The sequence below is a fragment of the Balaenoptera ricei genome, chromosome 4 (assembly GCF_028023285.1).
Source record: "Balaenoptera ricei isolate mBalRic1 chromosome 4, mBalRic1.hap2, whole genome shotgun sequence".
In the NCBI taxonomy this organism is placed as follows: domain Eukaryota; kingdom Metazoa; phylum Chordata; class Mammalia; order Artiodactyla; family Balaenopteridae; genus Balaenoptera; species Balaenoptera ricei.
Genome location: NC_082642.1, coordinates 160,199,940 through 160,310,381, shown reverse-complemented (window position 1 = coordinate 160,310,381; position 110,442 = coordinate 160,199,940). Strand labels below are relative to the sequence as shown.

At 54.1% G+C, this 110,442-nt stretch overlaps 1 protein-coding gene and 4 pseudogenes across 1 annotated transcript; 2 read left to right on the top strand and 3 right to left on the bottom strand.

Annotated features, from left to right (window-relative positions):
- The first annotated feature begins 6,003 nt into the window (after nucleotides 1-6,003).
- Nucleotides 6,004-97,029, top strand: TSPEAR (thrombospondin type laminin G domain and EAR repeats). Its single transcript, XM_059922316.1, has 12 exons — nucleotides 6,004-6,088; nucleotides 63,854-64,074; nucleotides 71,512-71,750; nucleotides 73,637-73,727; nucleotides 74,756-74,912; nucleotides 76,187-76,318; nucleotides 77,008-77,234; nucleotides 78,563-78,749; nucleotides 79,683-79,912; nucleotides 90,805-90,992; nucleotides 93,767-93,868; nucleotides 96,876-97,029. The coding sequence occupies exons 1-12, from the start codon at nucleotides 6,004-6,006 to the stop codon at nucleotides 97,027-97,029; spliced, it is 2,013 nt and encodes a 670-aa protein (XP_059778299.1).
- LOC132365099 (keratin-associated protein 10-3-like) lies at nucleotides 13,120-17,420 on the bottom strand (annotated as a pseudogene).
- LOC132365589 (keratin-associated protein 10-3-like) lies at nucleotides 45,978-46,604 on the bottom strand (annotated as a pseudogene).
- LOC132365098 (keratin-associated protein 10-8-like) lies at nucleotides 51,894-57,104 on the bottom strand (annotated as a pseudogene).
- On the top strand, nucleotides 68,514-69,061 carry LOC132365097 (keratin-associated protein 10-8-like; annotated as a pseudogene).
- Nucleotides 97,030-110,442: the final 13,413 nt, after the last annotated feature.

The window sequence follows — 110,442 nt, the reverse complement described above, 5'->3', positions numbered from 1 at the left end:
AGAGTCCCAGTCTGTAACTTAAATACGGTCATTATTGGATTAATGGTATTTTTCTTAGGTATGATAATCTTATTGTAGAAACATTGGAGTGTGTCCTTATTTTAGGAAACACATGCGGAAATATCTAGGGGTGAAGGTCATGTTAACAATTTATGTCCAAATGGTTCAACAGAAAAAAGAGTTTCTATAGGCACATATAGGCATGAGAGAGAAGCAAATATGACAAAGCGTTAACAACTGCTGCATTAAAGCACATTTTTTGTCAAATTTTCTGTAGACTTGAAAAGTTTTTTAAAATGTTGCAAGAAGAAGGCCCAAACATTTTCACAAATGAGGCCCAGATTATCACCAGAAAACAAATTCTTACCATAGTCAAAGTATTCTAGACCATGGAAAAGCCTGGAAAGCACCCCGATTCGTTTTGTAAAGCTGGGATAACCTTAGTATCACCCCATGATCAAGATAGTAAGTTCACTCATTGATTACATGTTTTTGAATGCCAGGATACAAGGCTGAGCCCTACAAGGTGTGGCCTGGGCGCCGGAGCTTCAGACATCATTCAAAGGGTCACCTGAACGAGGGAGCTGCTGCAGGGAGGTTTCCCCACAGGAGTTAATCAGGCCAGGGAGGCGGAGGGTGGGTGGGGAGCTGCCCCACCTGGAACAGCCCGGGGCAGGAAGAGGCACAGCCTGGACGTGGCGTGTGTGTAGACAGGTGAAACTGCAGCTGGGTGGAGGGCAGGGCCGGACCCCAGGCCACACCCTGGATGTTGTCTTTATTCTGGGAGCCACTGAAGGGAGACCAGCCAGGCCAGGTCTGGAGTCTGCAGAGGTGGCTACTGGCAGGTGCAGGAGGCCCAGAGGGCGTGGGAGATGGCTGAGCAGAGGCAGTGCGGAACGGGGGTGGCTGCACCAGGAATGCGGGGGGCAGGAGGCAGGAGTATTTGGGGGTAAACCCAATGGGACTTCCTGAGGGAGGTGCCAAGGATGAGTCCTGGGTTTCTAGCCTGCACCCAGGACGGGGTCTGTGCTGAGTGGGGAGCAGTGGGACAGTGCCTCTGAGATGCCGGCGGGTGGGGGATGTCAGGTGAGTAGCTGCAAATACGGCCTGATGCTCAGCACAGAGGTACAGCCTGTGTCCCCTGCGTCTGGGGGTAAGACTGAGCCCTAGGGGCCTGTCTGGGAAGAGAGCGAGGAGAAGAGAAGGATGTGAGTATGAAAGCAAGCATTCCAAGTGCAACGTTGGGTGGACTCGGCAGTGTATCAGAAGAAAAATGCACCACAACCCTGTGTGCTTTACCCCAGGAATGTAAGGATGGTTCAACATTAGGAAGAGATCTTGTGATTAATTCCATTGACAAATTAAATAGAAAATATGTGAAATCATATCAATCGAGGTGCAAAAGCATTTGAGAAAATGCAGCAGCCCTTCCTCCTCTGCAGGAAAAGAGGAAAAGAGAAAAAATTCTTTAATATGATAGTGCTTCCAAACTCTACTGTGATTCCCACTGAACTCAGGAATGAGAAAAGCTCGCTACTGTCACTGTTTCCAACATTGTTTTGAAGGCTCTAGTTCATGCCATAAAATAAGAAGACAGGCTGGCGCACATATTAAAACAGAAGGGCCAACACTATTTTTATTTGTAGACAATGTTTGTCTAGAAAAACAAGAGATTCTAAAATCACTTAGTAAATTTAAAGTTGTTAGATACAAGATAACTGTACAAAAATGAACCAGTTTTCTTTTCTTTTTTTTAATTAATTTTTTTGGCTGCGTCCCACACAGCTTGTGGGAGCTTAGTTCCCCTACCAGGGATCAAACCTGGGCCCTCGGCAGTGAAAGCACTGAGTCCTAACCACTGGACGGCCAGGGAATTCCCCCAATTTTCTTTATACTAGCAATAACCAACGACAAGTGGAAATGGGGGGATTATGTTCATGATGATGATAAAATCATAAATAAATTTATAGGATATTTACAGGAATAACTTTACAGAAAAAGTACAGAATCTCTATAGTCAAAACCATAATTTTTTTGATGAATTTAATTCAAGATTGGAATAAACAGAGAGATACACATATCCCTGAGTGGGAAGACTTCATATCATAAAAATATCCAGTATTCTGAGATTAATCTATAAACTTATTGCCATTCCAATAGGTATTCCTGTAATGCTTTTTGCTCATTTGTTCAAATTTCATTTGAAAGGCAGAGATGAGAGCCAATCGTTTTTAAGGTCATATGGGACAATACGTGAGAATTGCTAATACATTCTTGAAAAGTGAAAACTAGTGCATATATCCTTTATCTGTCTGTATGAACACTTATTATAAATGCTGTTGTCAAAATAATATGCTGGGAAAGAAAAGAGACAGAGGTTAGTAGAACAGAGATTAGTGGAATGGATCCAAGTATACGTAGAAGCGGAATCCACCATAAATGTGACATTTCAAGGTGGTGGGAAAGGAGAGGTATTTAATAAATTTCACGTGCATAACAGCTTTCTGGAAATAGAGTTCAACTCACTGCATTCCAAATATTCAAGACCACACTCCAGAAGTAATAGAGAGTTACACAAATACAACAGCAGAGAAATTGAAAAGTCCTTCAAGACCCACATGTCTTAAGGAAACTGTTGCTGACTAAATAAAAAATTTAAATACCTGGCAAAAGACAAAAGCATTAAAAAGTATTCAAAAAAAAAAAAAAAGCATTTAAACCAAAGCATCAAAAAAGAAGTGACAGGGAGAAAATATTTGCAGTAACCCTTTAGCAGACAAAGGGTTACTAGCCCTAGTAATCTAAAGAACGCTTCTTGTGATAAGAAAAGCAAGCTCTATTCTCTTACTCAATAACCTAATGAGACCTCTCTTATTAGATCACTTTCAAAATGGAATTCTAGCCTGCATTTCCTGGAGACAGTGGGTCTCATGAGCTCCTCTCCAGGTGAGTCAGTGATTGATGGGAGCACAGCTGGGTGCCAGGTGGGAGCCCAGCCCTGGAAGGGGGCCTGGCCCAGGGGCAGTTAGCCTGGGGTTGGCTATCCTCACTGCCCAAGCTTGCTGGGTCCTCCCAAGTCCATCGACACTCACTGTCACATGCCAAGTGTTCTCTTCTGTTCCCCAGAGACATTTCCAAACATCCTTAGAACAATGGTCATTAAATACCAAATTATGGCATATTTCAGAGGAGTGTTTGTGTCTTTAAATTACTAAAAACCACTGAGGTTCAACAGTCTGCATAAGTGACAGGTTAGTTTAATAGAAACACCAGGGGATTAGGTGATATGTTTTTGTAACCCAAAGTTACCATTTCAAATTTCTCCTTTACCTGTCACTTCTCCCCATTTTCCTGGAGGAAGCATCACCCCTGGTTGGGATACAAGCCTCTCTTCCGGGCTGAACAGCTCCAGAGAAGTGGACACACAGAGGAGAGGGGCAGGCAGCACCAGTTAGGCAGGATGTGTTTGGGGACAGTCTCGGGAGATTTCCTATGCTTTCATTTGGAGGCAGTTAGCCGACCCAGGATGGGCTGGCATTCCGGCCTGCTCTTCCCGGGACTTACCCAGCCTGCTTCCCAAGAGGGAAATCCCATCTATGAAAAGTTCACGCAGCTTCTGAACAACCACACAGATAGGGGCAGGGTCGTGCTCTGTTCTTCACACACGCATTTGTCTTAGTGGGTTCTGGGGACGCATCTCTGTGACTTTAGTGCCTGTGATGTGGGGAAAAGCGATTTCCACGGCAAATGAGCCTGGGGAAAGCTGGGATAGAAAGCTGTAAGCCGCTTTCTTTGTTGCCAAAGGCTCAGAGGCTTCCACTCCTGGGCGCTTGTGTGTCCCCGGGGAGGGACGTGGAATCCCCCGACCCTGGTTGAGTCCCTCAGAGCCGTGTGACCGGGACGCGTTTGCAGAAATGCTGCTTCGTGTAAACTAAACCCAGCACGTAGCTCACAGGACGTCCCTGCCGTGCAGGGCTTACGAGGCACTTTCTACAGATGTGGAAACAATTCTGAGCATTTATGTGACTTGTCCAGGGTCACATGGGAACCAGTCTAGAGAAGGAAATTCTGAGCCTTCTCTGTGTTCAGACACATATTTTTGTAGCTTTAAAAATGAATAAATTTTCACTAAAGACCCTTGTTGATCATCCAGAGTCTGACTAGTATTACTGGGTCAAATGTAACAGAAGGAAACTTTTTTTTTTTTTTTTAGAAGGAAACTTTTTTGGAAGGGTTCCAGGTAACATAATTTTGATTTTTCAAATCTGGCTGTTAAAAAACAATACATGATTTTATTTTTATCAACCAGTTAAAGGTCAGCAAGAGACTTGGGGGTCAGAGGTCATTGGTCATGTGGCGAGGTCAGCAGGAGTCACAGGGACGCTGCCTGGGTTGGTGGCCCTGCCCGAAGGGCCACCTGCCCATCCTGTGGGAAGTCACCTGTCCTTCTGACCTGCCCTGCCCCACCCAGGGCCACCGTGACCCCGAAGTTCTCATCAATTGAGAAAGAAAAGAGAAAAGCTCAATTTATTCAATTTAAATTCCTGTCCCTTCTCCAAAGACCAGGCCTTCCCTCTTTGGGGGGACTACATCCTTCCTCTCATCAAATGGTGCCCGTATCTGCACCGTGTGTGAGCGTCTCACAGCTCCTGGGGGCCCGCGGGGTCAGAGTCTCCTTCCCTACCCTGTGGGTCCGGCCGGACCTGGGTGGGCAGGGGCCCTGGGACAGCGGTGAGGGAGGCCCCCCCAGGGATCCCCGGCACTCTGAGGGGGCAGGTGTAAGTGGGGGGGTCACAGAGTTCTTCATGTGACCCCAGAAAAAGAGACCCTATGACTAGGATGTAAAACACCTGCGTGTGGACAGACAGACGGAGAGACAGACGGAACAAGAATCTCTGGAGTCACAGCGCTGTTTTATGGGAAGAGCCTTTAACATATTCTTTCTCTGCCTACCCTCCCTTCTTTCTCTCTGTCTCCTGTCTCTGTCTCTCCCTCCCTCTCCCTCCCCTTCCCCCCAAGCCCTAACCCCAGGGTCTGTGTCCTCCACAAGCCCCTTCTGTGTCAGACCGGCCTCTGCCCACACCTCGCAGCTGGGGCTTCCCGGGGAGAGCTTGGGGTTCACGACCATAACGCTGCCTCTGAAACGAGGAAAGGGTGCCCTTTGGGGGCCTGTGAGTTCTCTCCCCCTCCCCTCTCCCCGGTCTGTCCTTGCACGCTCAACGGAGGGGTTTTAAAAAAGAATAATCACACTTAGTAACTGTCTGGCTTGGAGCAGCATTGCACGTGGACCGCGGTTTGCGGAGGCCAGAGCCCAGTGGCCGGTCGCCAAGGAAACGAACCACCCGCCTCACGGCCACGCCTCTCCCGGGACGCTCCTGTCTCCTCATTAGCTGTTCCCCTGGAGGACTGACTTCCCTCCGGAGGGAAATTCCTGAAAGCCAACAGTTGACAAACCCACACGCCCTCGGGAGGGCTGGGCACCAGATAAAAGCCCTGGGCGGCCGCGTGGGGACCACGGCCAGCTCAGGACCGCCCACCGGCTCTGCTCCCTCCTCCCGGCGGCGGGTGGCCGGTGCGCCTGTCCTCAGCCCACGGGCGGGCGCGGGGCCTGCACCCAGGGAACACCGGCCCGGAGTTTTCTGGTTTGCTCTCAGCTCTCCCGATGATCTATTTCTGTCTTTCCTTTGGGAAAAATGCGCTTTGCCAATGACTAATCGCGGCCCCGCCAAGATGTTATCAGCTGTCACCTGCAGGGCAGGACCACAGCCCAGGTGTGAATGAGATAGAGTGAGGCTGCAGCCCGACCTGCCAGCACCACCTGCGTCGTGTCCCCGTCCCCGCCGGGCGCCGCTGTCCCTGCGCAGGCCCGGGGTTGTGGCCACCCCAGTGACCGCCAGGCCGAGGCCGCCCTGAAAGGGCCGAGCCAGGTGTGCGAGGAGCAGGTGCCTACCGGGTGCGGGCGCGTGTGGAGCCCCTGGATGGAGCTTGGGACCCGGGCCCCTCATGTCTGTCCTGCTGACTCTGTGTGTCGTGCTCTTGCCCCTGGCGACCCCGGGCCGAGGCGCCGGGCGATGGGGGCCCTGCACGGGTAAGTGGGGGGCACGGGGCGGGGCGCGCGCGGGGGCCGGGAGGGGCGCCGGGCGTGCGGTGCCACTTTCTCAGGCCGAGTCCAGGTCACGGTGCTGAGTGGCCCTGGGAGGAGGAGGGAGAGAAGATTAAAGGGAGCAGCATGGAGGCGCTCTAGATAGGAAAGCCAGCAGGGTGGGGACTCCTTTCAAAGGGTTACCCTCCCCCATCCCAGGCCCTCCACAGTACTTACCTGCTGGGCCTGCAGGAAGGCCCTTCACCTGCCGGAGGAATGAGGCCCAGCGGCTGGCGGGTCACTCGCCCGCCGTGGACAGAGAACCCAGGGCTGCACTTGGCACAGGGCAGCCCCGCCGCTGGGGCCGGGCAGTCCTGTCCCACGAGAAGAGGGGCACGTGGGGCGGGTCCCAGGCACGCGGACCCCCTCCAGAGGAGAGCGGAGTCAGAGGGGAGATCCCGCCCCCTCCTCCTTAGAAAGGCCGAGTTGACCTGCCAGTGACCACGACATCATGCCTTTCTGCAGTTTCTACCAAGAGACTTTATTTATCCGACCTAACGCTGACAAACAGAGTAAAGGGGAAACGAGACCCGGAAGCTAGAAGCTGAGCTTCGGGATGGGGAGTGAGCGATGGGCGCGCGGGGTCTCGCTGAGGGTGGTGGCGCGGAGGTGGATTGTGTGTGGCTCCCGGTTTATTTGCAGATATCTCAGCCTGGGATCCTGGAATCCTCCCAAGTCCCCTGCGTGTTATGGCTCTTTGCTCTGATGGCACTTGGTTCCCAGTGATGTGATCAGGAGATGGCCCATGATGACCCAAGTTTGGAACGCTGACCTGTGTTCACACTTGGGGGGGGGCATAAAAACCCCCAGCCCCCTAGGGAACAGCCAGACCGTGCGGGTGGAGGGGAGCAGCCCCTGGGTGTGTGTTGGGAAGGACTACCCGGGCCCCCAAGGCCCCTGCACCTGCTGCAGTCACAGCCTTGGGATGCATGATGTGCAAACCACACAGAAGCCGAGCCCACCTGTAGCCCTGAAACACCGCCGCCCCCCACCCGGCTTTGAGCATGGAAGACAGACCCGCACACGGGGTCTGGGGCGCAGCACCCGCTCTGCGTCGTCCTGAGCACTCAGTGTCTCCCAGGTGGGGTGAGTCACAGACGTGTCTCTTCATGTTCCCTTCAGCACTGGGAACAGAATCAACTTGCATAGTAATAATAAAGGTTATTTATAAAGCCCGCCCCCTCTCCCCTGAAGGTATGCTGCAAATAGTTACAAGATGACCCAGTTATAAAGACTGACAACCAGGGAGAAAAGATAAAAGTCAAGTAAATAATATTGAACTAAATTTGGAACGCTCCCAAGACACTTGATAATGGCTAGTCAGGACTCAAATAGTTAAAGAAGTCACTTTGATAGCATTTGGTTTTGAAAAGCACAGGAGGTTACACCGTAGGGTTTGTGTGGGGTTTGGATTTCACTTTCCCTTAGCCCTTGCTCCTGGGCCTGTGCTGCTGCGTGTGAAGTGCCTGGACCTTGGCTGTGAAGACCTCGGGTTTTGAAGTCCTGTCCCCCTTCCCCAAGCCCGTCCTTGTCTGTGACCATGAGACAGCAGCCCCTTACAGGAGGTGGTGTGGACAGTTTTGCCGATGAGGAAGTTGAGGTTACATCTCTGCCCGGGGTCTGGTGCAGACCCTCTGATAAGGGCTGGGGCCTGGGGCTGGCCCTTCTGCACAGGGGCATCTGAGGACGGGTCAAGTCTCAGAGAGCCTCAGCTGACCCTGGCAGGCTGTCAGCACGAACGAGGCTGCGGAGGGCAGGTGGGAGGAGCAGGCTGGGAAACCAGCTGCTGGACCAGCCTCAGGGCGGGAGGGTGAGGCGGGTCTGGAGCAGAGAGGCCGGGTCTGGAGCAGAGAGGCCGGGGCTCCGGGCGCGCAGCGGGTGTGTGGGGCCGGCTCCCCTGGGATGCTGTGGCAGGCAGGATCCTGGGGCCTCCCTGACCCCAGAGCCAGCCTGGGTCTTCTGATGCTCGGACCCCTCCGCTGCTCCAGCAAGCCGGGCCAGCTGCCCTGGGACAGAGGCTGGACCAGGAGTGGAAGACCTTCAGCTCCCACACAAAGTCCACGACTCTGGGGGTCGTGATGTGCGTGGTGCCAGGACAGTGGCTGGGGGTGTCCTGCCAGGGGACAGCTTGGTGGCCTGAGTTCTAGACCTGCGCTCTTGGTCAGGGAGTGACCAGCCGCTGTGGCCAAAGAGCCTGCCGTCCACCCCCCACTCAGCCTGTCCCGGCCCAGCATTGTCTCCACGTGGGCGGGAGGCCAAGGCGGAGGGGTTCTGTGGAAACTGTAGCGGGGGCAGCTGGACCCCAAGGCTGGGTCACTGGCGGGGTGTGGTGGGGGGGCGCTCGGAGCAGGGTGACCTGCCGCGGGGTGTCCTCTGTCACCCGGGGAAAGTCAGAGGCGGCTCCTCACCCGGGGCTCAGGGCCGCGCCGAGGCGCGAACCTGGCGAACGTGGCACCCTCAGCAGCCCCTTCCCTCCTTCACTTGCTCGACGTCCCTGCAAGGAGGGCACTGCGCCTGCGCTGTCACACCGCAGCCCGGCCCGTGCGAGGACAAGGCTCTCGGCCGGTGTGGGGGCCCCGGGGCGGGCGGGGGGTCAGACCCGGGGTCTGGGCTGGGCTGCGTCCCTGGAGCTAGAGGAAGTGCCCAGGAAATGAGGGGCACAGATGCGCCTTACAAAGCTAGTTGGGGTGTGAAGGCTGCAGGCGGGCGGCCCGACGAGGGGCATGGGGTTGGGGGGGAGGAAGCCCTTCCCCTCCCTTGCTGGCGGCTCCCAGGAATCCCTCCACCCTGTGCTTCGGGCTCCGTTAATGGAAACGCTGCAGGAAGGGCAGTGCTGCCCAGGGAGCCCACCTGGCGAGGCCCGCACGCCGGGTCCCGGGAGTCCTGCGTGGGCACGACGCCCCCTTCTGGGCTCACGCAGCCGTCAGCAGGGCCGTGGGCAAAGCCGCTGAGCAGTTTGCAGTTAGGAAGCGGCCACTAGGTTCCCTGTCAGCCTCCTTTGTCCACGTGGGTGTGGCTTCCCGCCCCGCCCTCTGGCACTGGGGGCCCCGAGGCTGCGTCCGAGCCGCCCCAGCCCCAGGCCGGCGCCCCGTTCAACACCAGCCTCATCTGGCTCCACACCCCAGGTGGCCCCTGGAGCCGGGCACGGGGGACCACTCTGCGTGGGCCGCAGGAAGGAGAGGCCGCCAAGTGGCGGGTGGTGTGGGGACCGAGGCTGAAAGGCCCACCCGGCCTGCTTGACGGTGTTGCAGGGCTGGGGTGCGGCTGGCAACTGGAGACAGACTGTCAGCCTGACGCCCGTTTCCTTTTAAAGAATTCTCAACCGTTAAACCAGGGCGTTGTTTGCACAGAAATTAGGAAACCAAGAATATTCATGTTTATAATGCAACCTCATACACTATATGCTGGTTCTTTGGTTTTGATTTTGAAGAGTAAATCATAGATTTCCAGGAGGTCTTTTTCCAGGATAAAATCTAGGAAGCCACCAATGCGTGCTTCGGGGTCTGGGCTCTGTTTCCAGCCGGAACCCCCCCATCTCTCCCTCCCCCCTGCCCTGCAATCCCTCCCCGCCCCCGGGTGGATTCTGAGCTCCGGGCTTAGAGCGGACCTCTGTGTCTGTGTGGGGTAGGGATGGGAGGGTGCCCACTTGTCTCCCCATCCTGAAAGTCTGGGGAGCAACGGGGACATGGTCCCCGGCTGTCACCCTCGGCGTCCCAACCACACATTTCTGCCTGAAGGAGGGTCCGGGCCGGGGGCTGGGGGCTCCCCGAGCCTCTCGGAGACCCCTCCTCACCCAGCAGCCATGCCCAAGCTAACGCCCCCACGTGACCCCACCCCCAGCCCCGCGCAGAAAGCCTGAAAGCCGGTTCCTTCCCGTGGGTCTCGGTCCCCGGGAGGGGCTGGGGCTCGGGGTGGGGAGCCCTGTGTTCGTGGCTCACTTTCCATCCCACCCCCAGGTCGGGGCATGGCGCTTTGGGGCCTTTGTGGGGGTCTCCGGCGAATCCACTCTGGTGAGCATCTCTGGCACTGCCAGGGGGTACTTACCCGCCGCTGGGAGGTGCGAGAGGAAAAGGAGGATGCCCACCCCGCTTCCACGGTGACCCCACGGTCGGTTTGCAGCCCGGCGAGCCCCCCCTCCGCCCCCGCTCGGGCCTCGGGTGATGGAAGGGGGAAGGGAGGTGACCCCGAAGGCGGGAGCTGCCCACCTCTGGGCGGGGCCTCGCTGTCGCCCCTGCCGGCCTGGCCGGACCGCGGGGCGCGCGTGGACCGAGGGGGGTCTTCCTACTCCGAGGGGAAGGCGGGGTGTGCGCGTGCGCGCGTGGATATGTGAGTGTGCGCGGGTGCGTGAACACGTGTGAGCATTAGTGTGAGTACGTGTGCGCGCCCGCTCGCCACTGGGAAGAAGCCGGAGGACATCCACCCAGGTGGTGAAATTCGGTTGTCTTTCTGGCCCCGCGCGTTTCCGCGGTTGCTGCAGAGGCCGCGGCAGCGCGGGTAACCGAGGGAGACGGGAAACTCTTCCAGGCCGCGGGCGCGGCGGCTCGGCAGCTCCACGTGGCGCAGGCGGGCTGGACGGTGGCTCCGGGCTGGGGCTCTCGGGGTCAGCGGTGTCCGGGCTCGGGTGCCGCCGCATGGGGACGGAGCTCAGGTGGGCGCTCCGGGGACCCCTGCGCTGGGGAACGGCCCTCCCCGTGATGCCTCGCTCGGCGTGTCGCGCGTCTGGGGGGGTCGAGCGCTGAGCTTGGGGCGCCCCAGGGAAGGGTCACCAGTCGTTGGTGACTGGCCGCCGCCGCCGTCCGCGTGCGCTCTGTCCCCGACGCAGCTGGCTGCATCCAGGGTCGGGGGCTGGAATTAAGTGGCCGTGAACTTGGGCAGGACGCGCTGCACCTTCGTCTTCATAACTAACCCAGACGCAGCAGCTGCCAGTGAGGGATGTGCCTGCTTTGGGCCACACCTGGGACTGTCACCAGCTGAGCCACCAGCACCCTCCTGCCCCGCACAAATATGCATAAACGTTCTGTCCCCCATCCGCCCGAGGCCCGCCGCTCCTCTTGTTAATGCCTTAGTAAAAAAGCCCACATCTCACTACATCATTAAATTTTTTTTTTTTTTTTGGTAATTGGTAATGATAATGGTCTCCCCTTGAAATCTGGAGTATTATATTTTATGCAGTTAAATTCGTGTTTCTGAGAAGGGGCCTGTGGGTTTCACTAGCTGGCAGAGGAGTCAAGGCGTACAGGAAGCTGGGGCCCCACAGTTCACTGGTCTCTGGGATGGGGGTGCTGGTCTCTGGGATGGGGGTGCTGGTGTCTGGGATGGGGGTGCTGGTGGGGTTGGCCAGAGGGAGGCTGCTAAAGGCATAGAGGAGGCCCTGGTGGGCAGAGCCCCAGTGAATTTTCTGGCCCCTGAAATAGCTGAGGGAATTGATTTCTCACACCTTCTCCTCCATAGAAGGGTCCCAGGAGGCAGGGGCAGGGTCCCATAGAGAGCGGTGGGGAGGGGCGAGGCCCCAGGGGAGGCTGGGTTCAGGACTCCCACCTCCCTCCGCAGCCCCAGAATGTAGGAGGAGGGCCGTAGGGCGTTAGTCTGTCTGTACCCATTTCCACCACCCAGTTCTAGTTGCAGGAGGGCCCTACTTCCACTGACATATTCCCTGAGGACCCCCTTTTGGGGGGTAGTGGCACTGGAAAAGCCAGCCAGGGAGTCTGGACCTGGTTCTCCAGGGGAGACCACCGGAGCGTCAGGTGATCTCTCAGACCTGCTCTAAGGGGGCATTCACTGTTGATCCCCCTCCTTTTGTGGAATGTCTTGCTGGATTTCATGGCCTCCTGGGAGGGAGGGAGGTGTCACGTCAATAGCAGCGTAGGGTTAAGAGCTAGAGGTGGCACTGGGGGCAGGGTGGAGGTGGAGGGAACGCTGGTTAGGAATGAGGGCTGGCCATGGGAAGCTTGGGGCTATGGGAAACACGGGGTCCCATCCAGACTGGCCCCAAGTGTCACCCTCAGGCAGCAAGCCTAGGCCTCAGGCCCCAGAGTGTGGGCCCTGGAAGTCACCTACCTGCTGGTCTCTTCCCTTTGACCTCTGCTGCACCCAGCCGGGAGCTGGGGCTGGGGAGGGAACGTTGTCACTATTCTATGTGGCACAGACAAGGCAGGTTGGGACATTTGAAGACTGAATAAAGCGCGCAGTTCGAGGGGAAGTGGAGGGACAGGCGCAGCTGGGGGTCAGCAGGGACGCTCTACTTCAGCTGTGTCCCAGGGGGCCAGAAGCCAGCGGGGCCCTGCCTTCTGCGTGTCCCCAGGCTGACCAGGGAGAGCCAGGCCGGGGGCAAGGGGGCCCTCTCGCCAAGGGGCCCGCTGGCCAGGTGGCGTTGGCCACCACAATCTCAGACACACAGCACAGCCACCCAGAGCTGCCCAGAGATGCAGACGCAGGAGTCGAGGGCCGTGGGGACGACTGGGTGGGCCTCAGAGCTCAACACCCTTGGAAGTGCTCCCAGGGCACGGCTCGGCTCCCAGGCTGCTGAGGCCGGAGTCACTCATGTCAGCCCCGAGGCCGGAAGCGATGAGACGCACAACCAGCTGGGAAGGAGGACCAGCTGAGGGGAGGGTGGCGAGTTTACTCACTCAGCTCAGGACCCCTGTGAGGGGAGGGGACGGCACACAGCAGCAGGAGGGGCAGAGACGGAGCAGAGTAAGGCCCCAAAAGGCTAGGGGCGAAGAGCGGTGTCCATGGCTTTCAGGAGAAACCTGGGGACCCGCATAATAGGGGAGGGCTGTCTCAGGTTCATCTGGGCCTGATCTGGAGGCTACAGATGGGCTAAGCCCTGCTTGTTGGGGTCCTAGGTCAGCTCACATTCATGTAGAGGTGTAGACCGCAGCTCGTGCTGGGTTAAATCCTGAGGGTGGCCGGTGGCTGGCAATGGCAGAGGTGGGGGTGGCCCTTAGCACCTGGCTGGCCCTGGGGGGACGTGCCGGTCAGCTGCAGGACGTGGCCGAGGCGGGGACGCAGCAGGCCAGGCGGGAGCACACGGGGCGGCAGAGCAGGGACGCGGAGGAGGAGGGTCTGCGGCAGGACGAGGGGCAGGCGCTGGGCTGGCAGCACGAGGGGGCTGAGCAGGGGGCAGCCTCACAGCACACGGGCTTGCAGCACACAGGTGTGCAGCAGACAGGTGTGCAGCACACAGGTGTGCAGCAGACGGGCACGCAGCAGGCCTGCTGGCATGGGGAGCAGGTGCAGCAGGAGGGCTGGCAGCTAGACTGCTGGCAGCACGGGGCCATGCAGGAGCTGGTGCAGGCTGGTGGGCAGCAGGGGCTGGACAAGCAGCTCACTGGGGCGCAGACGAGGGTCAGGCGGGGGCCGGGGCGCAGCAGCTGGGGGCGCAGCAGGGGGCTCGCAGCAGCTCTCTGGGCAGTTGTCCACCTGCCAGCAGGAGCCGGTGCAGGAGTCACAGGGACCAGGCAGGCAGGGCCGCTGCTGTAGCTCAGGGCGCTGGAGCAGACGGACGGGGTGGACGCGGCCGTGGTGGGGGTGGGGGGGCTGGAGGAGGGTGAGAGGGTGAATGTGTGAGGGAGTGGACGGGTGAGGCTGTGTGAGGTTTTCCGGTGGTTGGAAAGTGGTGGTGAGGCGTGTGTGTCGTTGCATCAGGAAGGCCCAGCAGAGGCCGTTTCCTTGTTGTTGGTCCTGAGGAGACTCGTCCTAATCCCATGACAAGTAACTCATTAAACTCCCGAGGGGCTGGAGCCCAGGGGATCCACGGAACAGGGGTCCAGCCACAGAGGTGGTGTCCAGTAAGCTAGAGCCAATCCCGTGGGTGGACCCTAGAGGGCCAGCAGCTCCTGACGGCCACCTGCCTCGCCCCCCACTGAGCATCTTTCTGGGGCTTCTTACTATTATTTCCCCTACTTCTCAACACTCAGTTGAATCACTAGCATATTTTGTTCTTTTTTAATATTCTCTTTATTTCCTCCTGAATCCATATACCAATGAAGGGCACATTGAGTGTCATGTTCGCTGTGGAGTTTTCATAAATCCCTTTTATACTGTTGAGGAATTTCTCGTCTATTCCTAATTTTCTGAGTTTTTTTTTTTATCATGAAATTGTGTTGGATTTTGTCAAAATCCTTTTCTGCATCAATTGAGATCATTTTTTCCCCTTTATTCTGTAATGTGGTATATTACATTGGTTGATTTTTAAAAAAATATTGAATCAACCTTGCATTCCTGATATAAATCCCACTTGGTCATGGTATATAATCCTTTTAATATGCTATTGGAGTCAGTTTGCTAGTATTTTCTTGAGGATTTTTGCATCTGTGTTCATAAGGCATACTAGTGCATAATTTTCTTTACCTCTGGGAAATGCTGACATCATAGGATGAGTTAGGAAGTGTTCTTCTGGTTTTTGGAAAAGCTTGAGAAGGTTTGGTGTTAATTCTTTACATGCTGGTAGGATTCACCAGGAAAGCCATCTGGTCCTGGGCTTTTCTTTCCTGGGAGGTTATTGATTAATAATTCAATATCTTTACTATTGAGATCTTTACTGTTGCGGTCTGTTGAGATTTTCTGTTTCTGTTTTAGTCAGTTTAGGTAATTTGCGTATTTACGGAAAAATTTCCATTTCATCTAGGTTATAATTTGTTGGCATACAATTGTCCATAGTATTCTTTTATAATACTTTTTATTTCTCTAAGATTCATGGTAATATCCCTACTTTAAGTTCTGAATTTAGTTATTGCACCTTCTCTCTTTTTTTCTTTGCTAGTCAATTTTGTATATCTTTTCAAGGAATCAACCTTGGTCTGTTAATTGTCTGCTGTTTTTCTATTTTCTATGTCATTTATTTTCACTCTAATCTTTATTATTTCCTTCCTTCTTCTGTCTTTGGGTTAAGTTTGCTCTTATTTTTCTGGTTCCTCAAGGTGTTAAGTTAGTTTTTTGATCTGAGATCATTCTTCTTCTTCTTCTCCTTTTTTTAATGTTAATTTGCTGTGGTAATTAATACCAAGACAGATGTAGAAAGAATCCAAGCATGACTTCTTTTTTTAAAAATTATTTATATATTTATTTATTTGTCTGTGCCATATCTTAGTTGCAGCACGCGGGATCTTCGTTGCCACATGCAAGATCTTCATTGCGCGTGCAGGATTTTTAGTTGCGGCATGCGGGCTCTTAGTTGCAGCTTGCAGGATCTAATTCCCTGACCAGGGATCGAACCCAGACCCCCTGCATTGGTAGCGTGGAGTCTTAACTGCTGGGCAGCCAAGGAAGTCCCATTCTTCTTTTTTAAATGTAGGCACTTACAGCCTTAAATTTCCCTCTGAGCACAGCCTTCACTGCCTCCCATAGGTTCTGATACATTGCATTTTAATTTTAATTCATCATTAGTATTTTCTAATTTTCTGTGACTTTTGACTTTGACCCACATTAAGAAAAATAGTATGTTGTTTAATTTCCACATATTGTGAATTCTCTAGTTTCCTTCTGTTATTGATGTCTAGCTTCATTCCATTGTGCTTGGAAAAGACCCTTTGTATGATTTCAGTTTTTAAAAAATCCACTGAGGCTTGCTTTTGTGGCCTAACATATGGTTTGTCCTGGAGAGTGTTTAATGTGCTGTTGATGGGTGAGTGTTCTGTATGTGTTTGTCATGACTAGTTGATTTATAGTGCTGTTGAAGTCCGCTATTTCCTTATTGATCTGCCTAGATGTTTTGTCCATTATTGAAAATGTGGTATTCAAGGCTTCAAATATTGTTAGAGAACTGTCTGCTTCTCATTTCAATTCTGCCAATGTTTGCTTCATTTATTTTGGGTCTCTGTTGTGTGGTGTGTATGTGTTTTTAATTCTTATATCTTCTTGATGAATTTAGTCTTTTATTCATATATAATGTCCTCCTCTTGTGCATTTTTACAGTTGTTATTATATGGATGAATTGGTCCTTGGTAAATGTTATGTTGGTCATTTTTTAGAGTCTTAGTGTGTTGATGAGGACTTAAGAATTCTTGAAAAATAAGTTTATTATAGAGAAAGTCAGCTATAAGTCATGGCTGGTTCATCATACTGTGTTAACAATTTAAGACAGTGGAGACATAAGGGTGAAGGCCATTCTTTGCTGTAAGCTCTGCTCGCTGATACCCAATGACGTACGGGCCAATTCCATGATCTCTGGAAGCTTGGGGAGAGAGGGAGTCAAAGTGACAAGACTTTAAAACCAAGTCCTGGGGAGATACTTCAGAGGTGAGGACGTGTGTCAGAGAGAGAGGGGAGGGGGAGAAGGAGAGAGAGAGAGAGAGGGAGAGTGAGAGGGAGGAGGGGTGGGACGGAGGGGAGGGGAGGAGGACAAACTGACAGGTCTCTGGATTCCCCATTCTACTTTTTTTTTTAATAGATCTTTACTGGAGTATAATTACTTCACAATACTGTGTTAGTTTCTGTTGCAGAACAAAGCGAATCAGCCACATGCACACACATGTCCCCATATCCCCTCCCTCTTGAGCCTCCCTCCCATCCTCCCTATCCCACCCCTCTAGCTCATCGCAAAGCACCGAGCCGATCTCCCTGTGCTATGCTGCTGCTTCCCACCAGCCAACTTTTTACATTTGGTAGTGTATATCTGTCCATGCCACTCTCGCCCCAGCTTCCCCCTCCCACCCCGTGTCCTCAAGTCCATTCTCTACGTCTGCATCTTTATTCCTGTCTTGCCCCTAGGTTCTTCAGAACCTTTTTTTTTTTTTAGATTCCATATATATGTGTTAGCATACGGTATTTGTTTTTCTCTTTCTGACTTACTTCACTCTGTATGACAGACTCTAGGTCCATCCACCTCACTACAAGTAACTCAATTTCATTTCTTTTTATGGCTGAGTAATATTCCATTGTATACATGTGCCACATCTTCTTTATCCATTCATATGTCGACCCCATCCCACTTTTAACTAAAGAAGCCATTTTAAAAATGTGGACCATTTTTGGTAAATTTTCTAATTTTTTCTTTTTCAAAGCCTCTTGTCCTTGTCTTATGACTGTAACATCTTCTTGAATGTCTTTGAGTTACATTTAGGACCTTTAAAAGGTCTCCCCTGCTTCTTAACTTTTCTGCCTCCTGTGGGGTGCATTTTTACGTTTGTATCCTGGTCTTCCATTTTCATGCCGCTGCTTTTCCTCGTTTGCTGGGGTGAGGGTGGGGGTGGTCCTTGGTGGCCTGGGCTCCTCTTGCACCGTGTGTGTCATTCTGTGCTGTGTTAGAGAAATCTCACCTGCGTGGGGAAGTTGACATGGCGCCTGGGATTGGGGTGGGGGTCTGTCAGGCAGTGGGCTTCACTTTGGAGTAAGAGATGGGGCCCCAGATGCAGGAATGAGAGAGCTGTGGACTGGGGTGCCAGCAGCTTCCTAGGAGCCTTAGTGTCCTGCACCCCCCGCCCCCCAGGGAGGGGTTAAACTGCCCTGGAGATACACACGACCTGGGAGGGTGTGGGACAGCCGGGCGCTCTCCCTGGGTCCAGCCGTTCGCTCGGCCCCCCTCCCTGTGGCCACGTTCCATCCTCCTTCCCCCAGGCCTGCCCACAGGGAGCAGAGTGGCACGGTGCCCCTGGGCCAGGCCAGCCCCTCCTATTGTGCCCTGCCTTGTGGTCAGCACACTCTCTTCTACTTCCGTCTCATGTGTCAAGGCCCTCATACATCTGTAAGCTGACCCCCCTGTCCCCACGGTGGGTCTTGGGAAGTTTGGGTGGGATGGTGGGTGGGCTGAGCCCTTCATCTTGAACTGGAGGCATCAACTCTCTTGGAGGGCTGGCTTTCTCACAACCACCCCGCACTCTGGATATTCGGCTGACCTGGAGTCCAGTCTTATTCCACTTGAATTCCGAGTACCCAGATTCTTTTGACTGCACCCCCATTCACTCTGCTGCGGCACAGACACTATTTGTTTAATTTCCCCATCCAAAGCAGGAACTCCATTTGTGGCTCCTGTTTTTTTCATGAACATTTTAATTATTTTAAACCCCTTAAACCTTAATTATATTTTCAACTCTTTTTTTTTTCATTTTGTTGTGAAAATTTTCAAACATATGGAAAAGTTGAAAGGATTAAACAGCAGGTATCTACACGTCCACTCCGAGAATCCACCGCTGACCCTGTGCTTCATTTGCTTCCTTGGGTACCTACCCAGGAAACCCTCATATCCATGCATCTTATTTTGTGAAGCATTTCAAAGTAAGTTACCAACAGCTGTACACATCACTCAGGCACTTTAGGAAGCATACCCTTAACTAGAGTTCAGTGTTCATGACCTGGAACGTCCTTCCTGCCCACCCCCCAAGTCAACTTCACCCCAGCCCTCCAGAAGCAGCTACTCTTCTGATTTTTTCAAATCACATATTAGTTCAGCTTGTCTTAGGGCTTCATCTAATGGGATCACACAGCAGGTGCCTTCGTGCCGGGCTTCCTTCGCCAGCACAGGGTTTCTGAGGTTCATCCCTGCTGTTGTGCTGATTGCATTCTGTTGCCTGACTACATTGGGCTTTGTTGATCGGCTCCCGGGCTGATGGACATGTGGCCGGTGCCAGCTTCTGTCTGCTGTCTTCCAGCCTCCAGCACCCAGAAGCCGGGACAGTCGCCAGGTGCTCATTACTCTGCAGGGTAGCTCTAACTTGTAGGAAACCCTTTCTTCTCTTGAGCTGAAATCCGCTCCCCTGTCACCCGGTTTCTGGTCCAGGCTTCTGGGCAACATGCAGCGAACCTCGTCCCTGGAAAGCCCTTCGGGAGATTGCAAGCAGCTGCAGGTCTGTCGGGCTCTTCCTCTCTGCCCCCCACCCCATTGATCATTCCTCATCAGCACCGTTTCCAGGCTCCCAGAGAGCCCTGGAGAGGATCAGGGAGGATCAAGGTCCTCAATGCAGACACTGAGGAGAACGTCCCCTTTGGATTCAACAGCCTGGGCCTCCACTCCTCCCAGAGGGCCCCCGCCCCCCTCAACATCCCAAGGGGCATGACTGTCGCAGAAGAACCGCCCCAGGACAGGACTGCATGCTGGCCTCAGCTTGTCCAGGACAGCAAACCTCAAGGAGACAGGACTTAGGGAAAATCACACACAAACTCAGCATTGAGGGGCAGAGATTTATTTTTTATAGACTGCTAAGCTTTCATGGATAAGAAAAGTATGGCAGATTTCCCACCCCTATGGGATGTGGGTCCACCTCCGATTCAGCACTGAGATGTGCGGACGGAATCTTGATAACTAGACAAGGAGAAGTCTTCTGAAATCAATAGCAGAGAATTGATTTTCCAGATGATTAGTCAGCAGCAGGAAGGGGTTCCGCAGGGGACAGGCCTGCAGGTGAGGGCAGGGCAGGAGGGCTGGCGGGCGGGGTTACCCACACGACCGGCTTGCAGCTCACGGGCACGCGGCAGGCTGGGCTGCAGCCGGAGGCCACTGGGCAGCACGGGGACGGGCAGCTGCAGGCCGGCCGGCACAGCAGAGCCACGCGGGGGGCATCGCAGGAGCCCCTGCAGCCCAGGGCAGGACAGCAGACAGCAGGACGGGCCGGCTGGCAGCCCTCAGAGCAGCTGGCGTGGCACATGGCGGCATGGGGCTGGGTGCGGTCAGGGCAGAGGGCAGGGCTGGTCCGGAGGCTCCTTCCCTGGGGCCGCCTTCATACCCGGGCTGTGGCGTCCTGGCCACGAGGCACCTGGGTGTCTTCCTCGTGGCGACCTGTTGTCTTTCCTCCTCGTCCCCCACTCGGGTCTCTTCCTGGGGTTTCCAGTGGCAGTGACTCAGTTCAGGAAGTTCCTTCTCAGCTGGAGGCTGACGGTGACCCAGCGGCCCTGTGATTTCTGGAATCGGAGCCTGGGTTGGATGGGGAAGGGCCGTCAGTTGGGGACGGGGGTCCCACTTCACAATTTTCAAGGCCCTCCCCAGTTTTAAACACCCTGTCCTTTGTCCACACAAGTACATTTGGAAACTCAGTGATCCAGAAGGTTCTCCTTCAGGATCGGGCTCCTCACTGGGGGCTGTGGCCACGTCATGGCCATAATCATAACGGCGGGTGATGATTCCAGCTTTGTGCCAGGGCTGAGCTAAGCATTTTACATGGACTCTCTCGTAACTGATCAATTATCAATCCTGCCACCATTCAAGGGGCAGGGGATACCCCATTTGCACAGATGTTCAATCAGGAAGATCTGGAAGGATCCCAGGATGTGTGCACGTTCTCACCACTGCGAACGGAGAAGCAGGCATTGAGGCTGCTCGGCCTCACTCTGGAATCCATGGTCTTTCCATTGTGCCTAACGGTGCTGGGACCTTAGGGGTTCACTGGTGACATATCCCAAAGTCCAGAATCAGTTGGCACAGACAAGAGTGAGGGACAGACAGATGCAAATATCCATCACATTTGGCCCTGGAGAGCATGGCTTAGGTGTGTGACCCCTGTGAGCTTCCAACTCAGAATTGCTCACCTAGGTCAGGCAGCACTGGGTCGGTCCCAGGAGGACCGAGTGTGGAGGGAGGGGCTGAGCAACCTCTGGATTCCTCTCCCCACCCAAGGATCTGGTGAGCCGGGCCCTGCAGAGCAGTTTGGAGCGAGCTTGGAGCCAGTGTGAGACTCCCCAGTGCCCCTCCATGGGCGGGGGGCAGCGGGCTGGAGTGTGGTTTACGGGTTCCTCCCACCTCCCTGCCCTGTGTTCTGTCTACATGTCGGCCACAGCATGTTATTCTGTGGTGGGTGCTGTTTACAGGGCGTGGCCGTCTCTCAGGGCAGTGCTGCTTCCTCCTCTGAGGCTGTGTCCCCGAGACCCTCTGCACCTGTGCAGGCCCCCTGTGACTGCTGGTGTGGACAGAGGGAACTCCCCTAGGAAGCCCTGTGATGAGTCCGACACCACGGTAATGAAGTCACCCCAAGGCTGAAGACCACTGTGGTCTCAGGAGCTAAAGCATGATCAGAACTTGCAAAACTAAGAGACTGGAGCTGACCTGAGACCACACAGCAGGTGAGCTTGAGGCCTCTGGACAAGCCATGACCCATGAGGTCAGCCCTTCACACGCTCCTCCTTGAGCTCTGACCACAAGTCAAAACCATACTTAAAACAAAGAGAATTTGGGGCAGCCCCATGTGACCACATGTCCATGTATGACCTTGTTACTGAGCAATACATTTGAAACAGTCAGTTGTCTTACAAGTCAGTCGCTAGAAGAGTGAAAGCGAGCCTTCTGTACTTATCTGCTTTCTACGTCTCCTGTGCTCCTCATTCCTTCCTGTACATCCAGTGTCCACCGGAGCCCATTTCTATTCCACCTCAGGGACATCCTTCAGTACTTCTTGTAGTGCAAGTCTGCAGGTGAGGAATCCTCTCGCTTTTGTTTTTCTGAAATTGTTTCACTTCACCCTCAGTTTTGAAGGAATTATTTTTTTGGTGGGGGGCTAGATCTAGAATTTTGTTTTAACATCTTTATTGGAGTATAATTGCTTTACAATGGTGTGTTAGTTTCTGCTTTGTAACAAAGTGAATCAGCTATACATATACATATATCCCCATATCTCCTTCCTCTTGCATCTCCCCCCCACCCTCCCTCTCCCACCCCTCTGGTGGTCACAGAGCACCGAGCGGCTGCTTCCCACTAGCTATCTAGTTTACATTTGGTAGTGTATATCTGTTCATGCCACTCTCTCACTTCATCCCAGCTTCCCCTTCCCCTTCCCCGTGTCCTCAAGTCCATTCTCTATGTCTGCATCTTTATTCCTGTCCTTCCCCTAGGTTCTTCAGAACCACTTTTTTTAAAAAAATAGATCTAGAATTCTTGATTGGGAGTTTTGGTCTTTATCATTTTCCTGATGTCATCCCACTACCTTCTGTCTTTCACTGTTTCTGATGAAAAGTCAGCTGTTGTTATCTTTTTTCTTGTATGTAGACTGTTTTCTCTCACTGCTTTGAAGATACTTCTTTTTATTTTTGGTTTTCATCCCTAACTATTAAGTGCCCAGATTTGGTTTTCTTTGTATTTATCCTGCTTTGGGTTTTTTAAGATTCTTGGATCTGTAAGTTGTTTCAAATCAACCTCAAATCAAGTTCTGAGGTTGAACTTACATATATGTTAGCATGATATTGTCTCACAGGTCTTTTTTTGTGTGTGTGGGCAGTATTTTAATAAGTCAGAGACTCAATTTTTTAACTCATATTTGTTCACAGTAAAATATATCATACTGTCCTTGAATTTATAGCTTATTCACCATTTCTTAGAATGTTTTCTAAAAAGGGCTTACAATTATGAATCCTTCCTTTGTCTCTTTTTGTTTTGAATTTTATTTATTTTTTTATACAGCAGGTTCTTATTAGTCATCCATTTTATCCACATCAGTGTATACATGTCAATCCCAATCTCCCAATTCATCACACCACCCCCCCACCACCACTTTCCCCCCTTGGTGTCCATACGTTAGTTCTCTACATCTGTGTCTCTGTTTCTGCCCTGCAAACTGGTTCATCTGTACCATTTTTCTAAGTTGCACATATATGCGTTAATATACGATATTTGTTTTTCTCTTTCTGACTTACTTCACTCTGTATGACAGTCTCTAGATTCATCCACGTCTCTACAAATGACCCAATTTCATTCCTTTTTATGGCTGAGTAATATTCCATTGTATATATGTACCACATCTTCTTTATCCATTCGTCTGTCGATGGGCATTTAGGTTGCTTCCATTCACAGGTCTTCTCATTTTTCTTAATTCTTCTTTCTCTTTCAGACTGGATAATTTCTATTCATGTATTTTCACATTCACTCACTCTTTCTTCTTCCATCTTCAATCTGCTGTTAGGCCCACCTAGTGGATATTTTATTTCAGCTATTGTGCTTTTCATTTCTAGAATCCCCCCTCCCTTTTTTAAAAGTTTCCATTCCTCTACTGAGATTCCCTATCTATTCACTCATGGAAATAATATTTTCCTTTAATTCTTTGAACATACCTTCCTTTGATTCTTTATAAACATATAGCTGCTCTAAGTCATTGTCTGCCAGCCCAATATCTGGACCATCTCAGGTTGCATTACTATTGTGTTTTTCTTTAACTGTGAATTACATTTTCCTAGTGATTTTTGATTGTATATTAGAAATTATGGTAATACATTCGGAGAGCCTGCATTCTCTTATCTTTTACTGACTATTCACTGATTTTCTAGCAGACAGTCACTTACTAACTGATCACCTTGAACTTGTTTGTGCAGGTTTGGTTTTACACTTTGTTAGGGTGGAACTGTGGAAAGTCCAAAGCACTTCCTAAGCTCTACATTTTGGTGAGACTCAACTTCCAAACTGTCTTCCCTTGAAATCTTGTCATGGGTTGGCTAGGCTTTGTCAGGGCAGGTCTGGAGTGGGTCCTACTAGGGTAAGGAGTAGGGACCCCTGCCCCTTAGGTGCAGACTGTGTGGGGTCTCAGTGGGACACCAGGGGAAGTGCACTCTCAATCCGACAGCAGCTTCTCTGTAGACTCTGGTGGTCTTGCCCTGAGTATAGACAGCCCCTCCCTCTTCCATAGATTTACAGGGAGCTTATGCACAGGTCCCTCCTTTCTGATGCCCCCCCCCTCAGATTCTAGGTGATTCCAGTGCCAACTACTGGTCTCTTCCTCTTCAGCAGAGTGGGGCCCTCACATTCTGCCCGAACTCCAGCTCACTGTTCTGCATTTGGGGCGTTGACCCCAGGCCGAGAGCTGGGCAAATGTGCAGGTCATCTTGTGGGTTTCCTTCCTCTCAGGAGTCACAGTCTGTGCTGCTTCTTGCCCACTGCCTGGGAATGGATGCTCATCAATTTTCTTTAGTTGTACACTTGACAGGAGGGCTGGCTTGGTACCAGCCTCTCCATCAGGTTTTCCCCGTATTATTTTGTCTCCATGTTCAACTCTGTCTGCAGCAGAGGCTGTGGCTTGAGGAGGTGTCTGGGTATCTTTCATCTTTGCCTCAGTGCGGAACCAATGGACACTGGCATCTGTCAGGCAGGTGGAGCTAAATCCACCCCCACTGCTGATAGAGGACTTGGATAGGAGTGTGGCTTCTGGAACAGAATGAGGCAGACTCTGCTGACAGGCTATCCTGGAACACCATAGACCCCCAGGGGCAAGGGCCTTTGTGCTGAGGTCGCCCTGGCTAGGCCGACCAGCAGGTGCTCGCCACAGGCAGGCAGGTGCCACTCCTCGTCCCAGAGCCGCCCCTTGGATGATCCTCCCGCTCCTGCAAGGGAGGCTGGGGTGCTGGTGGGTGTCTCTCCTTATGGAAGAGAAGTCAGGTGTGGGGAGCAGTGTTTCCCCTGACAGACAGGTCCTACCCGTGAGTGTTTCCCTGGGCCCGGATGTGTGTGCATCTGTGTGGTGCCTGGACCACGCTGGGCTGTGTGCCCGTCTTTGGGGACCCTGCCTTAGAAAAGTCTCGTCAATCCAGCCCTGTGTCTTTCAACTCAGCAGCCTCTTGCAGGAGTTTGTTTGTTTGTTGTTGTTGTTTACAAAAACACCATCTTCTGCATTAAATTCTCAATTAAGCCTCCTCATTGTCAAGGATGGAGGTGCAATAAGAGAGACCTTGAATTCTTTATGAAAACGGTATGGAGGTTTAGCCACATGCATATGCAGATTTTACAGCAAAAGCACCAGGGAGGGCAGTGAGTGGCTTTGGGGCTGTAGGACGGGCAAGAGCCGGGGGAGGCAGGAAGTGGGTGCCGGGCGGGAGTGGCTGTGTCCCCTCACCTTGGCTGGTCAGTGTACCACCCGCCGCCAGACCAGACAGCCCCTCCTCGAGTCCCTCACGACCCCACGCTGACACCTGCAGGCCCCGAGGTTGTGCTGGCCACACGGGTGCAGGCGGTGCCCACTGGACGTGTCCAGAGGCGACCCTTCCACAAGCAGCGCACATCTCCTGCCGCTGCCCCCCGGGGCCCCTGCTCCTCACACACTTCCCTGGGGACATGCTGGTCCTGCTTTTTGTGGAGCTGCGTCTCCGTGGCTTTGTCACTTGGTTCTCTAACTATGAGGCTTTCTCAAGACGAGGAGCCAAGGTCACCACCCACCTGAGGTTCTCCGAGACCCAACCCTTTGTCCTCAGGACCCTGTGGCCGAGGAGTCCCCATCCTTCGTGTGTGTCAGCTGGCCCCCCCACCTCCAGCTCGACACCCCTGGATACTCGGGGACCAGGCAGATGTGCTCTGCTCTCCTCGCATCCGCAGTGGAGCCGGCCGAGGAGGAGAGCAGCTTCCGTGGCTGTGCGAGGACCAGCGTCACACAGAGAGGGACGTCTGGAGGTTCGTACAAAAGTGGCTCAGGTGAAATTTTAAGGAATGAGGCAGAATCCAGATGGAGCCCGTAAGGCACGCAGGCAGGTTGCCAAGTGACCAAGAGCTTGAAGAGGGGCAATTAGTCATGAAGGTATGTCAGGGCCAAACAACTAAAATCCACAACAGAAAACTATGTCCTGGGAGATGGCCCAGAAGAAGCAAAAACAAGGAAGACAACAGTCGTGTCCGTGTTGTCCAGACGCCCACGGCCCGGGTATAAAGGCCCCCGGGGCGGCCGCCTGCAGACATCACCACTCTCCTCCTGACACCAGCGCAGCCCCACGCCACCGTGTGCCACACCAGCTGCCCCTCGGGCTGCCAGGCTGCCTGCTGCACGTCCAGCCCCTGCCAGGCGACCGGCATGCCCGTGAGCTGCAAGCCAGTTGTATACGTGCCCGTGAGCCGCAAGCCAGGTGTATACGTGCCCGTGAGCCGCAAGCCTGCCGTGTGCCTGCCCGCGAGCTACAAGCCTGTGCGCGTGGCCTCCTCCTGCCACTCCTCCGTGTGCTGTCGGCCCTCCCGCCCCGCCCTGCTCTGCAGACCCCCCCCCTCCCCGTAGCACCCCTTCCGGCTTCCTATCACGTGCCTCCTCCCAGCGGCTCCCGCTGCAGACGGGGTCACACCTGCACCCCTCCCGGCACGAGTCCTCGGTGGGCCTCCAGGTTCTGCACGTGGCAGGCGACAAGCACGCTCAGCCAACCCTCTGAACTGGGGCGAGGAGGTGGCAGGATGATCTGGACCCTTCCGTGAGCTGGCGCATCCCCCATGGGAAGCCCTGGTCCCCAGGGTCCTCCTCTGTCTCCAGCAGGAAACCACGCCCCACGTGAGCCAAATAAATCGTGCTTTCCCCATGCAACAATCTTCCCGGCTGTCTTTCATTTCTGTTTCCTGGCCAGCTAGTCTGCTACCAAGGATTTAAGGCTGATCTCTTCAGTGATACCTGTCCCCAGCGGCTCATGGAAGGTGGGAGGTTTTGGGCGGAGGGAGTGGCCGATGAGGCCCAGGCGCAGGTGGCACGGGCACCGACTTGTCTGTTTCTGTGGCTGGTCTTGCTTCCCGTCAGCTATCGTGTCCCGCCCCAGGGAGTGAGGGCCAGCTTCCCCATCGTGTGGGAAGACGTCCCGTTTCCCGTGTCACGGGGAGTCGAGCCCAGTGGGGCGGCTCTGACTGCTCTGGAGTCAGGTTCGTAGAACTAGGAAAGCTCTGGTCCTCAGCCCATGACTCACTTCCATCGCTGGTGCACGTATCACCCACTGTTCATGGATGATCAGTTATTGGTTCTTATAATAAACCCCCATGAATACCCTACCTAACGTGGAAAGTAGAACATCAGTAATTTACCCCTAACTTCGTGGGGCAACCACAGTTGGAAATGTGTGCTCATTATCCTGTTACCTTTTAAAAAAATACAGTTGAGTCACATCTCTCTGTATTCTCGAAAGGTGTAATTTCCGATTTGGTGGTTTTGCATGATGTCGGAAGGGCATTATCCCGAATGTAATCTTCTGGAACTTACTTTTTTCACTCCCTGTTCTGTTGCTGTTTCCTCCGCACATCCGTGCGGTGTAGTCCATAGGTTTAGACCCCTCCCCACTGTCCTGTCGTGGGACTATCTCAGGTTAGACCTGCTCCAGTGGATGGCGGGCGTGCGGGCCCTGAGGGGATTGCGGGGGGACCTGGCTGTGGACTGTCCTTGACCCTCCTGTTGGCATCCACGGCCTGTCTGTTTGGGGCCAAGCCAAGCTCCGCCCGATGCAAGGTGCTCGCCGTCAGTCTGTCTGGCAGAGGGAATGACAGCACGCGGGAGAGGCGGGCCCTGCAGGACACGCTGGGCAGGGAGCCGGTGTGCCCGGCAGGGCCAGCTTCAACCATAGGGGCACTTTCAGGAAACGTGCCTTGGGCCCAGGTGGAGCACCGCCGGCAGGTGAAGCTACAAGGAGCTGACGGAGATGCGGGAAAATTGACTTCTCCCCCCTGGGAAGCAACCACAGATTCCATGCCTTTTGTTTCTGGGATTTATTTTGTAACAAATTTTCCTCAGAGCTTTTCTAAGGCAGCAGATGGGTGTGGTTTGAGATACACTAGCACCGCGTTGGCCAAGGTCTCTTCTACTTTGTTTCCAGCCATAGAGAGAGCCCTGCCCTGTGGGCCTGAGCATGACTGCCCATCTGCGGGAGTGCCCTCCAGGTGCCGCGGTCCTTCCCTTCCAGCCCTCAGGGGACCAGATGTCACAATACAGCCAGAGATCCCACTGCGGTGCGAAGCGCCCCAGCTCTCCAGGCGTGGCCCCTGAACCCTAGGCTTCCTTTGCTCTCTGTCAAGGGTAGCGCCCCTTCCCCTTCCCTGTGGGCGGGGAGGGGACACAGTCCCTCCCAGGACGTTCTCGCTACTGATTGCCCTGATTTCCAACCTTTTAATTTATGCCCTGGAGGCAGATGATAGAGCTGATCTATCGAGGTGATCTGGGACCTATTTCCATGGTTTAAATTTCCCCCAATTTTACCTTTCGGTAAAACTGAGCCAGAAACGGAACCAGTCAGGTTGGACATACAGTCTCACGCGCATGCACACACACGTGCAAGTGCTCACACAGGACATATACACTCGGGCATGTTCCTACGTCCCGCGTAAACACGTATACGACACGCACGCACGTGCACACGCACACGCACGCACGCACACGCAGGCAACCCAGGGCGCGCCGGCCCCTCCCCGCACGCGCCGCCAGGTCTGACAGCTGTCGCAACCTCTGCAGCCCGTCTCGCCTGCTGTCAGGTCAGTCTGGGCTCTACTTTCCGAGCAGTTTGTCGAGCCCACAGCACCGTTGACCTGACAGACCCACCCCCAGGTTTCCTGTCTCAGGTCGGGCACGTGGGAACTGATGCTGAGTCCCAGGCTTCCCAGCAAAGCCCCGGTCACAGCGCCTTCCGTCTGCGCCCTCTTCCGGCTCCAGGCTGTTACTGCAGGGGCTTCATCCATCCCGTCACCACCTGGACCACACATGCGCACACAGGTGCACACGCAGGCACACACACACAGGCACACACACACAGGCACACGTGCTGGACTGGCTCCTCGGGGTCCCTGGTTAAACTGGCCGATGGTAACTCCTGTGAAGCTCGTGGCGCAGGTGGGGACGGGAGGCCAGCAGGAGCTGCAGCTGTGCTGCCAGGTGAGCTGTGCAGCGAGATAAAGATGCCAGCAGAGCCGGAGAAGGGAAATGAGTTTTATTGCCTTTGAAGCATTTTCCCTAGCTCCCCCTGCAGGAACCCCCTGTGTGAACTTGGGGTTTATCTCCCAGTGCATGTCTTCATCCAGGTTCTGAAACAATACATTTCCATTCCTTGGCATGTTTTTAAAGTTTAGATGTTGTCATAAGCTGTGTATCTTTTTGTAACTTGCTTTTTTCCCTCAGTGTTATGTTGGAGCAATTCATCCCTGCTGATAAGCATAGCTCTTGGCATCTGTTCAGGGCTGTATAGTAGTCCACTGACCAAATATACTATGGTCTATCTGTTTAGTCTCCAGTCACAGACATTTAGGTTCCTCTTAATTTTTAGTTACTACCCCAAATGCTGCAAGTTTCCATTCTTTTAACTTGTTTCTTGTGCACACATGCCAGTGTTTCTTGAGCTTATCTATCCAGAAGTGCCCTGCTTGTGTGTCACCGTGCACGTCTTCACCCACACCAGAGGGTGTAAATCTCTCCACAAAGGGGTTGTTCCCATTTGATGCTGCCAGCAGGTGTGAGATGGGCTATTCCATGTCTTAAACCACAGCCACCATGGTCAGATGTTCCAAGTTTGGATGGTCTGGTAGTTGTGAAATGTCTTGGGAACTTTATTTTCTATTTTATATATATTTTTATAGGGTGATGCCCATGCAGAAAAGTACACAAAACATAAAGACACAGCTTAATGGCTATTCACAGAGTGAGCATTGCCTGTAACTGCCACCAGGCCCAGGAAGTGGGCATATCCAGCCCCGACACCGTCCGGGGCCTCCTCCAATCACCCCCAGCCCCCAACCTCCCAGAGTAACCATCATTCCTCTAGAAGGAATGATGTGTTTTGAGTGGTTCTGAGCTCCTATAAGTAGAATCACACTGTATACATTTCCTTTTATCAACAGTCTTTACCTGTTTTAGGTGCTCAGGTGAGTCTAGCCTCACAAAGTGAGGGAGGGAGCTGTCTTCTTTTTGTTTTCTCTGGAAGAGTTTGGACCAGTTTGGAGACATTTATTCCTAGACTGTCTGAGTCTGGTATTGTCTTCGTGGGTGGATTCTAACACCTGATTCAATTTCTTTAATGGTTAAAGGTTATTCAGATTTCTGAGGAGTTCACTGTGGTAAGTTTTATATATTTTTAGAGAATTTATTGGGATAAAATTGTTGTAATAGCCAATGATTATTTTTTAAATCTCATATCTGTAGTTCTGCCATAATTTTCAATCCCAATTTCCTAGGAGTCTTTATCGTGCCTTGTCTTTTATTCTGCTGGCCAATTCCACAAGCCAAAGATTTGTCTTTTCAGAGAACCATCTTTTGGCCTTGTTGGTCTGTGCAGATAATTGTTTTCTATTTCATTAATTTCTGCCCCTGATTTTGCTATGTATATACTGAATGGTTTTAACCACTTTTCCGTGATACTTTTCATAGAAAAGCTTCAGAAAACAGCACAGATATTTTCAATATGTCATATAGTGGAACAAAGCAAAAAAGGAAACGTCAGTCCCTTGTTTCAAAGTGATGATAGTCGGTCATAGCTGAGTATCATCTTGTGATAGATACTATTTTGGGGGGTATTTAGCTGAAATTCTTTTTTTGATGGATGTAAAAGATTCAAATGTATTTATACCTCAACCGCAATTTTTTAGGCCACTGTGACATTTCCTCATAAATTTGAAAGTTCTTTGAGACAAAATATACCCAAAATATTAGTTGGACAGAGTCTCATTTCAGTAAGATCATCTAAAGCTAAAGAAAGGTATTTGAAAATTTTCAAATTTTGAATAAATTAACCTTTAATGCCATTCGTCTGCTTGCTCTGTCACGTTCTGAGAAGAGTGTGTCAGTCTTTCCCTGTGAGGATTTGTCTGTCTTCCTTGGACTCCACCAGAGTTTGCAATTTTGAGGCTACACTTTGTGGTATATGGACGTTGGGGAATTATTATGTTTTTCTGGTGAATTGAACTTTATTATAATTAGAAATCGTCTTCATTCATAATAACATTTTCTACCTTAAAGTGTATTTTGTCTATTAAAATAGTTGTTCTAGATATCTTTGGTTGGGTGGTTTTTTTTTCTGGGCTGCGCCGGGCAGAACGCAGGGTCTTAGCTCCCGGACCAGGGATTGAACCTGGGCCCCCTGCACTGGGAGCCTGGAGTCTTAACCACTGGACCAGCAGGGAAGTCCCACGGTTGGGTGTATTTTTTCTCCTCTTTTACTTTCAACCTTCCTGCCCTTTCTGTTTTTGGGGTTGGTCACACCTCTACCCTCCTTATCACTGAAAGCGGGTTTCTCCCACTCAGCTGCAGCGTCCGTCCAGGGCTCTTGTTTTACCTCGACTTTTTTCTAACCCCACGAATTAGCCGCGTTGTCATTATTCTACTCAGCTCGTATTTGTTCATCCACACGCCTACCAACGAGTGCCCTCACTGCCCCGCCTCCCGGACCCTCCTGCTGGGATGCTGTCCTTCTTGCCTGAGACCCCTTTCAGTGAGGGTGTGGCTGGTAAACGCCGAAGGATCGTGTGCTGTCCTGGTTCTCGGTGGGTGTTTGTCGGGGATGCAGGTCCAGCTTGACACCATCCCATCCTGGCGCTTCGACCGCCCTGCCTGCCGCTGCTGAGAAACCCCCTCTTCATTGTTCTTCACGGTCAAGCTGCTCCTTTTGTTACCGACCAGGGTTCTTGGCCTCCTTAATCAACAGAAATTGATCAGAGGCCAGATGAGAAATTCAGGCAAAGCTTAACTGGGCCTCGTGCCGCAGCAGGAAGGAGTGAGAACAAGTAACGGGTGCCCTTGCTCGCTCCCGGAAGTGGGGGGCGAGCTGCTTCTTAAATGGGTTGAGGGTAGGGGCGGGGCAGTGGGGCGGGCCAGGGGCGTGGCTTGGGTCGGCTGCCCACTCCCTTGGTGGTGCTGTGTGCAGGGATCACGCGCAGGACCTTCAGAAGCGGCAGGTGCGTTTTTGGTCTTTTTGTATCTTGTTGTCCATAATTTGCCCCAGCTGTGCGTGCACGCAGTTATTTTTAGTCCCTTATAGTTTCTTTGTATCTGTTGCTCCAGGAGATGTTTGTCCAGGTGCAAGCACTGCAGCAAAGGGTCCCGGGTCCCGGGTCCCAGCCCATGTCTCTCTGGTGCTGTGGACACTCCCTCTCCTAAGCATTCTCTGTTTCCACCGCGTGGATTTCTTCTTTCATCATGTGTCGTCATTTCTGGAACACGGTCTCTGTCTCTGCTTCTCTCTGGAGAACCACGTGACGTGTACCAGCCCTTCTCTATTTTCCAAGTCTGCTAGTCGCTTGCCATTTTTTAGAAGGTGTCTTAGTTTCCGTGTAATTTCTTCAGGTCAGCATCCTGCTTCGTGTGCACCGTAGGCCCTGGTCTCTCCAACCTGCTGTCCCACCCGGGCCGTGGGTTTTATTGCAGTGATTTTGTATGCTTTGGCTTTAGAAGTCGTATTTGGGTCTCTCAAATATCTGTTTTTAAATAGTATCTTGTTCCTTTCTCTCGTTTCTCATCCCACCTTTTAGTTCTATGGTTGTTTAAGCACACGTACTTACAAGTCTGTGATCAAGAACCCACAGCATGAAGTTCTGGGAAAGTCTGTTGTGTCCGTCGCCCCTGGCGTGGGGACGCGTGTCCCCCTGCGCGCTGTTTTGAGGGTCGTGGGCTCACGCTCAGGTTCTCAGTGGTGTTAACGCTGCCCGGCGGGCTGGGGGTGCCTCAGGGAAACATGTGCCCGGACCGGGTGCAGCTCACTGTAAACCGCAGCTCACTGAGCGCTCCTGAGTCGGGCACTGGTCAAGACCTGCTTTACAGATGGGGACACTGAGGTGACAGGTGGGCATGCGGTTGCCCCAGCGACAGAGTCTGTAGACGACACAGCTCCCCTGACAGTGCAGCACCTGCCAGGCGCGTGGGGACGGAGCACTGACCCCCCAGGCTGTAGATGCCACGGGAGGGAGGGGAGGGCGGCAGGTTGCTGGGGCCCAGCAGGTGTGTGGGGCGTCGCTGCACATTCACCTGACCTGCCTGGTCAGCCGAGGGGCACCTTGTCCCCCACGGCTGGGGCTGGGGCTCTGCGGCGGTGGCTTGTGGCTGTCCGCCACGGGCCCCCTCGGGTGCTTGGGAAACAGTGAATGTGGAGTCAGATGCGAGGGGAGAGCCTGCCATCCGGCTCCTCTCCATCCTCAAGCATCCACGGCCAGGAGCGCCCACGACCAGGAGTGCCCACGGCCAGGAGTGCCCACGGCCAGGAGTATCCACGGCCAGGAGTGCCCACGGCCAGGAGTGCCCACGGCCAGGAGTATCCACGGCCAGGAGCGCCCACGGCCAGGAGTATCCACGGCCCGGAGCGCCCACGGCCAGGAGTGCCCATGACCAGGAGTGCCCACGGCCAGGAGCGCCCACGACCAGGCATCGTGACGGCCGGAACACTGGCCGAGACGCCCCTCGGTGCTCAGAAGATAGGTGCCACTTCTCCCTGACGAGGGCCGGTCAGTGGCAAGAATCGAGCAGCTCGGGGAGCCGAGGGGTGCAGCCTGGCTGGGCTGCCAGTGCGCCCCCTGCTGTCCTGGTGCTGGTGCCCCCGGGTGGGGGCTCTTTCACAGGTGTGGCCGAACGTCCCACGCTTCATGATCAAGGGCAGCGTGGCGCTCGGCCGGCCTCACAGGCTATGCAGCAGGACCTGCGAGGGCAGGGACGCGATGGCAGCCTGCAGGGAGGATGGAGGTGGGCCCCGAGCTCGGGCCACGCTCGGGGTGTCCTCATGAGGATGGGCCAACCCCCAGCCCTGCCTCCCAGATGACAAGTTGCCCCTCTGGACCCTGGGACGTGTGCTCGTGACGATGTCCAAGGAGAGGAGGCTAGATGGATCCATTTCTTAACCAGCCGGTGGGAGTTGGTTCCTGGTTCAGTCACCCCGTAGGAGCTGGGCAAGGTCCTTGGTGATTAGCTGGAGACCAGCGTGGGACCCGGAGAGCTTGCCCCCACGAAGGGCAGAGCTGGAGGGTCAAGACCTTCGTGGCACAGCTCGGCTATCCGTGACCAGAGACCCACGGCTTTGGTGGCCACGGCTTCAGCAGCAGGCGGGGGTGCAGAGGAAAGCAGGCATACAGATGCAGGCGGGGCAGGAGGAGGCCTCGCACGCAATGGGCTGGCAGGTCAAGGGCACGCAGCAGGCCGGGCTGCGGGAGGAGGCTGGGCCGCAGCCCGCAGGGCAGCACGCGGACTGAGGGTCTCGGGCCGGCTGGCAGGAGGTGGCCGTGCAGCCTACGGGACGGCACAGCAGAGACACGTGGGGGGTCGGGGTGGCCGCGGTCACTCCCACAGACCAGGGGAGGGCAGCAGATGGGGGCGCAGCCCAGGGGACCACAGCAGACCGGCTGGCAGCCCTCAGAGGAGCTGGTGTGGCACATGGTGGCCGGGGGGCCGGGCTGGTCTGGGGGGTCCCTCCCCGGCAGCCTTTGTTACCCGGGCCGTGTGTCCCGGCAGCACGGCCACTGTTTGTGCTGTTGATGCTGTTTTCACTTTCCTGTCCCCATTTTGGGTGTCCAGCCCAGCAAGGAAGCCCCACACGGAGTGCAGTCTCGGGGTGGGAGCGGCTGGCGCCAACAGTGCGCTGGGCTTGTGCTGGGCCGGGCACTGGGCTCTACTGGTGCCTGGGGGTGACAAACTGCCCGGAGGACTCAGGGTCCTGGTGCACCCGTCCCCCCGGTGTCCCTGGGGGCCGACACTCGTACGCCGCAGGGTGTCTGCGCCTGCCCTGCGGGGGGTGGGGTACTGCTGCTCAGCCCCCGCCCAGCTCCCCACTGGGGCCTCTTCCTGTGGGGACGTTTGGGCATCCTGCCTGCTGGTGTGGGGTCCTGGTCTCGGGAAGGAGGGGAGCTCACTGGGGTGATGCGCCCAGACTCCCGCCCACAAGGCCCTGCAGCCCCCGGCGAGGGCAGACCAGCCGGTCACCACTGAGAGCGAGGGAATTCAGCCCCGGGTGTCCCTGCCGGCCCCGCGCCAGGCCCCGCATGGCCTTTTCCACCCACAATCTCCATAAAACTTCCCTCTGAATCTCCAAGGAAGCAATCCTTACCCCTGTTGATACAGGCAAGGCACCTGAGACTCACCTGGCACCTGGTCCCAGGCCAGACAGCAGCTGGCAAGGGCGTCTGGTGGGTGACACTGGCACAGGTGGATTCCAAAGGATCCCCACGTCCAAGACAGTGGACTCTTGGGAGCGAGGGGCAGAGAGGGGGTGGTGGGGTCCCTGAGGTGTGTGAGGAGGCCTGGCCCCGGGGCCCGGCAATGCTGTGTCGGGCCTTTGCAGAATCGTGGATGGATGCTTGTCTTTATTTTTATTTTATTTTATTATTATCACTTTGGGGGGCCGCAGCATGCGGAATGCAGGATCTTAGTTCCCCGACCAGGGATCGAACCCACGCCCCCTGCAGTGGAAGTGCGGAGTCCTAACCACTGGACCGCTAGGGAAGTCCCCCAGATGTTCATCTTTAAAAACCGAGCGATGGGTGGAGTGGACACCCCGTGTGATGTAGAGATGCCCCGGCTACTCCCTGATGCCTGGACCTCAGTCCCCTCCGTTCACGGGCAGGCCTGCACTGATTCCAGCCGGGAACATTCCAGAAGAGAAGTTACCAATGACCTCTGTGCTCGCCTGGCACAGAGGCGAGCCTCCCAAAGGGTGACGTGCCGCAGTTTGATCTCGCCGGTTGCCCTGGGGGCTGGAAAGGTGATGCGGTACAAGGCTCGGGCGTGGGCGGGCCTCTCTGGGGCGGCTGCCCGCGCGTCTGCGCTCCCGGCTACAGTGTTGCCGTCTGCGCCGCAGGCTTCCTCTGCGTGGAAGCGGGCGATGCTTCTCTGCAAGGGCCCCACGGGGAGGGTGCCCGCTGGGGAACCCGTCCCCACCCTGCTCCCGGTGCCCCCCCACCTGTGGAGGACGGAGCCTCGTTTGGAGACCCCCAGGTGCAAAGCACAGGCGTCGGGTGCTGTAGTGGTGAGGCCAGAGCGAGGCGCTGCTGATGCGGAAACCCAGCCTCTGTGCACCAGGACCAGATCAAATCTCGGAGGCAGTTTTGGGATTGTGTTGAAACTGTACATCAATTTGGGGAAAGTTGACATACCTGGCAATCCACGAACATGATATATGATTTAGGTCTTCTTTGATTTCTCTCACTAATGTTTTATATTTCTCAACATACAAATTTTACACATTTTCCCCAAGATTCATCCTTAAGCATTCAGTATTTTTTATGCTACTGTAAATGGTACTATTTTAAAATTTCCAATTATTCATTGCTAATATATAGAAATAAAATTGATATCTGTATATTGACCTTTATTCTTTGACCTTGCTAAACCCACTTATTAGTTCTAGTAGCTTTATTAAAGAATCTTTTTGATTTTCTAGATAGACAATAATGTAATATGTTAATAGAGATGGTATTATTTTTTCCTTTCTGGTCTGTATGCACTTGACCTATTTTTATTCCCTTAATGCACTATTTAGGAACTCCAGTGTGATAATTAATGGAAGAAGTAGAACTGGAAACCCTTGCTTTTTTCCTGATTTTAAGGAGAAAGCACGAAGTCTCTCATCATTAAGTTTGATATTAGCTATAGTTTTTTTGCAGATGGCCTTTAAAGGAAGTTCATTTTTTAATTTATTTTTTATTGATTTACAATGTTTCAGGTGTACAGCAAAGTGACTCAGTTATACACACACACACACACACACACACACACACACATACTTTTTCAGATTCTTTTCCATTCTAGGTTTTTACAAGATATTGTAATACAGTTCTATACAGTAGGTCCCTGTTGTTTATCTATTTTATATATAGTATTTTGTATCTGTTAATCCCAAATTCCTAATTTATCCCTCTCTCCTTTCCCCTTTGGTAATCATTAGTTTGTTTTCTGTCTGTGAGTCTGTTTTTGTTTCATGATAAGTTCATTCATATCATTTTTTTAGCTTCCACATGCAAGTGATATCATTTGATGTGTGTCTTTCTCTTTCTGACTTACTTCACTTAGTCTGATACTCTCTAGGTCCATTCACGTTGCTGCAAACGGCATTATTTCAAAGAAGTTTCTTTTAATTCCTGGTTTGCTGAGAGTTTTTATCCTGAATAGATGTTGGATTTTTTCAAATGCTTTCCTGAATCTATTGGGATGATACGTCTGTTGATATGGTGAGTTACATAAATTGGTATTTGAACACTGAACCAGCCTGTCTTCTTGGGATGAAGGAATCACACCATCATGCCCTTTTATCTCGCTTATATATTTCCTGATTTGATTTGCTAATATCTTGTTGAGGATTGTTGCATCTTTGTTCATGAGAGATACTGTTCCATCATTTTCTTGTAATGGTTTGTCTAATTTTGACATCAAGATTATGCTGGCCTTATAAAATCAGTTGGAAAAAGTACTTTCCTTCTATCTTCTGGAAGAGTTCACGGACAGTTGGCAGTATTCCTTCCTTAAATGTTTGGTAGAATTTGCCAGTGAAGCCATTTGGTCTTGGTGTTTTCTATGTTGTAAGATTTTTAACTGCAAATTAAATTTCTTTGATAGATATGGGACCCTTTAGCTTATCTATCTCTTCTTGAATGAGCTTTTATGATTAAGTCTTTTAAGGAATTTGACCACTGCACCTAAGTTTTCAAATTTATTGGCATTAAGTTGTTGATCTCATTCCCTTATTATCTTTTTTTAAGTTTTATTTTATTTATTTATTTATTCATTTATTTATGGCTGTGTTGGGTCTTCGTTTCTGTGCGAGGGCTTCCTCTAGTTGCGGCAAGTGGGGGCCACTCTTCATCGCGGTGCGCGGGCCTCTCACTATCGCGGCCTCTCTTGTTGCGGAGCACAGGCTCCAGACGCGCAGGCTCAGTAATTGTGGCTCAGGGCCTAGTTGCTCCGCGGCACGTGGAATCTTCCCAGACCAGGGCTCGAACCCATGTCCCCTGCATTGGCAGGCAGATTCTCAACCACTGCGCCACCAGGGAAGCCCCCCTTATTATCTTTTTAATGACTATAAGATCTGTAATAATGTAAGATATAATCTTTTTGATGACTGTAAGATCTGCAATAATCCTGTTATTCCTAATATTGTATTTTGTATCTTTTCTTTCTTTTTTATTTTCCTGATTAAGCTAGAGGTTTAGCAATTTTATTGCTCTTCTCAAAGGAGCAGTTTTTAGTTACTTGGTGTCTTTTTCTATTGTTTTTCTATTTTCTATTTCATTGTTTTTGCTGGTATTTTAAATTATTTCCTTACTTTTGTTGATTTTGAGTTTAATTTGCTTTTCTCTTCTAGTTTAAGGTGAAAACTTAGATAATTGATTCTAGAATTTTCTTCTTTGTGAATATAAGCATTTATCCCACCTATTTTGACATACTGTCTTCTCATTTGTATTCAATTTAAAATATTTTCTAATTCTCTTGTGACTTCTCCTTTGAACCATGGATTATTTAGAAGTGGGTTGGTTAATTTTTAAATATGTGTGTGTGTGTATGTGTGTGTGGGTTTCCCTCTGTCCTTTTGTTATTAATGTCTAATTTAGTTTAATTGTGGTCAGGGAATATACGTATTTTTCAGTTTCTTTAAATTTGTTGAAGTTTATTTTATGGTACAGAATATGTTATTTTTGGTGTATATTTTATGTGCACTTGAAAAGAATGTATTCTGTTATTGTCGGTTGGAGTGTTCTGTAAATATCAATTCGCTCAAGTTGGTTGATAGTACTGTCAGGCTTTTACATCCTTACGAATTTTCTGTCTATGTGTTTGATTGATTACTAAGAAGCTGAAGTCAAGTGATAATTGTGGATTTGTCTGTTTCTCCCTTTGGTTCTATATCATTTTTTTGTCTCATGTGTTTTGAAACTTGTTGTTAATTGCTTACACATTTAGGATTGTTAAGTTTTCTTGGTGAATCAACCCCTTTTTTATTATGTAATATCTCTCTTTATCCCTGGTAATATGTCTTGCTCTGAAATATACTTTTTTTGATATTAATATAGCCATTCTAACTTTGATTAGTTTTGTGTGGTATATTTTTCCATCTGTTTATTTTTAACCTATCTATGTTTTTACACATAAAGTAGGATTTCTGATAGATAGCTTATAGCTGGGTCTTGCTTTTTTATCCAATTTGAAAATCTCTGTCTTGATTTTGATGTTTAGACATTTTGCATTTAATGTAATTGCTGATATATTTAAATATATCTTGATATATGTAAAATAACATCTTGTTAGTTGTGTTCTATTTGTCCCATCTGTTCTTTTTCTTCTTTTCCTTCTTTTTAGGTTTAATATTTTTAATTATTCCATTTCATCTCTACTTTTAGCTCATTACCTATACAACTTTTGGAAGCTGATTGACCTAGAGTTTATACTATACACCTTTAATATAACACAATCTACCTCCAGATAATATTATGCTACCTCATCTATACTGTCAGGAATCCACAACAGGGCACGTCCATGCCCCTTTCATATCCTTTGTGTTTTGTCACATTTTACTTTCATGTAGGTTAAGACACTCAATTATCTTGTAATGCCTCTTATATTTATCTTCTCTTCTAAAATCGTCTCTAGAGCCGTTCTTTTCCTTGCGTAGATCCAGGTTTCTCGATGCTATCACACTCCTTGGCTTGAAGACATTTTCTTAATATTTCTTGTAGTGTATGTCTTCTGTTAATCTCTCTCATTTTTTATTTATCTGAGAGAGTGTTTATTTCACTTTTATTTTTGAAAGCTACTTTCAGTTTCACAGGGCTGACAGATTTTTCTTTTAGTATTTTATAGTTGTCATTCCATTGTCTTTTGGATTGCATAATTTCTAATTAGAACTCTGATGTAATTCTTACTTTTGCTTTTCTGTGCATGGCATGTCTTTTTCATATGGGTGCTTTCAAGATTTCCTCTTTATGTTTGGTTTATGACAGCCACCATTTTAATATGATGTGTCCAGGTCATTTTTTTTTTGTAGGGTGAAGATATTTGTCTCACTTGAGGTGCTCTGGTATTTTTAGATTTATGGTCTTATGTCTTTCATCATTTTCAGAAAATTTCTCTGCTATTATTTCTTCAAATATTTCTTCTACGAAGAGGTAATTCCTATGCCTTGTTTCTCTCTCTTCTCTTTCTGGGACTCTAATTACATGCATCAATGATAATTTGATATTGCCCTAGAGTCTATGATGTTCTGTTCTTGTCCCCGCGCCCCCCCCCCCCACCATCTTTCTCTTTGTGTTTGAATACAGTAATTTCTATTTCCCCATCTTGGAATTCAATGATTCCACACTTGGCTGTGTCAGGTCTACTGAAGAGCTCACTGAAGGCATTCATCTTTGATATTGTATTTTGATTTCTACACTTTCTGTTTGACTATTTCCTGTAGTTTCCATCTCTCTGTGGCAGTTCCCCATCTGTTCATATGTGTGGTCCATGTTTTACCCTTAAACCCTTTAACATATTAGTCACAGTTATTTTCAAGTTTCAATCTGACAGCTGCAACATTTGGGTCACTTTGAGTCTAGTTGTGTTGATTGCTTTGTCTCTTGACAATGGATTGATTTTTTTTTGGCTGCGTTTTTGAATGTGTTCTAAGTTTTGTTAATCTCAGATATCATGTGTTAATTTAAATGGACATAAACGGTGTTTCCTCCTGGGAATAGGTGTCAGGTCATCAGTATGTGGGGAAGTTTGAATCAACCTGCTCAGATGTTGACGTTGGTTTGGGTTTTGGTGTTCTTTGAGGACCTTCAGGGCACCAGCAACTTCAGATTCCTTGTGGGGAGCCATCAGTACCTTGTGCTTAGGACGAGGGCTGGGGCACTCAGTGTTTTCGCTCTGTCCTACCTTTCAGCTGTTCTCCACACAGAAGGGACCTCTACACGCGTCTGCCTTTCCCTGGTGGGGAATGACGCTGCTCAGGCATCTGTGCTGGCCGGGCTGGAGCCAGGGGGCCGGGGGGGGTGGGTCTCTGGTCCCGGCCCAGGGTCAGCCTTGGCAGGCCCTCTGTGCCTGGGGCTTGGGGGTGAGGCTTTCTCAGACTTCTGCCTCTTCTCTCTGGGATGGCCGGACCCCCCTTTGTGTGTGTGGTGGGTTTGTGTGAGTGTTTCCAGCCCTCCCTGTATAGAGATCCTTTAGGCACCAGGTGGGACGCTGGACCCAGGCCTGTTTCCTGTGCCCCACTCGGAGGGAGGGGAAGTCCTTCCCCATCCACTATGTGAGTCTCGAGTGGTGGATGTGAGGACACACCTTCCCCACCCTCCACCCACGTAGGACCCTCCACCTTCAGCTGAGCCATCGGGAAGAGGGCTCTTTGAGGAGGGTCTTCTGTGCTTATGATTTGTATATACCTTCAAGAAGGAAACTTCAAAAATATGTGAAGCTAAAACAGGGGGACAGGCTGCACTGAGAAAGCATGATTTATGTGGCTCACGTGGGGCGTGGTTTCCTGCTGGGGACAGAGGAGGACCCTGGGGAGCAGGGCTTCCCAGGGGGGATGCGCCAGCTCACGGAAGGGTCCAGATCATCCTGCCACCTCCTCGCCCGAGTTCAGAGGGTTGGCTGAGCGTGCTTGTCGCCTGCCACGTGCAGAACCTGGAGGCCCACCGAGGACTCCTGCCGGGAGGGGTGCAGGTGTGACCCCGTCTGCAGCGGGAGCCGCTGGGAGGAGCCGCGTGATCGGAAGCCGGAAGGGGTGCTACGGGGGGGGGGGTCTGCAGAGCAGGGCGGGGCGGGAGGGCTGGCAGCACACGGAGGAGTGGCAGGAGGAGGCCACGCGCACAGGCTTGTAGCTCGCGGGCAGGCACACGGCAGGCTTGCGGCTCACGGGCACGTATACACCTGGCTTGTGGCTCACGGGCACGTATACACCTGGCTTGCGGCTCACGGGCACGTATACACCTGGCTTGCAGCTCACGGGCACGCCGGTCGCCTGGCAGGGGCTGGACATGCAGCAGGACGGCTGGCAGGAGCTGGGCACGCGGCAGGCAGCCTGGCAGCCCGAGGGGCAGCTGGTGTGGCACACGGTGGTGTGGGGCTGCGCTGGTGTCGGGAGAAGGGTGGTGATGTCTGCAGGCTGCCTCCCCGGGGGCCTTTATACCCGGGCCGTGGGCGTCCCAGCGACACAGAAGCACAGCTGTTGACTTCCTCGTGGCTGCCGCCATCGTGCTTCCCCAGCATCTTGTTATCCTGGGACGCGCTCTCCTGTGCTGTTCTCCACCATAAATTAGTTTGGCTTTGAGGCCAGTTCCTCCTTCTGCAAACAGGATGTTGTGGTTTGCCTTCCCGTGGGGTTCGTGGTGTTTCTCCAGGCCATCGCTGTGCACAGAGCACCCCAGGATCCACTCAGAGTGCTGTACCCTTTTACTCCTTTTTATCTCATGCCATCAGTGAAGACTTTGAGGCCGTCATGTATTTTGAGTTTTTATTTCGCACAGGAAAACATTGAAGCAGGAGTCTGCAAACTGCCGTCTGTGAGACAAGTCTGTCCTGCTGCCTGTGTGTGAATGAAGTTCTCTGGGGCACAGACACGTCCGTGTGTTTAGTGTGTCTAAGGCTGCTTTTCCCTGACAACGCTGAGTCATTGTGAGTGAGACCCTGTGGCTGCAAAGCCTGAGATACTTACTCTCTGCCCTTTACAGAAAGTTTGCCAGCTCTGCCTTATCGTAATCATACAAGAACTGATTTGCTCATGCAACAGATTGTACTGTGGGCTGGCAACAGAGACGTCCGGCCTCATGAGCCTTCCAGGGCAATGAATAAATGGAAAATGAATGCATGGAATCATTCCGGGCGGCGCTGAGGCCTGGAAAGGAAAGCAGGTTCAGCAGACAGAGAGACGTGGGTGCTGGTGGGTGGTCTGGGGGCCTCGGGGGGGAGGCGATGCTGAGCCGGCACTGGGTGCAGTGAGGGGCGGGGGCGGGGCTCCAGGCAGAGGCAGGCAGGGCGGTGTGAGGACCCTGCTGCAGAAACCGGCGTGTTCCAGGAGCAGCATGGGGAACGGGTGCAGGGGGACAGATTCATAAATTTATTTATTTATTTATTTATTATTTTTGACTGCGTTGGGTCTTCATTGCTGCACGTGGGCTTTCTCTAATTGTGGCGAGCGGGGGCTACTCTTTGTTGTGGTGCACGGGCTTCTCATTGCAGTGGCTTCTCTTGTTGTGGAGCTTGGGCTCTAGGCGTGCGGGCTTCAGTAGTTGTGGCTCGCGGGCTCTAGAGCACAGGCTCAGTAGTTGTGGCGCACAGGCTTAGTTGCTCCGCGGCATGTGGGATTTTCCCGGACCACGGCTCGAACCCATGTCCCCTGCATTGGCAGGTGGATTCTTAACCACTGCACCACCAGGGAAGCCCAGGGGGGACAGATTCAGACCATGGAACCCGAGGACCAGGCAGCACAACCCTGGGCTGATGGAAGAAGAACGAGTAGGTGAAATTGAAGACACATCAGTAGAAAGTATCCAATCTGAAGAAGAGGGACAAAGAGTTAAGAAAAATGAAGAGGGCCTATGAGACCATATCAGAAGGGCTAACATGCAAGGAATTTCAACCCAAAGGGAGAAGAGAATGACATTGAAGCCTAAGAATATTTCGAAGAAGTAATGGACAGAATCCCCAAATTTGATTAGAAAAATTACAACTTACAGATCCAAGAATCTCTGACCAATTTTGATTTAAAAAAATTCCAATTTACAGATCCAAGAATCTCAGACCACCACTAAGGTCCCAGCACCGTTAGGCACAATGGAAAGACCATGGATTCCAGAGTGAGGCTGAGCAGCCTCAATGCCTGCTTCTCCGTTCGCAGTGGTGAGAACGTGCACACATCCTGGGATCCTTCCAGATCTTCCTGATTGAACATCTGTGCAAATGGGGTATCCCCTGCCCCTTGAATGGTGGCAGGATTGATAATTGATCAGTTACGAGAGAGTCCACGTAAAATGCTTCGCTCAGCCCTGGCACAAAGCTGGAATCATCACCCACCGTTGATTATGGCAATAACATGGCCACAGCCCCCAGTGAGAAGCCCAACCCTGAAGGAGAACCTTCTGGATCACTGAGTTTCCAAATTGAAATGGGGGACACTGGTGTGGTGAGTGTGACTCTGCTTCTGTGGACAAAGCACAGGGTGTTTAAAACTGGGGAGGGCCTTGAAAATCATGAAGTGGGGCCCCCGTTCCCACCTGACGGCCCTTCCCCATCCAACCCAGGCTCCGATTCCAGAAGTCACAGGGCCGCTGGGTCACCGTCAGCCTCCAGCTGAGAAGGAGCTTCCTGAACTGAGTCACTGCAACCGGAAACTCCAGGAAGAGACCCGAGGAGGGGACGAGGAGGAAAGACAACAGGCCGCCACGAGGAAGACACCCGGGTGCCTCGTGGCCAGGATGCCACAGCCCGGGTATGGAGGCGGCCCCGGGAAAGGAGCCTCCGGACCAGCCCTGTCCTCTGCCCTGACCCCACCCAGCCCCATGCCGCCATGTGCCACGCCAGCTGCTCTGAGGGCTGCCAGCCGGCCTCCTGTGTGCCCAGCTTCTGCCAGCCTTCTTGCCGTGTGCCTCTGAGACACAAGCCTGCTGTGTGTGTGCCCGTGAGCTGCAAGCCCATTGTGTGTGTGGCCCCCTCCTGCCAACCCTCTGGGTGCTGTCAGCCCTCCTGCCCTGCCCTGGGTGACCGAGCATGGGAAGGCGGCCTCTCGGCCGAGGGGCGAGCTCCCAGCGCTCAGCTCGAGGGACCCCACTCTGTCCCCCGAACTTACAAGGTCAGTCCTCACCCGGCTCTGCGTGGATTGAGGGCAAGTCACTAACTTCCTGAACTGACCCCGTTTAGGTGAAAAGGTCTTCTGCTCCGCAACTGAGTCTAAATGGAAATGAGATGCTCCACTGGCAAGCAGGGCTCCTCCGCCTCCCGATGGGGGGGAAAGAGCCTCGTGGGGAACTTCCATGGTCCCCCAGAGATGCCCACGGCCCGCCCCCAGGACCGTGACGCGTCCCCTCACACGGCAAAGCGATTTTGCCAACGGGAGTAAAGTAATCGTGATCGGGGATGGTCCTGAGTCATCCGGGTGGGACTTGGGAGAGGGACTGGGGAGACTCGGCCACAGAAGCGGAGGCCGCGGGAAGAGGGAAGCCAGACGCTAGGCCACGAGCTGAGGATGCGGTGCCTCTGTTTATCTATGGAGATTGTCGTATTTTTCTTAAATATGAATAAGTAAAGAGTACAGGTCTTGAATAAACTCGGCAAGGTATTTAAGAGTTGAGGCAGATTTATGATCTAACCACTTCCTGTTTAAAGGTCCTCTTTGGGTTTTGCTCTGTCCCCACTTCCCTGCATATAGCTAAGCTGGGGTGGGGGCGGGGCCCCCTGGGAGGTGCCTTCAATTCCTGGTCCCTCCTGCCTGGCCTCCACTGTTCTCCTGCTCCTATGGGCCTCATCAGTCTGTTATTGATGGGGTGATAAGTAGGGCATCCGTTGCTGACCTGGTCAGTCTGACTGCTGCCCACTTGACTCTAGTGCTGGTGGTCCACTGAGACTGCAGGCTCATCCTCCTACTGTCCTGAGGGTTTGTTCACAAGGTGTCATTTTTGCTCTGTGCCTCCTCACTCAGGCCTTGAAATCTTGGGTAGAACGAGTGATGTCTGAACCGACCCTGCACCGCCCTCGGGGCCCACAGGAGCTCGTATGCAGACAGCATGCAGGCAGCCCTCCTCTGGGTGGGCACCTCCCTGCAACGGTGCTCATCCTGGACTCTCAGATCCCGACCCAGCAGGGTTTCTGCTGCTCCCCACGCACCTTTAACCTGCACAGGCAGCGGGGTGGGCATGGGAGGAGCCCAGGGCCCGCTCAGCGTCCGAGCCTTCTGCCCCCACGCCCGTCCCCCTTGCCGGCTTTGGGGAGGGTGGGCCCTGGGGTAGGAAGGGACACAGAGCGTGCAGATGGCACCCGCTTTCAGATCCTGTGGTCTCTCAGCTGCTTTGAACTCAGATTCGAGACTATGTCTTTGAGGAGGACACAGTATTTTATTGATGATAGCAGCTGACCTTTGTCACATGGGATTTAAGCTGCCAACCCCACAGAGGAGGCGCCCGGGGCCCGCAGTCCATCCTGGTCGAGGGGTCTGTGGGATGGACGGCACGTTCAAATCCCTTCTGGGCAGCCACTGAGTGTCAACCGACGGGGAGAGGGGAGGTCCTGGTGCCAGCAGAGGGGCTCCAGGGGCTCCCGAGAGACAGCAGCTTGTGGGGGGCAGACGATCCAGCCGGTCAGCAGCAGGACGTGCCCGAGTTGGGGACGCAGCAGGTGGGGCAGGAGCACGCGGGGTGGCAGAGCAGGGACACAGAGGAGGCCGGGCGGCAGCAGCTGGGCTGGCAGGAGGAGGTGGGCACAGCAGGCCGGGCGGCAGAGGAGGGACGCGGAGGAGGAGGGTCTGCAGCAGGACGAGGGGCGGGGGGTGGGCTGGCAGCACGAGGGGGCTGAGCAGGGGGCAGCCTCACAGCACACAGGTGTGCAGCAGACAGGCTTGCAGCAGACAGGTGTGCAGCATGCAGGTGTGCAGCACACAGGTGTGCAACAGACGGGCACACAGCAGGCCTGCTGGCAGGGGAGCAGGTGCAGCAGGAGGGCTGGCAGCTAGACTGCTGGCAGCACGGGGCCGTGCAGGAGCTGGTGCAGGCTCTTTGGCAGCAGGGGCTGGACACACAGCTCACCGGGGCGCAGACGAGGGTCAGGCGGGGGCCGGGGCGCAGCAGCTGGGGGCGCAGCAGGGGGCTCGCAGCAGCTCTCTGGGCAGTCGTCCACCTGCCAGCAGGAGCCGATGCAGGAACCGGGCAGGCAGGGCCGCTGCCGTAGCTCAGGGCGCTGGAGCAGACGGACGGGGTGGGCGCGGCCATGGTGGGGGCGGCAGGGGGCTGGAGGAGGGTGTGAGTGTGTGTGTGTGTGTGTGTGTGTGTGTGTGTGTAAGTGTGTGTGTGATGTGCTTGGCTGTCAGCTTTTATACCCCTCCTAGGTGTGTGTGTGTGTGTGAGTGTGAGTGTGTGAGTGTGTGTGTGTGAGGTGCTCGGCTGTCGGCTTTTTTACCCTCCTCGGTGTGTGTGTGAGTGTGAGTGTGAGTGTGTGTGTGATGTGCTTGGCTGTCGGCTTTTTTACCCTCGGTGTGTGTGTGTGTGTGAGAGTGTGTGTGTGTGTGTGTGATGTGCTCGGCTGTCGGCTTTTATACCCCTCCTCGGTGTGTGTGTGTGTGTGAGTGTGAGTGTGTGTGTGAGAGTGTGTGAGTGTGTGTGAGTGTGTGTGTGTGTGTGATGTGCTCGGCTGTCGGCTTTTTTACCCTCCTCAGTGAGTGTGTGTGTGAGTGTGTGAGTGTGTGTGTATGAGTGAGTGTGTGTGAGTGTGTGTGTGTGTGATGTGCTCGGCTGTCGGCTTTTTTACCCTCCTCGGTGTGTGTGTTGTCCTTCCTGTCGTTCCTGGTTGGTGCCTGGACCGGAAGCCTCGGTAGATGAGTCAGTTGCCCACTGGGTACCTGGCTGACCGCCTGCCCGGGGTCCGGCCCTTGAAGAGGCTGGTGTTGGGCTGGGCTGGGCTGTGGTCCAGCTGTTCCTTCTGCAGGTTCCCTGATGGCGGGTCAGGGGACACGTGTGGCCATGATTCCCTCGGGGGGACACCGTGGTGGCTCCTGGTGAGCTTGCTGTGGCTATGAGGGGGTCCCAGGGTTTATGCCCGGAGGACAGTGCCCGCCTGCTCCTGGTGCCCCTGGGCAGGAGCATGGAGGACAGCCCATCCCTGAGGGGGGAGGCCAGGAGCTGGGCAGGAGCAGGGGGCCGTGCTGGGACTCAGCCAGGATTCTGCTGGATTAATTTGTCTTTCCTACCCGCAACTGGGGGAGCACGTGGGCTGGGCGAGCATTGGGCTGGAGCCATCCCCAGGGTCAGGCGGGCCGTCTGGGGAGTTAAGGAGGCAGCCAGGTCCTCACCCTGCTGGCATATCCCACGGGGAGGGGCCTTCAGCTCCGGGTGTCCCGGAACAATATTGAGAGTGGAAGGAGGATCCCGGAGGTCTCAGTGGTTACGTGACAGGGACGGGGGGACCGGGGCAGCTCCCTGGTTTAGGCTCAAGGGAAGCTGCTGGGGCATTCAAAGGCCACAGCATCTCCTGTGGCCTTCTCCTAGTGCCCCCGAGATGGTGGACGCTGGGCTTGTTGGATGTGCTGGTGTTTTGTGTCATGCCTGATAGAATTCACCAGTGAAGCCGTCTGGGCCTTTTCTTTGTGGAAAGTTTTTTTTTTTTTTTTTTTTTAATTTCAATTTTGGGACTTCCCTGGCGGTCCAGTGGTTGAGAGTTTTTCTTCCATTGCAGCGGGTGTGGGTTGGATCCCTGGTAGGGGAGCTGGGATCCCACATGCCTCGCGGCCAAAAAACCAAAGCATGAAACAGAAGCAATATTGTAACAAATTCAATAAGGCTTTAAAAATGGTCCACATTAAAAAAAATCTTTGAAAAAGATAAATAAATAAATTTTCAATTTTGAAGTAATTACAGATTTCCAAGAAGTTGCCAAAAAGGAGGTACAGGGAGTTCCTGTGTACCCTTTACCCAGTTTTCCTTAATGACAGCATCTTGGGTAACAAGCACAAATCACAACCAGGAGATTAACAATCCACAGGTCTTATTCAGATTTCATCAGTTTTTTACATTTAATTTTTATTTATTTATTTATTTATTTTTGGCTCCCTTGGGTCTTCGTTGCTGCACGCGGGCTTTCTCTAGTTGTGGTGAGCCGGGGCTACCCTTCGTTGCGGTGTGTGGGCTTCTCATCGTGGTGGCTTCTCTTGTTGTGGAGCATGGGTTCTAGGCGCACGGGCTTCAGTATTTGTGGCTTGCAGGCTCAGTAGTTGTGGCTCGCGGGCTTAGTTGCTCTGTGGCATGTGGGATCTTCCCGGACCAGGGCTCAAATCCGTGTCCCCTGCCTTGGCAGGCGGATTCTTAACCGCAGCGCCACCAGGGAAGTCCCCAGATTTCATCAGTTTTACATGCATTTGTGTGTGTGTGTGTGTGTGTGTGTGTGTGTAGTTCCATGCAGTATTTTCACATTTGTAGATCATACAAACACGAGCACAGTCAGATACAGGATTGTACCATCACCACGAGGCTCCGCTCTGTCTACCCCATTACAGCCACACCCACCCACCCTCTCATTCCTAACCCTTGATGACCACTTGTCTCTTCTTCATCTCTATTCTTTTGTTAAATTGAGAATGTTATGTAAATGGCATCATATGGTATGTCGGTTTTTGAGACTGACTTTTTTCACTCCACACAATTCCCTTCAGATCCACTCAGGCTGTGGTGCATGTCAATAATTTGCTCCTTTTTATTGCAGAGTAAGACTCCAAGGTGTAGGTGTTTCTCAGTTTGCTAACCATTCACCTGTCGAAGGACAGGTGGGTTGTGGGGAGGTTTTAAACTACAAATCCAATTTCTTTGATGACTATAGGGCTATTCAGTTTATATATTTCTTCTTTCTTTCTTTCTTTCTGCGTTGGGTCTTTGTTGCTGTGCACAGGCTTTCTCTAGTTGCAGCGAGTGGAGGCTACTCTTCATTGCGGTGCGCGGGCTTCTCATTGCGGTGGCTTCTCTTGTTGCAGAGCATGGGCTCTAGGCGTGTGGGCTTCAGTAGTTGTGGCACGCAGGCTCAGTAGTTGTGGCTCGCGGGCTCTAGAGCGCAGGCTCAGTAGTTGTGGTGCACGGGCTTAGTTGCTCCACGGCATGTGGGATCTTCCCAGACCAGGGCTCGAACCCGTGTCCCCTGCATTAGCAGGCGGATTCTTAACCACTGTGCCACCAGGGAAGTCCTATATATTTCTCCTTGAATGAGTTTTGGTAGTTTGTGTCCTCCAAGGAATTCATCCATTTCACTTAGGTTGTCAAATTTATGGGCATAAAGTGATTCATAATGTTTCCTTATTATACTTTCAATGTCTGTAGGATCTCTAGTGATGTCACATCTCTGATTCTTCATATTGGTGATTAGTATCTTCTCTCTGACTTGCTGGTCAGTATGGCTAAAGATTTATCAATTTTATCAATCTTCTCAAGGAAACAGCTTTAGGTTTATTTGATCTTCATTTTTATTTTTCTGTTTTCCATTCCATTGATTTTCCACTCTGATCTTTGTTATTGTCTTTCTTTTTTGAGTTTAATTTACCTCTTAGTTTCTTAAGGTGGAAGCTGAGGTCATTTATTTGAGAACTTTCTTCTCTAACAAGGACATTCAGTGCTACAAATGTCCCCCTCAGTATTGCTATAGCAACGTCCCACAAATTTTGATATGTTGTATTTTCACTTTCATAGAGGTCAAAATATTTTCTGATTTCCTCTTTTCTTCATTTCTTGATTTATGGGTTATTTGGAAGTCTACTTCATTTCTAAGTAGTTGGGGATTTTACAAGATCTTTCTGTTACTGGTTTTCTAATTTAATTCTACTGTGGTCAGAAAATACCCGTTTTACAATTTAAATCTTTTCTAATTTAGAGAGACTTGCTTTAAAGCCCCCATATGGTCTGTCTTGACAAATGTGTACATGTTTTGCCTTCACTTAAAACGAAGGGTTATTCTGTTTGGGGGTGGAGTGTTCCTTCAATGTCAAATAGTTCAAATTTGTTAATAGTATGGTTCGAATAGTCTATATCTTTCCTGATTTTCTGTCTACTTGCTCTATAAGTTATTGAGAGAGGATTGTTGAAATCTCAGGCTATAAGAGTGGATTTGTCTGTTTCTCATTGCAGGTCAATCAGTTTTTGCTTCATACATTTTGAAGGTCTGCTATTAGGTGCATAAACATTTAGGATCAATTGGGTCTTTCATCTTTATGAAAGGATTCTCTTCATTCCAGATCATTCTTTGATCTGGGATCTATTTTTTATGGTATTGGTATAACTGCTGCAGCTTTCTTTTGATTAATGTTAGCATGATATGTCTTTTTCCATCTTTTTACTTTTAACCTATTTTCATCTTATATTTAAAATGCATTTCTCATAGGCAGCATAAAGTTGGGTCTTTTTTAAAAAACTCGATCCACCAGTCTTTTAATTGGAGTATGTAGACAACCTATGTTTAGTGTGATAATGCTATTTGCCCCACATTCTTCTTCCCCTTTTCTTCTTTTTCTGCCTTCTTTTTGGATTCATTGATTTTGTTTATGATTTCCTATTATTTCCTTTGTTGGTTTATTAGCACAGCTCTTTGTTTTGTATTTTAGTGCACCAAGGTCTTTCCAGGATCCAAGAAAAGGTGATATGCACAAGTAATGAGTAGATGAAGCCATTATGTGTTTAAATTGAGATACATGCAAATCAAGGTGAAAATTTTGCCAGAATTCTTCAGAACAGATTGAAGTAATTTAAAGGCAACCAGAGGCTGGTGAGAATTTTTCATGTACGAGTGTTGCTCTAGCACTGGGCCATAGCTTAGTTACTCATTTCCTTCCTCCTTGCCTCCCTCCCTCCCTTCCTTCCCCGCCCCCTCCCTTTCTTGCCCTCTGTCCCTCCCTCCCTCCTTTCTTTCTGCACTAAAATGAGGGCGCATGCGTCAGCTTGGGTTCTCCAAGAAGCCGAAGCCAGGACGGGATAGATTTGCTAGCGATTTGTTGTGGGGCTGCCTGTGCACGAGTAAAGGGGAGTGGGGTGGGGAAGAGCCTTACCGCCGCAAGGTTGACCAGACCTCTGTGAGTGGCAAGCGGGAAGGAAGGAGGGCCGGGTGGGCAGCGCCCTGGCCCACTGCACAGCTCTGAGAAGGCGTGGGGCTGGGAGATGGGTGGCAGAGAAGACGGATGAAGAAGCATATGGAGTCGAGAAGGCGAGTTTAGCAGGCCAGGCAGGCAGGTCCTCCCAGGGGAGTGGAGAGGGGTGGGGCCGGGAGGAGGGGCGGGGCCCAGAGAGACATGACCTGGACCCTCTGTGATGACTCAGGCCTGGGCTTAGGCTCTGGGATGGCTGTGGCAGCAATTGCTGAGAAGACCCTGGAGGATGAGGAAGTCCTCGTCATTCCTGGTGACACAGAGGAGATGGCCTGTGGGTGTCCTTTCTGGGGGATAAACTCCTGGAGGAGGCTAAGTGCTGGTATCTCTGAGCTCAGCCCCTCTGCTGAGGGACCCTGGAGACCAGCTGGCCTTGGGGGGACGTGCCCGGTCAGCAGCAGGGCTCCAGGGCCGAGGCGGAGACACAGCAGGCCAGGCGGGAGCACACGGGGCGGCAGAGCAGGGACGCGGAGGAGGAGGGTCTGCGGCAGGACGAGGGGCAGGGGGTGGGCTGGCAGCATGAGGGGGCTGAGCAGGGGGCGGCCTCACAGCACACGGGCTTGCAGCACACAGGTGTGTAACAGACGGGCTTGCAGCAGACAGGTGTGCAACAGACAGGCTTGCAGCAGACAGGTGTGCAACACACAGGTGTGCAGCAGACGGGCACACAGCAGGCCTGCTGGCATGGGGAGCAGGTGCAGCAGGAGGGCTGGCAGCTAGACTGCTGGCAGCACGGGGCCGTGCAGGGGCTGGTGCAGGCTGGTGGGCAGCAGGGGCTGGACACACAGCTCACTGGGGCGCAGACGAGGGTCAGGCGGGGGCCGGGGCGCAGCAGCTGGGGGCGCAGCAGGGGGCTCGCAGCAGCTCTCTGGGCAGTCGTCCACCTGCCAGCAGGAGCCGGTGCAGGAGTCACAGGGACCAGGCAGGGCTGCTGCCATAGCTCAGGGCGCTGGAGCAGACGGACGGGGTGGACACGGCCGTGGTGGGGTCAGTGGGGCTGGAGGAGGGTGAGCGTGTGTGTGAGTGTGTGTGATGTGCTCGGCTGTCGGCTTCTCCCCTCCCGGGTGTGCGTGTTGTCCTGGGGAGGCCCCACACCCTCCCTTCCTGCTTGCTGCTGAGAGCAGGTCCACAGAAAGAGCGGCAGCTGCTGTTGTTCCAGGAGTCGTTGCTCAGCTCACAAAGCTCTTGAAATTGGCTTGGGACGTCTTTACTCGTTTTTGTCCTAGAAAGAAACCCCAGGGAGGAGTGTAAGTCACCTTGTCATTTTAGGCGGTGTCGCGAGTCGGGGCCGGTGTCTGTGGGCACGGGGTCCTGGTCCCCGGTCAGGGTGAGCGCTGCTGGGGTCGCCCAGCTGGCTGAACGAGGTCACGTGCCTCCGTGGTTGGAAGGTACTGGGTTCTAAATGAAGATAACGTGAGTCATGCTCTGTAGGCAGCCCTGCATCAGCGTCCAAGGCAGCAGTAAGAGCACAGCAGATGGGTCGGCTCACACACAGAAATGGATCTCAGAGTCTGGACATCGGACGTCTGAGGCCAGGGTGCTGGAAGGGCTGGTTCCTTCCAAGGCTGTCGGGGAGAGTCTGCCCCAGGCTGTCTCCTGGCTTCTGGGGCTTTTCTGGCAGTTCTTGGGGTTTCTTGGCTTGTAGAAGCATCACCCTGATCTCTGCCTTCACCTTCACAGGGCTTTTTCCGTGTGTGCCTGTCTGCGTCCAAATTTCCCCCTTTCATAGGGACACCAATCAGGTTGGATTAGGGGCCACCCCAAAGACCTCATTTTATCTTGATTATACTGCAAAGACCCTATTTCCAAATAAGGTCAGATTCACAGGTGCTGGCGGCTGAGGCTGCAGCATCCTGTTGCGACACAATTCAGCCCCTCATAAGTGCTGTCCCTGCTCTGAGGCTGACACATGCCCAGAGTCTGGGATGGAAGGAAAAGCCGAGCAGGTGTTCTTTCTTCTTTCTCGGGGACAGTAGTGAAGGGCGGGGTGCAGGCAGCAGGTGGCCTGACAGGTTTGGAGCACACCCACAATTTCTGCCGGTCCAGGCGTGGTTTGAGCTCATGGGTTGATTTTTTTTTTTTAGTTTATTTTATGGAATAATCATAAAAGGAGTACAGAGAATTCACGTATGCCCCTTTCCCAGGTTTCTTATTGTTAACGTCGCACAGAACTGTAGATCCATTACCAAGTCTTAGAAACCAGCATTGGGACATTACTATTCACTAAGGACAGACTTTTCGGATTCACCAGTTTCCCAGGAGTGTCCTCCCTCTGTTCCAGGACCCCACGGTGCATTCATCAGATCTCCTTAGTTGGCTCTAGTCTGGGACAATTGCTCACAGTTTCCTTGTCCTTTGTGACTGGGATACTTTTGAAGAGCAGCAATCAGGTGTGTTGTGGGCTGTCCCTCAAGTTGGGTTTGTCTGACATTTTCTTATGATTCGACTTGGACTGTTACATTTAGGGGAAGAATCCACAGAAGTAATGTGTCCAGCGAAGCAGGGGTTACTTGGTGTTGTTATGTCTAATCACTGAAGATGTGACTATTTCTCCCTTTGTAATTAATAAATATCTGGGGGAGATTCTTTGAGACTTTGCAGATATCCTCCTTCTGCTGAAACATTTGCCCTGTGGTTTCAGCACCCCTCTGGGGATATGCCTACAGCATGATGACTATGGTGTGCTAATGGGATTTTCTAATTCTACGGCCCATCTCCAATTATTAATTAAAATTCTTCTCTAAGGAAGAGTTGTTTCCCCTCCCCCAATATGTTTATTTGTCCTGTTATGGACTAAAGAATGTTAATTTTATTGAGTTCTATTACAATATTATCATTATTTTCTTGTTTGAATTGCTCCAGCTTTGGGACAATGACCCATCTTTGACATTTTGACCACTGGAGCTCTTTCATTCGGCTCTTGGACCCTTCCAGCATCCCTGGAATCAACCACTTCTCCAAGGAGCCCAGGTGCCTTGTAGTGGATGGTGGCATTTAGAAACCAAGGCCTGGAGCTAGGTGTGCTCACTGCCGCTGGGTGTCACTTCCCGCATGCCCTCTGGTGGAGAGAGCAAGGAGGTGCATGTATGTCAGCTAACACATGCCTGAACTTAGGGGGAACGCCTTCAGTCTTTCACTGTTAAGGGTCATGTTAGCTGTAGTTTTTTCTAGATTAGCTTTCTCAGGCTAAAAATTCTCTTCTGTTGCTGAGAGATTTTATCATGAATGGATGTTGGGTTTCATGAAATGCTTTTTATGCATCTGTTGAGATGATCATATTGTTTTCTTTGTAAGTCTGTTAACATGGTGAATTACATTAACTGATTTTTTAAAACTTTTTATTTTGAAATAGTTATAGATTCACAGGAAATTGGGAAGCTAGTATAGAGAGGTGCTGTGTACCCACATTGATTGATTTTTGAATATTGAAGCAGTCTTGAGTTGCTGGATAGACCCCACTTGGTTGTGATGTATTGTCTTTCTGGCATGTTGCTGGATTTGATTAGCTAATATTTTGTTCAGGATTTTCATATCCGTATTCATGAGGATATTGGTCTGTAGTTCTCTTTCACTGTAACATCTTTGGCTTTGATAACATGGCTTTCATCATAGGAGTTGGCAAGCTCCTTTTCCATTTTCTACAAGAGATGGAGTAGAGTTGGCATTTTGTCTTCTTCAAATATTTGGTAGGAATTTCTAAGAAACTGGAGTTTTCTTAATAGATATAGGAAATTCCAGTTATTTGTTTCTTCTTTAATGAGTTGCGGTAGTTTTGTTACTGAACCAAACTTGAGTCCACTTGCCCATGCACAGTAAAGCCAATCTACTGATGCCGAATTGTGGTGAAGGAAAGTGCAGTGTTTACTGCAAGCACCAAGCAAGGAGTTCAGGTGGCTAATGCTCAAAAGACCTGAACTCCCCAAAGGCTTTCAGGAAAGGTTTCTAAAGACAGGGTGAGGGAAAGAGTTGTGGTACGTGATCATCTCGTGATTGGTTGGTGGTGAGGTAATCAGGAATCAATATCATCAGCCTACTGGTTCCAACCAGTCTGGGGTCTACATGCTTGTGGTCAGCATGCAGTTAACTTCCTCCACCTGGTGGGGTTTTAGTATCTGTGAAACAACTCAGTGGTATGACTCAGGATATTACCTATAGCCCTTGAGGAGGAACCAAAGTTCTTTGACTTTGTTTAATGACTAAACTATTGTTATTTTGTCTTGCTTGACTGTCTTCCTTTGTTTCTGCATTTTCTCACTTCTATGATTAAATTTTTTCTTTGGAACTCAGGGAAGGCCTAGGAGGCTAAAGTTTTTCTACCAACAAGAGGCAGGTGGAGGACATGGGGGGGCTCTGTCCCAGGAAGGCCCCACAGGGTCCTGCTTGGTTACAGTTTGTGCCTATCAAGGAGTTGGTCCATTTCATCTAAGGTTTTGAATATATAGGCCTAATGTTGTTTGTAGAGTCTCCTCATTATCCTTTTAATTTCTTTTTTAAAAATTTATTTTATTGAAGTATAGTTGATTTACAATGTTGTGTTAATTTCCGCTGTTCAGCAAAGTGATTCAGTTATACACATATACATACATTCTTTTTCATATCCTTTTCCATTATGATTTATCACGGGATATTGAATATAGCTCCCTGTGCTGTACAGTAGGACCTTGTTGTTTATCCATCCTGAATATAACAGTTTGCATCTGCTAATCCCAAACTCCCAATCCATCCCTACCCTGCCCACCTCCCTTTGGCAACCACAAGTCTGTTCTCTATGTCCCCGAGTCTATTTCTGCTTCCTTTTAATTTTTGAAAAATGTTTAGTGATATCTCATTTTTTGTTCTTGACACTGATACATTGTTTCTTCTTGTTTTTCCCTGTCAGTCTGGCTAGAAGTTTATCAATTTTATTGATCTTCTTGAAGAATCAGCTTTGGTTTCAATGAATTTTTCTTTTGTTTCAATCCCATTGATTTCTGCCCTTCTCCTCCCTTCTCCTCACTGGCGGTTCCACTTGCTCTTCTTGTTCAAGTTTCTTCAGTGGAAGCCTCGATGGTCGGTTTGGTACCTTTCTTCTTTTCTCATGGAAGCACTTAGGACCACACACCTTCCTCTTCTTCAGCTGCACCCACACATCCTTTCCATGCGGACCATCCTGGTCTATAATCTGAGGCTTTGAATGAGCTGATCTCCACGGCCCCTTTCACTCTGATTCCATAATTGCTGGATTCATACACAAGTTTTAAGGGTAGTAGAATCAGGGGGACTCACACGCAACAGGATTTGGGGGCAGCTGAGCCTCTGGGTGCTGAGTGTTTGGACTTCCACTTTCTGCAGCCCGAGGCCACCGCAACCGGATTCATCGCTGTTCACGTTTTCACTCGCCGGGAGGACGTGCGATAAGGGAACACGGAAAGCTGGCTGGATCAAAGAATGATCGCGCCCAGCGGGAGTGAGCATTATTTATATTGCAAAGGTCCCTGAAGTCGGGGCTGCCCCTTCATCCTCGCCTCGCCCACCTCGGCTCCTGGTAGGAGAAGACGGGGAGGAGGCTCTTCAGATCAGTGGAGATGCCTCTGTAGGCAGGACCCTGCGGGCAGATGAGCATCCCGTCCAAACCCCCTCGTCCCCGTGCCACCCCTGTCACCTGCGTGGCGCGCGCGCTATCTTCGCCTCCTGAATGTCCACGTGCCTGGTGAGGCCATGCGGTTGCTGGACCCAATGGAGAACATTTGAGGAAGGTTCGGGTTTGGAGCTGGCAAGCTTGGGCCGGGAGATGGACAGGTTCTGCTCCGCGTGTGGACTTCTCCGTGTCAGCTGACTAAGGCATCCCAGACGCCCTGTTGCCTGTTTATGTGAAGTGAATTCACATCAGCTGTTTACCAGCCGCGTGGATCTTACTCAGGAGACCTACTTGGCAGCCCTGGCAGCTGCCCTCTTGCAGGCAGACACAGATGCTCTCGCAAATTCAGGGGGGAAGTTAAAAACTGACCCACAAAGTGGCCCGGCGCAGGGCTGACTGCACCATGAGGGGTGGGCAGTCCCTCTCCCAGTCCCTGTGAGGCAATCCCATTCAGGGAGCAGCTCCTGCCTGCCTGGCAATATTCCCAACCCCTTCCACAGCCCCCCAAGAAAGGGAGGACCAGCCTCCGAGAGGTCAACACAGAGGCTGCCGTGGGAAACAGCGGGTTCCGGGAGAGCTGGGTGTAAAGGCAGCGGTCGTCGCTGTACCCTCTGCTTGGCCCTCTGGACAACGTCAGGCATCCCCAGGGGCTAACGCAGACTTTGGAGGATGATTGAGGGAGGGGACGTGTGTGGATTTGAAAGCGTGGATGTGTGTGCAGCCCGAGCCGGCCCAGGGCCTCTGTTACGTCTACTGGTCATTGCTGGTGTCGTGCTCTTTTGATGCCTCCCCTGTAGCTTCCATGGCCTGGACACTATGTGGCCGTTGGCTTTCTAGGCTCTGGACATCCCAGGGACATCCCACGCTCCAGCCTAGAGAGCCCAGGTCCCGTTCGAAGCCCAGCAGCCCTGCCTCACTCCACATTCCTTGACGTCCTTTAAAACAAGTGAAGAAAAGCAGATTTAAACACACAACAGGGACGGGCCATTTGCCCCTTTGTGCTCCATCTTTTTTTTTTTTTTAATTGGAGTATAGTTGATTTACAATGTGTTAATTACTGCTGTAGAGCAAAGTGAGTCGGTTATATATATATACATATATCTGTATATTCTTCTTCATATTCTTTTCCATTACAGTTTATCACAGGATATAGAATATAGTTCCCTGTGCTCTACAGTAGGACCTTGGTGTTTATCCATTCTATATACACTAGTTTGCATCTGCTAATCCCAACTCCCAGTTCATCCCTCCCCCACCCCCTCCCCCTTGGCAACCACAAGTCTGTTCTCTATGTCTGAGTCTGTTTCTGTTTCATAGATAAGTTCATTTGTGTCATAGTTTAGATTCCACATATAACTGATATCATATGATATTTGTCTTTCTCTGTGACTTACTTCACTTAGTATAATAATCTCTAGGTCCATCCATGTTACTGCAAATGGCATTATTTCATTCTTTTTTATGGCCGAGTAGTATCCATTGTGTATATTTTTTGTACCACAGCTTTTTTATCCATTCACCTGTCAATGGACATTTAGGTTGCTTCTGTGCTCCATCTTTATATTTTTTCCTGTTTCCTTTTTTAACCAGTGTAATAGGAGAATAGTGATACCTTGTCACTGTTTAATTTGCATTGACCGTATTGACTTAGCTTTCATCATATTTGAGTTGTTTCTTTCTTAGGTTGCCTGCCTTTGGGGTAAGGATTGTTCTTATGTTTTCCTTGCTGGTGTCCTGGGTGCCTTGTTCCTTCTGTGTGTTCACCCCTTTTCAGTTTTAAGAACGGCAAACCCCTTTCCTGCTCTGTCCTGTGACAACAGCACGGCGCATGGTGTCCTTTATTGAGCAGAAATCCTTGTTTTGATGTAAGCAGATGGACCAGCGTCTTTCTGATGGTTTGTGTCTAGTGTTGAGAAATCTTCCTTAACCGCAGGTCACAAAGAGAGCCCCCAACTTCTCCCTCTGACGTGGAAGTCTCACTTTCCACCCCACCTGGAGTTGATGACCTGTGTCCTGTTCAGGGAGAAATCAGGCCTGGCTTAACTCCCCACCGAAGCCCAGCTTTCCCACCACCACCCACTGATCGGTCCACCCTCCATGGATCTGCGTGGAGCCCGGACCACGTGTCACCCCTGCTTGCGTGGGTCTCTGAGCTCTCAGACCTCCCCATCACTGGTCCATCTGCCTCTTCTTGGGCCCAAACTGGACTGTTCTGTGACTATGGCAGTGTCATCGGTCCCACTGTCCCGCAGGGCAGACCTAACAGTAGCCTCACCTAAATTATTGGAAATGAATTGCTCCTGGTCCCTGGGCACCCAATGAACTCAACGAAATCCCCAGAGTAAAGAGGATCTTATTGGCCATCTCGTTTCCCGCCCTCCCCACCCCCAGTGGAGGGGCCCATCTCAGAGACCGTCTGAAGCTGGCCGGGTGTCCACCTGGCTGCAGGCCTGTGGCTCACACCTGTGCATCCAGCATAAGGCAGTTGCCCCTCCACCAAATAACCTCGGTCTTCACGGCCCCAGCACGGGGGGCCTCCCCAGGGGACTTTTCCGGGGCACGAGGAGCCTGGGTCCTGGCCAGAACTGCTTTGAGAGATCTCGCAGGCCAACCACAGGCCTCACAAGGACGCTGCCCACTCCCCCCAGACTTGGGGCACAGCCAGGGCACTGCCGTCCTGGGGGGAGCTGGCCTCACCAGCCACGGCCATGGCCACGGCCACACTCACATGCACATCTGCTCTCCCGGCCTCCTTTCAGGCCTCCTGTGAAGACACTTTCCCCACTCTGGCCCACTCCCCAGTGCTTTCCCACTCGTGGCCCTTCCTCCCGCTCCCTCCCTGGCCCCAGGGCTCATCAGACTGCAGCTGGCTTTTGTCCTGGGCTCCCTGGCAGGCCCATTGGTGCCCTTCCGGGGGGTGGGGGGTCTTGCTGACACTGTCGCAGTGCAGGGTTAAAGTCTTCACTCTCCTTCCGCTTTACCTGTTACTGTGATCGGCTCCTCCGACACCTGGCGGCTCAGCTCTTTCTCCAGCTCAGCTGAGCCCCTGACACGGACAGTCGCCACCCTCCCATTTTACAGATGAGGAAACTGAGGCTCGGAGAGGTGCAGCGAGTCAGTCGTGGGCCAGATCTTACGATGCTGAGGTCTAGGTCAGGGCCCTACTGGTAGCCAGCTTTGAGTTCATCTCTCTGTGGCCGCCACAGTCTCTCTGCTAAATTATAAGCACCTGAGGGCAACGACTATTTATTTTGGAAACTGGCATTTCAAGAAGTTTTTGTGGAACAGACGAAGACCACGCAAATGAGGGCAAGCCTGGCTGTTTATCCCGCTGGCTCTGGCAGGGGCCCACCAGCGTCACCTGGGTTTGGCAGGGGCTCAGGCAGGCACAGCTTAGAGCGGAAAAAGGAAGGCCCGGGTGCGGCCTGATGGAGGCCGTCGGCGAGGGAAGCTGGGGGTGCACCAGCAGCTGCGCCCCGTGTGCCTGGTTAGGGAGCAGATCTGGTTTTCTCCGTGGGGTCCTGAACTGGACGTGGGGACGAGAGTTAGGGAAGCTGGTGGTCACTGGCCACACTCTGGCCGTTTTGGGCAGCGGCTGCAGAGGCTGTAGGCTGGCTTCCGGGCTGGTCGCTGCCGAGGTTGTAGGTCAGGCTTCTGTGGCCATGCATCTATGGCTCGGCCACTGTCTGTCTGTCCGTCCAGCCTGTCAGCATGAATCCAGCAGGTGCCAGTGTACGTGTCCCATCGGTTAACTTGCTGGACTCTGTCACTTAGGCATCTGGATGTCCTGAGGTGGCACTGACCTTTGTGAACTCGGTCACTCACTCATTCCTGCCTCCAGCGGGACTTTCCCAGGCAGGCACGAACGCACTGTCTCTGTTAACCTGGAGAACCCTCGGCAGGTGTGCGGCTGTGTGGACCAGGCACAGGTGGAGAGAGCCCGTGCGGATGAGTACCTGCCAGGCCACAGGCCGCTCGGGCCTGCATGGGTTCTGGGGGGCAGGGGGGGGGACCAGTAAGAGGCCGTTTCAGTTAAGCAATGGGGGGAGAGGCTCGCCCTGGGATTAGCCGAGTTCGGGTCCCCCCAGTTGCCGGTGCCTGGGGCTTGGCCGGGCTGAGGCATGTCCTGGAAGCCAAGCGGCCTGCCTGGTGGAGGGCCCACGTACCCTGTGTCTCTCAGTTTGCGGGTGAATTTAGGGTGCACAGTGTTTACTTAGAGCCCCGTGCTCCCCAGGGACCCCAGCCAGGCACAACCGCACAGCATGTGGAATCTGACCCCCGGCCTGGGCAGCCCGAGGCTGGGGTCAGGGTCCGTTCCCCAGAACACGGACACCCGTCCACCCCTGAGATGCCAGACTCCTCCCTGGCGTCTCTCTGGGACCCCGTCCCCGACACACAGCGGCCTCGGGGTGACCGCCACCCTTGACCTCGGAGTACATGAGAGCGCTGAGCTGCGAGCGTCTTAGTTTACACACACGTGCTTTCCCAGGAACGATCGATGCTCTCTCCTCCCAGGCCGCTTCTCGCTTTCAGTGGCGTAAATGACAACAGTGTCCTGCCCTCCCGCCACAGAGCAGCTGCCGTCCCTCCCTCACCACATGCCCCAGAGGGCCTCGCACGCCCGTCCTCCCAGACACTGCTCCGGCCGCCACACCCCTCGGTCTCGCTGTCCCCCCGCCGCGGGCTGGCAGGAGCCTCGGGCCGGAGTCCAGCTCTGCACGCGGCCGGGCCGCCCACCGCCGTCCAGCCTGCCCTTGGTCCCCGCACCCTCGGGCATGTCCCCACCCCGTGGGAGCCTCCGGGCACATGAGGATGACCCTCTCCCGGAGGACGTCCGCGTCCCCGGCTGTGCCCCGGCTTGATGGCCCCGAACTCCGTACCATGTTGAGCGCTGGGGCGGGGCAGCGAGTGTGGAATGGTTTCAGGAGCCCAGTTCCTGGCTTGCACAGCCGCTCCGCTTTCCCGTGGTGGTAAGAATTCCCTGTGTCCTGGATGCAAATCCTCTGTCCTCTCGGCCTTGCCCCCCCTGTGCTGCTCTGGTCCCTCTAATCACCGACCTTTCCTTCCATGTTTCACGCTCTCACTTTGAGCTGCTTTCTCCTCCTCTCTTCTTTGAGCTCGGTGTCTTTCCTCTGAACTGGTTCGGAGAGACCTCTTGTTTCCTAAATTCCCTTGACTTAATGGAGAAAATGAGCTCCTGTCTTCCGCTTCATCCGGCCCCGCTTGTGACGCCCCCCCGCTCCCCCCGCACTCTCCCCTCAGTGCCGCGCTGGTTGCCCTCTGGCCGCTGTGAGTCCCTGGACGGGGCACGGGGGAAGGGGCCGCCCCGGCGAGGGTGGGGGCCGGGCCCGAGCGCGGGGGGCGGGGCGCAGAGGGGGCGTCCTCTGCTCTCACGGCCGCAGCCCCGCTCATTTGCTGACCCATCCCCGTGGTGCACTGACCGCTGCCTCCAGGGCCAGCACCCCTGTGTCAGGCTCAGACCCCTTAGCAGGACCGCCTGACCCCGAGGGAGACGGCTCTGGGGAACGGCTGTTTCATGCTCACATGTCTGTCATTTGTCCCAGGCCACGGCCTGACACATGGTGGCCGAGTCTGGAAGGGTCCAAGGGGCAGCCATGGGCTCTCCTCCGAGCCAGCACTTCACTTCCACTGCGGGGCCGGGCGGGCCGTCTGGAGCCCCACCTCTAGTCACAGGTGCTCTCTGCGCGCCCCGCTCTCCTTTCCTATCATCTGGGCTCAGGTGAGTTTTGTTTCTGATGACCTTGCACTGCAGAGCAGGAGCCTGTCTGCTCCTCTACAACGTGTGGGGACGGCAGTGCCCAGGCCAAGGCGGCGTCCAGGTCCTGTCGGGGGCCCTGCCCTCCGACGGCACCACCGGGACCGTGTCACAGACGGCTCTGCTGGGGGCTCGGGGAAGCTGTGCCTGCCTTGTCTCAGACCCTGGAGGCTTCCCATGTGCGAGCTTGTCTCCCAGGGACCACGCGCTCCCCGGGGCCGGGTGGGGGCTTCCTTGTGCCCCAGCACAGCACCTGGTGGTTGACTTGAAAATGGCAGCAAAACCCAGGGGGACGGGGTGGAAGGGTGGGGAGGAGAGGTCACGGTAGACCCAGGTGGGTCGTGAACCCTTGGTGCCTCCGTTTGCTCACTGGATAGATGGGTGTCGACTGAAAAAAATGCACAACCTAAAAGTTGAGAGTTATGGTTTATTCAGCGGACAAAACTGAGGACTTAACCAGGACACAGCATCTCAGATGGCTCTGAGGGACGGCTCCGGGGTCAGGGCGGAGCCAGGATATAGAGGAGTTTTGTAAAAATACCGGGTAGTCAGACCCTCAAAAGAATGCTGTTAATCAAAGAAAACCAGACATCTCAAGTTAAAGAATTCAGTGCGTTTCTGTGTGTGGGAAGATGCAAGAGTCCGGGCTCACTGAAATCATTCCTTTGATGTGCACCTCAGCTACCTGGGGCCAGCATCCCGTGTTTTCTCATCCTGAGTCTCCTCAGGGTGCATGTCGGGGACGGCTGTAATGTGATGGCTTGCTTGATGGCTGAAACATCCTTTGTTTTCTGATGTGGCAGGAGACACTCTTAGTCCACACGGGATAATCGTGACGCCCTGCTAACAGGGCTCTTTCGAGGACCCTGTAAGACACTAAGACCAGAGCCCGCACACCCACACCTGGGCGCCCCTGTAAATGCCCTGGCATAACCCACGTGTGATTTCCTTGACACAGACCTGCGGCCCCTGGACATCCTGGCAGAGGCGGTCCCTCCTGATGGCACTGCGGTCGGGGTCAGGGTGACACAGGTCCAAGGTGTGCGAGGACTTCAGCTCTCAGCTGCTGCCCCCCACGACCTGAGCTTCCCTGCGTCAAGGATTTTCTTCAGATGCGACCTCTTCCCGGAAGAATTTTCCATCGTCGTAACCTTGAAAGTTCCCAGTCTCCCCGCTAAGGTCAGTGACACTTCCCACTCTTCCTGTAGAATGACCCCCCCTTCCCATACCTTTGCACGTTCTCAATGCCAGAGCGTGCGAAGGGCACGACTGATCCGGTCAAGAGGTCAAGAGTGGCCGGCCTTGATAGGTAGTGAGGTCCCCATCACTGTGAGTATGCCAGCAGAGCCTGTGTGACCATTTGTTAGGCGTCTGTACAGCAATCATAATTTTCTGGTGTGCTAAGCTGTCAAAAGCTAGGGATGAGGCTCAGAGTTTTTAGTTTGACATCCTTTAGCAGGAAATGTAAACAAAATAACAAAAACACACCCTTTTGGGGTCTGTTTACCTGTGATTTGCAGTCCCATCCACTGCAGATCCAGCTAACATTCCCACCGTCCCTGGCTAGGATGGAAGCGCCCCTGGAGGTTTCCCCAGGGTCCAGGACAAGGCACTTCCTAGGCGTGTGACCAATCCTTCACATTCCAAGTCAGTATCCTCGATTCTCTCATAGCCGAGGTTCTCCCAGTCGGTTTTCTGTCGACCGTGATTCCATCCTGATACTCCCCCGGGGGCTTCTGCCTGCTCAACCTCATCATTCTGTACAATCTGCTCTCAAACCCAGCTGCTGAGCTTTCAGCTCCAGCCGTTGCATCTTCAGTTCTGTAATTTCCATTTTCTTCTTGTTTTTAATGTAAATTCCAGTTCTCAGGCGAAAGTCTTTGTCTTGGCAGCTGCTTTCTTGAACAAGACTCCAACCTGTGGGTCCCCCGGAGGACTGGCTCGCCGTCAGCTCCATCTCTTTATTTCCTGTCATGCTCAGTAACTTTCTAACAGGTTCCCTGAGATATGATTCACACATTTGAGGTGCACAATTCAGTGGTGTTGGGTGCAGTCAGCTGCTCAGTGCAGCCCTCACTACAGCACGTTGTAGCTCATGCTCGTCACCTCGGAGAGAAGCCCCGAGCCCTCCGGCTCCCCACCCCGACCCCACTCCCTACCCCCAGCACTAAGCAGCAACTCATTGACTTCCCGTATCTGCGGGTTTGCCTACTGTGGACATTTCATATAAATGGAATCATATACTGTAATATATGATCTTTGTAACTAGCTTATGTAGTATGTGTTCAAGGTTCACCCGTGATGTAGCGTGTATCAGTGCTTCATTCCTTTTTAAAGCCACGGCATATTTTACTGTGTGTATATAGCACATTTTGATCACCCCATTCATCGGTGATGGACATTTGGCTTGTTTCTACCTTTTGGTTATTATGAATAATGCTGCTATAAACGTTCATGTACACATTTTTGTAGGGGCATGTGTTTTCATTTCTCTTGGGTATATACTTAGGAGTGGAATTGCTGAATCTTAGGGTAACTTTATGATTAACTTTTTAGAAACTGCCAGACTGTTTCCCAAGGTAGCTGCACCGTCTGATATTCCCACCAGCACTGGATGAGGGTTGCAACTTCTCCACATCCTCACCAACACTTGTTATTATCTGACTTCTTGATTCTAGCGACCCATGTGGGCCTGAAGCAGTATTTCATTGTGGCTTTGATTTGCATTTCCCTGATGAATAATGATGGTGTGTATTTTTTCATGTGTGTATTGGCCATTTATGTCTCTTCTTTGGAGAAATGTCTAATCAAGTCCTCTGCCTAGTTTTTAATTGGATTATTTGCCTTTTTAATTGTTGTGTTATGAGTTCCTTATGTATTCTAGATATAAGTCCCCTATCATATATAGGATTTTCAAATATTTTCTCCCATTATATGGGTTGTCTTTTCACTTTCTTGATGGTGTCCTTTGAAGCACAAAACTTTTTAATTTTGATGAAGTCATATTTACCTATTTTTTCTTTTCTTGCTTATACTTTTAGTGCCACATCTTAGAATCCAATGCCAAATCTGAGGTCATAAAGATTTATCCCAAAGTTTTCTTCCAAGAGCTTTGTAGAATTAGCTCTTATATTTAGGTCTTTGATCCATTAATTAAAGTGGAAGGTTAGGTTTGATTTGAGACCTGTCTTCTTTCTTAATATAGGTACTTACAGCTATAAATTTCCCTCTAAGAAGTGCTTTAGCTGCATCCCATAAGTTTTGGTATTTTGATCTTTGTTTTCACTCATCTTAAAGTATTTTATTATTTCCTTTTTGGTTTCTTCTTTGACCCTTTGGTTATTTAGGTGTGTATTGTTTAATTTCCACATATTCATGAACTTCCCACTTTTTTTTTTAATAAATTTATTTATTTATTTATTTATTTTTGGCTGCATTGGGTCTTCATTGCTGTACCTGGGCTTTCTCTAGTTGCAGCGAGCGGGGGCTACTCCTCGTTGCAGTGCACGGGTCTCTCATCACAGTGGCCTCTCCTGTTGTGGAGCACGGGCCCTAGGCGCACGGGCTTCAGTAGTTGTGGCACATGGGCTTCAGTAGTTGTGGCTCGCGGGCTCTAGAGCGCAGGCTCAGCAGCTGTGGCGCACGGGCTTAGTTGCTCCGCGGCATGTGGGATCTTCCCGGACCAGGGCTCCAACCCGCGTCGCCTGCATTGGCAGGCGGACTCCCAACCACTGCGCCACCAGGGAAGTCCCCCCCACTTTTTTCAATTATTAATTTCTAATTTCACTCCGTTGTGGTCAGAAAACATACTTTGTGTTATTTCTGTCCTTTTTGACTTACTGAGGTTTGTTGTCTGTCCTAGCATATGTTCTCCCCTAGAGAATGTTCCATGTGCATTTCTGTAGAATGTATATTCTGCTGTTGTTGGGTAGGGCGTTCTACAGATGTCTGTTAGGTCTTGCTGGTTTATTGTATTGTTCAAGTTTTATGTTTCCATTTTGATCTTCTCTCTAGTAGTTCTAACCATTATTGAAATTGGTATTTTACAGTTTCCAACTAATGTTGTTGAACTGTCTATTTTTCCCTTCGTTTCTGTCAGTTTTAACTTTATGTATTTTGAAGCTCTGTTATTATTTGCATGTATAATTGTTATAAAGCATAGAACAATTGCATATAATATGTTGAAGCATATTTAGTATGATGTGTCTGTTTGTGAATCTTTTGTGTTCAAAAGATTGAAGTTCATCAAGCTTCCTGGATGAGCAGATTAGAGTTTTTCAATGCGCTTTGACAGTTTTAAGCTATTATTGCTTTGAGGTAATATTTCTCCATTGCAGTCTGACTGCCCTGTGGTCCTCCAGCAGAGTCCCCAGCCCCACCCATCAGAGGTCAGCGAGGCCTCACCCTGAAGCCCACTGACCCCCAACAAGTCCCTGATGGAGCCCCGGCTACTCTTGCAGAGGCCTGCAGCCGAGCGCATCACCAAGGGCCCTGCCCTTGCCCCTCCGAGACCTGGCAGAGTACAGTGGCTGAAGAGTGGGGACACGAGGGACCGTGGCCAGATGTCACTAGGTCCCAGGTGTAGACCGGGCACTGGGGCACGGGCTGCTGCACGCTGTGCAGGCGTCTGTGGGCAAGGCCCCACGGACAGCGAGGCTCTGCTACTGAACGTTTCTTATGAAAACTGACAACGGAGGGTCAGGTCACAGCCACCACATCCTTCTGCCTGTGAGGGGCAGTGCTTGAGGGAGGAGATCTTGTCCTAATTTGCACCCAGGGGCTGTAGGAACCCCTGATGTTGTCTGGAGCCCCCTGATATTGTAGAAGAGGAGGAAGGTGTGAGCATTAAGACTCTATCAGGGGAGGTTCTATAAAAGATCAAGCTGCAATGAAGCAAAAGGCATTTGCCCCCATGGTCATTCTCTCTGCGCTAGCCTGCGTCTGCATCCCTGCCCCTCTCTGGGAGCCAGTCTCTGCCCCAGGAGGACACCTGTCCTCACACCTGCCCCAGGGCTCACTCCTAGTGGACACAGGCCCCCTCACCTCCCCCGACAACCAGCAGCATCTGCTCACAAAGTGCATCCCACCCTGTGGCCAGGCCAGCGGGGCGTGGCCAGACCTGTCCACACCTGAAAACACCTCCCTCGCCTCAAAGCCCAGATCCTGGGATTGTTCCTCCTTGTCCCTTCCTTTGGAGCAGGAGTTTTGTTTATAAGAGCAGCCCCTGCCCCCAGTGGAGCAGAGGGCTGTCACCAACAGAAAGTCGCCTGACTGCAACTGTCCCTGCAAACACATCAAAAAGATTTCCACTGTCTATCCTCTGGAGACAGACACAGGTCAGGATAGCCCCACCTCCACTCGGGAGCCTCACCAGCCAAAGGCATTTACAGACAGTGACCGGTGCTGCCAAAACAGAGCAGGACACTAAACAAAAACACGGAAGGAAAGACTTCACCAAGCTGCTGCCATGCCAACACACAACACAGAGGACGGGTGTGAAGCTGGACAGCCCTGAGCACCTCACATACACTCACACACACACACTCACACTCACACACACACTCACACTCACTCACACTCACACTCACAACCTCCTCCAGCCCCCTGCTGCCCCCACCATGGCCGCACCCACCCCGTCCATCTGCTCCAGCACCCTGAGCTACGGCAGCGGCTCTGCCTGCCCGGTTCCTGCACCGGCTCCTGCTGGCAGGTGGACAACTGCCCAGAGAGCTGCTGCGAGCCCCCTGCCGCGCCCCCAGCTGCTGCGCCCCGGCCCCCGCCTGACCCTCGTCTGCGCCCCCGTGAGCTGTGTGTCCAGCCCCTGCTGCCCACCAGCCTGCACCAGCTCCTGCACAGCCCCGTGCTGCCAGCAGTCTAGCTGCCAGCCCTCCTGCTGCACCTGCTCCCCTGCCAGCAGGCCTGCTGGGTGCCCACCTGCTGCAAGCCTGTGTGTTACAAACCTGTCTGCTGCACACCTGTCTGCTGCACACCTGTGTGCTGCAAGCCCGTCTGCTGTGAGGCTGCCCCCTGCTCAGCCCCCCCGTGCTGCCAGCCCACCCCCCACCCCTCGTCCTGCTGCAGACCCTCCTCCTCCGCGTCCCTGCTCTACCGCCCCGTGTGCCGCCCCGCCTGCTGCGTCCCCGCCTCGGGCATGTCCTGCTGCTGACCGGGCACGTCCCCCCAGGGCCAGCCGGGCTCAGGTCCCCCCATGACTCGGTCCTCCCAGCCTCCCTCAGTCCTGACCTGGGTTGGGTGGCTGCCCCCACTCGGGACAGGGTCCCCTTCGTCCCCCCTGTCCTGGCCTGACTGACCTCTGATCCTGCCCCGGGAACCCCAACCTCGCTGCTCCCCGGGCTTCTGCCTCCCAGGAGGCGCCTCCACCTGCCTCTGGGTCACCTGTTCCCCCTCCCAATTCCTCTGCCTGGGTCACCTGTCCCCCTCCCAATTCCTCTGCCTGGGTCACTTGTCCCCCCTCCCAGTTCCTCTGCCTGGGTCACTTGGCCTCGACTTCCATCCTGTCAGCGCTTCCTCGGGCACCCGGATAAATAAACTCACTTCATCACCTGATCCGATTCCTTTCTCTCACCTTTACTGGGGGGAAACACAGGGTTTTGACCAGACACTGGTCTCCTCCAGCCACGAGTATTTCTAGGGGTGAGCGACTGAGAACCCCAAAGGTCAGTGGCCTGACCCCTCTGGGTGGGGCCCCTGCCCTCTCCACGAAGGTCAGCGCCTGCTCAGGCTCTGTGGTCCTGGGACGTGAACATGGGGGAGTAAAGATGCCTGCCCACCCGGACGCCCTGGCTTGTGACGTCACCGTCCTTCCCAGCCACCCGCCTCACGGGCCCAGCCACCACTGTGAGCATTTTGTCCTAGTGTGTCACTTCCACCCATTCCATGCACTTCCTGAGAGCTGGCTCACGGGAAGGCTCCCTTCACACGGAAGATGAGTGCAGGGGCCACACGTGTCCCCTCAGCGCCCGGAGTGGCCAGAGGCCGTGTGACCCAAGCTGTGCAAATTGATTTTGCTAAATTAGGTGTTAAATTAAACATGAGGACCATGGAGTTTTTCCACTTCTTTAGTATAACAGTTACGTGAAATTCACTCATAGTTTTACATGGGCAAAGACTTGCTAAAAAACTATATTCTATATTTAATGTATCTGCTTAGCATTCAGGTTTAATCACTTTCATTTCTTTACGCTTTTTATTGTGTTAGGCTAGAAATGAACAGACTCTAAATTGCACTTATGTACAGTCAAGTATATATGGTCTCTCCCTGGTCCGAGCTGGAAAATGATGGGCAGCTGGGGTTGCTGGCATTTGGAGATCGCGATAATGGCGGGTGGCACGGGGTTTTTAAAATTGTGGTAAAATACACGTAACATGAAATTTCCCTTTTTAACCCTTTTTAAGTATACAGTTCAGTGTCATTAAGGACAGTCACACTGTTGTGCAACCATCACCACCGTCCATCTCCAGAACCTGTTTCATCATCCCCGAACTGAAACTCTATACGCATTAAATAACAGCTCCCCATTACCGCCCCCAGCCCCAGCCCATCACCTACCTTCGGTCCCTGTGAATCTGGCTCCTCCAGGGACCTCACATCAGTGGATCGTACACTACCTGTCCTTTTGTGACTGGCTTACGTCACTGAGCATCATGTCCTCAAGGCTCATCCACGCTGACGTCAGAACTTCCTTTTTAGGGCTGAATAATATCCCACTGCATGAATGGACCACATCTTAGTTATCCATTTCTCCATCGATGGACACTGGCTGCCTTGACATTTTAGCTATTGAGAGCAAGGCTCGCGTGAACGCGGGTGTACAAATACCTCTTCAGGACGCTGCTGTCGGTCCTTTTGGGCATATACCCAGAAGTGGAATTGCTAGGTCAGATGGTAATTCCACACTAGTTTTTTGAGGAATCTCCATACTGTTTCCTATAACAGCTGCACCATTTTATTGCTGCCTTCCCACCAACAGTGCACAAGGGCTCCAATTTCTCCACATCTCACCAACACTTGCAATTTTCTGTTTTACTGATAGCAGCTGTCCTCGTGGGTGTGAGTGGTACATTTGGTTTCATCACAGACCGTGGATACTATCTCAGGCACTGCGGCCCAGAGACCCGCCCTCACTTGCTCCCCCTCACCTGCCCCCCTTCACCTACCGCGCCCTCACCTGCCCCCTCACCTGCCCCCTTCACCTGCCCCCTCACCTGCCCCCTCCCTGCCCCCTCACCTGTCCCCTTCACCTGCCCCCTCACCTGCCCCCCTTCACCTGCCGCCCTCACCTGCCCCCTCACTTGCTCCACCTCACCTGCCCCCCTTCACCTGCCCCCTCACCTGCCCCCCTCACTTGCTCCACCTCACCTGCCCCCCTTCACCTGCCCCCTCACCTGCCCCCTTCACCTGCCCCCTCACCTGCCCCCTTCACCTGCCGCCTCATCTGCCCCCTCACTTGCTCCACCTCACCTGCCCCCCTTCACCTGCCCCCTCACCTGCCCCCTCACCTGCCCCCTTCACCTGCCGCCTCACCTGCCCCCCCTCACCTGCCCCCCCTCACCTGCTCCCTCCCTGCCCCGCCCCCGCTGCCCCCTCTCTTGCAGAAGAACGAGTACCTGTTCACGGTGGTGGCGGAGGAGCGGGACTCGCTGCTGCTCGGCCTGCGCTACTCGCCCGCCCAGCTGCACTTCCTCTTCCTCAGGGAGGCCGAGGCGCGCACCTGGCGGGCCCGCGTGTCCTTCCGCGGCCCGGCTCTGACGGACGGCCGGTGGCACACGCTGGTCTTGGCCGTGTCCGAAGGCTCCTTCTCCCTCACCACGGACTGCGGCCTCCCCGTGGACATGTAGGTACCGCGGCGCCGGAGCGGGTGGCAGGGGGCCGTGTGCTGCCGGCAGGGGTCAGGCTGGAGGAGGAGTGCCAGGCTCACTGGCTGGTGCACGTGGAACGGTCCCCGCCCCCCAGAAAGGCGGCGATGGGTGTCGGCGCACGGGCGGGGAGGGAGCCGCAGCCTGCCCGCCGGGGCTGGGGGATGGGACTCGACCCATCAACGCGCGCTGCGGAGTTCGTAGCATCGAGGCAAGGCCCAGAGGAAGGTCAGCGTGAACTCGGGCCCCGGGAGCCCAAAAGGAGCTGCCGCCTGATTGAGGCCCAGGTCTTGCTCTGTGACTTTCAACCCATCACTTAACCTCTCTGACTCAGTTTCCTTTTCTGGGACGAGGGAGTAAATATTCACCAGAACACCAGATAAACGTGCGGAATCACCTTAGTAGCTTTGACGCAACCCCGGGCACTCGAGAGCCCGAGCCCATCTCTTGTCCTTGCCGTGGCCTGGTCCCCACGGCCTGGCTCCTGAGTAAGTTGGGCCGGGATGACCCCCACCGGCCCTCAGCATCCATCCTCGCTGGCTGGGGCTCGCCACTCTTTCTCTTTTAATCACAAATGGTCCATTTACATTAAATCTGTCATTATGACAAATATTCCTTTCAAAGGTAGAATCTCTCTCTGCTCTGTTATTATGAAACTTGTTGGAATAGAAAATTCTCCTTAACACTTATACACTGTTTAAACATGCCTTTATCACAACTCCTCCCCACCATGCCCCCAAATACACTGGGACCTTTACAGGGCGATGGCGTCTCAGGTGGGAGAGCCAGCGGTGGGGCAGTTCTATGATGGGGGCTATGTGCAGGAGGACAAGGCCGGCGGTGTGGGTGCTGGAGCTGATTGCGGCCAGGGAGGAAGTTACGCCCCGGGGCCGGGCTTCACAGGCCTGGCAGGCACCGAGGAGGGCTCACACCCAGACCCAGGTAGCCTGGGAGCTGTGCTTGGAGCGCCGGCGTTCTGGGGCCTTGCCATGGCCAGCTGCAGCCAGATGGCAGACCCTGGACGGAGCAGGTGCTTTGACTAGAGGACGTGGCATCATGGTCCGGGAGGTGCTGGACAGTGGAGAGGAAGCACACACCTGGCTCTTCCCTCAGAAGCTCCAGCCACGCCGTCCCCTCCAGGAGGTCCCCACCTCTTCCCCATCCCGAGTTCGGCCTCCACTTGCACCTCAAGACCCAACTCCAGCCACATCTTCCCGCACATCCCGGCTCACCAGCGAGGTGAACCCCGTCTGGCCCCGACATCATCTGTCCCACGGCCCTGGGCTCAGAGGAGGGGGGCGGGCTGGGGACCCCATGTTGGGAGGAGCCACTGGAGACCCCCGTGACATGGAGAGGGGCCACTGAACACCTCCGCAGCACACGCTTTTGTAAAAGACCCTTGTCCTGGGGCAAAGAACGTTCCCCCCAAATTCACATCCGCTAGAACCGGAGAATGGGACCTCGTTGGGAAACAGCAGCTCTGCAGGCATAACCGAGCTAAGCTGAGGAGTAGGTTGGCCCTGACACAGTGACCTTACAAGGAGGCATGGAGGAGAAGGCCACACGATTCAGCCACAAGCCAGGAAACTCCAGGAGCCCCCAGCAACTGGAAGAGGTGGCAGGACCCTCCCCTGGAGTCTTCAGAGGGGGCACACCCAGCCGACACCCTGATCTCAGACCTCTGGCCTCCAGCACTGCGAGAGAACACACTTCTGTTGTTTAAGGCGCCCAGCCTGTGGTAGTCGTTATGGCTGACCCCGGACACTGATACAGCCTCAGGCGGTGCTGCCCCCATCCTTTTCTACATAAATGGGCCATGACCCTGCTCTCCCATGGCCCTAAAACCATCCTCCGATGTTTTCAGAATGGCTGATATGCCCTTCCCGGCCACCCTATCGGTGCAAGGAGCCCGGTTCTTCATCGGCAGCCGGAGGAGGACCAAAGGCCAGTTCACGGTAAGTATGGAGGAGCTGCCTGCCTGGACCTCCCAGCAGCAGTGCTCCTGGGGGGCTGTCACCACTGGTCCGGCACCCCAGTTTGACACTGTTGTGTGTGCAGCTGGGAATGGGGAGCATAAAGGTTCAGTGGAGTCCCTTGCGTGCCGGGCACACTCCCACCACAGGGCCTTTGCACCTGCTGTGCCCTCCTCCTAGAACATTTGTCCCACTCCTGCCATGGCACACTCCCTGTGACTTTGGGGCCCTGCCCTGTGCCCTCATACCATGGAGGACTTCCCCTCCACTCTGAGAAGATGACACCCACACCCAGCCCTCTCATCCCCTTCCCCAGATTGTCTTGGTAGCCCTGGCCACCTTCAGACCAGCTGTGTGTTTGCTCATTGCCTGTCTCTCCCTTAGAGTGCAGGGGAGGGGGGGACCTTGCTCCATGAGTGTAAGGGCTTTTGTTTCTTGCTGTGTCCAGTGTAAAGAACCATGCTCTGAATATTTACCGATGGCATGCTTGGATGGATGGATGGATAGATGAATGGATGCATGGATGGATGGACAGACTAATGGACAGATAGATGATGGATGAACAGATAGGTGGACAGATGAACAGATGTATAGATGGATGGATGAATGAATGGGTATTCGGGTGGGTGGATGGATGGATGGATGGGTGGACAAAGAGAGGGATGGATTGCCAGAGATGGACAAATGGATGAATGGATGGATGGACAGATAGGTAGACAGACAGACGAACGGATGGACATATAGATGGATGAGCAATGTACCCAGTCACTGTAGGGCAGTCCGCAGGAAAAGTCCCTTCCGTGGTGTAATCACCTTCGAATGGTGCACAACTCTCCACCTCTGCTCCCAATGCCCCCCTTACCCAACGGGCTGACTCCTCTCTCCTGGCTTCAGAGGTTAGACCCGCGCCCGCATTTCCACCCCTCCCTCAGGGTCTGGGTGGGCTGAGCCCAGTGGTCGGGGCCCTCTCCAGCAGTGCAGGTCTCAGTGCGCTGTCCCTCTCTCTGCAGGGCCTGGTGAGGCAGCTGGTTCTGCTGCCGGGCTCAGACGCCACCCCGAGGCTCTGTCCCTGCAGGAATCCTGAGCTCGCCCTGCTGTCCATCCCCCCTATCCTGCGGGGACTCACGGGGAGGCCGGAAGATAATGAGGTGCTAAAGTATCCCTATGGTTAGTAGGCCACAGCCACCCCCTCCCCACGCCGACAGTAGGCCCTGGGAGCCTTGTCACTTCCAACCTCCCCGGGCACGAGACAGGAGGGCGCTTGGCACATGGGTGAAGGGAACGCCGGGGCCTGACGCAGACGGCCCCGCAGGGAAGGCAGATGGTGCCGCCAGACCCGCCTCCCTCCCAAGGGCGCCCCCCATGGCTGTTGAACCCCCGCCTGGACCGTGCCCTCCATTGACTGCTCGTCCCGCCTGGGACCTGGGGCTGAGCTGACACATCTTGCGTCCCTAACTCCCACCTGCTGCCTGCTTTGCCCCCAGAGCAGCGTTTGGGGCCCTTTCTCCCCTTCCTCTCCAACAGACATCAAGCGTCAGCACCCCACCCCTGCAGGGACCCTGACCTTCGTGAGGTTCATTGCTGTTTTCTGGGAACCCCCAGCCTAGAGTGTCCCCAGCTTTGCCGTCTTTAGTTTGTGTTTGCACCTCCCCAATGTAAAGTTAGTGTTGACGGTTTATTTAAGCCACGTCCCTTGCCGTGGAGAATCTGAAAGCCCCTCCTCCCTACTAGGGAGGCGGGGAGACAGCTCGACCCTCTCTCGGGCCTCACGGTCCTTGCTTCACGAGTCAGGGGAGCCCCCTGAGCAAGTTGGCCCTTAGACCCAATCCTGGACCCGTGTCCCCAAATTCCCAGAGGCACACGGCCTCTGGGTTGTTTGCCGGGCCTCGGTCAGGAGTCCGGCCCCAGGCCTCTGCCGGCCAGTTCAAGAGGTCGAGGAAGCGCTCAGTGTCACAGACTGGCCGTCGGGGCCTCAGCGTGGACGTTGCTGTAAAGGGGCCAAGTGGCACCATCAGGGTGAGGGCTGGACCTGGGATGAAGCTGTGACCCCCGGGGTCAGGGGTCAAGGGGCCTCAGAACTAAGCAGAACGGAAGTTGGGTGGACGCGTGCCAACGAGTCTCAGATGGAAGAGGAGAGCGGGGCGGCGTGATTCCTCAGGGCTCTCAGAAGGGCTGAGGTCACGGGGAAGAACTAGGCGGGCGGGCGGCCGGACTGCAGGGGCATCTCTGCACCCCGCGCGCAGACGCCCCAGGCAGGCCATGGGCTCTCGGGTCTCCCTCCCTCCCCGAGACCCCGAGTGGTTCCCCAAGTGGCAGCTCAGGGGGTGGAGGCGAAGGCGAAAGCAGGAGCGCCTGGGTCAGGGGTCACCTGACACTCCCGCCTCTGGCCTCCTCCGGGGAGCACGTGCCCACTGGACACCCATCTTCCTGCCTCCCCGCAGAAGCCGACATGAAGGTGACGCTGGGATCCCGGCCGCCGTGTACCAAAGCGGAGGACGCCCAGTTCTGGTTTGACGCCGGCCGCAAGGGGCTATACCTGTGCGTGGGCAGCGAGTGGGTCTCCGTGTTAGCAGGTGAGGTGGGTGGGGCTCTGGGGACCTCGGGGTCTTCTCAGAGCCAGCGATACTTGGGGACAGGGACGATCCCCCCACGGAGCAGCGAGCCTGCGTGCGTCACCTGGAAACGCGTGCCCTCCTGGGCCCGCCTGGCAGGCTGGCAGGCTCTCAGCTCTCGAGCCAGCTAGGGGAGGCCGTGAGCCTCCCTGAGGGGCCAGCCCCGCTCCAGGAGCCCCACCTGCTCTCCTTACCCTCTCCGCCCACTCGGGTCAAGCTTGGACGCGATGGTGCCTGGAGCCCGGGAGTGGTTCTGTCGGCAGGGAGGTGAGGAGAGGTTCCATGATGCTCCCTAAGGGGGTCCTCGGGAAACGGGAACTGGCTCCAGGGGAACGTCTCCGAGCCGTGGCCTCTACTCTCTAGTTCACATCAGGGCACAGCCTTTCGTGGAAGCCGCGAGCCGTGGGAAACGTCTAGTAGGGACCTGACACATCAGTTCCACCCGCCTAGTATCCCTGGGGGCTCTGCAGACCCTAAAACCTGTGCGGGGATGAGAGGCTCCTTTGCCGGGCCTCCTGGTGAGGGCGCACGGCACTCAAGGCCACAATGCTCCGGGCCATGGCCCAGGTCCCTGGGGTCGCACCCCGGGACGTCCATGCCGGCTTCTGTTCTGGGAAGCATTGACTGGGGCTCTGTGTCTCTGTCACAAGCCAAAGAAAGGCTGGACTACGTGGAGGAGCACCAGAGCCTGTTCACGAACGCGGAGACGCTGGGTATCGAGGTCTTCGTCATCCCTGAGGCCGGGCTCTTCGTGGCCACTGCCAACCGCAAAACCACGTCCGCCATCTACAAATGGACCAACGGGAAGTTCTCCTCGTACCAGGACATTCCCACACACCAAGCACAGTCCTGGAGACATTTCACCATTGGAAAAAAGGCAAGTCTGCATTCGGAGGCTTTCTCGATCCTTTTTACCTTGGAAAACCCCACAGAGCCCAAAGGCTGGGGCTCCTTACGTAGATTTTATGGGGAAAAGCACTTCTACCGGTTTCGAAGCCTCACGCAGGATCTAAATGGCTTTTAAAGGCAGGCACAGCTACATCTCTATGTCCAGAATGTGACTGAGAAAGTCTGTTCGGCTTCCGCAAAATAGAGATAAGCCCGTTTCTGAGATGCTCCCCAGCTCCGTGCAGACCCACCATTGCCTCCTTAAACCTTTGAGATAATCTGACCTAAACCAGTCAGCAGGGCAGACATCACGTCAGAATGAAAATAGGCCTCCATTCCCAGCCTTCCTTTACTCGCTCCATAAACACTGGGGACACGTGATGTCCTAATGGAGGGGACAGGTGAGGATGGTGAGGGCCGGGCCCGGAGGCCTTGGGTGGGAAAGCCTCGCGGGCAGACTCCCCTTCCTTCCACCAGGGCTGCGTTGAGCAGCGGCCCACGGGTCAGGGCTAAGAGGGTCATCCCCTTGCGAGAGTTCTCCCTCACCGCCCCGTGCCCGCCCCCAAGTCGCTTGCTCACTAACACGTGTGCCAGGTGCAGCCCTGCCCTCACCTGGGCCCCCCCGACTGGGGACAAAACTGAGCAAAACAGACAAACCTCTGCTCCCCGTCCCTGCCGACCCTCAGGGTCCTGCGCTCCAAGCCAGCCTGCTGAAGGAGTGACTAGCCCTCTGGTTTTATGGTTGATGACATTTTAAAGGTTTATATTTTTTTCATTATAAAAAACAGCTTTATATTAAAGAAAAATTGGGAACTTTAGAAAAATAAGAAAAAAGTCTGCCCCGTCCCCTAAGCAGCAGCAGAGCGTACCTGGGGCTGCTTCAGCCGCCCTGAGCGTGCCCCACCCCCGGGCTTCTGGCTCCTGCCTCAATCACACGACCCGCCATCTGGCCTCCAGCTCACGTCACATGTAGGGCATTGCCATGTTGTCCTCGATTGTGTGACAAACATGGGCTTCCTGAGACAACAGGGCGTTAAGATTTTTCCTTTTCACCCGGGTGATGAAGAACGTTTCTGTGCATAAAGCTTTTCCTGGGTTTGGGAGATAGGAACGGAGCTCATGAGCTGGTAAATATGGACTATGGACGTGGCTACGGCTCTTAATGTAATTAAGATCTGGAGAGTCAGTCCTGGGTTCCTGGGCCCGCCCCAGGCCGTCAGTCCCCGGCTCAGCCCCGCCCCGAGGCCGACATTCAGAAGCCTCGAGTGCCGACCCCTCGCACGGATCACGAGAATGCTGTCCTGGTCCTCTCCCCAGATCTTCCTGGTTGTGGCTAATTTTGAACCGAATGAAAAGGGTCAGGAGTTCTCTGTCATTTACAAATGGAGCCAGAGAAGGCTGAGGTTCACACCGTACCAGAGGGTCCTCACCCACAGCGCCCGGGACTGGGAGGCCTTCGAGGTGGCCGGGGAGCACTTCCTGGCCGTGGCCAACCACCGGGAAGGTAGGGGCTATGGCCTGGACTCCAGGGCCAGGGCGGGATCACCTGCAGGGTTCAGTGTATCTCATTAAAAATGTATAATAAACCACACGCGGCCCGTGTCCTCGGGCTTGGCAATCTGACAGTGGCGTCTGAGGGCGGACACACCTGAGCACCCCCTCATCTGTCCAGGTAGGGGCGTCCCTGCCCTCACCCATTCTGGGCACAAACTCTGTGGGATGCGGTGGGTGCGGTTGGGGACAGTCCTGGGAGGGGCTGGGAAACCTGGCTTCTGGGCCAGGTGACTGACCTGAGCGACCACAGTGAGCCCTTCCCTGCCCTGTAGCTCTCGGGGGACAGGGCCCCGGGGGGCAGCCGGCCCTGCAGGGCACCTCTGGCCTCGGCAGGCTCTGCGGCTCAGCGATCACCTGAGTCTACACCTGCCGGGGAACTCTGGGGGCGGGGGAGCCGGGGAGGAGGCCCCACCACCGCTCATGGGCAGAGGGGACCCCAGGAGCCCGCCACCCAATACCCCCCATGGCACTGAGTGTCCCGGGAGAGGCTGGCCCAGCCCTGGGGGTGGGTGAGGGGCTCCAGGGAGCACGATCCGGGCAGGCCTGACCTGCGGGGGGGCGCACGAAGGGGATGGCGGGCAGTGTGAGGGGTGAGGCCGGGGAGGGCCGGGGGTCCCACGTGCAGCGTGCTGCAAGGCCTCAGGGGGGTCTGGAGCCGTCCAAAGGCGGGACCCCGAGGGTTCTCGTCGGGGCACAGAGGCAGGAAGTTCACGTGAAGGGCGTTGTCACTGCTGGGGGCCTGGGGAGGGTGCAGGAGAGCAGGGCCTGGCTGGACGGGACGGGCTGCAGCGCCTGGGGCAGGGTCCGGGCGGCAGGGTCTTGCCGAGGCCGCCGCGAGGCCACGGAGGCGCGTCTCCCTCCCTCCATGGCGCTCGGCTTCCAGGCGACAACCACAACATCAACAGCGTCGTCTACAAGTGGAACCCAGGCACCCGGCTCTTCGAGGCCAACCAGACCATCGCCACGTCAGGCGCCTACGACTGGGAGTTCTTCACGGTGGGGCCCTACGCCTTCCTGGCTGTGGCCAACGCCTTCAACGGCACGTCCACGCGGCTGCACTCCCACCTGTACGTGCGGCTGGGCGGCTCCTTCCAGATCTTTCAGTCCTTCCTGGTAAGGCCCTGAGCTCAGCGCCAGCCCCGCACCCCTGCCTGGCCCCTGGGTGACGCGGGACCCGGGCCGCACGAGCCAGGACCAGGGCCCCAGCCTGGGCCTCCGCACCCAGGCGCCTCCCCAGAATAGGCTCAGGCCGAGCCCCTGGGACCCCAAATGTAGCCTGGGGAGCCCTAAAATGAGGCGGGAGGGCTGCCCTGGCACGGAGTTTCCGGCAGCCCGGCTGCTCAGCCGGGTCCTCTGGCCCCTGGGGGCCCTCACAGTCTGACCCACCTTTATGTGGGCGTCAGGCTCTTGCCCTGGGGCAGCAGGCAGCTGGCCTCTGACCTGGCCAGGGGTGGCGGCAGCACTGTCCACCTTCCCTGCAGACCTTGAGTGTCCCTCGGCTGGTCCCAGCTGTCACGGGCTGCCCGGAGAGACCTCTGACTGAGGCAGCGAGAAGGCTTTATTACGTGGTGTGGCCCCGGATGCCGGACTGAACCACACACGTGCCGCCGGGTCCCGGGCTAGTGGGCGGCGTTGGCATCCCCTCTTCATGCCCACCGTGGTCTAGGGTGACGATATGGGGCCCCAACCCTCCTCCCACCTTCCCTCGCCCTCCTCCCTCCAAGCCACCCGGCTTGTCCCTCTCAGTGTCCGACCCCAGGCCAAGCCCCCAAGGATGATTCTAAAATCGAGAGTCACTGTCAGCATTTGCATCGTCCTGGCCGCGTCCCAGTGTCGTTCGTGCAGAGCCAAGAGCACGGCTGTGATCACTCCCTTCTCAGTGGTGTCAGTGGTGGGATGACCTTCGTGCCAGCCCTGGGGACCATCCCTGAATGCGGTTCAGACTCTCCTTTCATGCCACAAGCCCACCACACATGGCTCACTTCATACGTGGACCCCATGTGCTGCACATAATGTTTTTTGACAAGTTCCTAATTGCTTTTTCCGAAGTCCCTCCCTCCCTCTTCTTTCCTTTTTGGGGAAGAAAACCCCTGTCTCTGCACATGGTAACGTCCCCCGGCTTCTTGCTGGCCGTCCCCGTCCCTGAGAGCCCCTGTGAACACCATGTCTTCAGTGCCTCCTGAGTTTCCACCCGCGTGTCGGTGCTCCCACTGCGTCTGCAAGGTCTCTGGCCGGTGTGCGCCCGTGAAAACCCCTCTTTTCCCATAACCCCCCTCCTGGGCCCTCCTGCCTGTGCTGTCCGGGCTGACTGTCTCTAGAACTGACAATGGTCCCCTTTCTGGAACTTTCCTTTTCCGCCATCTTTGGCTGGAGCCACCATGTCCAATTCTGATGTCCGGTGTTCTGGTTGACCTCAAGGACCCACCCACCCCCCCCGCCTTCCAGGTGCTCCCCGACACTCCCCAACGTCCCTGCAGCTCAGCCAGGTTATGTGACCAGGGCCAGCCACTGGGTGTTGAGCAGAGTGAGCCCACGTCAATCCTGGGCTGAGGGTGAGAGCTCACCCCTCGCCCTCGGCGGCCACGTGGGCCACGTGCCCCGACGGCTCAGCCACAGGCTGGGGGAGCCGTGACCTCGCCGGCTTCATCCCAGTGAGAACCACCCTCTGTGGCGGGAAGTGTGGACACTCACGGTGGCTGCATCCCTTGCCCTGCCTGATGTACCGCGTGCAGGATTTTAGGGTGGAAGTTTCCTTGGGAACACTGAGGGCAGCCCCCTGCCTCCCCAGGTGCCTTTCCTTTCACCTTCTCTGCCCTCCGTGCCCACAGGTTTCTTCACAGTGGTTCCCCGTGCTTCCTGTCTGATTGGTCTCAGTGCCCTTTCAACCTGAAGGCGTGCATCCCCAGGCCTGGGAGATTTTCTTAGTTTTTCTTGATCGTCTCATGCTCCCCTCTCTCTAGAACGGTTAGCCGGCTTTCGGGTCTCCTGGATTGAATCTGTCTTTTCTTTTTCTACAACCTAGAAGCTTTCCTTACCTTTATTCTCTAATCATGTTGATGAGCATCTTCTTGTAATGCTAGGAATCGTGTTTTTAATATCCAAAAACTCTTCCCTTTAACGGCATTCTGTATTTACTCTATAAATGCGGTATCTTCTTGAATACTTCTGAAGATAATTATAATTTTATTTTTTTAAGAGTTTGTGTAATTTCTTTTCTTTTTAAATTTATTTATTTTATTTATATTTATTTTTGGCTGCGTTGGGTCTTCGTTGCTGTGCGCAGGCTATCTCTAGTTGCGGCGAGCAGGGGCTACTCTTCACTGCAGTGCACGGACTTCTCATCGTAGTGGCTTCTCTTGTTGCGGAGCACGGGCTCTAGGCACGTGGGCTTCAGTAGTTGTGGCACGCAGCCTCAGTAGTTGTGGCTCACGGGCTTAGTTGCTCCACGGCATGTGGGATCTTCCTGGACCAGGGCTCGAACCCGTGTCCCCTGCATTGGCAGGTGGATTCTTAACCACTGCACCACCAGGGAATTCTGATAATTATAATTTTTAAAAATTCTCTTCTGTTCCTAGAACCAGCTCAGTTTCTTCCAGTATGAGTGTATGTATATGTTATAGCCTGACTCTCATGTTCCAGGTCTTTCATAAAACATCTGGAGGACCCTTAGTTTTCTGTTTATGTTTAATGTTGAGCATGGCAGTGGGTGGCATTGTCACTGGCAGCTGTGCCCCAGGGAGCTGGGGATCTGGTTGAGGCCCTTGATGAAGTGCCATGATGAAGACCTTCCTAAACTGGCCTTTTGCTCAAATGTAGGTGAGGCTGGATCACAGTGTTGGCGGCTACAGGATGATAATCTCCAAGATGCACTCCCCAACCAGCTGCAGGAACCCTCTTCATATCACATGCTTGGTGTGACAGCCCTGCTAGGCACCTGTGTGGTTGACCAGAAGGCCGCTTGCTGGGCCTCTGCGCCAGGCTGCAGGACTGTGCTCTCTGGATACCACAGGGGTCTGCTCCCCTGTTCCACCGGCTTGTCTGATAGATATTTGGAAACAGTCACCCCAAATCTCTCAGAATAGTCTTCAGTTCCTGCCATTGTCCCCCGTGCGGTATGTTCCAAATCCCAAGGAGATTCTGGCCAATCTCCTTGAGTGCTCCCCAGTGTGCCAGCTCCAGATATGTGAGACACTGAAACTCTGCATTTCAGGCAGCATCTGGATTCAGCTCCAGTCTGCACCCAGCCCTGCCGTAGGCCTCAGACACAGAAGGGAGGCCGGGGCCAAGGGGCAGAGACGGTGCCAGCTGAGCCAGGGCGGGGGCCATCCGGGTTACATGACCTAAAGGAGAACCAGCCGAGGGGTGTGACGTCAGCTGGAAGAATCATCCACAAGGGCGGGCGAGAGCAGGAACACAGTGGCTGTAAGAGAGCGTGTCTCCGGCCAGCGGGCAGAGCTGACTCTGGGGGCTGTGAGGGGGCACTGCTGCCACCCGAGCCCACAAACAACTGCGGGGCACTGCCTGAAGGCTGCCTTCTCTTATGACCCATGTTTCTTCACACTCGATGAGTCCTCAGAACCCACAAGATCCCACTTTCATGTTCTTCCAGCATTTTTCATATTGTGTTTTAATCCTCTTAGGTTCTGGAGATGTCTTCATGTGTTTCCACTTGATTTGGAGCTTTGCACCATCTCTCACGGCCATGGGCTTTGAAGCAGGAGAGGCCGGTGCTTTGAAAGCATGTGTGGGTGGAGAGGCGCCCACATCACAGGGAAACCTTTCTGGAGGGACGGCCGGGCAAGGGGCGCACGCCGGTGTTTGCGAAGCTGTGCACACAGGCGGTGCTGGGAGGGGCGCTGGGCGGGGTCCCAGGGCTGCGGGGTGAGTTCAGCTCACCAGGAGGGCCCGGGCCGTGCCCACGCCAGGTCTGTGGCTCAGGTGTACGTGGGAGGCTGGCTGCCCACCCTGGATGAATTCCTCAGCCCCACCCTCCAGACCTCCCCACCTCTCCCACCAGGAATTCTGGAACCTTCCTCAGGTGGCAGAGACCACAGCTCCAACCACTTGGCCTCACCATCGTGGACCAAAGGAGTTCCGAGTGGGGTGTGTCCAGGAAGGAATGGGCTCTGTCCACAGAACTCCAGCCTCCAGCGCTGGGATTTCTGCTCCCTGAGCTGTCTGGCGGTGGGGTCTGTGGTCACGGTCATCACGTGTAGACCCAGAATGGAGGGGCCGGGGGAGGGTAGAGGGGAACGGTGGACCAAGATTTGGGCTTTATTGCCTGGGAGGTGGGGCTGATGGAGGTGCCACTGGCAGAAAAGAGAACCGAGAGCAGCGGGAGATTCAGGGCGGGGGAGGCGGCAGCCGAGGGCTGACAGAGGCCCCAGTGGAGAGGGCCAGTGAACCCCAGGAAGGCGTGCGTCGGGGCAGGTGGAGGGGACGGGCAGAGGCGCTGCCCAGAGCTATCAGTGGGTGTCTGGGGACGAGGGTGAAGCTGTGGGCTTGTCAGAAACGTAGTCTCCACCAGGAATGTAGACGCCCAGAAACGAAGGAAAAGGAGGCGTGTCTGTAAGGAGGGTGGTGTGAGAGCGCCCTCAGCAGTCAGCACGGGGAGGGGCCGGGCTCAGGTGCTAGCAAGGGCCCTGGCCCTTCCTCCTGTGCCTCGGGTTTGCTCTGTGAGGTAGAAGAGGGCAGTGGACCAGGCAGCCTGGGGAGAAGCAAGGTTTGGAGGGGCTGCTGGGCCAGGGGAGAGCTGGGAGGGGCACCCCCTGAAGCCTCCTAGGATGGGACCCTCACCCACCTTAGCCAGCTGCCCACAGTGAGGATGGCAGCGTCCCCCCAGGGCCCTTTGGGGGGCTGCCTGCCTTGCCCTGGCAGTGCGCCCCGCCCCTCCCTCCCCAGGCACTCCCAGACCTTGGGTCTTTGCTCCTTCGGAGCCGGAACCTGAGGGCCTCCTCCCCAGCAAGTGATCCGCTGATTACCGGGAGCCCACCCACCCTCGGGGGAGGCTGTCAGGGGCTCCAGATGCTCCCGGCTGCCAAGTGCTGGAAGCACCATCATCCCTCGAGGTGCTCCAGAGCCTGCCAGGCCCGCTGCCAGGGGATTCCGGGGCAGAGCTCCAGGGGAATTCCGCTCAGAAGGAGGGCGGGAAGGGCCCACCCGCCCAGCAGGTGCCTGGCCTTGCTCCGGGGCCAGGCAGGCTTTGGCAGGTTGTTTGATGCGGGAGCTCCTTCTTCTCTCCCTGATGAGTCCCTGATGCACTTAGAACCCAGGAGCGGCCTGACAGCGGGGCCTCAGGCCCGCTCACCCCCTGCCCAGGCTGGAGCAGCCCTGGGTGGGGACTGTCCCCCATTCACTTCCGAGCGGGAGGAGCCCAGCCTCTGGCTGAGGGCGCAGGCGCTGGTCCCACTCCGCGAGGAGAGCTCATCGCCAGCCAATGGCTGTGAGCCAGGGGGGCCCCATGCTGGTCTCTGCCAGCCTCTGGCGGATAAAATACAGGACACCCGGTTCAACGTGAATTCCAGATAAACAACGAATCATTTTTTAGTAAAAGCGTGTCCATACACATACACTGAAAAACCATTGTTTATCTGAAATTCAAATTGAACGAGGCGCCGCGTACTTGCTGTATCTGGCGCCCGACCCAGCTGCTTGCACAGCGCAGAGGTAGGGTGAGAGCACCCCCCACCAGCCCCACCCCCACCCCGGCCCCAGCCGCGCTAAGTCACGCCCACCTGGATGCTCCTCCCCGCCTCCCTGCCGCTGGCCACGCCCCCGTCCTTTCTCCTCGGTTCCTGGCCCTTTTCTCCCCTTTCCCAGGCCCTGGCAGCCCCTTCACCGACCCCCATCTGTACGCCCCTCCCCCTCCACGCTGGGGCTCAAGGCAAGTGAGCTGAGGGTGGAGTGACTCGGAGCTGCGGGATACCCCTCTTCAGACCAGCCCTGGCCCCTTGTCCTGTGCGGGTGTGCACACGTGCAGGAGTGTGTGTACACGTGCGTGCTTGCAAGCATGTGCATGGATATACACAATGCATGTGTGTGCATCAGGTATAAGGGTATACAGGTGTATACATGTGGGTGTGTACATAAAAACTTGTGTGCATGCAGGTATGTGTATGTGCACATGTATACACTTGTATGCATGCCGGATTGTGTGTAAAATCGTGTCCATGCAGGTGTGTGCACGTGTATACACAGGTGTGTGCATGCAGGTGTCTTGTGTGTCTGCACACGTGCACGTGTACGCAGGTGTGTGTGCGGGTGTGTGCGTTTCCCACTGACGTGGTCTCATCAGCACCGGGGTGGGAGGAGCCGGCGATCTCACCCACCGGCCGCTCCGGTGGTTTCTGCGACCTGGCGGAGCTGGCGCGCGTGTCACTCTGCACACTCGTGCGGGTCTTTTAACGTCGGCCCTCTATGAAGTGGCCACAGAGCAGATGAGGCTGATGGCCCCGCGGGCCCGAGTATCCCCACCAGCTCGGAAGTTTCCGGGTGACCCCAGGGGACATAGTGCCACCTCCGGAGCCGCGGTGAGCAGAGGACGCCAATGCAGGAAGGCCTCAGCCCAGCTCCTGGCCCGGAAGGGGTTGGCAACGCCAGGTGTCCTGGCCCCTGTCCTTGTCCTCGTGTGTCACTTTTAGCTTGAGCTCCCCTTGTTTCGGCTCCTCAGGACGGGCCCAGGCCTGTTTCTACGGCAGCGGCTCTGCCCGGGATCGGGGCTCCGCGAAACGGGCGGCGACGCCCTCTGCTGGGCGTGGAGAAAACACCAAGCCGGGCGACCGGGCCGGGTACCGGACACGCCGGGGCCAGAGGACGCGCTGGGCGGCGCGGACCCACCTGCAAGCGGGGAAGGGACCTCCGAGGAGGGGTCCCATCAGACCCGCCCTGCCCGGCCTGGGTAAAGAAAAACGGAGCTGCTTCCCACGTGGGGTGGGGATGCGAGTGTTCCTCCAGCGTCGCTGGGCATCGGGTGACTAGCTGTGCCCCCGCCATGGCCCCCTGCGTCTGGGGACGTGCGGTGTCCCCAGGAAGCAGCCCGGGCCCGAGCCTGCCCGCTGTGTGGCTTCCAGGCTCAGTTCCTTGTCGTACAACCTGAGCTGTTTCCAGCTTCTCACTATTATGAATAAATCTACTAAAGGCATCTCATACAAGGCTTTCCGTGGGCAAATTGTTTTTATTTCTCTTGAGTAAAAACCTAGGAGTGGAATTCTGGGCCATAAGGTAGGCGGTTGTTTAACTTTGAAGAAATTGCCAAGCAATTTTCCAAAACGATTCTACCATTTCACACACTCCCCCAAACAGCATGAGTCCCAGCCGCCCCGCGCTCTTGCCAACACCGGGTTTTGTCTGTATTTGCAGTTTTACTTGTTGGGTGTGAAGCGGCACCGCAGTGTGGTTTTTAAGTCAAAATCCCCTGGTGACTAGATGGCGGGTTTCCATCCACCTGCTGGCTTGCTACAGTCCCCTTGCGAAATGCCTATTCAAGTCTTTTACCCATATTTTATTTTATTTTTTGCCTTTCATTATTGATATGTAGGAGTTCCGTATATGTTCTGGATGCAAGCCCTCTGTCACATACATAGTCTTCTATCTCCTCTTTTTTGTATTGATTCAATGTGTTGTGTAATTGTGTGCTCCGGTAATCACGGTATATGTATTCAACTTACTACAATCTACTTTTTTTTATTAACCATGAGTCCCTATTAATATGTACAATTCAAATTTTAAAAAATTTTTATTTTATATTGGAGTATAGCTGATTAACAATGTTGTGTTAGTTTCAGGTGTACAATCTATTTTGAATTAATATTATACCTTACATATAATGTAATAACCTTACAACAACATGATTTCATTTACCCCCACCCATCTGTCTGGCTACTGTGAGCATGTATATACTCACACGTCTACTTAGGTTATAAGCTCCACAATTTATCATTTCTGCTGTCGGTTGTCTTTACACCCACATGCTCACCATTCCCAGTGCCCTCTGCATCCCTTCTGCAGACGCTACTCTCCTGTGGTGTAATCAGCCTTCAACTTCACAGCTTCCTTTGGTACTTCTTTTTTTTTAATTAATTAATTAATTTATTTATTTATGGCTGTGTTGGATCTTCGTCTCTGTGCGAGGGCTCTCTCCAGTTGCGGCAAGCGGGGGCCACTCTTCATCGCAGTGCGCGGGCCTCTCACTATCGCGGCCTCTCTTGTTGCGGAACACAGGCTCCAGACGCGCAGGCTCAGTAATTGTGGCTCACGGGCTTAGTTGCTCCGCGGCATGTGGGATCTTGCCAGACCAGGGCTCGAACCCGTGTCCCCTGCATTGGCAGGCAGATTCTCAACCGCTGTGCCACCAGGGAAGCCCCCTTCGGTACTTCTTGTAAAGCAGGTCTGCTGGCAATTCATTCTACCACTTTTATCTGAAAATGACTTTATTCTACCTTGAAGGATATTTTCACTGGTTGTAGAACTCTGGGTTCACGTTTTTTCTTTCGTTTACTTTAAAGATGGTTTTCTGTTGACGTCAAGCTTCCACTGTTTCTGATGAGACGTCGGGTACCATTGGTACCACTGTTTCCCTATATCGAATGTGTCTTTTTCCTCTGGTGGCTTTTGCAATCTTCTCCTTCTGTTCTCAGATATTTAAATATGATGTGTCAAGGTGTGGGGTTTTTTTTGTCTCTATTCTGATTGGGGTCTCTGATCTTCTTGGATCTGTGGTTTGGTGTTTTTAATCAAATTTGGAAAAATATTAGCCATCATTTATTTAAATGTTTTTTCTGCCTCATTCTCTTTTCTTTTCCTTCTGTGACCCAATTACATGCATGTTAGACTGCATTATATTATTCCTCACTCATGGAGGCTCTGTTCACCTTTATTGTAAACGTTTTTTTAACATATTTATTTATTTTTGGCTGCATTGGGTCTTCGTTGCTGCACGCGGGCTTCCTCTAGTTGTGGTGAGCGGGGGCTACTCTTTGTTGCGGTACATGGGCTTCTCATTGTGGTGGCTTCTCTTGTTGTGGAGCACGGGCTCTAGGCGCACGGGCTTCAGTAGTTGTGGCACGGGGGCTCGGTAATTGTGGCTCACGGGCTCTAGAGTACAGGCTCAGTAGTTGTGGCACACAGGCTTTGTTGCTCTGCAGCATGTGGGATCTTCCTGAACCAGGGATCGAACCTGTGTCCCCTGCATTGGTAGGCGGATTCTTAACCACTGTGCCACCAGGGAAATCCCTATTGTAAACTTTTTTCCCCCTTTCTGTGCTTCAATTCAGGTAATGTCTATCGGTCTATCTTCTAGTTCACTGATTCTTTCTTCTGGATTGTCCAGGTAGCTCTTGATCCCATGCAATAGATTTGTGAATACAGATATTTTCCTCTTCAGGTACAGGATTTCTATTTGGCTCCTTTTAGAGTTTTCCTAGCTTTCCAAATCTCCCCATCTCATTGTTCATTACACACATATTTCCCTATAGATTCTGATCATAGCTACTGTAAAATTTACATCTGTTAACTCCAATATTTGCACTGTCAGCCTATTTCTACTTGCTATTTCTTCTCTTGATTATGGGTCACATTCGCCTGCCTGTTTCCCCAGGTGTTTAACTCTCTGGTCAGTTCCTTCAGCCTCTCAGTTGTTGTTTGTCTCTGGGTCCCTGGGATCTTGTCCCCTGTGTGTGCACTTCAGGAGCTGGACAGGACTTGAAAGAAGTTAATAAGGAGACATTGGGGCTCCCCCTTCTGGGGTTCCCTCCTTCCTAGGGTAGTCCCCTTCCGTTTCTAGAGACTCTGCAAGCCCCAACTCTCACCTTGGACTCCCCGGTCCAACCAGCCTGCTGCCTCCATTTGAGTGTCATGCCCATGTGCCACAGGATGGGGAGTACCCTCAGAGAAAACGTCAGATAAACATGCATTCGGGGGTTGCATCCCCCCCACTTTCCACCTGCCCGTGGCCCTTGTCCAACACCTTTAAACAACTGTGTACTTTTTTAAGCATTGCATCCAGAGTTCACGATTATTATCAGCAGGAGGGTCAGTCTAATGTAAGTCTCTCCACCAGTATCAGAAGCCAGAAGTCAAGAGGCAAAACATTTAAAGACAATTTCAATGCAAAGTGTTCCATCGGAGCTTCTGCAGCCCTCACCAGCCCATGACAGAGTCAACCGCTTTCTGCTGACGTAGGAACTCAGACCCCAGCAGCCTCCTCAGGCTGTGGTTTGGGGTCCCCAGGAGTTTTGGCACGCTGTTCCACCAGCCACAGGCCCCTCCCTGCTGCGGGGAGCTGCCACATTCTACCTGCCTCCACTTAAGCCCCTGGCATTTGCTGCTTTCCGGGGTGGTCACTCCTTTCGTTTCTGCCCCGCCCTCTCTCTTCAGGGCTCAGACCAGGGCCTGGATCTGGATTCCTCTGGTCCTCCCCTTCCCCATGCACCCCCACCCCAGCGCCCCCGAGATGCTGGCCGTAACTTCCTCCTCCTGGGTCCCACCTGCAAATCAACTCATGCAGCTCGACGTCTGGGGCCAAGGCTTGGCAGCCGGCTATTCATGTAAAGGTCCAGCCCTGTTGCCCCACGCACACCTCACCGTCCAGGGCGATAAGTGATTTCAGAGGAACAGCACAGGCACCCAGAGATGGGGCGGTCCCTAGAGCCAAAGGAGAGCCTCAGGCCAGGGACAGCGTGTAGTGAGAAACTCCGGAGGTCCCTAGAGTTTGCTTTGGAGTTCAGAGCCTGACCGCGGGGAGCAGGGAGGGCTCCCCGGAAGAGATGTGGTAGCAGCTGGACCTCCCGGACGGGCACACTGGGGCGTGGGGGAGGGGCGGCACAGGTGGTAAGAAGCGCTCTATGCAGATGACCCCCTGACTCACGTGCAGGGAGGCTGGGAAAGCGCAGCGCTGGCGGGAGGGCCCCGACCTGGCGCCTGGAGCGCGCAGGGTCTGGAGCCGCATGGGTGGCCGTCCTGAGGGTCTCCGTTCACGCGTGCTCTTGGCCCCCTTCTCACCGTCCCAGACGTTTGGCGCCGCAGACTGGGAGGTTTTCCACATCGGGGAGAGGGTGTTTCTCGCCGTCGCGAATAGTCACCGCTATGACGTGGAAATGCAAGTGCAAAACGACTCCTACGTCATCAACTCCGTCATCTACGAACTGAACGTCACCGCGCAGACGTTCGTCAGGTTCCAGGAGATCCGCACCTGCAGGTACTGGGGCGTGGGGTAGAGGGGCGGGGCAGGGATCCAGGGGTGCCCGCTTCCCGCCCGGCAGCCCACAGACGGCAGCGTGCCTGTGCCTTCCGGAAGCCACGGGTGCCCCCCCCCCACTTCCTGGAGGTGTGACGTGGTCTCACTCCCCACTCCCTGCAGACCTACTTTCTCCAGGGCCCGCTGAGTGATTGCAGCTCCTGTTGTAATCTTGACTCTGCTTTCAAACGATGTGGCTTGTGTGTGTGCTTTTTACAATTCAGTGTTTTTACGTTAAATTCACAGGTGTGTGCAACCATCACCACAGTGACTTTAGAATATTTTCATCACCTCAAAAAGAAACCCCACCCTTTAGCTATCTTTGCCTCTCCCCCCACCTCCCCAGCCTCTGGCACCCACCAGTCTGCTTTCCGTTCCTCTGGGTTTCCCCATTCTGGACATTGCCTGTGAATGGAATGCATACGATGTGGTCTTTTGTGTCTGGCTTCCTTCACTCGGCATGTTTTCAAGGCTCATCCACGCTGTACCTCAGTGCTTCACTCCTTTTAAAGACTGAGTAATATTCCACTGTATTTATTTACCACACTTTGTTTATCCCTCATCAGCTGATGGACATTTGTCCGTTTCCACCTTTTGACCAAATGGTGTGGTTCTGAAGAATAAAAATATGGTTCATATTACTGTCAGCGGGCTTACTGTCGTGCTGCTTTAGAGGAAGAACAGGAAGTAACGCCAGACGTTCACTTCCTCCTGGATTAAGCTGAAGCAGCTTCTGATGTGAGCTGTGGGGCAGACAGTTTCATTCAACACTTTGCTGTTTGCTTCTTTTCCACGGCCTCGGTTTTAGAACCCAGCTGCGACTGGCAGAATACCGCACGGGGACCACACGGCTGCCCTGCTGCCCACAGCCACACCTCGTGCTGCCCCTCAATGAACATGGTCATGGCCACCACTTTTTTTAATGACCGAATCGTGACTGGCCATGGCTGGAAGTGGCCCGAGACAGGATCCCAAACAATAGAAGAAGGAAGCAGTGATGAGCCCCAGGGCCCCCACTGGCCTCACCCCCCCTGCATGTCCCCAGGGACCCCCGTGGGCCCTCTCACATCCAGGGTCCTGTAGGAGCTCTAGGCCGGCACCCTCAGTGCCCCACTGAGAAGGAACCCAGGGGTGAGTATCGACCAAGAGAGAATGGCCCTCTACTGCCTGAATAAGCCATAACCCTGAGGCCACTGGATGCAGATGCACCGGCCTGACCTTTGGCATCCAAGTGACTCCCACTTGCTGCAAGGCTGTGGCCTCAGTTTCCTCATCTGTAAAGTGGACACAGGACAGGATTGCAGTAATCAAAGCGGTGACTGGGGAACATGGCTGATGCCCAGTTGGCCTCCTTGGATAGACAGGGCTCTGGGATGTCCTTCCTGGAAGCCCTCTGTCAGACCCCTGGGAACTGAGCCATCTCTGAGCACAGACTCACCCTTAGCAAGTTCAGGAGGCACTTGTTGAAGACAGGATGCAGTGGTCTGTTTGCAGTAAGAACCACAGCTTGCAAATGTAGGGGAACGTATCTATGTCAGCCGACCCTGCTGGCACCTGAACGGGTGTCAGGGAAGGAGCGGGTGAGTGGGTGACCTCACGGCCAGTGTCCTCAAGTTCCCGCCTCCAGAGGGTGCTGCAGGCCTTCATGGAGTGACCACAAGCTTGGGACTGTTCCTCTATTTCAACCTCTTCTAAGTGAGTGACTTTTGCACCCATGTTCATAGCATCAGCGTTGACACTTGTAACCCAAGTGTCCATCGACAGAGGAATGGATAAACAGAATGTGGTCCATCCTTACAATGGAATATCGTTCAGCCTCAAACAGGAAGGACATTCTTTTTTTTTTTTTTTTTTTTTTATTTATTTATTTATTTATTTATTTATTTATTTATGGCTGTGTTGGGTCTTCATTTCTGTGCGAGGGCTTTCTCTAGTTGCGGCGAGCGGGGGCCACTCTTCATCGCAGTGCGCGGGCCTCTCACCATCGCGGCCTCTCCCGTTGCGGAGCACAGGCTCCAGACGCGCAGGCTCAGCAGTTGTGGCTCACGGGCCCAGCCGCTCCGCGGCATGTGGGATCCTCCCAGACCAGGGCTCGAACCCGTGTCCCCCGCATTAGCAGTCGGACTCCCAACCACTGCGCCACCAGGGAAGCCCAGGAAGGACATTCTGACAACTGTGAAAACACGGATGAACCTTGAGGACATGATACTCAGTGACATAAGCCAGTCAAAAAAGGACAAATGCCGTACGATCCACTGATACGCGGTCCCTGGAGGAGCCAGATTCATAGAGGCAGAAAGCAGGATGGTGGGGACCAGGGGCTGGAGGAGGGGATGGGAGTGAGTGTTTCATGGGGATGGAGTTTCAGTTTGGCAAGATGGAAAAATTCTGGAGGTGGATGGTGGTGATGGTTGCACAACAGTGTGAATGCGCTTAATGCCACTGAGCTGTGCGCTTAAAAATGGGTAAAACAGACAGTTTTGTGCTATGTGTATTTTAGTACAATTAAATTTTTTTTAATTTAAAAAAGTGAACAACTAATTTGCATTTCCTGGGAATAGACCAACTGGCTGTGTGACTGAGAAAATCGCTCCCCCTTCTGTGGATTTTGGAAGTGGGACCTACCCCCCTGAATTCTGAGATTAGGGGGAGAACTGGCTGGACTCCAGCCCCCCGAGTTCCATGGCAACATCTCTGAGTCCTGTGTCCTAATGTCCGCTCACTTGCTTTTGCAGTGCTCTGGACTGGGAGTTCTTCTCAGTGGGAGAAGATTATTTCCTGGTGGTTGCAAACTCCTTCGACGGAAATACCTTCTCGGTAAACAGTATTATTTACAGGTAAAGTCCGTGCCCCTCCTCACCACCTCGGTTCACCTGGGGTGTGCTTGCCTTCCCCACTGGTGACCACAGGCTCAGAGCGAGTCACAGGTTATCGGGCCCTGTGGGTCACCTGGCACGCAGCACACCTAAGTGCAGGCTAAGTCTGGGGGATGCCCCTGGGTTAGCCAGGTGACCACTAGTCTCGCTGATGCTCACGACTTTGGATTCTGGCCAGAGATGCAGTGTGTGGATACACTAATTTGAGAGTTAGTCGTATATTATCCTGTTAAATGTTTCCATCCAGGCCTACGGTAGATCCCTCTGTTTTTCATGTGTCCTTCAATAAAATTTTACACTTCGTCATAGAGGCACTGTGGTGTTCGCAATACATTCACTTCTGGGAGTTTTCCGAGTTGTAAGCACGTGTCCATTTCCATCTGCGTATCCTGACAATTAATTGTTGTGTCTGGCCATCCAGCCCCGTTATCTCTTTCAGTTCTAATGGTTTCCTGAAGAAATGTCTGTGGGAGCTCTAGAAGGATAACTACGCCTACAAATGAAAGCAACTTTGCCTCTGTATTTCTAATGTTTTTACTGCTTGTCTAGTTTTCTCAATTAGCTAGAAATTCCAGGATGATTTTGAATCATAGGAGCAGTGACCGGCCGTTCCGTCCGACTGATGTGATGGAAACGGTCTGGGCGTTACACAGTTTGACAGGATGTGAGCAGTCTCGCCCCGCTGGCACTCTTTAGTGCCTGGCGTGCATCTTCCCGGTCAATCTGTTGACATAATGATTTATGAGAGGTGACCTTGCACTCAGGGACGAGCGCCACTTAACGAGGATGTGCAATTATTTAACGTGTCACTGGCTACCAATCATTATGATTGATTTCAGATTTTTGTATCTGTAATAGGAAATGAAATTGCTCTGTGATTTCTTCTGGACACTTGATATGGAACCTAACTTAATAGGCGCACCACCTACACCTGTGGGCTGGGATAGTTTGAACAGTAGGACTTATCTGTTTTCTTTACGATGTGGTTAAATTCAGTTACAAAGCCGTCTCGGCCTGGTTCCTTTTCAATAGTGTTTGTGGAGCAGCTTGTCCAGTCTCCCCCGTGGCTATTGGTTTAATCAAGTTTTACGTCTCTTCCTGAGACGTTTGCTTACCCATACTTTATTAGAAAAATCATCAATTTTCTTTAGACTTTCTAATTAATTGCTGTTTTCAACAAGACAAAGTAATTTAAAAATTTTAAGTAGTTTAAAACTTTTTAAAATTTTAAGTAATTTAAAATTTTAAAAAATTTTAATTAATTAAAAAAAATTTTTAATTTTAAGTAATTTTTAAGTTTTAAGTAATTTTTAAATTTCAAGTAATTTTTAAATTTCAAGTAATTTTTAAATTTCAAGTAATTTTTAAATTTTTAAAATTTTAAGTAATTTTAAAACCTTAAGTAATTTTAAATTTTTAAGTAATTTAAAATTTTAAAAATTTAAGTAATTTAAAAATTCATGTGGAAGAATAAATTTTCAAAGATGGCCAAGAAAATGTTGAAAAGGAGAGTAGTGAAGGAGGTCCTGACAGCATGCAAATAAAGCAGTATGATTTTTGCTAAACATAAACAAATATGTAGAAGGAGTAGAATACAGTCCAGAAAAGAGCCGATCTTTCACAATCATCTAGTGTGATAATGCTATATTTCAGCTCAATGAGAAAAAGACGAATTAATAAAATAATTTCCTGTAATTTTCTGTCCACCTGGAAGAAAACACACCTATACCTCTGCTTCATATTATACACAAAGTAAATTTTATAAGGAGCAAACACCTAAATGTCAAAAATTCAACAACAGAAATATTAGAAGAAAAGCTAAGATGACTTTGTAAAACCTCAAGGTTCTACAGAGAAGATGTGAGACCTTGCATAGGCTGGAAAGAGGCCGCCAGGCCGACCACCTACATTAAAAGTTTTTTATGGAAAGGGCGTCCCATTCAAAATCAAAGGACAAACTGTCCACCACACATATGGCAGAACAGGAACTCCACAAATTAATAAAAGATTTTTTTTTTAATCTGGAAAAATGGGCAAAAGATATGAATAGGGGTCTTCAGAACTAAAAATGGACAATGTGAATAAACACGTTAGAAGTTGTTGTTGCAGAGCGCGAGGATGACGCATTTCCCTATCTGTCTGGATGCTGTTTAAAGACCCACAGTGCTGAGTGTGTGTGTGTGTGTGTGTTGAGGGGGGGCTGGCCCTTCCCCACCAGGACAAGAATCACCCCAACCTTTCCAGAAAGTCATCTGGAAAAACATTTAAATTAAAACTACGACTGATTTTGATCCAAGCTGCCCACTCTGGGGCCTCCACCCAATGGAAACAGAGCTACCTGTCGATAAATCCCTTTTGAAGGGCAAAACCTAGAAACCGCTGACTGTGCCGGGGCAGGACGAAGGGCTGGGTGCAGCATCCTCGTGTGGGAGCGGGGGTCACAGAGCCGTGTGCCGGCAGTGGGGTTCCTGCATCCAAAGACGGGTGCCACACCCGAGCGGTGCCAGGTGTGTGTCTGAGGGCCGTGCCTCACTGTCAACCCCAGCAGTGAGGAGGGGGCTTCAGCTCGGACCCCACTATTAACCCACCAGGAGCCCCTCCCCATCCCCCGCCCGACGGAGGCATCCGAAGGCACTCTGGGCTGGGAGCAGGACCCTGGGTGGATCAGAGCAGCTGCGGGGTCTTGCACAGGGCAGGTTCCCCCTTCCCGGCCTCAGTTTCTTCTTTGCAGGCTGAGAAGGCCCCTCCTGGCCCAGCTCCCCGCGATTGTAAGCTGGGGGATTGTGAGGCTGGGATGCTTGGCCCCTCCATGCTGTGCCCGGTGGGAGAAGCAGGTGAAGAAGGCCTGGCGAGGATCACGGGGTGGGGGGGTGTCCAGTGGGAGCCCCAACGCCCAGGCACCTTCTCCTCTCAGAGCAGCCTGGCACCGGCGCCCCTGCCCCGAGGCTGACAGTGTCTCTCCCCACAGGTGGCAGGGGTACGAAGGCTTCGTGGCCGTGCACAGCCTCCCGACCTTCGGCTGCAGGGACTGGGAGACCTTCCACACGGCTGCCGGCTCCTACCTGGTCTACTCCAGCGCCAAGGAGCCGCTGTCCAGGGTGCTGAAGCTGAGGACAGGGTGATGGGCCCAGAGACCCAGGAATGCGAACCATCTGGCCGCACCCCAGAACCCCACCTGAGAAGGAACCTCCGGGGAGGGGGACGAGCCTGGGAGAAGCTGTGGCTTCCAGAGCCACCACCTCGCCGCCTCTGGCTCTTGTCCAGCCGGGGATGTTTTCACTTCCACCCCAGTAACCATGGTGGCCGGACTCATGTGGCTCTGTGGGTGTCCAGGTGGAAGGCCAGAGCTGCCCCTGCAAGTCTGGTGTCCTGCAGGGATTTCACTTTAAAGGAAAAGTTCATACAAAGTTTTACCTCAAAAACAGCGGGGCCTGGTCACCTTGCCGCGGTGCCCACCACGTGGCCAGGTGCTCGGCTCTGCTTGGGGAGCCCAGACATGGGAACCGGCTTGATGCTGTTTGACATATTTGTACCAGCTATTTATTGTATTCTGTCTATACTGAAATGTATTTATGATGCTCTCTACAAAAAGCTCTGCCGCGTCTGTGTGTTTCTGGAGGGGACTCGACCCTCATCGAGAGCAATCACGGGGCCGTAGCACGCACTCTGCCGCCACGGCCCGATGTGCCCTTGGGTCCCTGGTCACCAACACGCCTCTCCTCTGCAGGAGCTTCTTCCTCCAGCCTCAGTTTACCCATGAATGCAGTGGGGTAGGGTCAGGTCAGGAATCCCAGGCATGCATGGCACGGGTCTTGTCTCCTCCCTGAGACACACCCACGGGAGACCCCGGGTCGATGGGACCCTCTTGCCTCTGCACCCAGGCTGGCGTCCCCAGTCATCGTGGCTGGCCTTGTGGGTGTACCGGATGGGCTTGAAGTGCCAGCGCTCGTCTAGCTCCTCCCACGTCCAATGCCCTGAACCTACACCGGCCGTGGGCCTCCTGCCTCCCTGGGGTGGCCGCTAGATGTGACATGACACCACCCCGGGAACGAGGGGAGGAGGAGGGGAGGTGCCATCAGCACCGGGGAGCCTCCTCGGTGGAAGGGGAATTCTCCATGCCAGGAGCTTTGCTGGGAAGACCCTGTGGGGTCCTCATGCAGCCAGGAGACCACAGGGCAGTAGCCAAGCCAGGCCTATTCCACTACCCAGGCCCCGCCTGCTCTAGGATGGGATATAGGAGCCAGGACCTCAGCAGCAGGAAGGCCCCATGCTTGGTCTAATGTTCTGCTCTTTCCGTCTCGAAATTCTGGCTGATTTTTGCCCAGGATCACACAGCCAGGGGCACGGTGGCAGCTCCAGGCAGCCAGAGTCCTGGCTTTCCGTGGTCGGTTCCACGCGAGAACTGGGGAGGCCCAACTGCCCAGGAAGGAAAGCTACGTGAGCCGGCTCCGTGTCTATCCTGACCAGATTTGGGATCTCAAGACTGTGATCAGGGCCCTCTTGAATTCCCAAAGTGGAGATTTTTCTAGAGTCTCCTTCAGGCCAGTAGCTGAGCCATGTGCCTCGGCAGGCTGAGGCTGACCTTGGACAAGGATGTCCCCTGCCCGGGAGAATGGCAAAGGACGGGGGGGTGGGGAGGGGGGTTCTGGGGCCAGGCCAGGGCACCTGTGTGAGAGAGACGGCCCGGGTCTAGGACGCCCCCGGGGCAATTCCGTGCCCTTGTATACGCTGCGTGCTTTGGAGAAAGAGGATGTGCCCCGTCACTCCAAGTCAGGTTCTGCTGCTGCAGTCCCGCATCCCTGCTGGACCCACATGTCCTTACTGTCATGGTCCCTAGGCCTGGCTGTGTCCCTGCCCTGGGCAGCCGGGGCCCCAGCGGGCCTGGCCCAGGGGTTATGGATCTGCTGGTGCAGGGAGGGTGGGCCGAGGGTGCCAGAGAGAAATGCAGGATCCCTAGTTAAACTTGAATTACAGATAAACAATGAATGCTTTTTTAAAAAAAATACATAGCCCCAGTGTTGCATAGAATATATACTAAAGGAGTTCTTGGTGTTTATCTGAAGTTCAGATTCAAGCAGGCTTCCCATTTCGATTTTGATTTGCTCAACCATCCACCCTCCCTGAGAGGGACATTTGGTCAGCTGGGGGCTCTGATTTTAACCGGGATTTGAGGCAGGGCCTGAGCAGCCCGTGAGAGGGACAGAAGGAGGGTCACGGGCCAGGGGGCCTGCGGGGAGGCAGCTGCAGTCAGGGCTGGCTGGGGGCTGGGGTGCCACGTCACCTCGGGGCTCCTTGCACAGGTGGACCCCCGGAAGGGCCCCCAGAGGCAGGGCACCCACACAGGAGAGGGGCAGCCTTCCGGGCCAGGAGCACAGCAGGGCCTCCGAGACCCCTGTCTCCACGCCTGGGATGGTTGCCTTTGTGTGTCTGGACGAGACGAACACTTACATCAGTGGACTCTGGGTACAGAGATCGCCCAGTGTGATGTGTGGGGCCTCACGCAATCAGTGGGAGGGCTTCCCCAGCAGACCGCCCCGGGCCCGGCACTGCGCGTCGGCTCTCCCGGCTCTCCCCGAGGCCCACCTCCCTGCAGGTTTGGGGCTCGCAGCCTCCACAATCCCCCGAGCCAGTTCTGATAACGTCTCCTCTCTACACACTGTTTTCCCGGAGAGTCCTCCACCCCCAGCCCCCGAGGACACAAGGCTCAAACGGGCAAAGGCGCCCGGGAGTCAGGACGGCTGTGTCTAGTCCCGTGGCCGAGCCCTCAGTGTCCCCACGTACCCATGAGGGAGGGGTCAACTGGGTGCTGTCCGTGCTCCCCAAGCACCCATCCTACGCGGCTTCTCTCTCCCTTGGGTGACCCGGTTGTCCAGCTGGTGCCCAGGGAGGAAGAAGGCAGACGACGGACACCAACGCCGCCAGCGCAGCAGCGACAGAGGGAGCGACCGCCTCCTGTCCCTGCCCGGGGCTTCGTCCTGACCAAGTGGTGCCACCGCATCCCTGGACAATGTCCGATCTCTGCTCCACTGGGCGGAAACAGAAAAACATAAATCAAGATCTGTGTAAGTTACGAATGCAGATCAGAGGGGGAACAACGCAGACAGCATGACAGTACTTACATCTTTCCAAGTCAGCTTTCGGGCTTCTGTCCTGTTGATAAACATTCCCAAGGCGCATGCGGCTCCCGGAAGTTTGCACGCCGTGTGACGTGACCACATTCTTGTCCCTTTGACACCCATGTCATATTTCTTCAAAGCCTCATCCTGGGGTTTGCTGGGCTGGTCATCCTTTGTTAATTCACAGAGATGCAATGGCCTTTACTGTGATAAACAACACTTCAAGAACATCTTTGCACAAACTGCATTTCTTTGCAGTTTCTTCTTCAGGGTCATGATTTCCTGGAGAAATACCGTCTGTGGCAGTTTTTGCAGTTCCTTACCTCCGGGGCTCCCCTCCCTGAAACCCGATCCACGGGAAGGATGACCATATGTGCGAATCACACCTCTTCCACCAGCTATCCCCAACCACCCCCACCCCCACCACCCCCACCCCTGTCCCCGAGACCAGACTTTACCTACTTCCCCATCTGCCAGGTGTGTCAGTGCCGTGTTGCTGGCAAAATTATCTCGTTTTCACTGTGGTCACAGCTCCTGGCCTTGGGGGTTGCTGGACTTTTCCTGTAGGCACCCCTTAACCTCGCCACCAGCATACAGCCCTACCCTCTGGCACACTCACACACACACACACACACCCCTTCCCACACGTGCACACATCCCCCCCACATGCTCACACACTCACAAACTCCTGCACACGTGCACACACACGCACCCACACGCGTGCGCACGTCTTCTGGTCCCTTCCAGCCAGGGGCTGTGTCTCGGGCCATTCCCGAGTCTGCCCGGTGGTCTGGGTGGCCATAGCTGTCCGCTCACACTCTGAGTGCCCACTATGCGCCAGTGGCCCGGCTGGGCCTGGGGACACACACGTGACCACACAGTCCCGGCCACACCTAAACCGTCAAGTAACTGGAGCCCAGCTTCCTCACGGGGGCCTCCAGGCTCTGCAGGGCCGCCGGCCGCCTGCCCGCCTAGCCGCTCCTCCCCAGGCTGACCCTCCTGTCCTTCGTCCCCTCGGCTCACGGCCGGAGATGGCTCGCCGCGCCCGCTCCCTTCATGCTCGTCTCACCTGCTTACGTTACTAAACAGCCTTTATGGAAGTTCAGATGCTCACGTCTGCTGACTCATTGGTGTCTGCTCCTCTTCTGGAACTTCGGAGAACGTGCTCCGGGGGCTCCCGCGTTCCTCACGGAGCACGTGCTCCAGGGGGTCCCAGGTTCCTCACGGAGCAGGTGCTCCAGGTGTGCGTCGCTGAGAAGACACAGCCCAGCAGGACAGTGAAGAGCACAGCTTTCCTGTCAGACTGAGAGCGGTTACTACCCCGGGTTTTCCACTCACTGTTTGAACTTGAACAAGTTACCGAACCCTCCCAGGACCCTCCTCCCTGGGACGTGTACAGCTCCCGGACCCGTGGGTGGGCAGTAGGAGCCCCCGCATTCTTGTCACTTACTTGCCCACCTGTTTTCCTGAACAAAGTTGGACTTAAAATCACACTTGAAAGAAAACCCTGAGCCTGTCCTACTTTTGATTGTAGACTCATCGATTTAAACCACATGCCAGCAAATCAGAGCTGTCAGTAACGCACAGTGCCCAAGGACAGCTTAGTCACTGACGGAAAGACAGTCAATAGGGAGAGTCCTTAAGACAATCTGCTATGCCAGAAACGTGTGAGCAAACCCAGACGAAAAGAAAGGGTGTCTCAGAGAGCCCTGTGGTTCTTTTTATGACTCAAATATTATTTTTAATTGTGTTGAGGACCCTTATCTTTGCTTAATTTTATTTTGATTTAATTGATTTAATTTAATTAAAAACGCACCGACCTTAAGTGTTCTGTTCACTGAGTTTTGCCAATTGTACAGTCCGTGGAACCGTCCCCCAAACAAGGCTGGGGGTGTTTCTGCCCCCCAGAGTCTCCTGTGCTCCATGGGCCACCCGCCTCCACGATCTGCTTTCTGTCGCGGGAAGTTCTGCCCATCTCGGGAGTCCCTTCCGTGGGACCACGCAGCGCACTCTGTTTCCCTCACTCAGCTCAGTGTTTCTGACATTCATCCGAGCTGTTGCAGCTGCAGGCTCTTTGCTTTCACTGCTGGTTTTTGCTGTTCGCTTGGTGGCTTTAGTCCATCGTATCAATAGCCCATCATTCCTCCTACTGATCTGCTTTGGGATAGCAAAGCAGTGTTTCTGTTTGGGGTTGCCGTAACCATCATTGAACAATTTTGTGTGGATACATGTGTTTACTTCTCCTGGTAAATATCTGGGAGCCGGACTGCGGGGTCATAGGGTCGGTGATGGCTTCGCTTTGTAACAAACTACCAAGCTGTTCTCCAAAGCTGGGACCCACTTCCACATCTGTAATTCCCATAATGACAAAGAAGCTCTCAGGCCAGAGACCAGCAGTATATTTACCATGAGACACTCGAGCCCTCAGATTATAATCAGGGACGTGCCCAGGGGCCTCATGGTGCCACTGTTTATGTACCAAAGTCCAGGCAGTTCTGGCCTCTGCAGTGAGAGCAAAAGACAGAGAGACACGATGTGAGAAAGGAGACAAAGTGTGATGCCCTGCGGACGGTCTCTTTGCTGATGGAAACTACTAGAAACAGCACAAGAACTTTGTGAGTTCTGTTGACCATTAAGCGTGTATAAGGATCCGAGCCCACCCTCCCTGTCCTACCTCATTTCCATGGAGAGAGGACAGCAGACTAGCACCACCTGCATGTCCGCAAAGCAACGGGCGGCCCCCACCTTAGTGTCCAGTGTGGCTGTGACAGATTATCACACACTTCGTGGCTTAAGATAACAGGACTGCGTTGCCTCACCGTCCTGGAGGTCAGGGGTCCCACCCAGGTCTCACTGGGCCAAAGTCAAGGTGTGGGCAGGGCTGCTTCCGTCTGAGGCTCCAGGGGAGAATCTGTTTCCTGCCTTTTTGAGCTTCTAGAAGCGCCCAAATCCTTGGCTCTCGGCCCCTCCTCCACCTTCAAGGCCGGCGGTGGGCAGTGGAGTCTTCATCACCCCGCCCTCTCTCTGGACCGCTCTCTGCTGTCTCCCCTTCTGCCTGTAACGACCCCAAAGGCTGCATTAGGTCTACCTGCAGAGTCCCAGATAATGTCCCTTCCCCAAGGTCAGCTGATTAGCAACCATAATTCCCCTTTGCTATGGAACCGAATGGAGTCATGGGTTCTGGGGACCGGAATGTGGATCTCTGAGGGCTGCATTTTGCCAACCACTCCCAGGGGGTCTGGCCCCTCCCCACTTCTACCACGTGGAACAGCTGAGACCCCCTCTTGCCTGGTGTCCCGGGACTCCTGCTCCCCACGGGCGCGCATCAAGTCGGGAGCTTCCCTCTGGCCGGCGGGGTTGGGATGTGCGAGGACAGAGCTACATTCAGGCAAGTCCCTCAAGGTTTTCATCCAACAGAATGGTAACGTTTGCAAAGATGGACAGTCCCCCTGTACACAGCAGTACCTGCTTAAAACTGTCTGAACTCCTTAGAAACAAACTCTAAGGAAACCATAAAAATCAGACCACAGGATGGAATTCTCTGGCGGTCCAGTGGTTAGGCCTCCACGCTTCCACTGCAGGGGGCACCGGTTCAATCCCTGGTCAGGGAACTAAGATCCCGCAAGCCTCATGGCGTGGCCCTCCCCCCCCCCCCAAAAAAAATAAGACTGTGGGAGATAGATGAAGATTTGGATAAATATTCAAATTGATATCCTAACATTGTCAAAATTTCCCAAGTTCCAATGCAGTTTTTATGCGATGCCATCAAAATCCCAAAGCTGCCCTTTTTAATAAATGAAGCTCCACTGAACATCTCAAAGAATCAATAGGCAAAAATATTTTGAAAAAGTGAGGGAAAGCTTGGACTCCAGTATGAATTACACTAAAATTAAACAATTCAACCTGGTCTTAGCATAATATGGAAAAGTTAAAGTTATAGATGTTGGAAATAAAAAGAGTCTGGAATAGAATTTCTTTTGCTATTTGGAGGGAAATTTTCTAAAGGTAAAAACAGTGGAAGTAAATGAAGTCAATGAAAAGGGAAGATAGAGGTAAAGAGATACAGTTTATATATTTGTCAAACACATAACATTGTGTCTTTTAAAAATATAAATAAGTAGAAACGCCAGCACAAACTGAGGAACCATCAAGACTGGAGTCATTCAGACGGTCAGTGCTTTGAGTGCTTTGAACGTGTGAGGAGCCTTTACAAACCAATACAAACACGACGCCCCACGTGGACAAGAGCAAACATTCCCAGCAGGAGAAATCCAAGCGGTGCAAAACAGACTAAATTGGTGAGTTACGCCCACAGGTCATCCAGCGAATGTCACAACCCCAGGTGCTCCGGGGCCGGCCGCGGTGACCAGGACCTGCCCGGGTCCTTCTCTTGGGGCTGCTAAACTGTTAAAAACTGAGCAAAGCAGTTCTTCTGTTTGCAAGTTACTGGCTTGGAAAACCTCAGTCTTGGTGTCCTCGTTACTGTGCCGTGCAGACTGACAGGCTCTGACTCCAAGGCGACTTCTCAGCCCGGAAGGGCTGGCATCCACTCCGCGCCCTTGACCCAGTGACCCCTGCAAGACCGCTAAGCCCAGGGGAGCCTGGAGGGGAACTGGGTCCTGCTGACCGTAAGCTGGGCCATCCTCTGGCAACACCACTAACCCTGGGTGATAACCACCCCCCAGAGAGACAGCAGGACCCGGTCCTTCCGGCCAAGCAAGGCCCGCCCTGGCTGGTGCCCCGCGGTGGGCACAGGGGAAATGCCAGCTGAGCCAAGACAGCGGGGTGCCGAGGGCTCTGGGGAGCAGGACGGCCCAAGGGGGCCTCTTCCAGCTCACCTGTGCGGGCGGAGGGGCTGCCCTGGTGGGGCCTGGCAGGGGCAGCAGCTCCGAGCTGTGCCGGGGCGCCTGGGTCGGGGCCCGGGTGCCCACCCTGCACACCGCCTCAGACAACAGGCCCCTCAGAGAATTCCAGCGTAGAGGTGACCCTGCCCAGAGATGCCTCCAGGCCCTCACTGCTGACCTTCCGAAGGTCTGAGTGACGTGTGTGTGGCAGGGCAGGCGGAAGGGGGAGGGGGGTGCAGAGCCATGGTGAACATTCCTGTGGGGTCCCTGCCCCGGGCTGGCTGGGTGCTGGGAGTCGGGTGTGACTTGGAGATAAGGGACTTTGAACAGGTGACATCTCAGTGTCCTGACTGTTCTGAGAGCTACACCTGCCACAACCACAAATCCAGGGACTGAGGTCGTCATATGTTTACATAAATGTGTTCTTTTGGGATTTTCTCCGTACTTTCGCTGATCTGATGCCACTGCCCGGCTGCAGAGGCTTCGTGGGCAGCGGCCGGACGTCTCTCTGCCACCCAGCAGCCTGGTCGCGCCCCAGCTGGGAGCGCGGCAGCTCGCACGACCTTGGGCAAGTGCTCTCAACTCTCGGTGCCTCAGTTTCCCCGTTCATAAGTAAGGGTCGGCTGTCAACATGGGCTCTGGTGTCAGCGTTCTAGCCTGGTGGCCCCTCTCCACCTACTCCCAGGCTGCTTCTGTCTCTGCTGCTTCTGTAGCCCTTCCTTCAAAGGCCCCCTCCTCTCCAAGAGCAGTTGGGCGCAGAGGGAAGGTCAGCCGGTGGGCTTGTCTCTCCACCTCGCTTTGCACAGAACTCCAGGCAGGTGTGTGGCTGCTTCTGACAGCTGAGTCAACCACGCGCCCGCCCTCTTTCTGGCCAGGGTTGTTGCCATGGCTACAGATGCAGACCCTGGCACACCTGGGTCCCAGTGAGGGCAGCTCCGCTCCTGGCCGGCATGGCTGCACGCAGGACGGGAACCGTGACGCCGGGCTCTGCTCTGCCTCTAGCTCTGGCCAGTCTTCAATCTGGGGCTAAGCCCGGGACTTGCCTCTTTGTTTTGACAACACTCCAGGGCCCAGATGAGGACTTCCAGGCCTGGGTGTCGGAAGGCCCAGATTCCAGCCCCACTCTGCCCGCAACAAGCCAACTCCTGCATCCACCGTTTCTCCCCCTGGACCTCGGAATCTTGGGTTTCTTGTCTGAAAATAAAAATATTCCCGACCGAGCCGGGCCCCCGTGAGAATCCGCTGAGGCGCCCTGTCCCGCGGTACGTGCTGCCCACGTGCCTTCATGGCCGCTGCTCTTTCCCAGTGGGCAGCCTGCCCTGGGCCCGCCCGGGGGCCTGAGCGCTGATTTCCATGTCCAGTTCCTACGAGGCTGTGCAGCTTGGCCACCGCTGAGCCCGATCTCATCCCCAGCAGTCAGCACGTCCTCCGTGGTGCCCCCCCTGTGCAGCCTGCCCCCCGGCCCACCCTCCCCAACTCCGGGCCCGGGCACCCACCCAGAGGCCCTTCCTCCAGGCCGGGTCCAAGCTGCTGCCCCTGAAAAGCTGTCCCTCCTGACACGCGGCCTCCTCAAGATCCCGCACCCAGCCTGGCACGCGGGAGTCCCCCAACAGCTGCCCTCAGGGCCCCCGGTTAGGGGTCGGCGAGGCCTCACCTCCCTCCCTAGCCTGTGGGGCGCGAGGCTGAGCAGGGCCCCCAGACGTCCCCTGGGCAAAGGAGAAATGAGTGCGTGTGCGCGTGTGTGTGAGTGTGTGCGTGCGTACACACTTTGTGGGCACGTCTGCTGGCGGGGGCAAGTGTCCAGCGTATGGCCCTGTGTGAGCGTGAATGCGTGCACCTGTGGATGAGTGGGCTTGCCTGGTGTGGGTGTGTGTGCCTGGGTGAGCACGTGCATACATGTGCATGAGTGTGTGTGTGCACACTGTAGGTGTGCAGTGTGCGCGTGTGTGGGGACCGTGGAAGCCGGCTGGCTCGGGGTTCCAGCCCTGCTGTGGCCCCCGCACTGTGGCCCTTCGTCTGAGAGGGTAGCTCCCACCTCGCAGGGAAGGGAGTAAGGCCAACAGGTGAAGTGAGCTCCTGAGGTCACTCTTGGTCACTCTTGGTCACTCGGCCAAGGCATTAAACACGCACTGACCCCAAGAACCGGGACTCAGTGAGGACGAGCAGGGTGGCCACGGAGCTCAGATGGCCATCTGCTCTGAGCACAGCAGCTGCTCTCAAAGTGGGGAGACTATTAGTTCCCCGAAGCTGCTGTAACAGAGGAACACACGCTTAGTGGCCTAAACAATACCAATTTATTTTCTTAAAATGCTGGAGGTCATTAAGTCCGTAACAGGTCTCACTGGGTAAAACCAAGGTGTGCGGGGCTGTTTCCTTCCAGAGGCTCCAAAAGAGAATCCATTCCCTGCCTCTTCCAGCTTCTAGGGGCTTCCTGCGTTCCTGCATTCCTTGGCTGGCGGCCCATTCCCGATCTTCACAGGCTCCCGGGATTAGGACCTGGACATCCTTAGGGGCCCACTGCTCTGCCCCCAGGACTGACCTGAAGGGGGAGGTGATGTGAAAGCAGAACTGGCTCATTGCGTGCCAGGCGGGGCCCCTGAGGGACCCCAGCAGCAGTGCTAACAACCTCCAAACAGCCAACAGCCTTCTCGGGGCAGGAGAGGGCGTCTCGATTGTAGCTGCTGTCAATGGCCTTGAAGTAAAGACTCTCCCACGGACAACCTCAAGCTGCCATCACGGTGTTGACTGACTCACAGATTCCTCAACACCTGACAGTCGGCCTGTTCGAGCCACTCCAGGCGGGCCCAGCAACCCCTGGACCCCGTCCCTGGCCCGGCCCTTCTAGCCGTGGGCTCGCAGCGCTGGCGGCTCCACAGCACGGCGGGGTAGGCAGCGAGGGCAGGTCCGGCCCGGGTGGGGTCGCAGAGCCCCAGACAGCAGAGCCCCTCTGCAGCGGACTTAAGCACAGAGGTTTATTGAGGATTCGCAGACGGTAGGTGGAGAGGGCAGTAGAATGGGGTTTGGGGCCAAGCCTCCAGGAAAGACGACTGCAGAAACCGCCCCAGGCTCCTGCCATGGCGGGGAGCTGCCACGAGTCCAGAACATTCCATCTCCTCCGCAGTCTGCGGAGCCTTGTCCCCAGGGAACTTAGTCCAGGACCCAAGTCTCGTGCAAACGCATCTTGGACAACGGGCTGCTAAGGGAGGCCAGGGAGCACCGGGCACAGGGCTGTCCAGCCCCCGCCTTTATCCCCTCCCCTCCGCCCCACCTCCGCCCTGGAGCAACTTTCCTTTCAGAAAAACACAGCCGGGTTTAACCCCAGTCCCACGTCCAATTTAAAACTGTCGTCCACCCTCCCTGCAGGGGGACTGAGGGACTGGGTCCCCGGGCTGGGGGGCGGTCCCTGGTTCCAGCACCGGGGCCCTTCCCGGAGAGGAACCGTTTCAGGCATCCTCCCAGCCCCAGCCTCGAGGTCCTCCTACAGCCTTGCAGCCGACCTCGAGGAGGGGCCTGGAGTGTTTCTGGGGCAGAGCTGGGGGCCCAGCCCACCAGGGACAGCCTCTGTGTGTCAGGGTGGTTCTGCGGGGTGCTCAGCAGTATGCCTACTCATCCCCAATGCTGGACCACCCAAGGGAGCCACTGTGGGTGTCTGGGGGCCCCAAAGTCCAAAGAGGAAGGGAGGTGGGGGGTCAGGAGGCTGTGAGTGTGGGGTGTCCCGTCCTAGGGTCAGGATCAGGGGTGGGGCTCTGGTTTCCAAGGGGACCGTCCATGGTGAGGCCAGGGACCAAGAGAGCACGCAGTCTCACCCCGGCCCAGAGCGGCTGGGCAGGGGGACCGGGTTCCCACGTGGCCCCAGGAGCCCCTCACTGCCCCTCCCCGCCCCTCTGGCCCCCATGGGAAGGCTGAGAGGCCCAGCTGGGTGGCTGTCAGGCCAGTCCGCTCACACCGCCCCTCTGCCCCATAAGGAGCCCCAAAGTCATCCCGCCCTGACCCCCAGACCCTGTGAAGTGCTACCTCCCCAGGCAGGAGGGGCTTTGCAGAAGCGGGGCTGTGCGCACGAAGCTCTTTGAGGCCTCTCACCTGGGCTGCGATGACAGCCAGGGGCCACCCATGTCCCACAAAGGCTGCCGCCCACTGCCCCCCGGCTGAGGCACCCCTTTGCCGTGTCCCCACCACTGTCAACACGGGTCCCCTCTAAGGGGCCGGCTTGACCCCGGCCTCCACAGAACTAGAAGACAGCAGATGCCGGCTCATGCCGGCCCATCGGTGCTGGGCTGGAGGTGGAGGGTCAGCCCGAGGGCCCACGGGGTTGGGGATGGGCGTCTGCACTGACACAGGGCAGCAAGGAACCGGGTGGGCCCAGGCAGGGCATTGCCTTCAGCAGTCCCTTAGGGGAGGGGAGAGGAAGACAGAGAAAAGGAGGAAGGGGAAAAAGGGCGAGGGGAGGGCTGGGCTCCCAGACACCAGGGCTGGGAGCTTCCACGAGCAGGAAGGAGCTTCCGGGTCCTGGAGTTGGGGTCCTGCTGGTCTGGGGAGGGAGGTGTCCTCTCCGGGGAGACTCCACGAGAGGTGAGGAGCCCAGAAAGGCCAGGAGGGCCCGGCAGCGCCCTGACTCTGGACTCAGGATGAGAGGGAGTGGGCCTTCGGGTGTGCTCTGGGGTCCTGGGCCCACTTCCTCTTCCCAGCAGGGCGGAACAGGAGCCCGGCAGGCCCACACCAGGGGGAAGGCTGGCTGGGCGCTGGGTACCAGCAAAGCCTGGGGGGAAAGAAGCCCCACTCACTCCCCGTGCGCCCCCAGAAGAGCATCTGGCTGGCATCAGGCTCTGGGCTGATTCTGTGTAAGAGCAAACGAAGAGTTCCCTGGCAGCAAGGAAAGGGCCCCCCAAAGTGCCCAGGCTGGCTGGCACCTATGGGACACGAGCCGCAACGGCAAGACCCTGACATCTGCCCCCACCTCCATCCAGGCCTCAGTCTGCTCTCTTCCCCTGACCCAGGGACTCAGGGTCACGTCCATCGTGCAAACCCGCCAGGTGACGGCTCCTTGTGTGGCGGGACCCCTCTCCCCACTGTGCGCTCCCCGGGCTGCATGGGGAAGGGCGACCCAACTCACCCACGGAGCCCGTGTCCCGCTGGTCAGCCGGCGGCCACACGCACCTGCTCCCATGGCGTTCGTCCCACGAGTGGACCGGCACCCAGGCTGGCTGCTCGGCTTTAGTTCTCCCTGGAAGGGTGGGTGGGCCGCTGGTTTCCCGCGGAGTGGCATCATTCGGAGCAGTCACCTGAGCCCCGCCCCCCACTCCTGCACCCTGGTCTGGGCGGCGGGCAGAGAAGGGCCCACCCCACACTCACAGCGCAGAGCCCCCGGCTCACACTGTGCGTGCTGTGCCCCCCGTGACCGCAGGTGGGGGTGCTGGGGTGTGGGAGGGTAGTGGCATCTGTTGGTTGTTTTTTAACGCACCACAACTGAAAAATCATGACGCGCTGCATCAGCGCGTAAATGTGTTTCCCACTGCCAGTCACACGACACTTTCCGAGTACAAACCTCCCTCCACCTTTACCCTTTCTAAGCATCTGT

What these genes read in the sequence shown, in the direction of transcription:
- TSPEAR (XM_059922316.1), top strand. Translation starts at nt 6,004, where the DNA reads ATGTCTGTCCTGCTGACTCTGTGTGTCGTGCTCTTGCCCCTGGCGACC. An exon ending in GCGATGGGGGCCCTGCACGG is followed by an intron (nt 6,089 to 63,853) that starts GTAAGTGGGGGG and finishes TCCTTGACACAG; the next exon opens with ACCTGCGGCCCCTGGACATC. An exon ending in ATTTCACCATTGGAAAAAAG is followed by an intron (nt 77,235 to 78,562) that starts GCAAGTCTGCAT and finishes TCCTCTCCCCAG; the next exon opens with ATCTTCCTGGTTGTGGCTAA.